We start from the raw sequence: 144,179 nt of genomic DNA, 5'->3' as shown, positions 1-144,179 counted from the left end.
GAAGTAAACTTGGTGCTGCGGAACAAAAAGGAGCCGAATAAATGTCGTTACGTTCTATATGATCCTTTGTACCAGCAAGAACGTTTCTTGATTGGAGAATATTGGCGCGCCACCACAGAAATACACAAGAGGCGTAAAAAAAGACAACGGGAATACCGTTTCATGCCTCTAACGACCATGTCTTCTGCGCCTAGCCCTTTTGCTATAATTCCTTACGAATTCGCCATGTGTACTTAGATTTATGTGCCGGTTAGGGAACCCCAGGCGGTCCACATTCCTGAGTCCCCCACTACGGCGTGCGCCATAATCAGATCGCAGTTTTGGCCCGTAAAACTTCAAAATTTATGTTTTACGAACTCGCCATGGCCTGTGTTAATCTAAGAACAAGTATTCGTCGCTTGTGCTGTAATGTTTAGCAGGTCTTTATGTACAGGGAATGCTGTGACGTGAAGATGGACACAAGAGCAAAGTGTAAATGTGTGTGTTAATGTGTATGTGGAATGTGTATAATTTGTAATGTCTGCTGTAATGTTTAGCGGGTCTTTATGTACAGGAAACACTGGGACATGAAGATAGACATAAGAGCAAAGTGTTAAAGTGTATACGCAGTGACATGACGTTAGTTCGGAACATGATCCCTCGACATGACGGCAATGAATATGTGTATGTGACACTAAAACATAAACTACATGTGTTTTTGACCATCGGTGCCTACATACCTCCTAGACAAAGATTTGGCTTCTCTTGCCTATCCACTGTGTTACAGAGTTCCCGCGGCCATCATGTTGTTATTGGAAACTTCAATACTCATCATCCTTACTGGGAAAGTGCCGCAGTGAACTGTCGGGGTAGGAACTTGATGGACATCATAGACACAGAAGGTCTGACTGTCAGCAACGACGGATCTCCAACTTACATCCGCGGCACTACCTACGGAAGTTGCTTAGACCTCACTAGTGTATCTCAGAGGCCCCTGCCCTCAGTAAACTGGTGCTTGGACATAGAAACGCATGAGAGCGATCATATACCAACATATGGGCAGATGAACTGGTTTGTGCAATTAACTGCACCTGCTGTACGCTGCACTGATTGGTTCACATTCTCTACATCTGTCGAAGAGTACTGCGGAGATCTCACTTCACCATCTGATATAGGATACATTATTGTATCATCAGTGCAGAAGACAACTAAGTTTATCAGTACACGTACATCCAGAACGGCGATTGATATTGAATATGAACGGCTCCGAGCGATCCGTCGTAGAACGGAAAGGAAGGTTAGGGGAACTCAATCGTCATCAGACCTTGTCTTATGTCGACGAGCTCAACTAAAATACGGCGTCACCTTCAAAATGGGAAAACAACGGTGGAGGACCTTCTGTTCGTCTCTGGATCCTCGAAAGCCACTTTCTAGCATCTGGCCGATAGTACGAAGCCTTCGTGCCCCTCCACAGCAAAAACATCCTTTCCGTGCTCTAGCACTTCACCAATGTCTGACGGAAGTGCAGGTTGCCGAACACTTCTGTAAGAGAGTCAGCCGTACCGATGTTTCAGCATGTCCAACATTGGACCGACCCATGCTACCTCCTAAAGATGATCGTCTTGACCTTCGTTTCACGATGCCGGAATTGGAAGCTGCACTTGCTGCGTCGAGACAATCTTCTGCACCTGGACCTGACGGTATTTCACATACTGCTCTGTGGAAGGTCGGAAAGTCCTGCTGTCGTACTATAACGCCACTTGGTCATCCATTACAGTCCCGAAGCAGTGGAAAACCAGCCGTTTGGTGGCCCTCCTACAGCCAGGAAAATCACCTTACGACGTGTCATCTTACCGGCCAGTAGCTTTAGCTAGCTGTGTCGGTAAGGTGACGGAACGGATGGTGCTCACTAGATTAGCACGGTTCATGGAAAACAATGAGCATTATCCTCAAATAATGACCGGATTTTGACGTGGCCGGTCTGCAATAGATGGGGTCATTGATCTCGTGCCCACGATCGAACATGAAAGAAAGCGACACCGACTTGTAGGAGCAGTTTTCTTACACATAAAAGGAGCTTGTGTCAATGTACTGCACGTAGCCATTCTTGATGCCCTCAGTAATTTGGGCATCGGTGGCCGTCTCTACATGTGGATCGAAAATTACCTAGATGGTCGCACAGTCTTCATAACCACGAATGATGGTGAAACGACAAGGCACGTTGTGGTCCGTGGAGTGCCTCAAGGAGGAGTTCTCAGCCCGACTCTTTTTAATGTTGCCCTTATTGGCCTTGCGGAAATATTTCCTGATACAGTACGCATCAGTACCTACGCAGACGGCATATGCATATGGGCGTCCGCAGTCACGCGACAACAAATGCGTGCCAGGTTGCAGCGAGCTGTTTCTTTAACGTCTCAATACCTGCAGTGACAAGGACTACAACTGGCCCCAGATAAGTGCGCTGCGATAGCGTTCACATGGAATCTTATGTGTTGGTATCCAATTATGATCAATAGAATTGCCATTCCATATGTCACCCAACACAAATACCTCGGCGTTGTCATTGACCGCGCTGTTTCATGGTCGAAACATGTGGCAATGTTAAAGAAAAAATTAACTGGGCTTGCTTAAGTTTTTCTCTTTCTGGCCGGTATGAAGTGGGGTCCATCTGAGCGTTCGCTAGTCCGGCTGTACCAGGCTCTCTACGCCGGTTACATTCGGTATAGCCGGCCAGTTTTATCAAGTATGAGCCCATCGTGTCGGCGTACGCTGGAAAGTGCCCAAGCACAGATGCTGAAAACATGTCTCGATGTTCCACGTTGCACCTCAACCTACGGAACAATTGAGGAGGCTCGCGTCACCCCTAAATTTACCTGTCTATCTACGATGCGAACCTCTTCGAGTATTTCTGCGACTAATGTGCTGTCATGCACGCCATCCCTTATCGACACTTTGCGACATACGGCCAGACTTCCCTTTTTTAAGAGCCGTTAAATGCTATGAATCTGCCATACTGGCATACTTTGCCCCGACTGACCTTCCACGTGGAAGGTCAGTCAATGGATAATGTCCAAAATACGAATACGTCTATCTATTCCCGGAATTTCTAAAAAATCGCGAATACCTACCGCCGGCCTCAGACATTTAACGCTTGAATATATGTCGAAAGAATATTACTCCTCGGTGAGTGTGTATACAGGCGGATCGGTCTCGTCGTATGCGTCTGGTGCGGCTTTAGTCGTGCCTGCGCATCAAGGCATTCGACGGTTTCGTCTGTATAAGACGACTACAACATCTACGGAACTAGTGGCAATCAGAGAGGCCTTCAGTATATTTCGCGACAGCCTCCTCAAGTATGCACACTTTTCAGTGACGCAAAATCGGCTCTGCAACTACTTAGAGTGGTGCTGAAAGAAAGAGCTTACAGAGTGTTGGCTCTTCAAACTGCCGAGCTCTACACTTTAGCGCAAGAAGACGGCCACCACATCACATTTCAGTGGATTCCCAGTCACTGTGGTATACACGGCAACGAACTGGCCGATGCCGAAGCGAAGGAAGCACGTGAAGAACGAGCGTCACTGCTTTCAATTCCTTTTTCAAGAGCGGAAGCCAACTGTCTCCTCTCCAATGTCATCCGAAAATTGTCAACAAAGCACTGGGACAATCAGGATGATCGGCACAGACGACTCCGGAGATTAGACCACCATGAATTTTAGGCTACCAAAATTCAGCGCAGCTATGCCAAGCTTCTACACATACAAAGGCGGGGGGTAGCGTTTACGCGCGGATGCATGCACCTCATGCGACGCACCGAGTCTTCAGACTGTGAGGTGTGCAATGTGACAATGTGACTGAGACTGTAGGTCATGTGCTTTGTGACTTCCCTAAGTACGTGGAAGAGCGTGGAATGTTGAACAACGACCTTACGCATATCGACAGCCCACCGTTGTCGGAGGACGTTATTTTAGGCCCTTAGCCAGAAGCTCAATCGAGTTAAAAATTAAATAAAATTATGGGGTTTTACGTGCCAAAACCAATTTCTGATTATGAGCCACGCCGTAGTGGAGGACTCCGGAAATTTCGACCACCTGGGGTTCTTTAACGTGCACCTAAATCTAAGCACACGGGTGTTTTCGCATTTCGCCCCCATAGAAATGCGGCCGCCGTGGCCGGGATTCGATCCCGCGACTTCGTGCTCAGCAGCCCAACTCAATCGAGTTTCAAGGCCATCCAGGCGTTACTGAACTTCTTAAAAAGTACGGGCCTGGATTGTAGGCTTTCAGCATGCCGAATTGCTCGCCATATGTTCTACATCGCCCTTCTATTGTCATCGTCACCCATCATGCGCCTCATTCTTCCCTCTTTCTTTCCCTCTTCCCCTTCCCTCAACGCCGAGTAGGTGGCTAGAGGAATATGCCTCAGGCCGACCTCTCTGCATTTCGTATCATTAAACTTCTCTCTCTTTGGAAGAAATACACCACACAAATGACAAAAAGCATCATTCTTGGTGAATAAGCACCGCTTGTTGGTTATTGTTGTTCTGTTTGCTGTTTGTAGGCAATTCATTTTGATTTATTTTGGTTCTTCCCATGCCGACTTTGTACTGTTCGTGTTTTGTGGCATAGCATACATTTTTACAGGTGGCACCGTGATAACAAATCACTCCTATCAATGGAAGTGTGGGGAAAGATAATAAATAGTTTTTAGGGCAATGGTGGCCAAGCACTCATTCCTCAATTAAACCTTTGCTAAACAGATGGTTATCCCTCATCGTTACATATCCTAGCGGCAACAATGGGATTCCTTCCAAAAAAATGCAGCATTAAAGAGCTATTAGAACAAACAACGCAGATATGTTGACACTGTTCAACCTTCAAAGCCAGGGGCCCATGTACAATGTACGCCGTTGCACCGCTTGGTCTACACCGTTTTGCCGGACTGTGTACCGATTTCAATCAAGCGCCTATGAAGTTCCCTGTTACTTTAACACACTTGAATGAAGTAACATGTCACTGGAAGAAATATTGAAAAATAAGTTAATTAATGTTTTGCCGCTCCTGCACTAATGGATGGTGTTTGATTCTGTTTTTTGTATGTTGCGTGTTTGTTTGTTACATCACACAAAGTTAACAAATACACTAAGGCTGTTCTCAATCTTGTACCTATATTTTCTCACTTATCCCTACTGTAAGTATTTTTGCCCTTGTACGTTCCCAAATTCAGAACGTATTCCAATGTTTCCAGTATTTCTCTGCGTTGGTCATGACTTAGCTGTTTCTTCGTCATACTGTCACCTGGGGCGTAATGAGGTTTTCTCAAGCCGCTGCATGCGGCTTTTACACTTACGTCCGCTCTCATTCTGTATTTTATGGAAAGGGAGAAATGAAGATTATTAATATTATATTATATTAGTATTATTTCCGTAAACTATATGGTGCGTTTTGCAATGTAACTCTATTTGTAATTGAATGGCCCCTGGGAGCTTTTATCTTTGAAATGCCGTATCGTGCTGCTTTCTCGATACTGCTAAAACGAGAAGCATTATCGCAATAATGGGAAACACTTTTATTAAGAGGTGACATCACGGAAGCAGTCGCTAAAGAAATGAGAAAATACAGTAAATATAAAATTAAAGAATTATAATTTTTTAGTAACTTCATCGGCTTGAACTTTAAGAACCTCATTGCTCAATATGCTGACACAGTGGGGACTATAGGGCGCTGAGCTTTCCAAGATAGCTGCAGGTGCCAGACTACCTTTGATGATGGTGATGATGATGGTGATGTGGGCATTCTCTATGAAACTGTGCAGGGAGAACGTTTAGCAAGCTCGATCCCTAAAACTTCCTGTTGAATCAAAGCTTGAATAAATCGTTCCACTGTAAGCTACAATATTCAGTGTAGAAACTTTATTTGGTTATGTGTCATCCCTTCATTTTAGACAGCAGTCGTGAAGCGGTCATTTACTATTAGTACCACCAGCCAGTTTATTTGGGCCTCTTCTTATACCGTCCTTAAGAGCTGGCCCAATCGCTCAAGCCTACCTCTTGCACATTTACCCTCGTATGCAGAAGTGCATCTTAACTTGAAGCCCATGCTTCACTTGATCTAAGTGACGCCTATCATGAACGCGCCGAAGGAAACGCAGTGAGCGTCTTTTGGCACGGTAACGCCAGGTGTCATTTAAATCAAGTCAAGCATGGGCTTCAAGTTAAATTGAATTTCTGAACACGGGGGTTGATGCTAGACGGATACCGCGATATTAGACAGTTTTAGATACACGTACGCAGAAACTTCACGTGTGCAAACGTGAAAGCTCTGCGTACCACATGCGCACTGCACCTGAAACGCTTTTAGCTACACGTATGCGACGCACGCTAAAAGCGACCATGTATCGCTATCTGTCGCCAGGTATAAACACTGCTGTAGCGATTCACATCCAAGACAAATCAAAGCCAAGCCAGTCGAGTTGGATTGACGCGCAAAAGACGTAAAAGTGTGTTCTTGTGCCGATCGGAGCTTCGCAATGCCTAGAAGTGCTATAACTCATGTTACCCCTCTAGAGTGCAACCCCTCTAAGGGGTTGCACTCCTTTACGTCTCTCATCAAATCCAAGTTGTTTTTAGAAAAACTAAGGCGCGGAGCTACCTTGTCGGCGTGTTTGGCTGCCATCTTGCAATAATGGCATTGTGGCCCTCCTTGACAGCTCAGAGTTGGTCAGCCAGAATAGGGCTTCGGAGAACCGCCTCCCATCTGGCCGAGTTATCGATGATAGAGCGTGACCGGCATACCGCCAGAGCATGTGTTCTAACGTGACTATTTCTCCACAATCGCGGCAAGTACCATTGCAGTAAGTATCCGGATAGATTTTATGTAAGAGCGACGGATTTGGATACGTATTCGTTTGTCCAAAAATATTCAGTTTCGGGCGGCATATTAATGCATCTTTAATACATATACCTCGCTTTCATGTGGTGATTTCTCACGGATTTGTGACCTTGCATGACAAGAAAAATGGAGGGCTGGTGGGGAAAAAAAAGTTCGAAATGAAATAAAGAACTTTCTTTTTGTTCGGTCTAATCATCTATGGTAGCCTATACAACTCATGTGAGATGAATTTTCGCAGTTTGCCTGATGTCGTATGAGCGACAAGTGAAGTGGCGGATAGAAAACTTTAGAATTGCTTTAAGTTACACCGCCCATGTTCCCAACTTGTCGTTCCATGAACCTTTGCTGTTCAGAAAGCTATGTTGCTTTTTTTTGTAAATGACATTTTCCCTGAAGCTTTTTTGTTAGCTTAAGTGCACCAGCGGTTTGTGCGATACATTTTACAAGCTGCATTTCGGTGTGGTCTTGCTGTGTACGAGAGCGAGTGAACGAAAAAAAAGAAAAACAGGCATGGCTACTCTAAATAGCGTCTTCCGCAATGTATTGACTTATTTTTCAGTAACGATACATATTCTAAGCTTAATGTTGAGCACCAAACAGCGAAATTGACGGAAGTAATTTTATCCTCCGTAGCGCAACGTTTGTCAACTGAAGAATGAGTCTTTTTCTCAGAACGAGAAACCTAAGAGAATAGTAAAGAAATGAGCCATTATAGCTTTAGAGCACTGGAAGGCAAACGGACCGCCAGTGATATATATCTTTGAAAAGAAAAAAAAAGAAAGGCCGGGATTGTGAGACAGTTTACGCGGAACTTGACAAAATGTGAGACCGAAAAGCCCAAAATAGCGTTTTTGCAGAAAAAAAAGGAGGAAAATCAGAATGGATGCGTTTGAAAAGGCGGCGATCAAGCGATTCAACCTCATCGCAGTGCGGAACTTTCTGTGATCGTCGATTTCTGAAGCTTGCATTTTTCTTACAACGTACCATGATCGGGTCTTGTGCTTTGTCTGGCTTCTGGTGGAAATTCATTTTCCACAGGCAAACCATTCCCGGTTCTACCACAAGCGCTTATCTTGCAGTATTTTAGGTTGTGCTTTTGTTGTCAGGCAGAGAAATGGTGGTTGTCGAAAGCGGCGCCATATTTTGCTATCCCGTGCAGGACCACTCCAGCGCTGAACGTTTACTTTGCGGACGACGCAAGTAATAAAACTACGGTTATAAATAGTGCGCTCCATATCCTCTGCACATGAGTAACAAGAGTTGCAGAATTGATAGGTTTGGTTCATTACAATAGATACGCCAACTGTGAACAGACAGCTGTTAACAGAAAGGAGAGGTGTAAAATGCACGAGGCGCAACGGACGCAACTACGCGGTATTCATTCAGGGCACAAATTTTGTGCAAGAAGCGTGCAGAAAAACAACCAATAGGCGCAATCTGCGTTCCAGCAAAAACGAAATTTGCGACATTCTTAGTAATCAAGATATTTTGCTGTTAGTTTATATGATATTCAGTTTGTGCATCGCACACAGAACACCATTGTGGAGTCTATAGCCCGCCCTCGTAATAGCATTTTCGTGCAAATAAAACACACTGTTCTTCATCACACAGATGATCATCCCCTGCATGGACACTGACTGAAAGAGAAATGAAAGCGTGTATCTACTTATAAATGATATGCAGTTACTTTTGCATGTTTGGCCGCGTTTCCTGCATGAAATGACAAATTTTGCCTGTTTCAACTTTCAACAAGCTTTTTCGTCCCTTGTGGCTCTATCTTTCTTGCACCAATCAACACAAAGTGGCAGTACAGCCCTTCGTCTTTGACAGCTGCAGATTCCGTCAAGTCTGAGCGCCTTCCCTACACTCCAATTTAGTGATGTCCCACAGCGGCGGCATCGAGCACACTGGCCCAGACGGGTTTCGGCACTCAAGGCCTTAAGGGCTCTGCTCAAGTTTTCAAGGGCTTGTGAATTGTGCGGCCATCTTTGAATGCTGTAGCGCGCAGTATCGCGTTGTTGTGTGAATTTTTCAGAGAATATTTTTTTTCTTCTTTCACCTTTTATTCCCTTTCCCCAGCAGAGGATAGCCAGCCGGCACTTGCACTGGCTAACCTCCCTCCCTCTCTTTCCTTCCCGTTATGTCTCTATCTTGCTTTTTTTTTATCTCTTCTGCCGCTGATGTCAGCACTTGGCAAGTTCGTGCAGCATCTCCCTCAGGCGCATCTTGTTACCGCAGCTCGGCTTCCGGTGCCGTGCTGCAGCCGCTGTGACTTTTTTCTATACACGAAGTATTTCATCAACACGTGACATCCTTTGGCCAGTGCCGATGTCTGACATTCGCGCGTAGTTGACGTGTTCCCACCGCTCTAGGTTCCTATAGGCTTCTAGGCGCAATAAGCTTCTTCTCTTGGGAGTGCGGTAAAAATGTTAGAAAATTATCCGGCAAACGGGCAAAGCGTGTTTTTGTTTCCCTCAAGCACTTTTGCTTGCGTTTGACGAAATTGTGAAGTTAGTTTGCAGTATTTAATAATATTGTTGTTCCGCGTTTGCTACGTAAGGGTCGAATTCATACGCTTCTGTAGACGGGGAAATCTTCGGCACATCTTTCAAATGTACTACCTTCTAAGCATACTCACCGAAGGAAGTACAATAGTCTGCTTCATGGAAATGTTTACTTGGTCTACGTCAGCGAGGAGAGAAATGCGACTGAATTTTTACCAATAACTTATCATATAGTACTGTACCATATGTATATATATATATATATATATATACCTCATTACTAAATCGTGGTTGTGCCACGCAATACCATAGTGTTCAACTCAGCGGAACCCCGCAGGGGCGTCTGCGTAAGCAGGCGTTTGGTGTGTTGCGCCACCACGTACCCGAGCACACGAGGGTTGGACCCTCCCGCGTGTAGTCGTGCGCGGCTTAGCCGTGTCCGGGGAAAGGGGGATCCTGGAGGTTGAGCCGATGCCGGGTGTTCGGACCTTTAAGGCCCCCCGGCGGAGGCAACACACCTCTTTGGCCTCTGCTTCACGTAGACGGCACCCCCGGACTGACCCACCCGGGGGAAATCGGCAGTCGCCTTTTCCTGTCCTCCTCTCCACTCTTCGTCTTTCTCTCTCGTCTTTTTCATCTTTCCTGTCTTCTCATCATTTCTCCTCACTTCCTAGTTTCCCGGCGGCAAGGGTTAACCTTGTGTAGCTAGCCAGCCTTGGTTATGCTGTATTTGGTTATAGCAGCGATGTACGGCTGGCGTTGGCAGGGTTCCCTTGCAGGAACTTCTGTCACGTCCCCCTGTAGGGCTCCATGGTGGGGGGTCGGCATCGCGGCCGAAAACCCAACATTACTTATGGAACACGCTTTTCCTAAGCTACCTGATCGCCCTCAGAAACGAGGGCGCACCGAAGAAGTTTTTGAGTTTTTCGGACGACAAGTCCACAATTTTCCTCGTTTCCATGTCATCCACGTAGAAAAACCAGCTAAACAAGTACGAACAATCTCCCCGTTCCTTGTATCAAAGTCTCTTACCGAAGTTTTTGGCCCAGGATATAAGGTGTCGAGGATGGCTAGCGGTGACCTCCTCTTGGAGCTCCGCGACCAGAAGCAATTTGAGAAGCTGCCACAGCTAGTATCATTTGGGGAGACCCAAGTAGTAGTAACCCCACACCGCACAATGAATACCTCCCGCGGCGTTGTCTCGGACGATGATTTGCTGGAGCTCACTGAGGCCGAGCTCTTGGAAGGTTTCAGTGAACAAAATGTTATAAATGTCAAAAGAATTAAGATGAGGCGAGATGGTAAAGAACTTGCGATCGAACACCTAATACTGACATTCAATTCAAGTGTCCTGCCCGAGTCAATCGAGGCCGGGTACATCAAACTCCGTGTAAGACCGTACGTGCCAAATCCCCTCCGATGTTTCAAGTGCCAGCGTTTTGGCCACAGTTCGCAGAGCTGCCGAGGCCGCCAAACTTGTGCAAAATGCAGCGCGCATGAACACTCCTCTGAAGCCTGTGAGAATTCTTTCCACTGTGTAAATTGTGATGGCGAGCATGCCGCATACTCGCGGTCATGCCCGTCTTGGAAGAAAGAAAAAGAAATAGTAACAATCAAAGTAAAAGAGAATATCTCATTCAAGGAGGCACGCAGGCGGGTAACATACCTTCCTAAGGCCAGCTTTGCCGAAGTGGCGCGTCAGGGGGCAGCGTCACAACGGCCTCCGGCGGCCGTCCGACCCACAAGCCGTGAGTCGGCAGTTACGCCATCTGTCCCCGCGGCGGTTGCAGCTAGCGCTGCTCCGTCTACCCAGCAGACGGGGCCACCGACACCGAAGGTGGGCGCAGCCGAGGCTGCCCCCGCCTCCGAGGCCCCTTCCAGCGCTGGCAACGGCCAGCGCAGCCAAATCCCTCTGGGAGCCCCATCGACCTCCGGGCTGGTGGGCGCAGGGGTCTTGCCCTCCAAGGCGGGACTCCCTCTGAAAACTTCCCGCTCGCAAGAGCACGTGTCCGGCGCCTCACAAGAGGCAATGGACACCACACCTATCCTCAAGGCGCACCAGGCGCCTAAGGAGCGTCGAGAATCACTCGAACGCTTCAAAAAGAACAAAACACCTATTACAGGGCCTCGAAAGGGCTCTGTAATCTAAGGCATCTTTCCGTTTCCGTACACACAGCACTAATTTACATTAAATATGGATACACAAATCATACAATGGAACGTCAGAGGTCTCCTTAGAAACCTTGATGATTTGCAAGAACTCATCCACAAACATAATCCAAAAGTGCTGTGTTTACAGGAAACACACTTAAAATCTAAACACACAAACTTTCTCCGTACGTATGTTACGTTTCGCAAAGATCGCGATGATGCCGTCGCATCATCGGGTGGTGTTGCGATTCTTTCTCATAGAAGTATTGCGTGTCAACCTCTACAGCTACAAACGCCCCTTGAAGCAGTGGCGGTTCGAGTTGTCCTACTAAACAAACTCATCACCATTTGCTCCCGTTACATACCCCCGCACTACCAACTGAACAAACATGAATTTCACTCCTTGATCGATCAATTGCCAGAACCTTATGCTCTTCTTGGCGATTTCAATGCGCACAGCTCCCTGTGGGGCGACTCTCGTATAGATGCGCGAGGTCGCCTTGTTGAACAGTTCCTTTTTTCTTCTGGAGCGTGCCTTATCAATAAGAAAGAACCTACATATTACTCTCTTGCAAACCGATCCTTTTCGTCAATAGATCTTGGTATAGTCTCCCCGTCTGTACTGCCTGAACTTGAATGGGAAGTTACCGACAACCCTTACGGTAGCGACCACTTCCCTATACTGCTAAGATCATATAAAGAAAACGAATATCCACCATACGCTCCTAGGTGGAAGATTGAGACAGCTGATTGGGAGAAATTTCGATCTCTAACTAGTATCTCATGGGCTGACCTGTCTTCGTTAGGAATTGACGCTGCAGTTGAGTTTTTTACAGCATTCATAATAGATGTCGCATTTAAATGCATATCAGAAGTAAAAGGCTTGGCCTGCAAACGACGTGTCCCATGGTGGAACGACGATTGTAGGATCGCTCGTAAAAAACAGAACAGGGCGTGGGGGTTGCTACGCGCTTCTCCCACTGCAGAGAATCTAGTCAACTTTAAAAAAGTAAAATCCGAAGGCAGGCGAACCCGCCGACAGGCCAGACGAGAAAGTTGGCAGAAGTTTCTATCGAGTATTAACTCGTTCAGAGATGAGGCGAAAGCCTGGAACAGGGTCAATAGGATAAGAGGGCGACAAGCACATGCACTCCCTTTGGTAAACACAGAAGGCGATACCCTACAAGATCAGGCGGACTCACTTGGGGAGCACTTTGAGAGCGTGGCAAGTGCCAACCATTACTCGCAATCCTTTCTCAAATATAAACAAATAGAAGAATGTAAGCCACTCATGAGAAAATGTCAACAGAATGAACCATACAACTGTCCTTTTAGCAGTGCCGAGTTGAGAGCTGCCTTGAGTGCATGCAAGAGCTCTGCACCGGGATCTGACAGGATCATGTATGAAATGATCAAAAACTTACATAAAGACACCCAAGTTACACTAGTCACACTTTTCAACACCATTTGGGCTGCGGGATACCTCCCGACTGCATGGAAAGAAGCTATAGTGATCCCGGTTTTGAAACAAGGCAAAGATCCTTCCTCAGTGGCAAGTTACCGCCCGATAGCCCTGACAAGTTGCCTTTGTAAGGTATTTGAAAAAATGATCAATCGCCGTCTCGTGCATCTCCTAGAGTCCAGGAAAATGCTTGACCCATTTCAGTGTGGTTTTCGGGAAGGGCGATCTACAACCGATCATCTTGTGCGCATCGAAGCGAGCATTCGCGATGCATTCGTGCACAAGCAATCTTTCTTATCTGTATTTCTGGATATGGAAAAAGCGTACGACACAACCTGGCGGTACGGAATCCTGCGCGATCTTTCCGCGCTAGGTATCCGCGGCAATATGTTAAATATTATAGAGAGCTACCTAGAGAACCGTACATTTCGAGTGAAAATAGGTCCTGCACTGTCGCGTACATTCATACAGGAAACTGGGGTACCCCAGGGTGGCGTACTCAGCTGCACGCTCTTTGTCGTCAAAATGAACACGCTTCGTGCATCTCTACCACCAGCTATTTTCTACTCCGTCTACGTAGACGATATACAGATAGGATTCAAATCCTGCAATCTCACTGTCTGCGAGAGACAGGTACAGCATGGTTTGAACAAGGTGTCACAGTGGGCAGAGAAAAACGGATTTAAAATCAATCCTCAACAGAGTTCTTGTGTGCTGTTCACAAGGAAGACAGGCCTAGTTCCGGATCCTTGCTTACAAATGTGTGGACAACAGATAGCAGTAAACAAAGAGCACAAATTTCTAGGTGTCATACTTGACTACAAACTCACTTTCGTCCCCCACATTAAACATCTTAAAGAAAAGTGTCTAAAAACAATGAACATAATCAAAATTCTATCCCAGACTACGTGGGGTAGTGACAGAAAGTGCTTAATGAACCTCTATAAAAGCCTCATTCGATCACGACTAGACTATGGTGCCGTGATTTATCACTCTGCCGCCCCAAGTGCGCTAAAAATGCTAGACCCTATTCACCATCTAGGTATCCGCTTAGCCACGGGCGCTTTTAGGACAAGCCCCATTGAAAGTCTGTATGCAGAATCAAATGAGTGGTCACTCCATTTTCAAAGAACATACATCAGCCAAAGTTATTTCCTAAAAGTTCACTCTAACCCTCAACATCCATGTTTCAATACCGTTAACGATATGACATATGCTAAACTCTTTCATAATCGTCCCTCAGTAAGACAGCCTTTCTCGCTACGTGTGAGGGAGCTTAGCGAAGAAATGCACGTTCCACTCCTCGAGCTTCGCCTAATGCATCCAGCCAAGCTGCTACCTCCTTGGGAGTGGCAGCTCATACAATGTGATATATCGTTCGTGGAAGTCACAAAGCATGCCCCAGAGATTGAAATAAAGATGCATTTCCGGGAACTCCAGCACAAATACTCCTGCACGGAGTTCTACACAGACGCATCAAAGTCACACGACGGGGTATCCTATGCAGCCGTCGGTCCATCCTTCTCGGAATCCGACGCACTGCACCCGGAAACTAGTATCTTTACGGCTGAGGCCTACGCACTGCTGTCGGCCGTAAAGCATATAAATAAATCACAACTCCAGAAATCAATTATATATACGGACTCCCTAAGCGTCGTGAAGGCCTTGATGTCACCCTATAGACACAAAAATCCAGTACTTAATAAACTATATTCCGTCTTGTGTAGAGCGTACATATCTAACCAGCATATCATTATATGCTGGGTGCCTGGCCATAGGAGCATCGAGGGCAACGTTCTGGCGGACGAGATGGCTACGTCTATAGCATCGCAAGCCGTTAACCCTACCGCTGAGGTGCCTGTCACAGATCTGAGGCCTTTCTTGCGAAGGCGGCTGCGTGCCCACTGGCAACGCATGTGGGACGCGGAAAAAGATAATAAGCTCCACCTAATAAAGCCACAGTTAGGACCCTGGCCTTCCGTAACAAAATCACGCCGGACAGATGTCCTATTCTGTCGTCTAAGAGTAGGACACACATTTGGCACACATAATTTTTTACTCACCGGAAAACGGCCTCCAACCTGTGGTAGATGCGGGGAGAGGCTGACCGTCCTCCACGTCCTTCTGGAGTGTCGGGCAGCCGAATCTGAAAGAAAGAAACATTTTCCCTTAGCATACCGCCAGCACATCCCCCTTCATCCAGTAATGTTACTCGGCCCAGAACCGCTGTTTGACTCCAGCGCAGTCCTGGGCTTCCTCAAAGATGTTGTCTTGCATGTTCTTAGCCCCACATGTTCGTAGCGGGTCCTCTCTTCAGAGGATACCGCTGTGATAGCTCTTTCGTGTAGCACGCGCCTCTAGGCCCTTGTGTTTCAAGGGCTCTGGCGAGGCAGCAGTGCTCCAAGTAATTTTACTATCTTATACATTTTCCATTTTGCATCATTCTCCTACGATGGATTTTAATGGTCATAGTTTTCTTCATAAATCATCGCCATAATTTTATAGCACGTAGATATTACGCAGTTTACAGCGACTATTTTTAGGCCACTTTACAGCCAACTCACATCTTCCATAATAAATCAACAATAACACTTGTCATGGCGCTCTTTGGCCAAACCTGGCCCTTGCGCCACTAAACACAACACATCATCATCATCATCATCAACTCAGCGGAAGGCAGGGTTATTGCTCAATTGCTCAATTACTGAGCAATATTTTGAGGCATAAGCGCTGCCAATACAAGGGTAACAGCTAAGCAGCTAGTTTTGCGCTCACCCTGATTCAGTGGTCGATGGACTCAAGGTCACGTGTTTGCCTAATTAAGGACAATGATTTAATAGTTGTCACATTTACCAGCTTTGCCAGTCGATCCCATTGCTATATGTGCGCAATTGCGGCATACGGGTACCAATCGACGGAGTGAAATGAATTTTTTTTATGATTGAAAATAATTAGCAATGAAGAAGCAAGATAGTATTGCATTACACGTTCAAATAGTCGCCGCTGTAGCTCACTGGCTATGCTGTTGCACGGCCGAGATCGAAGTCAGTGTTTTATATGAAAAACTTTTCACGAACACATTTTGAAAAGCGAGAGAAAACAAGACATTCAGAGACAATAACCTAACATTACCGGGTACAATGCTTTTTTTTTTTTTTATTGGAACCTCACTTCAGATAATAATTGTTTTCATCATGCTGGAGTGCACAACTAGCATGAGGGGTTCTGATGATTACTTTTGTAGTTTTTATGTGAAGGAGTAACTTCCAAGCTCTAACTTCGCGGTGCCGAGTTCCCGCAGCGTTTTTGGCAAATGTTCTTAATGAACGTGAACTCGCGTGTGTTCGCAGGTTCATTCGGTAATGAAATTATGCGCTTCTGCCTTGCCTTGCTTAGCTGGCGTTCGTGTATGATGCAATTAACAAGTACGCATATAATTTGATGCTTATTGTAACGGTATTTGCTGCTGCCTGTTCAGATTGTCGTATTTCTATGCATTTTTTTTCGGCAATGAGATTTTGCAGATCAGCTTGTATTGGCAGCACGAAGTTTGCAAGCGTGCAGTTTGCGGAAACCTTTTATTTAACTAGCTCGTGTCACACGCAAGCACGCTAATGAGTTTTGACGCTTGACCGTATCGAGTCCTTCATTTTTTTTGCTTTACCACCCACGCTGTAGAAGGCGCTTAATACAGTAATTGCCACTGGGGGCTTTGACATTATTAGCAATTATTTTGAAAGGTCTTTAGTCGTGTTCCCTGCCCCGGGCGGTTATGGTCAGTGAGCACAAAATCAGAGACAACAAGCCCCTATTGTCACACGGATAGTTTAATTACGTTCGTTTGATATCAGAAAGGGTATAGTTATGGTAAGGTCTTTTCAAAGGCCGTTTTTATTCGGCACAACCGCGTGGTGCTGAAATTGTCGTTTCTGCAACTTGTCATATTGTGTATGTGTGTGTGTGTGTGAGCGTGTGCAGGTATGCGTGCGTGTGTGTGTACGTTTAAATCGCCCGCGTCTTGAGGAAACGGTCAAATAGTGATATATTTCGCAAGCTGGGAGGGGGGGAGGAGAGGGGGTAACGGTTCACAAGTACATCTTAGCATTTAAAAACAGCAGTGAAACGTCGTTTCTGGCATTGCGTGAGGATGAGGGCAATTGAAGAAGCCGAAGAACTGCGCTGGAGTTTGAACCAGGGTTTCAGCTGCCGGTTCAGGAGCCCTTACTGATCAGCAATAAAACTTTGCATGTGATTTTTTATGAACATGTACCACTTAGCACGGACATGAAATATGGGCCGTTGAGCTCTAATGTCTAATTTTTGTTTAATAATACCTGAAGAGGCAGAATTCCCTTTTGTCTGTAAAATTACATCGAGAGAATCACGATGTCATCTTCGTTACGAATGAGTGTAAATTGCAGCACATTTCTTGAGTTAGAGACCATAATTGTAGTCAAGTTCTGCTGCCTTCAATTTAATTCACACACTTTATTATTTTTGAGTCTTTTCGGAAAGTGTAACAAACAGAAAAACAAACTTAACATAGTACAAGTGATGTGCATATGAATCCAATATTTGTGTAGTCGGCGCCTACCGAAGTAGCGATAATTGGGAGGAGCATGTTATTAGTCGCACACTACAAAAGGGTATGAAGACGTCAGATAAGGAGGAGGGAAGTGAAATGTTTAATTTTGGTTCATAAATGTAGTGCTTGCCAGGAACAGGGCATCCAACTCAATCATGGCACTGTTCTTGTTTGTCCACGTGCCATGTTCAAAACATAAGGCCACGTCTGCTTCGTTACTGTAACCACAATGTATAGTTTTATTTGGCAGCGATGCCTAACAATTTTTTTCGCTGGTGTCTATTATGAAAACTAACATGCGCGATAGACGGCTTCTTCACTCTCTGCAAAGTGAACGAAATGAGTTATTTTTCTGTATATGTATAGTGTTCGTGAACCACATACTCTCATTTCAGGACGCGGCCTGCGCTTCATTTGGCATTCATAATCTACGTTCCGAGCGAAAAGATTTTTTTAAATGATTTATGGTAGTCAGCCATACCATGAAAAGCCTGAAAGTTAATATTGAAGTTTTATTGCGGGCTATGGAGTTTATTCTTCACTTGATCTGTTGTTCGGAAAACTTCTCATTTCCCTCACAGAAATAATGCACTGAAGCTATTTTTTTAACGATAAAGAGCGAGCGTCGTATGCTCAGCTGTAACAGGAAGCTCACAAATGCGTGCACAGTTTCCAGAGATGACAAGGAGCTCAGAAGTTATGTGTTCATCATCGCGCTACCTTGGACTCTCGACTGTTTAAGAAAGCACTGTTTCACATTTCAGCAACAAATATTTCTGCATACTTTTTCGATACCACCGCGCCCACCTTGCTACTACCAGTGTTTTTTTTTGTCGCATTGTGAGTATTGACTTCTTCATAGACTCATATACGTTGCAATCTCCCTCATATATCCTCCCTGTCTCAAGACTTTGCTTGTCAGTACATACAGTTGGATAGTCCACAACAAGTCATTCAGTGAAATCATGCTATTGGGCGCTTGGCCAGGCATGATGTCAGCGAAACGAGCCATCAAGTCTCCCTTACAATTTTTAATTAACACAGGCCTAGATGCAAAGCTCTGAACCGGCCCGTTTGATACGAACTTGCATATAGTGAAAAGTTTCTACTCTTCCACATCATCAGTCTTCACACACTTCTTTTTCTCATTTTCCTCTTCCCTTGGAGCTGAGTAAAAGCACTGCCATCTCCGGCCAACGTCGTGGCGTTTCCTTAGTTAATTATCACATTTGTTTCTTTGTGTAGAAAACTTTGTGAATTTTTACTGACTTTTCAGAGGATGCTTGAATCAGTGTTAGTCGGTTGCAGATAGCGATAGCGTGAGGAAGTAAGGCCAGATTTAGGAGTAGATTGAGTAACCGAAGAACGAACACTCTAAGCGTACTCACTGTTATCCGAGGGCTTTTTACAAGTGGTAAACATTCCATCTAACAGCGTTGACGTTTTAGTCTAGCATTTCTAGGCCCTGGTATAAAGGGAGTCATGGTGTTTTACCATGAATTCGGAAGACATAAGAGGAATCACGAATCAAGGGAACAATTTGCGATGCCACACGAAGCCTAAGATTGTGCTGGAAGTCTTACTGCGAAATGGGTCATGACATGACATACGGGACCCGAATGCTATGCAGTGTTCCGATAGCAAATATTACGGTGAAATGGTCCTTAGTGTGCTAATATAGTAATGCTTCACTTGTGACAAAACATCAAGGCGTTTGGTCAGGCACACACAGATTAATGGCTTCAGATTTGCGTGGGACTTCAACCAGCGTTGTCAAATGAAAGACAAAAAATGGATGGGCAAGCCGCGCAGTGTCTTTGAAACTTGGAAACAGATCATGTCTCTTCTTATAGACGTATATTTCCCAGTTTTTCTTTCTGCCGTAAATAGGGGCACTAAGCTGACGACCTCATCACATTCTGTGGTAGCTTTCTAAGGGAAAAAAGTTTCAACTTTATTTTTGTTTCTTCATAACTGAAGTGCCCGTTTGGCCCGCGGCTGGTTAGTAGAGAACCATGCCGATATTTGTTTACAAACAGTTGCTATATCTTACTGAAGTACTCAAGCGCCAAACAGACGACACAAGAAGAGACACGGACTAGCGCTTACTAACAAGTGATGCTTTATTGTCAGAAACACACCATACATACGCAAATCTGGCAGCGCAACTCACACATTTTCGCAAATCACATGGAAACCAGGCAAAAGGCGATAAAACGATTGTAAAAGATGACGATCGCGACAATGACACGTGGTGTATAGGGCCAAATGACCATGAATGATAAAATGGTTACGCGGTACACAAAACACCGCCGTAAGGGAGTACCCCATTAAAAACTAAAAGATTAAGATTTTTTTACCAAGCGCAGGCGGCGCTGCAACGTGCTCAGTCCTAACTAAGGGCTTCTAAAAAGGACACTTCACTTTTATACAGAATTTTTTATTGTTCGCTGACGCATTCGTCTTGTGTCGTCTGTTTGGCGCTTCAGTACTCGCAGTAACATGCACCGACTTGCCCAACAAAAATTTCTGCTGCCATATCTTAGATGTTTCTTGCCAACGAGGGCTGCATTGTGCCCCCTAAATATTACTTGAGGAATTTTTCATCGCGGCAGATTGGACATTAGCAAAGTTTTGATTGAGAGGCCCAGAAAACTCATAGGCTAAAGGTCAAACAAGTTACTTGACATATGCGTTCAGCTTTCGAGGGAGACCTACTATATTGGAGAGCCCCATCAAAAGGCATATCAGGCCTTTTAGAGCTTGTTACTGATACATAAATTTGTCATCCGTTTTGGTTTGGCCTATCGATGATTCAAGCCTACGCACGTCTCAATTTCTTTCGGTACAATTTTGTGTTTTCCCTCCTGTAATCCACGCTATCATAGAATGAATACTGAAAAGCCTCATTCGTCTTCATTAAAGAATAAATTATCTGCCACCGTATATCTTGAAGGAAGAAGCATTTACGTAACAATTCTGCGAAGGCCCAGTAAATATATTAGCTGTACAAATTTTTATGGTTTCCAGTCCACAAAGGCCTAACTGTGTTCGTACCGTAAGCAACCATGCGATTTTTTTTTTTGCTAAAGCACGCTTCTGCTCACTAAACATGAAACGTGGCTTTTTATTCTGATTGAATACTTAACAGATTGTGATCCCGAAAGTACGATTTCAAGCTTATCAGTAATGGTGAATACGTTAGCCGCTGAGAGTCGCATATCTACAAGGTGTGCTGTATATCAGGACACGAGCACTGTGTATTGCTGCGAGCATAAGTAATGGAAATTTAGGACTGAACGCGGCGTTTGCCTAGAGAACAGCGTATATTTATGTGACATCAAGCTTTCTTTACAGTGTCAAAGAAACACTTGTATCGGTAACAAAATGATTATTGGCAAACTAATTTACATACATCGGCCTAAACAATGCTTTTCGCCATTTTAATCATCTTTTGAGGCGTTCATCTCTCAGAAAGTGACTATGGAAAAAAAACGAATAATGAACTCAAAGGCATTGCCAAAGCACGTGGTTAGGTTCTGATAACAATTGGCATAATTTTATATGTCGCCTTCCTCCTAGAGACCTTTTGATCATGACTTTTTGAGTGAACTTTTCGGATTCCAAGTGACATTCCGCATACTACCTAAGCGTAGCAAATGTGAAAACGGTCTATCATTACAACCAAGCAGCAAGGCAGTCTGAATGAGCTGATTGTTGGGGTCCCTATATTTGGAAAGTTCCTCCTGGACAACCCTTTCAGCTCGCCCCCTGTGTGGTGTCCGGAATCTTGCAAAGCTTCCTCAGCCAGAGCCGCCGTTGCATGTCGAAGGAGGGTTGACGCTTAATCAGTAATCACTCAGCCAGTGATACTGAGGCTGCGGTCGCATCAGTCTCAGGCACAAAATACGATTCGTGCACTAGAGCACAACTGCGAGTCGGCCTAGTTGGAACAGATTCATCTTAAAACTTTTTGTGCGCATACAAACAGGGACGAAGAATAGGGGCAACACAAGGACGAGCGCTTCAAGTACTGCACTAGTGCAGTACTTGAAGTGCACTGACCTGAGTGACCGCTTATAGATCTCTTGTTCATCCTCCCACGTTCACGCACTGCTCCCTCTCTTCCTCTTTTTATTCCCAGTTTACCTTACCTCCAGTCTAGGGTAGGAATCCGGACACCCGTCCGGCTGACCTCCTTGCCTCTCCCCTCTTCGCTTTCACTCTATCTCTCGTTCTGATAACCCGCGTTTCTTTACGCATATTTACGTACAAAGAGTAGCAAGGTAAAAAAAATAGTAAAACAGCGCTCTCAAATGACCCTTTTCGGCCTGTATAGGGACGTCTTGCACACGCACTTTCGATGATTCCAACAAAACTAACCGCACTCATTCTACATGGGTATGTCACCTGACTTCGATATGGGCGGTTGTGTTTGCTGTACGTGTGTCGTCGGCCCAACAATAATGCCCGCTTCGCACAAAGGCACCTGTTTTTCGATTGTACTCGCCTTATTGGTAGTGAAGCAGGTACGTCGCTTCCGCGTATACATCACGTAGCTCAACAGTCTCTGCCATAATTTTCCCGTCGCCAACGCCCATTTGAGTCATGCAGCAGCCCAGACAAGTTGCACTTTGGCTTTGCCTGCATGCCGCAGGCTTCAGAAGTGGCTGCTCTAGTTCCTGTAGCATCATGATTGCTCACCACGGCTGTTGAACTCGACGCTCATCCATGTCTACAGTTACCGGTGATTGATATGTGGTCTTGTCTGTGAGTGTGTAACGCATGCTGCTTGGCTAGCGGTTCATTCGTAGACGTTGAAGTTGTGGAATAAATAACATCACGATAACCACGTAGACAGGCGAGCGCGATCTCCCAGCCATCAACAACCATTACTTGAGAAGATATTATTGGGCTAATTGATCGGCAATTATTGTTATAGCAGCGTAGCACTTATAGACGTTGATACAAGGACAACGCAACGTGTTTGTTCTCAGCTTGCATATATCTGTGCAGAATCACCGCAGATTTTACAACTACGAACCACTCTCCTTCGCACTTTTGTTATCTCTGCTCCTTTAGCTCACTTGAAAGTGGGGCAGAAGTAAATGACATGGAAATTGCAGGAAGTGATACGCTTTGATGCAGCCTACTAACTGAGGGTCCACATTGAAGATTGTATCATGTTTTCGTTCAAAAGTTTTGCTGTGACATTATATCATGTCAAAATATACTGTTCCATAGTCGAATCCCATCGCCACCGCCCTTACGAGCGGCAGGCACCGGAACGCCGAACAATGTGGAAACACTCTTACTCGTGACCTGATTATTTATTACGGTTCAATTGATTTTTCATTTTTGTCTTCTTGTCAAAAAGCGCACGAAATGACCGATCCCGACGACAACAGCTTTGCAGCCAGTTAATAAGGTCGAGAACAATGGGACATAAAATACATCGTTACAAACTGGAGTCCTAGCGTGATTCCAAAGTGCAGCTTTTTAATCGTCGTGAATGCAGTGTTTTTTATAAAGCGATAATATTTATTATTGCTGTAGTGTTTGCTCCAGAGCACTAGGCATACCAAGTTCGGTCATTCACGCGCCACCTTTAATAAGTGATTTACATTGATTCACAGCAATTTAGTAGACACACACCACGAAAGCGCAGTATATCTGGGGGTTAAGCTGCTGAACTCTAGGTGTCAAGTTTGATCCCGGTTGCGGTGGCCGCATTCTCATTGGGCCAGAATGCAAAAAAAAAATTGCTCGTTTACTCATACTTCGGCGAAGAGGGCATAAAACTGATCAGGTTACCATTGGGTTGTAACAAATTTAGGTGCACTCTGAAGAACTCTAGGTGGTCATAATGAATTCGGAGCCCTATACTATAAGGAGGGCTTCATAATCAGATCATGGTGCTAATTTCTTTAGTTTTGTTGGCGGCGTATTAATAAGATCAATGCCGAAGCTTTTTCGGCTAATTTTTCAGCATTATCGACGCTAACTGACCACCGTCATACGCTTGAAGCGAGTTACACCGTACTCTTTTGCGGATGCTTTAGCTTGATGTCCACGCGTTGCTTCGTGGCTTACGCTTGTAGCTAACACATACAGCAAATAACCATGTTGTAAGCATGTATCTTTAAAATGCCTGGAACACCAGGTCATATAAATAATTTGTGCACGAATAGACGAAACCGCTTATATTTAAAGTATATTTTAAAGAAATAGTTATATAACTTTGTAGTATTCCCGCACCATGCTCAGACAGCAGTAAAGAATAACAGAAGTGCGGGAGAGCATGTCCGCTTCACGGGATCGATAGGAATCTAGTCCCATTTATCATATGTACTTTACGCACCCACTCTTTCTCATTGGAGATTGATAACAATGACCGAGGCCCCATCATACTTTATCTTGAATATGCCTGCAGGCGGCAGCAGTTTCTTCGGCGCTAACAAGCAGTTCGTCGTCTCAATGGAGGTCATATTTATGTTCTTGGTTTGAGCGGGATATGATGAAACGGTGGTACTTTTCACGCGAGCGACAATATAAAATATGGTTTTTATGGTGTATGTCGTCAAATTCACAAAAAATGTTAAAAAAATTCATGTTCCTTTCTGGTTTTGTACGATATTTCAAAGCAACACTAGCAAAATATGTAATGCGCAGGCTGAGGAGCCCACTCTCGCCACACTATATAAGTAAAGCAAAAGCTCGGGAGGATAATGAACCATCCTACTGAGGTTCTGGCAGAAGTGAATGCCATTTTTTTTCGTTGCTCAAGCTAGATTGGCTTTCTTGTTGTTGTCACTGATTTGCTTCCGGCCATCGCCACATGCTTCCTGCCATATTATTATGCGCGGTGTCGTGAGACCGATTCGTTAGCGATGCCAGCGGTAATTTCTCCCCAGTTGCAAACATAGCAGAGATGTCCAGCAACTAGAAGGGAAGACACGCAGAGACAATAGATTTTGCGTTGTGCTTCTTAAGAAAAGTTAGGCGAACACTTCTGCCGCAACTGGTCAGTGCACTCACTGACCTTGAGTGCAAATGTTACGCTGTAAAAAAACTGAAATGTTTATTTTTATTGATGTCTGCCAAATTATGGCTGTTAATATGTTTTTTATTATATTCGTTCACGTCTAGCAACTTCACACACTGATATGCTAATGCCAACAAAGCCCTTATCATGACATCTAAGCTATGGCGCTTGGCTGCTAAGCACGAGGTCGCGGGATCGTATCTCGGCCACGCCAGCCTCATTTAGATGGGGGCGGAATGCGAGAACACCATCATCATCATCATCATCATCAGCCTGATTACACCCACTGCAGGGCAAAGGCCTCTCCCATACTTCTCCAACTACCCCGGTCATGTACTAATTGTGGCCATGTTGACCCTCCAAACTTCCTTATCTCATCTGCCCACCTAACTTTCTGTCGCCCCCTGCTACGCTTCCCTTCCCTCGGAATCCAGTCCGTAACCCTTAATGACCATCGGTTATCTTCCCTCCTCATTACATGTCCTGCCCATGCCCATTTCTTTTTCTTGATTTCAACTAAGATGTCATTAACGCGCGTTTGTTCCCTCACCCAATCTGCTCTTTTCTTATCCCTTAACGTTACACCTATCATTTTTCTTTCCATAGCTCGTTGCGTCGTCCTCAATTTAAGTAGAACCCTTTTCGTAAGCCTCCAGGTTTCTGCCCCGTACGTGAGTACTGGTAAGACACAGCTGTTATACACTTTTCTCTTGAGGGATAATGGCAACCTGCTGTTCATGATCTGCGAATGCCTGCCAAACGCACCCCAGCCCATTCTTATTCTTCTGATTATTTCACTCTCATGATCTGGATCAGCAGTCACTACCTGTCCTAAGTAGATGTATTCTCTTACCACTTCCAGTGCCTCGCTACCTATCGTAAACTGCTGTTCCCTTCCGAGACTGTTAAACATTACTTTAGTTTTCTGCAGATTCATTTTTAGTCCCACCCTTCTGCTCTGCCTCTCCAGATCAGTGAGCATGCATTGCAGTTGGTCCCCTGAGTTACTAAACAAGGCAATATCATCAGCGAAGCGCAAGTTACTAAGGTATTCTCCATTTACTCTTATCCCCAATTCTTCCCAATCCAGGTCTCTGAATACCTCCTGTAAACACGCTGTGAATAGCATTGGAGAGATCGTATCTCCCTGCCTGACGCCTTTCTTTATTGGGATTTTGTTGCTTTCTTTATGGAGGAGTACAGTGGCTGTGGAGCCGCTATAGATACGAGAACTAGGAGTCGGATTCCTGATTAATAGGAATATAGCTGGTAACATACAGGAATTCTATAGCATTAACGAGAGGGTGGCATGTCTTGTTGTGAAACTTAATAAGAGGTACAAAATGAAGGTTGTACAGGTCTACGCCCCTACATCCAGTCATGATGACCAGGAAGTCGAAAGCTTCTACGAAGACGTGGAATCGGCGATGGGTAGAGTGAAAACAAAATACACTATACTGATGGGCGATTTCAATGCCAAGGTAGGCAAGAAGCATGCTGGAGACAAGGCAGTGGGGGAATATGGCATAGGCACTAGGAATAGCAGGGGGGAGGTATTAGTAGAGTTTGCAGAACAGAATAATATGAGGATAATGAATACCTTCTTCCGCAAGCGGAATAACCGAAAATGGACATGGAGGAGCCCGAACGGCGAGACTAGAAATGAAATAGATTTCATACTCTGCGCTAACCCTGGCATCATACAAGATGTGGACGTGCTCAGTAAGGTGCGCTGCAGTGACCACAGGATGGTAAGAACTCGAATTAGCCTAGACCTGAGGGGGGAACGGAGGAAACTGATACATAAGAAGCCGATCAATGAGTTAGCGCTAAGAGGGAAAATAGAGGAATTCCAGATCAAGCTACAGAACAGGTATTCGGCTTTAAGCCACGAAGAGGATCTTAGTGTTGAAGCAATGAACGACAATCTTGTGGGCATCATTAAGGAGTGTGCAATAGAAGTCGGTGGTAACTCCGTTAGACAGGATACCAGTAAGCTATCGCAGGAGACGAAAGATCTGATCAAGAAACGCCAATGTATGAAAGCCTCTAACCCTACAGCTAGAATAGAACTGGCAGAACTTTCGAAGTTAATCAACAAGCGTAAGACAGCTGACATAAGGAAGTATAACATGGATAGAATTGAACAAGCTCTCAGGAACGGAGGAAGCCTAAAAGCAGTGAAGAAGAAACTAGGAATTGGCAAGAATCAGATGTATGCGCTAAGAAACAAAGCCGGCAATATCATTACTAATATGGATGAGATAGTTCAAGTGGCTGAGGAGTTCTATAGAGATTTATACAGTACGAGTGGCACCCACGATGATAATGGAAGAGAGAATAATCTAGAGGAATTCGATATCCCAGAAGTAACGCCGGAAGAAGTAAAGAAAGCCTTGGGAGCTATGCAAAGGGGGAAGGCAGCTGGGGAGGATCAGGTAACAGCAGATTTGCTGAAGGATGGTGGGCAGATTGTTCTAGAAAAACTGGCCAGCCTCTATACGCAATGCCTCAAGACCTCGAGCGTACCGGAATCTTGGAAGAACGCTAACATAATCCTAATCCATAAGAAAGGCGACGCCAAAGACTTGAAAAATTATAGACCGATCAGCTTACTGTCCGTTGCCTACAAAGTATTTACTAAGGTAATTGCAAATAGAATCCGGAACACCTTAGACTTCCGTCAACCAAAGGACCAGGCAGGATTCCGTAAAGGCTACTCAACAATAGATCATATTCACACTATCAATCAGGTGATAGAGAAATGTGCGGAATATAACCAACCATTATATATAGCTTTCATTGATTACGAGAAAGCGTTTGATTCAGTCGAAACCTCAGCAGTCATGGAGGCATTGCGGAATCAGGGTGTAGACGAGCCGTATGTAAAAATACTGAAAGATATCTATAGCGAGAACACCAGTGTATTTTTATTCAGGTGCACGTTAAGGAACCCCTGGAGGTCCAAACTTCTGGAGTCGTGCACTAAGCCCTTCCTCATAATCACATCGTGGCTTTGTTACATCGTGACTTAACATCGTGGCACACACAACGGGACTTCGCTCAGGCGTGTCATCAGAAGACCTACGTCTCATTTTATAACCTGTAGTGACTATACGAACCCCCGAAACAGTTGCGCCATTGTCGCCGCTGGTGCGTTGCCAGGGGTGCGAAGTCGGCGAAGTCTGTCGATTCCTCTTGGCCTGCACCCGATGTCTGGGTGTGGTTCTTGAGAGAATATATATAAACATTGAGGAAAATTTCATTTCATGCAATTTTAATCAGTATGATATTATGTGGGACTAACACTTCAGCGACAGCTGCACTGTACCAGATCTACACTTACCGCGTTTGCGTTGCACAGTCGTCGTCGTCGTCATCATCATCATCATAATCACCATCATTGTTGTATTCATCAATGTATTATATTTTCACGGCAGGACGAAGGCTCCCTCCAGCGATTTCCAGTTATCAATATCTCGTCAGCCGGCTCAGTGCACGTATAATTGCGACTCAGTCTTTTCTGATGTAGAGACTTCAACCTGTCGTTCTGGCAATATGGTGTTGATAATAACGGAAACTGGAAGAGCATACAATTCACCACGACTGCCGAGTGTAACTTCAGCATCAAAGAATGTTGACTGCCCCAGCGTAGACAGGCCGTCCTTTGCACCACATTCCAGCGCGGTTCTGGTAACGAGACGATGGTGTATACAGCACGGCTCAAGTGCAGCCTGGCATCAGTTACTGCGCCAAGAAACCGTGCGTGATTTGCTTCATGGATTGAGATGCCTCCGAGGCTAATCTTCATCGGCGTTGTCCTACGCCAAAGCCCATGGAACTGCATAAAATGGGACTTGTCTGCCGAGAAGGGCAATCATACCGATGAAAGGTGGGCTTGTGCAGTCCCTACTGTCCGTTGAGCCATCATTGCGAGGCGTTTGTGCTGGTAGCGGGATAGCCGAATGCAGATGTACTGCTGTAAACTTGTACTATCTTGCATGTATTCTTGAAGACATCTGGTAAAGCCGCCATGGCCACATTAAACAGCAGGGGCGACAATACACTTCCCTGTGGTAGATCTCGTGAAATCACTCTCGCTGTACTCAGTGCCGTCCTTAGTTTGACCTGCATTTCCCACTCACTGATAAACGTATTATTGAAACGTAATAGGTGGCCTGTGAATCCCATGTCCGCTACTCGACCAGCTAATGATATCTGGGGCCTTTGATAAGTCCAGGAAGATTCTAAGTGTGGAGAACCCATTAGCTTGTTGATGTTTGATGAGGCTTGCCAAATCGACGACGTTGGCCTGCGCACTCAGACATTGCCTAAAGCTAGTCATACACGTTGGAAGGAACCTATGATATTCAAGCCACCATGTCAGCCTGACAAGCACGAGCTTTTCCATCAGTTCTACACGGGCGAAAGATAAACCAGTCGATATAAGCTCAAGGCTACAGTGTTGTTTTCGGGCTTAAGTATTGGTGCCACCCATGCCAAGTTCCAAGATGATGGCGGTACATCTCCATTTTTTAGACATACTTAATTAACTACCAGAGATTATTCTTCCAATCCTAAGGTAGGTTATAAATCACCTGCTTGGAGATTAGATCCGGTCCCGGGGCACAGCGGCCAAGAAAAGCGGTCATTCTCCATTTTCGATTCCCAAGTGTTCACAGCGATGACAAGCTCCGGCAGCCCGACCGTCACCCTTCAGCAATTGAATATATTTGCGTACATTTATATACATTCTCTCTTTTATTATGATGTGTGCGTATTGAGCGTTAGCTCCCTGGTGATGAGCGGACGACTAGGTTAAGATGCCCACGCTGCAAGAGTAGAGCCTACGATACCGACAAAGAAAAATTTACTCTTGAAGTGAGGTATGTTTATCCGCTATTTTCATCTGTTTTATTTATAACACATGTTTCATGCACGTACTCGTCGAAAAAGTCTAGGAGGATTAGACTTCCGGAAACGACTAGGTTACCGCAAACGCTGCGTCACTGCGGCACACTCTAAACAGCAAAAGAAGTGCCCAATGTGTTTCCAAGTATACGGCATTGAAAGGTGTAATAATTTTATAAGATGTACCACATTTTGGCGCATCTTGAATAGACTCCCCGCCGGGACCATAGGTGACAAACACGCCCTGCCAACATTCAGCCCGCCCGGAGGGTCAACGCGACACAGCGCTAGCGCGAGCCACAGCCTGACAAACGCATGACAAACCTTCAGACGCCACCAAGCTCTCGCAAGACAGCACGCGCTTCTGAAAGCAGCTGTTAACAGTCATTCAGTAACCAAAGCGCCCGCAAATCAGTTGCCTGACTGCAAATGCCCTTAGCAGAGATAGTCCTAGTGCAAAAACGGGCCGAAAGAGCCAAAGAACATCATTGGATTTAAAACCGTCGAAGCAGTCGAGCCGACCAACTTCGTTTAAAGAGAGAACGATGCTTTGGATGTCGTGTATTTGTAGCAGCGCCATTATTTAGGCAGGGTTCGTTGTTTCCTTTCGCAAATCTGTAGAGAGGGAGACCGGCGCATTCTTAGCAGTACAAAGTGCAGGTGGCCCTACGTATACGCGGACCCGTTATATGTTTGCTGCCATGTGTTGAGCCATGTCAGGTAATGACGTAGTTTCGGTGAAACACGCGTCGCTGGGTGACTTCGAGAAAAGCCGCCTCCGCGGTAAGAGGCAGTCCACGGAATCCTGAAAGTTGTGCGAATATAGCTTGTAATTGGCAGACAATGAACTTTATTTGATCCTGAGGAGCTTCAGCGGTGGCCCCTATCCGGGACCCGCGGAAGCCGCTGGCCGCGTCCAAGTCGGAGCCGGCAACTGCGTATTTTTTGGGCATGCGCTATCCTTGAAAGCCGGGAAACCTTTCCAAGCATTTCATGCCCTTCTGTACACATTTCAGGTGTAGGTTTTGGGTGGGAATGTTTATGCAACGACTTTGCATTGAAGTAAGTAATATAATAAAGGTCTTTTCGGTAGACTTTCATTGATAAAGCAGCTTGTAATATATTATAATATAATTATAAATAATAATAATAATAATAATAATAATAATAATAATAATAATAATAATAATAATAATAATAATAATAATAATAATAATAATAATGTAATTATTTTAGTTTAGTATAATTGTATAATTACAATATATATTATAACATTGTATGTAATTGTATTTGTAGTATAATAAGCATGAAATAGCATTGTTTATAGAAGGTAGTGGTCTACATTCGAGTAAATGCGACATATATATTGTTTACAATAAGTTGTGGCAACATCTACGAGTGTAAGGCAGCACCCCAAAAGAAAAGCTGCCGTCAAACTGACTTCAGTGGAATCGTGCGGTGAGTTTGCTTTAAAAAGAAAACTTTGTAGCACAAACCAAAGTCCGTTGGCTTTCAGACGCAGTAACTATACTGTGTGGGCTCAGCAGAGGGTGCATTTCGTAATATATATATATCTATATATATATATATATATATATATATATATATATATATATATATATATATATATATATATATATGTATATATATATATATATATATATATATATATATACATATATTCTTTTTTCGATTCTGCTGATTTCATGTTAAACTTCCCTATGAATGCGCACCCATGGCGAGCGAGGAAGCGATGTTTCGTGCGCATTCATTACCAAGGGCGGAAACAGTGGCAACTGGAGAGAGAGAGAGAGAGAAATAGAAGACCGTAAACGCAGCGAGGTTAACCAGACGCACCTCCGGTTTGCTACCCTGCACTGGGGAAAGGGGTGTGTGAAGGGAGAAAGAGACAAAGAGCACAGTAAAAAAAACGTGGCTCAAGGAGCATAGCAGATGGATGCGTAAAGCTGAATAATGCGAAGTACGTTGAAAACATATCTGTACAATCATTGCATCATACCTGTCCTAGCATATGGTGAATGTTGCACCGGTGTAAGAAAATTATATTCCTTAAAAAATGTTGTGTCTGGTTTGCTAAGAGGTGCTCCAAAATTTTGCCGCAGGATGACGTTAGGAAATGGGTTGGTAGTTTGTTATCAATGTTACTTCTCCTTTCTTAAGCATTGGTAGAACGCGTGTCGTTCGCCAGTCCTCGTGAACATAATCGTAACGTTTTGCTCGGCGTCTACGCGCAACCGTTCAACGAAGAAAGAATGAGCCCGTTTTTGCTTTCGCTTTGTGTCAGATCCGCGATAGTGACGCCCCTGGAGTGGCGCCAGCAGAAGACGTGTTTTCACTTTGCCGTACACCCGCGAGTCTGAAGTTACGCTAGCTTATCGCTCTCAGAAGTACGGGCCATCTAGAAGCACCTGCATGGAGTACTGCCGTAAAGCACACGCCTCCCGGGGTTCTCTGCTGATAAGTGCGGCGTACTGAAACTCGGGCGAGAAAGGTGGAACTCATTTTCTTTGTGCATCAAACATCGGGAGGCGAAAGCCGAAAGAGTGATAAGAAGTGCTAGACTGTAAGAAGGAAAAGAAAGAAGTAAATAGATCGTGCCGTTGTGCATTCCGAACATACCATTAAGGAATTCTTTCCATGTGCATTGATTGGTAGTCATTGATGTCTTTGTCTAACTTCGCTTTATACTAGACGGACGGCTTTATTTGTAAGGAACAAAGCTTCTAGACGAAATAAAAGGGCATGAGTGAATCATAAAGAGAAAATATGTAGAACAATATGTATAAAGTAGATAACACTACTTTACTAAGAGTGTTATATTGAATGGAAGTTTGATCTATGTCTCTTTAATATGTTCTTATCTGAAAATGCATGTTCGCCGTTTTTTTTTACCAATGGCAATAGTTCTTGATTGCCTACCTCTACTTAGTTAAATAAATTAGAAACTATATTTTCTAATAAATTATCGGGAGCTCTTAGCCGGTTAATGTCATGCATCGAAGTACGAGTATTGTTTTGCAGTTTTAAAATGAAGTAAATGTGAATGTAGCCAGTTCCACTGAAAATTCTAATTGGCTCTAGCCAATACTGTGCGCTGTTCAGTACGTCCCATGTCAACTGAGTTTGACAAATTTAGAGCTTGAACATTTTATTCAGTCATACAAATCTACTTCTTGCGTGCGCTCAAATTGTTGTAGGCAACAAGGAGGATTGAACTTCTTCCTGAGAATGAGTCAGCTTCCCAATGAAACACCGGCGTAGCACAAATCCTACCGTTATTACGATAATAGACTAGTTGCACGTTTTTTCATGATTCCAAGTGTAGGAGTCCCACTAGCGGCAAGGACAAAGAAATATTTTTCTGATTTGCGGTCTACGTTCCTGTCCCATAATTCCTTGTTACAATTGGAATCGTTTTAAGGGTTACGTAGTGTCCGGGCTCGGTGTGTTGTACACAACTGTTTCATTTGACAAAACACAATAAAATCTGTATTTATTTTTTTATTTGTGGTACGTGAAAGAGAGGTTATACGGTAGGAGTTGTACAGTTGTATGATGATGGCGTTACCGAAAGGGAGGCGGGATGGCACTGTTGAAGTGCGTTTACTAAGAGAGAGAGAAAGAGAGAGAAAGATGCAAATGAGAGAAAAGCAGGGGGGTTAACAACTACGTCCGCAGAAGCATCGTTATATTCTTGGCTGTATGCAAAAGAAAAAATGCAAGTGGGCCTTTGTTCGAAAGAAAGAATTGCGACAAAGCGCGCCGCATAAGAAGCAGTTTTTTACTGTCAACAATCAGTAGTTCTCAATGGGGGAAGTATATATAAAGGAAAGTTTGAAGCTATTATGAAAGGTCACTATACGGGTCAACGAAGATTCGGAGTGAGCTTTGCACTTTCTTTTTCTGTGTCAGTCTATGGTGCATGACATGGCCACTACTTATCACGTGTTGCTAAAGCACTTTCCCTTTCTCGAGCTTTACGCTAGATTTCTCACATGCAAACACACTGAAAAATAACAAAGAAAGAACGCTTTTCAGCCGAACGGTTGGCTGACATGGACGTGAAATCTGCCCAATTCTTTCACGCACAGGAAAGCTCGCTTCAGTGATGAAGAAACATCCTTTCAAATGTAGACGAGCGTTGACACTGATCGATTCTTCAAAGCAGACTATGAAAAAGTTGACTTGTTCCCTTTTCCTCCGAAGCTTGCAGTTGTACTTTTGAATTCCTGAAGACATTGTGCACACAGGCGGCAAGTTCGGTAATTTGATCGATAGTGCCCTGCTTGTCCAAAGCTGAGATGTCGAAGAAAATAAAAGCATTGCAGAAGTGCGCACCTTGTTTGGACAGCATGTTGATATGAAGCTGTCTCATGCTTTCAAGATGTAAAAAAAAGGAATACTGCAAAAATTGTAAGCCTGAGCAACATGCGATATTACAGCCTGGGGGCGTGTAGAAACAAAATAATTTCTCGCTCTTTTTCTTTTTCTTTTCACCTGCTGGGAGAAGACTGGGTTATCATCCTTTGGCGCTTAGATTGTGAGAAGGCGGTCGTCAATAATGCTTCAAAAAGAATCAACAGTTCAAGGAGGAACAACCCTTATAAGGCTTCAAAAAGAAATATTCGCACAAATTTTAGTGTACGCCATGGGAACCGGTGTCCACAACGCAATCGGAACACAAAACAGCCAATAAACTTTTAGCATTGCACTGCTGAACAAGCTTAATTGTAATGACAGCGCAAAGATATTGCTGAAGGAAAGTGAACACAGCGATAAGTTTAGGCGCTTCTGCTTACCCTACTTATTGAGTTAACTTTTGATTACCTAAACCAGCTTCAAAGACAGTTCGTTTGTTATTCTGATGGTGCGCCAAGAGGAGCTTGAGCGGCTGATTTTTATTGGCAGCGACGGTATCATGCTTTTGGTAAGACTTCGTTGGAGCTTTCAGAACGAGATATTTTACATGCTTTACAATATTATAGCAGGTCTTTAGTAATGAGTGCCATGTGACCTATAATACATCATTGTCTGATAAATATAGAGTTGTGGGAGCAGAGACGAGGGTCACCATAAATTTCTATGCTGATTTATGTCTGAATCAATGGACCTGACCAATAAATGTGACACTTACAAAAAAAAGCATGCGTAATGTCACATTCGCAAGGCGCAAAGAACATGCGTCGAATAGAAGAATAAGTAACGAGAGATAGTTGCAGAAGATACTGTCAGAACGAACAGGCTCACCAGACAAAAAAAGTACCCATTATTTCCCCCGATTCCGCATTACCTATTGAACGGACCCGTTCGCTGAACCCTGGCCTTCGAATGAACGCGTCCCTTGCCGATACCTTGCCATGATTGTCCTCCGCCTTGATTCGTGTGCGGCGGTGCTGGTTGAGCAACGTCCCTACGGGTTGGTTACTTCGCTAGTTGCGAAAGCAGGTTCCGTGGTCGCTCCTTACTGACATGGTTTTTATTTTCTTTGATCTCACACTGCCTAACCAGATCACCATTCCTGCTTTATTACAATAGAAGAATAAGAAGTGAGAAGAGCATCGCGTGAGCCAAAATCGCGTAGCTCGCTGATGACTGTGGCAAGTATAATATAGATTTCAGCCTGATTGCTAGCACAGGAGGAATTGCAAGAAGTGAATGTATGTGGCTGTTTTGGGAGCATGTAGATGTACAAAGCTGAGCCGTAAAACGAGCAATGCGCACGCTTCCCTAAAAGACTTCCCTAAAAAAAAAGACGTCATGTAGAGGTTACTGCCTTCGGCATATTTAGTGAGGTACTAGTGCTAACGCGCGAAGCTATCAGAGCTGGCGATAAGTAAGGTCATACACCGTGACTCTTTCCGTCTAAAAAAAAAAAGCCAGGCCGACCTGAAATGTCGCTTACAGCCAGGATTTACCTTTTAAAGTGTGCGGGAGTTACATCGTCTTTTGCATCTTTTATTGTCACCTCTAGCTTCCTTTTACCGTCCTTGGGCGCTACCTCTCAAATTGATCTAAGTTGACAAACTTTGCTTATTTTTAATCGGAACAAGCAAACAAAGATATTCCAAAATGGTATTTGTTATACTTACATGTTGACTATTATATAGTGGAGCACGGTTAAAACATCAAGCCGGTGGGGCGCATTGAGCGCCTAACATTTTTGGTATTTCCCACAAAGATATCAGTTTATTCCTGTTTTTTATAATTATTTGTCATTGTGTAGAAAGCATAGGTGCTCATTTAATCGCTAAATTGGTGAGTTAACATTGCGTAAGGCAAACGCTTCGATGACATGGTCAAATATTTTGGTATTGATAAGTTGCAAAAAAAAACAGTATATTGAGCCTGACTAGTGTCCCACTTTGAATGATTTCGTGACGGGAAACACGCGTTAAATTTTTGACAGTTGCAAAGTGATCGGCTGACGCAGCGCACAAATGCGTAAACGGAGGCAGAAAGAGCGAGAGAGAGAAAGGCAAAGGAACGACAGGCGCGTTAACCAGAGATTATCCGCGGTTGGCAACCCTGCACCGGGGCAGGGGCAAAGGCATGCGATAGGTGAGAGAGCGAGAAAAAGAATTAAAAAAACACAAACACACATCTATGATACATAACTGTTTCTGTGGGCACAGCCACGCAGTCTGCGAAGACGGTGACACCAATTTAGCTTAGTTGTTCATATCTCTTCCTGGCCGAGTACAAAACATCAGTCGCTGCTAGGGGTCTTGTCCGTATGCCTTCTCTCTTCCTCCTGTCTCCACCTGTCGTGGTACTTTTCGAAATGTCATTCCACCTGGCCCAACAGTTTACCATTCTGATGTTAAGTACATCTTGCGGTGTCGCTTTCGAAACAAGCGTATATTTCACTCGCATAGCTTACTCACGTATGTTTTCTCGCCGGTTTGTTGTTAGGACCTTTTCGAAACCTCAAACTCGCACAAGTCTAATGCAATGTTCAACGAGAACTTGGCAGGAGAGTTTAGTAGAAAGTCATACTAAAGTGAGCAGTCGCCTCAATACAACCTTGCTTGTTCCCGTTCTCCCCACAGTACTAAGGCGCTTGCTTGCTTTTATTTCTAACAATGTTGACACTGTCTGCGACTGCACTTAGCCGAAAGTAGTAACGCAGACGTGCCATATCTCAAAAGACGTGAAGCTCACAAGCACCCCATCTAGACAGCTTCTGGGAACTCGTGCCTTGCGTGAACTCTGGACGTTTCGCTTTTTGTCTACCTACGCCACTCGCGCTAAGGACGGGAAAACAAATGTTTATCTGGGACACGTGCGCCGCCAACAGTAATCACAACAAACTACCTGTCGCAGCCTACGTGCTCGGCAGCGAATGTGACATGCGTGTCTCCCCGTAGAAGACACCACTGTGTAGCCTGGCTACTGAGGCAAAATGTGTACAGTGTATTCCAGACATCAGTGTTGCGGCAGGGATGGTTGCGGAGTCTCGAACGGGGAGCTATTCACCCCAAGGGAAAGAGGAGACAACGCGGTGACGACAGGTCACGTAGTTATCCCCGCAAACATTTGCTAAAGATTGGTTCTCCCCAACGAGAAATGAGACACAGCTAGCGTTGCACGTGTGGCACTTGTGCTAGTTCTTTCTGCTGTATTTGTTCTCCAAGATCTGGACGCATCTGTTTGAACAAGGGCCAATGTTATCGTAGGGGAAATGAATGAGAATATATACGAAGGCGCTTGCGCAAGCCTGCCCAAAGCGGTAGGTCGGTTCGTTGGGCGCATTGATGTTGTTTGCTCTCGCCGCTAATATTACACAACGTAGACTGCGTTGAGCTCAACACGAGGCTTCAAGCGCAGAAGCGTGTTTTGCTTTTGGTATTTATATTAGGTATTAATCATTATTGCTATTTAATCAAATTTGTAGTTGGCGCAGGACAGGGGTAATTGGAGGTCACCGCGAGAGGCCGTTGTCCTACAGTGCACATAAAAGATGATGATGATGAAGAAGAAGAAGATGATGATGATGATGCAGTCGGCTACTGCTTCACCCGATGCACTCAGAATAAAGATTTCTGATTTGCCGACGTTATCCTTTCCGGCTTCCTTTGCTTCCGGCTTTCCAGGGGATAGTTGAAAAGTAATTTGATCAGGAATATTTTAATGCCGTGACGACCAACGAGTCATATAGTGGTTAACACCATCCGTCAATTGTCTAACTCATTATCAGATCGTCAACGACTGTTTTTTTTTATTTTCGGCCAGCGTCCGACTTTGACCATTTCGCAGTGGAGGGAAACTCCGATTTTAGTGTTTGATGTAGCACAAGCCAATCAACGTTTATTTAATAAAGCTCATTGTAGACAGTTGAAACGTTCCTAGGAGATTGTGAATGTTTAATGTTTATAGATGAAGAAGTTGGGGTCATCAACCAATTCAAGGTGAAAAGACGGGTACATTTCCAAGCACATACGGGTTTTATGGTCACAGTAAATGGTTAGTTCTTCAGTAGATGTATTCAATAGTGCGACGAAAATTTGTCTCGGCAGGTTCCACCAAGATGAAGTTGAGGTCACTGGCAGAGTTGAGGGAAAAAGAACAGTCACTTGTCAAGAATATTTGTCAAGGTATGAAGCCTTTTCATTCAAGGTCACTCGGCGGTGTAGTCACACCCAAAGTCAACTGTGGACGCCATGACAAATAAACAACGTTTGACCAAAAAATAGCTTTTCGCTCTGAAGACCAGTGATGTCACGGGGCACGTAAGTCGTTATGCTGGAATATAATGTGAAATAAGTTCGAGAAAAGCTTAAAAAACCATGGCAAATGGAGACTAGGCTGCACCTTTGTACATGTTATGGCAACAAGCGTTTGCTTCTCCTCTGCTTCCTCGTTTTCTAACGAGATTGCTGGCTTCAACTGCTGGATTATCAACCTTGTAAAAGAATGCATGGAAATATTGGTAAACAAGCGAATAACCTGTCACGCAGCCGCCCTCGAAACCCGGATGCCGCTTTCAGGTTTAACGTCCTCTCCTCGTTCGAGCAAAGTAGCTAATTCGTTAACTTCAAGCCCGCTCGTCTTAGTCATGCCCACCGTGTCGTTTTGGTCCTCCGGCGAAGCAGATATACCGAGCCTGGTTGGTATATCAATGAGATAACTAAAGCGAATTCTAAATTCCATCGAAATCAGACCTGCTGGCCTTTCGATGTGCAGCCAATGTAAATATATTTCGGATGTAGCTTAAACCTATAGGGTTAATGTCTCCTCAGTTGCCAGTTTCGCATCTTTTTTGTTTGCTGGTAATTTTTCCTGTCTGACCACCTATCGACCGAACGCCTGTGCTGGGGACCAACAACGTTTAAATCACATTTAGGTTACCGCCGAGATTATACACGAATGTGAACATTTGCAGTTTCCTTTAGCTTCAAACAATGCTTCGAACCGAGCCTACACATGTAGCATCTCATTGAAATATCGAAACTCAAATATAAACATTCCAATAACAGAGTATCTAATACTTGTTTTTAAGTGATGCAAAATGTTGAGAAATCCCGTCACGAGATAGCTGGACTTCAATGCAATAAAACGTTAGTTCCGTGCCTGCTCGCTTCCTTTAGACTTTTTGAAATTATAACGACCTGTTTAAGGGCAAGGGATGGTCACAAAAACGTAATTTCCGTATTACATTCTAATTTTTTAAGCAGCAAGAAATCTTAGGGGATTCATGTATGTGAACCCCTGATATTTTAAAGGATCACTTGTGTGCATGTTTCCTTGCTGTTTCGTGTTTATGATTGTGGCAACGATGCCAGCGTGTATGTTTTTATCTTGCACAGCCGGAGAAATTTATTGCCTGGCATCATGACTTGTGTGCTGCCCAATCGTTTGGGCTAACCACGCTGGTCATGTTCTTCGGACCTTGTTTTCACTCAACCGCATATAACGATACTTTTGCTCGCTGCTCCCTTACGACGAATTTTTGTTTCAAGAAGTATTGCATACCTGTGACCTAATTACTTCAAGCCGCGAGAGAATTGCCCATGGCGATCCGCTAGCAACAAACATCGTTCAGTGATATTTCATACAATCTCCTCGTGCACTATTGCTTAAAGCAACTTGAATGAGTTCAATACAGTGAAATACGTTAATACTGCCATTATGTATTTTGGTTCCACTCTGTTGATTTGATTTTTCTGAACGGGATTAATTATACCATGGCGACGGTCAACGTTTTAAAGGTATTTAGTGAATGAGGCCATGGTTAACGCTTCCCGTGCGAGGCTGCCACTGCTAAAAGTTTGTTTCTAGGTCTTCGCTAACTGGTCATGAAAAGCAAGTTTTCTTGGAAGTACGCATCCGTATGTGTTAAAAGCCTTTCTAATGTGGCATCTGGATATTCTAAGGTAGTGAATTATGTCTTGATAATGTCGTGCTTTAATTTTGTTGTATTGAAGGCAGTTGAATTGCGCAATTAGGGTGACTCGGTGCTGCTGGTTGTGTATCCATCTTTTTTTGTGTCTGCCTCGAAGCGTTTCCTAGGAAAGGCGAAAGTCAATAAAACTCCCGAAGAAGTCGCCGAAACACTGAATCGGCGTAAATGCCCAGTCATTCGGTACCTGCGTTAGGTTTCGCACCGTATCAAGAAGATTGGCATTAGGTACGACGTAGATGTTTCTTTTTCTTTGAAAAACAAACTTGGAAACATGTGTGCTTCTATTGAGAGAAGGGCCAAAGTCGGGACGGCACATCAGAAGGTTGGCCGTTCCCTAAGGCACCATTCCAGGTTTATACGTAGTAGTATTGGCATTGTAGGCAAACTTTACATTGGCCAAACCTGGCGGCGTGTCAACGTACGCCTAGAACAACATCACTCCTCGCTAAAGGGCACACGCAGCTGTCATCTCTCTACCAACTGTCACAATTATGGTCGCGTACCACATTTGGATACTACCTCTATTGTTATAAGGCACAGAGAGCAGCGGACCCGCGAGATAGTTGAGGCTTGGTCACATTCATAGGCACGCGCATAAATGCGTAAGTGAGCCCTCCATCATTATAACACAGGTTTAATTGAACTTTTTATACCATGTGTCAGCACCGATGAGCTCTTTGGTGCTGTTGTACAAGGTGTCGGTCTCAGTTTGTCTCAGTTGTCGGTCTCAAGCCCCGTCTCGCAGGAAATATGTCGTCATCGTCCCGCGTCGGCGACCGGCGTCTAACATAGCACGCCGCATCGACAAAAGGATTTTCGACCTAGCCATACCTCCATGTGGCGCAAGGAAGTTACTGAAGTAGTGGTATTTCTCAAGCTAAAATGGGGAGAAAAAAGGTAAAGTGCGATTTACACGCAACCTACAAACATGATAGCCTTTGATTGTAATTTGAATATACGAGAAAACCTAATTCTGTTACGCGAAAATTCAAACAAACCCTTTTTCCAACGTGTCTGCAATTCATAGACCGGCTACGACGTCCGCCATTTGGGCGCACAGGTGCGTGAATATCTCCGTGTCCACGAAGCGGCGCACCGTTTCCTTGAAGCACTTCCAGATGGCGCTAGTTTTCGTCGCATTCGCGGCCCACGCACCAGGCAGCGTTTCTGCCAGAAAGCCCACCTCCGTGATAGCGTCCATCGCGAGCGTTTCCTGGTAAACATTACGGTTACTTACGCTGCAGTGGCCGGGAAGCGTGAGAACCAGTGAGGGATCTCTGAATGCTGTCGGCGAAGACGAAGCTTAAGGCGAAGCTTCAGCGTCCTCCAAATTTTTTTCCGGCTTTGGTGCTTCAGGTCTCTATACATTGACCATATGTTGGCAATAAAGGTTCAATTGATTGACAGCGCCAGTTATCGTCTCTTCTTTTTCGTCCGTATCTAGTTGCTGCGCTGGAAGATAATGAACACATGCCAACGCGCCACGTTCTTCCTAATTAAGCAAGAAAATTGAGTTTCTCATTGAATAATTCCAAAAATATTGCATTTTTTCCTCTCACTCTAGGAGCATGTATCGGTATACCCATTCTCGAGAATAATTAACGGCACATGAACATTTTAACCTGAAGAATATACGCTGGATGCATGTAAACCGGCATGAGAAGGCTCGACGTGTTGGGTGTCAAGTACACTATTACTAAATCCTCGATTTCCGAAGGATGAAGACTGGCATTGCACATGGTAACTTCGACCTGAGATGTGGTATGCAAACGGACAACACCCGCATATGATTGCAATATTTCTGTTTCATAAATATTCACCTACGACGCATTGTGGAGGCGAAAAAATGTTTGCATAAGTATCCGGACCGATAATACGAAAACAGCGAGCAATTTCTTGTTGTCCAGAGAGGTTAACGTTACTAAGCCTAGATGGCTGCCCTGCATAGGGAAACATGTATAAATGGAGGCAGCTGAAGATAAGAGCATTGCAAACACACTCAAGCATTCGTCGCTTGTCCTTAAATTACAAGCGGTGACACAGGCTGCTTAACTCAGATACTTTAACATTTCAGGAGCACAACTAAGGCGAAGACGAATATTATTTTCGATATGCTAATAATATTTCACCTATTTGGCATTAAATCATATACGTGATCTAGCAGGGTTGATGAAACATTAGGTTGTTGATTAAAAGTCTATAGTTGCACAAACCTGTGTGAGCAAAAAATTTCACGCATGATATGAGTATCTCGAGCGGGCTTAAGAATTGACGGTGGCCTCGCCTTTCATGGTAGTCACAAAAAAAGCAGCAGTATGTTGTCCATGGTATGTTACCATGTTTTATTGAGATATACGCAATATCAATGATTTGTGGCGCCTAGGCAGAGCGTGTATTACTGTGTTTAATAAAAATAAAAGGATTATCAAGATATCCCAGCAACTTGTCATCCCAACTTGTTGAGTGGCATGGAAAAAAAATAGGGCCTCCCGCAACAACACACGAAGCAACACAATGTATTGCCTTGATATTCGAAAAAAAAAATAATAGAATTAAGTACCTGATTTCTCTGATTACAGTCTAAATATTTGCGCGACAATCTGCAAGCAGTAAGTCACTCTCAAAAAAAAAAGAAATAAAGTTGTTCATCAACTTTCAGATAACTGCAGCATATTGCGCTAAAAATAATGGGCGTCTTATAGTCTTTATTTTTTCGCACAGCCATGTGGCTTCTACCATTCGAAGTTTCGGCCTCGTGCTAAGTCACAGGACACCAAAACTAAGCCATTCATTCCAACATACGAGGATTCACTGCCTCGACATTAAAGGGGTGACCCAATATCGCTTGGGCGACAGGCACGCTTAGGGTGAAGACGCGTACGCGAAAGAATTAGTTTTGAAAGAGTTTGTCGTATTGAGGAGAAAGCTGACAGCTGTACGAGAGACTTAATTGTAAAAGGAAGTGAGTGGGAGGCTCTCGAGAGCATAGACGCTCTTTTTGACAGCTCATCCACAAGCCCTCTCTCTTCTGGCTTGCTAAATTTAAGCTTCCGCGATGCTTGACACCGCCGTTTTTCTGAACTCAAATAATTTTTCGCGAAACTCATTAATCTTCCTTATTAGGAGCAGTACAGTGTTCCAACGGGCGGAAGGAGCAGCAGAACATACGCTGTCGGTACTTCGTGATGTCGTCGCGAGCAATTATCGCTTGAAACCGCATAGCTTGCACTTAATTATTTATCTATGATTAATTTATTGTTTAAGCCCAGCACAAGTTTCCGTGCTGGAGCACTGTGCAAAATGGTTAGGAATTACGGAAAGTAAATGTGTTCTGGCAATTTAAAAAATTGAATAACACTGTTCGATGTGATCAATATACAATATGAATATGTTCGTTCAAGTGCTCATGGAAAGCTTAGGTGCCAGCAAGGCGCAGAATGGTTTCGAAACGGTAACTCCAAAGTTTCATAACGTGTGGTATTGGAGATAAACGGAATGTTTTAGCGCGCCAAAACTGTATATTATGCTAAAGTGATTATGATGATGTCATGATGTGCGCGCAGCAGCATGGCGCGCTAACCGATGCGTATTGTGCGGCCGCAAATGTCTTTTTAAAGTCGACACATAAGAAGATGCTAAGGGATAATTGTTGATTTTGAGCACAAGTACCTGCATTACATGGCCACAATTAGTACATGACCGCGGTAGTTGGAGAAGTATGGGAGAGGCCTTTGCCCTGCAGTGGGCATAACCAGGCTGATGATGATGATGATGATGATGATGATGATGATGATGATGATGATGATGATGATGACCTACATTACATTGCAGTGCTGGTCACAATTACGTATTGAAGTGCTGCCTAAGGGACCTAGTCAGCAGAACAGTGGCGCCCAAGTGCCTGAGGCAGTGTGTCAAAAGGACTTGGAGAATGCAATTAATACAAGTCTTAGAGCTATCGTCCCATTTTTCCCATTTGTACATGTCACAACTATTCAGTAGAATGAAACAAACACCGTGTTTCTTGCACACTGAGTGTTGGTTGTCAACGAGGTTGCTTTTACGAATCATTGTCATCCAGGTAAGATATGCTTACGTCCGCATTTGCTGCTTTCTTTGCTATCACACAAGTCATTAAAGGCTCCGCGACCTACATATATTCATAGGGCAAAGGGGGACGGTGGCCTTTTGTTCATGTTGCGACTTTCACTGGTCATGCTGAGTTTTTCAGCACACACGGTTTTGAGAGTTAAGCGTTACACAGGTTGCAAGGGCTTCAGAACACTTGGGCATCCACTAGGAGTTCCTCCCTTCTGTAATTTGAGCCTTAGCTGAAGCAGACAGCCTCGGGTGCTCTCACTGACTGGGTCTTCATACTCGAAACACCTTGTTCTCTAAAATTCTCAGTGGATGCCATTCAGTATGATTTTCGGTACCACAACAGCATCAACAAAAGAAAAATTGCAGCAGAACTCACTTTACCATGCCTGCGATGAAGTGCGATGAGTATTAGAGCAATGTAGCGACACGCCATGTTGCTAAGGTCGCGTCTATTTAACTGTGTAGGTACCATTCTGAGACTTTCTAAGACTAAGGCACTCAAGTGCCTCGGTTGCCCATGAAAATGGCGGCATGGCGACGACTGTATGATGCCGACGCAGTGACGGTGATGGAATGACAAAATTGTAATGACGTCAATTGAACGACTAAGGCATCATAACAACGACTGCATGAAGGGAATGAGATGTCGATTGCTGAAGGATTACGATGATACAACGGCGAGCACCGGATGAAGACGAGATGAGGACAATCAGACGAGGACGGTATGACGATAACCGGATGACAAAACTAGAATTACTATGGCACAACCACGACGACACTACGACGATGGTATGAAAGCGCATGCATGATAGCGATATTCTGACGACGATGGTATAAGGACAGCGGTATAAAAATGACGGCACAGTCCGAATGCTGACAGAATGACGTCCACGGGTCGACATAGGCGGTATGACGATGACGGCATGACGACAATGAGATGACGTTACTGAAGTGATGAGAGTGTTGACATTACAGGGCTACGACGACGGCATTGCTGAAGTGGTATGGTGACGACTATGTGGAGACGATGAATGATGACAGCAGCATGACGAGTCAGACGTCGAAGTTAGAATGACAAAGATGAAGCAACCGCGACGGCTTGACGACAACGGCAGTACAACGAATGCATGACCGCGACTGTACGACAACGAAGCAATGGCGACGATTGCATGACAGCAATGTGAGGACAGTAGCAGGACGACTAGGGTATGAGGAGGATGTCGTGACGTCGACTGTATTACGAACCCTGTGTGACGCCGATGGCATGACGAAAGTCGGATGACGAAACTGGAGTAATGACAAGGGCACGACCCCTGCGGCATGACGACGACGGTGTGAAAGTGGATATATCGTAGCGACTCTGTGACGACTATGGCATGACGAAGGTGGGACAATTAATACCCAATGACGACCGTTTTATCACAATGGAACGACGAGTGAAGATTGAGAGAGAGAGAGAATAAACATTTTTATTGGGTGAATGCAGCTTTGGAGAGGCGCCCTCATTCCAGAATGCCTTGAGCTCGGGCCGCGTCCTGGGCCCTCGCAATCAGCCGTTGCTAATCCTCGAGGTCGGAGCTGGCCAAGGCTCTCTCCCAAAGCTCGTTAGTGGGGTAAGGGTTCGGAGGACTTAAAGGTGCCATTCTGCAACCCCCTACTATGTGCCTGAGGGACCCGGGCTCTGCGCAGAAGCGGAATGGCGGAGAGAATTGTGTAGGAGCTATGAAGTGGTTTCTGGTTGGGTGGGGGAATGTATTGACCTGTAGAGCTCGGAGGAATCGCTCCTGCTCTCTAGGTAGTGACTTGTGTGGGGGAGCATATGTTCTGCAGGTTAGCTTGTAGTGTTGCGCGATGTCTTGGTACGAGACTAGAGGCTGCAATCCCTCGGGTTCAGATTCCTCGGCGTCGGCTTGGTGGGTCAGATCTCGAGCCACGTGGTTGGCGACCTCGTTGCCAGGAATGCCTTGATGAGCTGACGCCCAGATGATCATGACTGATCTCGTTGGCGGCTTTTGATTGATCATCCGGACCGTAGTGGTATGACTCCTGCCACTAGCAAAGTTGCGGCCCGCCTGTTGGGAGTCGGTCACTATAACTTCAACCTCTGTTTGGGAGAGCGCGAGGGCTATGGCCGCTTCCTCGGCTTGGAGGGAATTGTTTCGTGTGAGCGAAATGCTGCTCCGATGTTCTTTATTGACGACTGCGGTGGCTGTTGTGGCTGCGCATCTGGGGTAAGAAGCCGTGTCCGTGTAGGCTGTTGAGGGTAAAGTCCCATATCGCTTGTGTATGGCCAGGGCGCGGGCCTCCCTTCGCTCTGCGTGGTGCACTGGGTGCATATTGCGAGGTAGAGGACGTACGGTGACATCTATGCAATGACAAAGGTAATTTGATGCCAGCAACATGACAATCGGATGATGTTACCAAAGTGGTGGCAGAGGTGAAACCACAGCGTGACGACGACTGCATGATGACAATGGTGTGAGAGCGACAGTGTGAAAATCATTTCCTGATGCCTACGACAAGGGTGGAATGACGAAGTTGTACTGACGTTAACTGAACTACCATGACGGCATCACTATGACAGTGTCACAAAGAACGCACGACGACTGTATAACGACGATGAAGGCGTAACTACACTCTGCTGACAAAGGTGGAACGATCGGTATGCAGAGACGGCGTCACAATCAAGAGCGTACACAGGGTGATAATCTTGTTTTACGAAATTTTTCAATATTGCCTACGGCAGATAGCATACTTATTCTTATTTCGCTGTATCATTCGAAGCGACGGATACTACTAGCGCGAGAAATCGAAACACATATCAAGGGTATTCACAGAAATTAACTAATCAACTTTCTAATTACAATACGTCGCATAAGGCAATTTACGAGTTGCAGCCGGTGGGTTTGCAAGTATCCTCATGAAAGCAACTTCGACGAGGACACCAGCTTAAGAAATCATTTCTCAAACTTGGGGATGTAATACATGGGTGTTGCAGCTACGTTTGTGCTTACATAAGCGAGTCTTTTGTTTAAAAGGTAAGTGGGACAGCACTGCACTTTTACGATAACAATTATGGCACATATCCCCAAACTGGTGTCATACTGGGAATTCATTCAAAGTAACTCGTTGTAACTTCACTGGCTACAAGTACTAGATTGTAACATGTGCTAAATCAGAAAACGTCAATATTGTGGCACTCTAGTGTAGATGAAAAACAGAGTAGCAGAACTTTGAATCAGAAAAATAACATTTATTGGGCGAATCGGCGCCCAGAAAAGCGTATCAGTCAAGCACAAGGAAAACGCCGAGCAGAATCGGCGATAATCGAAAATCTGATCTGAGGGTCAAGTGCATCGGCTCTGATACGTGACTCGCCGAAGGTTCTATCTTAACCACTGGTGCCTGCTTGGCTTTCAGAAAGTACTACAAACTTCGCACTGCACGTGCAGTGGTATTACTCATGGTTCGGCGACATCTGACAAAAGCCATACTTTCAGCGATTACCTTTGACTATGTTCCAAATCAAGTAGGTGCGTCTTGCGCGGAGCGATAACGCTAAGTTGTGAGCGGGTGAAAGGCAGTCTCCGAGGCAAGGACAAGTATGTACATGTGCCAACGCTCCCCGCTTAAGAAAGGATCGTCCCGGTGTTAGGAACCACAAGGCAAAAAAAACTAAAGCATATGTTAGCAAAAAAAAGTGTACAAGGAAACCAAGTCGCAGAATCTCTTAGCGCTGGTAGAAGAGCTTAAGTCGCACAGCATGGACTATTTCAGGCCGCGGGCGGTGCCATGACGATTGCGTAATGTGATCTCGCGCAACCTCATAGTCCAGGGCACCAATACATCAGGCGTTCTTGTATAGTCTAAAGCAGTGTCGCAAATACATGGCCGCCAGGCTGATATTTTACGTATTCTCGAAGATGGTATTGTCGGCTGTCGGGGCTGTGTACCTTCTAGATGCGCAGGTGGGCGAGTTGTCATGCTTCTTCGGCCCTCTGCAAATAGGCAGTGACGTCGAGATCCTCTTCGTCGGTGACGTGCGGCACCTTGGCGACCAGAGTGGTGGCCGGATTTCTTCCGTAGGCCAGCAATACCGTGTTGTAATTGAAGGTTACGTACAGAAGGACGGCATCCAGCGTCTTGTGTTCGAGGTCGACGTACATCGCTAAAAGTCGACGAGCATCACGTTCTGTAGTTCCGTTAGACCATTCGTCTGCTGGTGGTAGGCGGTTTTCCTCTGGTGACTTGTCTGGCTATACCGCAGAATTATTTGAGTAGGCTCAGCTGCAAAAGCTGTTCCTATGTCGGTAATGAGGCCTTTTGGGGCGCCATGTTGTGGCAGGATCGATCTCAACAAAGAATTGTTTTGCTTCTGGGCAGGGCCTTGGTTTTGGCGTAGCGGGTAAGGTAATCGTTGGCCGCAATGATCCACTCGTTTTCTAATGTTGACGTCAGAAAGGGTCCAAAGAAATACATCCGGATCTGCTGAAGCGGCCAGGAAGGAGGCTTGATCGGCTGTAGTGACCCCACTGGTCTTGCCGATGCCGTCTACCATTGCTGGCAGTCTCGGCACGTCTTGACGCAATGGGTAACGTCGGTGTACAGAATTGGCCAGTAATACAGCCCTTGTATCCTGAATAGCGTACGTGGAATCCCAGGTTGCCAGTGGTCGGTTCGTCATGTAGATTGTGTAGGACCTCTAGACGCAGTGGTGAAGGTACAACCGAAATGTAGTTGGCCTGGACTGGCAAGGAGGTTTTATTTGCGAGCAATGCGTTTTGCATTGAAAACGAGGATAATACGTGTGAGATAATACCCTTGTGAGAAAGTCTGTCTTCCCTCCCAAGGCGTTGGCATGGTTTCTTAGCTCCAGGTCCAGTAGCTGATGTTCGGCGTAGTCGTACGCGCTCATTGTAGTTAGGAAAGAGACGCCGTCCTGATCGTCTTGTGGCGGCGGGTCAATAAGAGCGAGGGAAAGGCAGCGGATATCAGAGTGTTTCTGTCCCGACTTTTAAATCTCGGTGATGACGAATTCTTGCAGTCGAAGGCTGCACCGTGCTAGGCGTCCTCAGGGATCCTTTAAGTGTGCCAGCCAACACCAAGCATGGTGGTCGTCTACGACTTTGAAGCGCCTCCCGTAAATTTAAGGGCGTAATAGCGCAAACGACGGCAAGGTATTCTTTTTCCGTTGTGGAATAATTGGTTCCCGCTTTTGAGAGCGACCGGCTAGCGTAAGATATGGGCCTTTCAAGTCCATGTTTCCTCTAAACTAGGACAGCGCCGAGGCCTATGCTGCTTGCGTCAGTGTGGATGTCCGTCTTGGCGTCTTCGTCCAAGTGGACGAGTGCAGGTGGTTACCGCCGGTGCCGTTTTCATTTTTCAAATCTCTCGGCTTGGGGTGTTGCCCGCTTAACCACGACGCGGGATTTCGTGAGAAATGTCAGAGGTGATGCGATGCGAGAAAAGAGAGAAGTTCTTTAGAAAGAGCCTATAGCAGGCACAAAAACCAAGAACGCTGCGCACTGATACCTTGTCGTCGGGCTACAGAAAGTTATAACCTGAGCTCTTTTCGGAGGATCATGAATGACTCCTGATGTTATGATTACTTGGTCTGGGAAGATAAGCTCTTCGTAAGCAAAACCACGCTTCTCCGGCTTTAGGCACTTAAGGCGATCGCCGAACTTTGAGGCAAGCACAAGAACGTCATCAAGATAGACTAAAGAGATCTGCCATTTCAAGGCAGCCAATACCGTATCCATTACACATGGAAAGTTGCAGATGCCGAGCAAAGAATGAATGCCATGACTTGAATTCCCTGAGGTTGTCTGGCGTGGTAAAGGCTGTCTTTTATCTTTTCCTCTGGCCGACTTTTATTCGTCAGTAGCCCGTCGTGAGGTCCATCGACGAAAATACTTAGTACTGCAGATCCGACACAACGCGTCGAGCAAGGGGGTACACGTCTTCTTCGTAATTTTGTTCAGGCAACGGTAATCTACGCAGAAAGGCAGAGTTCTTACTCTACCAAGAGTACAGGAGACGCCCACGGCCTTTTCGGCGGCTGGATGATGTCATCGCTTAGCAGTTCGTCGACTGGCTGCGTTATAGCTTCGCGTCACCACGTCGAAACCCAGTAAGGGCTCGGGCGGAGTGGTCGAGCGCATCAACTTGACACCTGTTCGAGGCGCCGGGTATGACGGGGGCGTCTGGTACATGAACGCAAAATCACCTGCACCAGAAGGCACGTCACTAATTGCGCTGAGCAATGTCACTAATTTCGCTAAGCGACAACTTTCAGTTGTTGGCGGGTGCATCGCACCAGGCAAAATAAAAAAAATTCCTGTCTGCATGGTATCGGCAAAACACTTCACTCAAAAATAAACCCAGTTTTATTTCCGCGTTAGCATGTTATTGCCGGAAAGATACCCTCCATCTAAACAATTAGTCTGCCTGTGAAATTGGTATTTTTAACCCCGATAAACAATGATTGAGCTTTTTATATCACTGCTTTACCAAAGTACAGCTCGAAAATCTCAACTCTATTTAAAACGACAGATCATTAGTTTGGGTAACGAAACCCTTACGTACTATAGAAAAAGAAATGAAGAATTGGAAGTAGTTATTTCCTCCTCTCACCACAGAGGGCTGCTCACTACTTTGTGGTCTTCCGCTTTCCAATACTCGCGGAAAGGCACAGACAGCTGCAGCAAATCACTAAACCACAGCCTTGCGACAGATTTGTCATTGGTGTTTCGATTTTTCGTATCTTCCAAAATCTTTCTTTTCATACCAGCGCTTCAGCCACTGATTATGGAGGGCTCTGGTCGGTGCCTTTTGAGTCTTTCTACTCAGAAAACAGCCGCTGCTTTTACGTGTGGCTATCTTGTATACCCAAAACACTGTTCGTGCATTTGTTTTTACGTGCGTGATGTTTGCTACTTCAACAAGTCTGGAACAGCTGCGCACGTTTTCACATCGTTCGTGCCTTGTTTTTTGGGACTCGAGGTAATGAGACTCCTGGCCTGTTAGCCGGCAACCTGCTGTTCCTTTACTAACCTAACCGCGGCGTGATTGGTTTAGTTTGGGGCATATTTTTTTGTCCGGGAACCTACTTTGTCTGCGTCTTTGGTAACTACGGCTCGTCGAGAGGTCAGACGGGAAACCAAGAGAAAGCTGGAAGAAAGATTGGGGTTAGTTAAAGCTTAGCCATGACGTTGTGTAACAAAAAGCCCGGCCATTTGATATAATTTGTTCTGCCCAGGTGAAAACCGAGCATCTAAGTTTCATTTTTTATTATACATACTTTGGTGAAGCTGTAAGGCAGGCGGGATAATTTCTGAAGTGGCTGCATTTATTATGCCAGCTGGCAAATGGTACATAGGTAGCACTCTTGTAATAATTGAAAACACTCTAAGAAAGCCACTTCAATATAGTCGGTGAAAATATGTGCACGTATTACTTAAAGAAGACCGGGCTTGTTTGTGCAATGAGAGACACTTGTTTAGTTACGCTCCCCAGCAATTTATGCGAACCACTGAAAATCTCCATATTTGGCACTTGATTGGCGGTGTTAGCATATAGCTACAGCCACCGTAGTGGTCTTTATTCGAATATGCTGCATCTCTGTGCCATCCTCCCTTACGCTGCCTTCTTTTTTTTAGTGTGTCACCAACATTTTCCCTTGCGTACGCAAAATAGGTGCCCTCGTTTGTGCTACGCGTTGAGACACAGCTCTGTGCGCTTTTCGTCGCTCTTGTTTTGTCGATGTCGCCTATTTGGAGTAACCGTTGACGTCTGAGCCGTGTCAGAAAAACAAGCAAGAAAAGCATGCGTAAATCTTTGTTTTCACAAGAAATTCTGTCAAATCTTTTTTTTTCCAAGGGACGAGAAGGGTAAGGAGAATGTGGAAGTGAGGGGACAGAAGGAGGGTGTCTGAAGGAGACGTTGTATATGTGACAGGTTTTTCAGCTGTTGAAATTTTGCACCCACAGTTCTTTTTTTTATGGCATACTCTTCTTTTATTCTTTCTCTTTTCTTGTTCAATATATTTTTGTTTATTACAGAGCGCTACGAAAGTGCTACAAAGGCTGAACTGCGCAAGCTAAGCTGCATTAGAATTTCCAGTCGGCTCCAAGGGGTGTAATGAAGTTATAATATCACCATTCGAACTCGTTTATTATTGAAATACAGCACGAGTATTGTGTAATGTTGTTCTATTGTGCGGCCACATAGCCCTAGATTTATCAATTGAAGATATATTCTGCAGAAAGCAAAAATATTTATAATGTCTCTGGCGCCAACGTTTAGTCGTGCAGGAAATGTCCGTCATATCTATATTTGATAGAATAGTTTAATCTCTGATTCTTATTTTCTACCACTTTTGTTTATTTCCACTCTTAATCTTCATTGTGGGTGCACACTCGTATGTGAAATGCCTCTAATAAACGACTCTCTTCAGACATACAATTCTGTAACAAAAATGCACATACTAATGCGTCCGTGCCTGCACGCAGTAAAACGTCTGCAGACAAAGAATGCTCCGGTAACCAGCAATCCGTGCTTCCATACCCGATGTACCAGATCCGTAGTGCCGCAGAATTGTCGGCTGCAGATTTATCAACATCCTACTTAATAATTGCACGAATCTGCGGGCTAAAAAAATTGAATTCGCTAAGTGGTCGCTAAACGTATACATTCTAGCGATGTGGCTCTTGGGTCCCACTTCCGTTTAGTCAGCGCTACCTTAAAATAGGATATCGCAAATAACTGTTTGATTAGAAGTTATAGAGGAAGCATTGTGATTCGGTAATTGAGGACTCAAAGTCAGATTATTAACTCAAGAAAAACTTCTTTAAACACAGCGTGCTGGGTGCGAGACTCTACAGTGCTTTGGCACTGCGGGCGGCCCAGTATGGCAGTACCGAAAGAAATATGAAATAGCGTACCAGTGACGTCGATTTCTCTATCCTCTCCGTTGCGAGTGCAGACGATGAGAAGCCCAAGCTTTCGCTGGCACGGGCTTCAACGCGGCCATCTTTCTTTTTGCGTGGTGATGCCAGGAATCGATGCGAAGCGGGCTCGATTCAATTTTCAACCTTGTGGTGCCAACGCAGGGCGGATATCGACGTATGCCAATAGAATAAAATAAAGAAATTTTTATGAATCAGAATCAAGAGAACTCGTGATTGTCATAGCACTGTCGCCCCAGCAACAGGGAAGCAGGTGGTGTATTCTGATAGGGTGGGGAGATTAGCGTCACTGACACGCTATTTACTTTTCGTTTGGGTTCAGGGCTGCCCACCGCCAAAATAGTGCACGACATTAAAACTTCTTTCTGGTCGAGTTGGTGCATAGTTGATCTGAAAATTATAACAGCGCTAACACATGCATCCATAAAGGAACAAGGGTGAGACAGAAGCGCTTCTATCTCGTCCTTTTTCCTTTGTGGATGCATGTGTTAGCGCTGTTGTAATTTTTATTCCTACGACGATTCCTGTGAACTTGTTGGTCAACACACGACTGTCTGGCTTCAATTTTGCTAATGCAATATCGCTTCTAAAATTGCTAATTAAAGCTTGAATAATATAGTTTTGTTATTTGTGAGCAACATTTGCCACGATGCCCCATCTTTATTGGCTGCCAAGTCTTTAGAGTCTTACAGAAGGTCTGCAAATCACAAGTTATCGCTTATCAAATCGCTTATCACAAGTTATCAGTGCAGAACCCTGTGTTATCTGGTGCAGCAAATGAAACAGTATGTGTACCTGCTGCATTCGCGATATCTGGGAATGAAAGCGAAGGAGGGGGGGGGGGGGGGGGGAAGGTCATGTGCGGTATCCAAGGCGGCTGTGCTGAGGCTTGAACATCTACTTCCCCCCCCCCCTTCTCCTGGCCGAAAATTTTCAATATCCTAGCCTTCCTGACTACACCCCAAGGGGGGGGAGGGTGGGGAGGTGACAGAAGCCCTAGGAGCGCCAGCTGCCAGACTACCTAGCTACGCCACTATTCTTATAGTGAGTCCTCGCTATCGCACAGTTGGCCTAATGGCTTCAATATATATATATATATATATATAGAATCAGATCACTCGTTCAAACGACTTGGACATGGTATTTATAGACTCCATGCATTTTCAGTAATAAACCAACGATTGCTGCTCTCTTGCTGAACGAACACGGCGCGTCAAATATCCAGTAATACATAGTATTGCCGTTAGTAAGAGCAGACGTTTGTAATGATACTCTGCAGTCTGGAGTAAACGACAGTTGTTAAGGCGATAGCGTCCTGTTGCTCATACCCCTGATGGCCTTGAAAAAAACGCGTCGTTCGGTATAATGGTACAAACACTATCATTATCAGAAATAGCTCATCCCCCCTACGCAAGCAAAAAATGTAATGGGCCATCCCTCTCGTGATGGAGAGGCAGCAAGCACTTAGCAAAGTGAATCGTGCAGTGCATACATTTAGTCGAATCAAGGATACAACGTACAGAAACGCGGCGTCTAGTCGAGTTGTAAAGAAAAAAAAACACGTGACGTTCTCAGTGGCTTGTACCCCCGTAAGCAAGCAAAGAAATGCAATGGCTCATGGCCTCGTAAGGCTGGAGCTACAAGCGCTTAGCAAAGTGTAGCGAACAGGGCGTACATTCATTGAAATCACCCACACAACACACAGAACATCATACGTTTCACACCTCTGCTGAGAGGATGCAACGATAAGTCGAAGAGAAACGTCGTTGGCGTGTCTGACTCCGATTTACGAGCGCAAGAAGCCGCAGCCAAGAGTAGGAATGGAGCTAAAGAAACCGAACTGCTAAAGCAGCAACGCGATGATTCGAGATGGCGCACTACCAAGTGTGCAGCAGGCTTTCGCCTTCATGTGTTACAAGGCTGTAATATGCTGCTCAACTTTCTTGCGCAAGCAGAGCTTCCTATTCCACTTCAGACAAATGCCCTCAGTTTCTTTCCTGCCTCTACTGTGAGAAAAAGGAAAACAAGCAGATCGCGAAGGCACGAGTTCAGGAGGAGGAGGAAAGAGAAAAGTAGAAGGCAGGGAGGTTAACCAGAATAACGTCCGGTTGGCTACCCTACACCGGGGGAATGGGAAAGGGGAAAACAAAGATCACAGGGAGAGAGAGGAGGGAAGGAAAGGAAATTGCGGCGAGTTCGCTGACGCGTGTGGTCTTACAGAAATCGCGTTAATAGTCACAGATGGTCGCACAAACCCGTCGTCTTTAAGAAACACAAAAGCGCCTTCACCGCTTTATCAGTTCAAAATATTAAAGAAGTATGGTGGAATTTTACGTGCGAAAACCACGAAATGGTTATGAGTATCCGGATTAACTTTCACCCCCCCCCCCCTGATATTCTTCAACGTCTACATAAATTTAGGTACATCAGTGTTTTCTTCTTTCTTTCTTTTTTTCGCATTTCATCTGCCTTAATATGAGCCCTACGCGGCCAGTATTGAGTACATGACCTGAGATTCAGCAGCACAATCCCATATCCACTGCCATAGCCACTTCCATAACCACTGCGCTACCGCGGTGCCCTTATTGTACACAGACGTGTACACCACGATTAAAGGTATTGTTTTGCAGCGATATCCTCGGAAACCTGCTTTCGTCGGTTTCAATTTACATTTTTTCCCCTAGACGTTACACTTGTCATACTACTTTATTTTCTTGACGATGCCATTACAAGCCTATTCTTTGATCACTACATTGTATCAGCGCAGTCATACTTACCCTGACATTGAACGTGATTTTCTCCTCACATATTGGTCGAAACGCCTTGTCAATCACGTACGCAGTCGCTATCCTTCTAATTTGCCGCAGCATAGCTGTGAGCCCTGTGAACCCATAGTGGAGCCCTGAAAGCCAGCAAGGGCCTCCCTTGCTAGCTCTGAAAGCTAGCCTCCCTTGCTAGCTTTCAGAGCTCCACTCTACGACAGCTAAGACTCTACGACAAACGATTACGTAAGTTGTGCCTTCGGAAGAACAACTAGAAATGAGAAATAGAAACACATTCTGTACACGTTCTGAGCACTGAGTTTGTGCAATGAACGGCTTGTGACGGTGATCGTAAAATTCCGAGGCATAGGTAACTTATCTAAACATAAACATCAACGGACATGGAATATCCAAGGCTTGCGCATGGGTTCCCAGCTCAAAAAAGAACACTCCCCAAATTTCAAGACCTCGGGCAACCGAAGACGCCAGAGACAGTGTTCTGTCGAGCAATGTCATGACCCTCTTGGCACAAGAGTTTCTGTGAGAAGCACTCCATTCTACTACAAAATAAACAGTCCTTGAGCGAAGCATAACTCCGAAAATTCTTAGCATTAGTGCGAGTCTCGTGTCTATAACCAAATAAAAAGTACCTGCTGTACCAAAGCACCCACATCATTGTTACCTCTTCAAGTTACTTTGTCAGCGCACATGATTACTATGGCATAGCTTAGATGCGTTTTGGACGTCTCTTCATTCGTTAGCGTTCTATGGTTCTTCACGGACTTTCCGGAGGCTGGATATGTTTGTATCTAACCGTTTACTCACCAACCCTTGTGACAGTTTTGTCCATCGTCGATTGGCTCTGCTGAGGAAACAGGGTTCGAAACGAACTGTCGCACCAACTTGAGCCAATGAGTATCTGGCGATGCTTACATTTGTTCAGCCCTTTAACGGACATCTTTCACACCGACATGGCTCACTATATCGAAGTGGCACCAGACAGACGCCGCTTCTCAAAAAGAGGCAAAAAGAGGAGGCGTACAGGAAAATGGTGATGATAACCGTCCAGCATGGTACATAGGCACAATACAGGAAGCGCCGATAATATGGCGGTTGGCGAAAAACAACCTCGAACTCATCGACACAGTCAATGCCTGCAACACCACGTTGTTTACGCAGTAGGTCACATGATTTACAGCCGCCAAGTCCCCAATATTGCCGCAGAGAGCTCTCCACATGCCATGTACGAGCACTCTCGTGAGGCACCTTTCCAAGCGTCTCATCGCTAAAACCCATTACTCGTCGCATCGCCATTAGAAGAGCGCCAGCAACGCCTCGCGCATGGCGATACAGCGCGTGTCTCCCGTGCACGCGCTCACGGCAGCGCTCGAGTCTGCCGTCCAATGAGAAGCCACGGCGTGGCTCTTGGCCTTCGGGGCGCGTGAAAAGTGCGTTCGGCGGAGAGACGCGGTTGACTGTGGAATAGGCTGCTGTTAACTCTTTTTTTCAAAGTGTATGAATGCCTAATATTGAGTTTCCGGGCACAAGTTCGCCCACAATAAACCAGTGTGTTTAGTGTGCTTCATTGAAGAGTGCTACAATATTGCTACACTGCAAACTTATAGAGAAAAGCAAATCCATCAAGTCTCCCGGTTGGCACTGCAACATTTCGCTCGTTAGGTCAGCTGCAGTAGAAGTTTTCGCTTCATAGATGATTAATTTTCAGGAACTGTAAAACGACTGATGAAGCCTAATGAGCACGCAGCCTTTAACACAAAGATTGCGCAAGGAAACCAAATTTTAAGTCATCTCGAAGGTCGCACTGCAGTCACTTTAGGCAGGCACGTGCTTGGACGTTATTCGACTGAAAAATGAAGAGCAAGAAATATAGCCGTTTTACACCAAACACACGAGTATAAAAATGATGTATCAAGGTTATCTGAATCAAATATATTTAAGTAGTGAAAGGCACAATACGCTCAGAAAAAAAAAAACGGAAGTACATTGCCATAGAGCTGCGAACAAAAGGCTCCTTAAAGCTATGCATTTTAAAGCAATTCATATAGGTCCCATAGAAAGAGAGAGTTCGAGAGTGGTAAAGTCCATTCATGTGCGTAATTTAAAATACACAAGAGACATAAAATATATTATACAAAAGAATGTTGGTGACATCAGAAAGAACAAGTACGAACTCTTTTATCTAAGTAACATTAATATTACAGTTCTATTAATATTACTACTTAACTATTTGGTTCCTCATTTCTTTCTTTTTTCGAATTCTTCGTTTGAATTAATTAGTTTTTATGCGAGGACACCCCTCCCCCCAAGAAAGCGCGCCATATCGGCGGTGTTCTTCAGTTCCCTGCTGTGGTCGAACCCAATTATTTCAGGAAGAACAGACAGCATCCAATAGGATGGCGTTATTCCCTGTGGGAGAGTGCTGCAGCAGCAAGAAATAAGTTCAGAGCCAAAAGAATAGCTGAAGTTTGCTATCTTTTTCGCGTGTCGTCGGTTTTCAATGACTGGGCCGCGTTTAAGATGCCGATGAAGTTTCTGAATGCAGCTTTTGCCTGTTTATTTATCTCATCTTCAAAAATACGGAAAGTAGACAACTTTGGAAATTGTACTGTCCTTAATGACGCCGCCTGTTGCGGCGTGCACTGAAATACCGTGTACCCTACTCACTATCTGGCTCTACTTGCGTCACTTACACTCTACATCTGAGCTCCAGAAATAGGGTTCCATCGATCCCAAGGACTGCCTTTGTTCGTGATGCAAGCGGGCAACCGACGAACTGGTGGCGATCCAATCGCCGTCCAGCGTGTGCGATTAATGGGAGTGTCCTGCCACGCAGACTAAGCCCTTGCTGCAGAATGAAGCGAAAAAAGGAGCAAGGCTGAGAAAAAAAAAAGTAGACAGAAGACCGGTGGAGCAAGGTGATCTTAGCAAGGTGCACACTCCGTGGAATGAGCCACAAAGGCTCCCGCTGCTCACTCTCCATGTCTGTTTTGTTCTTTCGCTTTTCCCATCTCCTGCCAACACCAGCAATCGCTGTTTCAGTTGGGACATTCTGCTAACGCCCTGGTTGCTTCTCTGTGCCTTTGCTTTACATGCCTTTTTTTTCCTTTCTTCGTCCTTTTGACTTCGGACCAAATGGACTTCGGTTGGGAGATTTCGGGAAAAGCCACAGTTCTTGTCAGTCCATTTGTTTCAGATGCCCCGAACAGTGGCGGTCTCCCTAATTCGCTACTTTTGAAGCAATTGTTAAGAAGGTCTTAGTCGTTTTGGTTCCATTTCTGTTTAATCGGAAGTGAGCTCCAAGGAAGTTGACTTACCAATTTTACATGTGTTCAATGTCTCCAGATCAAGGCGTTAGGTAGAGATGCGCTTATCTCACAAAGGTTTGCATATATCTTAGGATGTATTAGTTAACAAGGTTTAATTCAGATGATAGGATATGTTGCAGTGATCTCAGCCTGGTAAAAAAATAATATAAAAAGCAAGTTTTGAAGCAATAACGTTCCTACACTGACATTTACTGCCCACAATTCGGAGTGTTCCGTAAAGAAAAAGAAAAGAAATTATTCGTACCATAGGTTTTGATACGAAAATGTGCGGTTGAGCTTTTTAAAAAAAAAAAAATATAGAAATCGCTCAAAGTTTAGCACCGGCAGTGCTCACTGAAAATGAGAACTATTTATTAAATTTCTCACAAAGCTGTGCACTCAGCACTAAACATCATATGTGTGTCTGAATAATAACTGGCTTGAAAGCTACGGTTCAAATTCAGTTCTCTAAATTGCTCCAAACATATAATTCAACGTCCAAGTAACGGACAGTCTTTCTGCCAAAACTGTAATACACAGATGACGTCGATGCACTGTGTATTTTTCTTTTCTTGAGTTTTTCTTTTTTTACATTGAAAGGCCGAGTGGGAAGTCAGGTTTGTTGTTGCTCAGAAGCAGAAGGTCTTCATCACTTCTTGCTGCACTGCAGTGTTTATGCTTTGTATTGCAACAAAAGCAGTTATGAGATTAATTGGGTGTTCTCAACAAGACGACGATTTTACTGAGAGAAGTGCTATGAACATATTCAACAACTATGAGCTAACGCGTGAAGTAAGCGCCCTAAAAAAATTTTAGGGCCACTTGCGTACAGCAACTAGGCGCGATATGACATGTTATGCGTGATATGTGTATTGCGAAGACATCACCGGGCTGGAAGTTTGAGGTTTCAACGAAGTAGGTACTCCTTGATCTTTGCAAGGTCGCAAACTGTGGTGGAACCTAATTTGTAGCACGAAGGGTTTTCCAGCTGACGTTAACCAAGGTGTTCATAAAAAAAGCTTAAAAATGACAGCGCAAGGTAAAAGTTTAAGACCTACCGTGTTCGGTTATCAGAGGTCGGACGACAGCACACCGCAGCTTTCAAAATCGTATCTCGCACCGAGTTTTTTAGATCTTATTTTCCTTTGAACAGCTTATGTTACGTTAGCTGGGACATGCAGTATATTGTATTGTAGATTGTACTTTATTCAAGTACAAGTGAACTGCAAGTCGTTGCTCTCTAATATCCTAACTGATATGTATTGATCTCCAAATTGTTTGTGCTGTGACATACAAATGGCTGCATTGATGTCTGTGCGAACTATGTTTCCGTGCACCGATTTTGAATTTGCATTTTACCTACTATTCTACCTCGTTATTTGTTTGTTTGTTGGAGCCGCAATATCTTTGCACTGTAATATTAGCCTACGGGAGAAGAAGTGGGCATCACATCTGATGCCGCCCTTTCTAAGACACATTAAATAAATAAAGACCACAATCTAACAGACAGTTCACAGGAGCCCTGCAACCCTCCCAAGAAAGCTGGTTGCGTTACGCCATTGGCACGATCACGACGCATCAATTTCCTGCACATTGTGCATGATACGGACGTGGTGTCATTATGTGCCGCTATGGTTATTTGCTAAAAAGGTAATAAACAATTCAAGATCACACAATATTTTGCGTAGTGCGAAAAATCTCGAAGATTGGGATTTCTAAGCTGTTTAGAGTATATCTAAATTATCACAGCAGACACGGCGAATGGGCAATCTTGAAATTGACGTCATTGTCCAACCGAGGTCATTGCGCTCCCACTTCGGCCTCGCGGAAGCTGTGGCAATCAATGAAATGACGCCACCAATATTAGCATTTCTCGTGAAATTAGGGCTTTTCCTGTCGTGTTGTTTTCGGTCTTCGTCTTCCTTGCAGAATTATTGCAAAATATGAGCACGGTTACCCACCACGGTGGGCCAACTTTGGCTGTTCAACCTCATTGAACTGCTGCTGTTGGAGGCCGCAGTTCTAAGTCACGAAAGGCGACATGCGGTGTCCAGAGCCCGTAAATCCAATATCGTATGTATTTTTGTTGTGTTTTGCAGTTTCTGGGACTAATGTCATGGACTTGTGTGCAGTAATTATGATATACTTTTGCTCCTATATCTTTACGACGCTTACAATAGGAATAGAGCAAAATGGCCGCTATAAGAAAAAAGCGACGCTGGGCGCCTTTGCTTCACCAGAAGCGTGCGGTTTTAAGTGTCGTGCGTTCGGGTGGCTCTTCCGTAAAAGTCTGTTTAGTTTCAGTAGCTTTCTACTGATTTTGAAAGGCTCAAGTCAACAATATACTGCGTGCGCGTTCTGTACTACTGCACACCAGTTGTCACGCATAATGTGTGCAATATGGGCATCACTGATATTCACTTGTTTGTGACACCACGGAAAGCATTTTTTACATTTATTTTAGGTCCAGCAGGAGAAACAATGATCGTTTGATCACACGTTGCTAGTGTACTTTTGTGGGTAGTCGAGCTGTGCACGTTGACTCATCGCGTTTACCTAAAGATGCTTTGGCGGAACTCAGAAATTTGTGTAAGCAACTGTAAAATATTTGAAGTAATCTAAAATATCCAGTTTAGATACAAACAATGTGCCTCTTGCACACAAGAAAAACGGGATGCAACAGACATCAGTTACGGTGATATGTTAGTTGTCGAGGTTCAATGAAATCACAAACGAAACAAAATTCTGTTTGGTAATTATACTTTACTGTGCAGAGAACTGCAAAGTCCGCTCGGGAATTCAGGACCAATCATACAACGTTGGGGAAAATCTTGTGCAGTGATAAGTGCCACACGACGCAAATGAGTGCACTTTTGCACGATCATGCTCTTTTTTCGCACCACAGCCAGCGTCATTCTTTCTTTCCAATTTCTTGCTAGAGTATTGTTAGAATTAGTAAACTAACACCATATATTACTATACCTCATCAATGTGGGGTATGTTACGCTTTACGAGTTCCGGAAAAGCTACTTTTTTCTCAAACTGTCGTCAACAAAAGCCCGCAGTCCGTTGATATGGCTATTGATTTTGGAAATTTTAGTTGTATGGTTGAAAAATGCTAGTTACGCATCTGCAAAAAAAAGAAAGAAACGCGGCTTTAGGCAGAAGGCTTCAACGAATTGACTTTGTAAGCGTATAATGGCCTCGGAAGTGTTTAACTCTAACAACGATGTGCAGTGCAATTTCGTAAATTTATTTCGTTAGAGCAATTCTGCAACTTGAGAGACCACGTGTCAAGACCCAAGCTGCCAAAATTATCAGTCATTTACGTTCTAAGGGGTTAGGGTGTAGAGTTGATTTCTTGGCAAACCTCGCAGCAATAATCTGTTTTTTTTCTGTATTCCCGGGGTTTTGGCACATAACTTTTCACAAGAGACAACAGTCACCATAACCAAAACCAAACTAGAATATACGTTTGATGAATGCGCACGTATTAAACCGGCATCGTGCTGGCTTAGTCTAATCAAAATTCGCGCAAATCTACAAACGGCTCTAGTCTTGGGAGCCACTCGGGTGGTTACGCTGCCGCTTTATGGATAGCGACAAACCAGAGCATGTTTTCCCTGAAATGCGATCGTGCAGGCCGCGCATCATTATCAACATGGTATCCCGCCATTCTTTCGCACCAAATACAGTGGAGGCTCAAGAGAGAGAGAGAGAGAGAGAAGGGAAGACAGAAAGGCAGGGAGGTTAACTAGACTGAGTCCAGTTTGCTACCCTACACGTGGGGAGGGGAATGGGGAGTGAAAGAGGGAGAGAGAGAACTTAGGTGTAGGATGTCTACAGTCTGGCACTCAAGTCTGTTGCCCTCAGGTAGCGAAAAAGCGCTCGAACTGCTTTATGGGCCAATGAACTATGAGGCCAGGCCCCCAAGATCTTCGCTTCCGTAAATGGCCTGTCATCCAGTCTATTTAAGGCACACTGGAGAGTCTCGCGTTGATTATCGAAGCGAGAACAGTGGCACAGAAGGTGACTGATGGTCTCTTCACACTTGCACGTAGCGCACATTGGTGAATCCACCATTCCAATACGATAGCTGAAGGAGTTGGTGAATGCTACTCCTACCCACAGCCGACACAGCAGTGTTGCGTCACGTCGTGGAAGGTTCGCTGGTAATGTAAGTTTCAGTGATGGGTCGAGGCTGTGTAAACGACACTTAGAGTTCTGAGGTGTATGCCAGCAACCTAACGTGATTGTACGAGCGAGACTGCGAAGCTCTCTTGCAGCGTCGACTCTGGATAAAGGTATAAGGAGGATAAGGTATAAGGAGGCTCAAGAACATAATTAAATTGAAAGGTACCCCATCCTCATTATCTATGCTTAAGTAACGAATGCCATATGGGTCTAGTGGAAATTCTTTCTTTAGTGCCCTCTGCAATAAATCCCAGAAAAACACGCCTGCTCAACAGTTAAAAAAAACATGATCTGTTACCGCTGGCTGCTTGCAAATTAAACAGCGCGTTCACAACGGTAAAAATACTCCCTTTCCATCCAAAAAATTCTAAACTGCTAATGTTCCAATCTGTAATTTAAAAAAGAAGGTTATTGTTCCTGGTGAGACCTGCATTTAATTCACTCTCATCAAAACGTCGCTGCCTAGGCCTCCGCCGTACATGGACCTGTACAAATGGCACTGGGAAAAGGACGTCGCACAAAGTACAATGCAGTTTCTTTTTGTTCAAAACAGACAGGTAATCATTCGAAAAGCACACTGGAAGAAATTTGACACTAGATCAGACTTCTTTGTAAAAACCTCGAATCCCTCCCGAAAGCTCTTCGGTTTAAATCATATACTCTGGCAGCCGTGTACTCTGCCTCATTTGGCATACCGTGCCCAAGAAAGGGTCGGTTGCGTCCTTAAAAAAAGAAAAACCGGTTTGCCAGCTGCCGTACAAAGAGGTGGCCCAATCCCAGCCCGCCGTCTTTTACTCGCCGGAACAAGTTGGTCAGGCTACAGTGCTCCCATTCCGACGCCCAGACAAAGACGGCGAAAGTCCTGTGTTGCTCCTGAACACTTGACCGTGAACAGTGCAATACCTGCATTACATACCAAAGCTTGCTGATAAAGAAAAGGTTGCAAACGGTGGCTCTGGCAAAAATAGAAACGTTAGTGCTTTCTACTTCTCCGCTCTCTCCCGCGTCTCCTTGGCTTGCGCTTTCCAGTACTGGTTGCTATCACGATAAGCATCGAGCGGGACGCCCAAGTACTTGCAAAATCACTGACTTGCACTTGGTGCGCAGTTCACCTGTGATATAGTGGCTTTGTGAGTTTCGTCTTAACATTATTTGCAGTGGCCAGTTTGTCCGACGAGCTTCTTTTCTGACTGCACAGTTCTGATGCCCAGAGGTTGCCGCTTCCAGATACAATTAGGCGCTTACCCATGCCACCGCAAACACAAGACTCGCCTCGGTACCGCGTAGTGCTTAGTTGTCTTCCGGATAACATTTCATAATGTCCAGCGTCCGTCAGTTTTTTGGCTGACCTTTGGCTGTCAGGCATGCATTGTTTCGGTGGGGGAACAGGGGCTCTCTGTCTGCACATTGTGTGACGAACTGGCACCGACCAAATGTGCGTTGTACTGGTGTGGTCGCCTAAAATTGCGCACAATATCTCACCAGTATTAGGCGTAACTTTGTGACACTCATTGTGGGTTTCATGGCCGATCTGAGTATTACGCTTCAAATAAATACTTTGAATCCTTTTAGCCCTGACCATTCTTCCCTAAGTACATATAGGGTATTATCAAAATCTGCAAATGCTGAAATTTATAGCTAGCTAAATTTTGCGCATTCTGTCTTGCGTTCTTTATTGAGTAACTTCTTTGGGTAGAAAGTTCTGGCTGGCAAAATTGAAAGCCACTTTGTTTCTCTGAGAGTGCTTGTTGTACCTTTTTAGTTCAATGGCCATGTATGTGCGAACTGCCGAACATTGTGCTTCTTTTTTCAATACACTTCAGCTACTCGCCATCATTTTGCTTTGTTTGGCTGGTTGTAGCAATCGACCGTCATGCTAGATAAAGCAACACTAAAGAGAAGCAGTCAATTAATTTGTACAGGCAAGGCATGATTTTCCTATGTTTTTTTTTTTCGTAGCTTACATTGTAGGTACTCGCTTCTGTATATAATTCTTGGTGGCTCGCTCGCATCACTACTGTATTTTTATTTCCGACGTCGTACTGGCATGTGAGAGGCCTTGCTTCTCAGCTGCCAATACTCCATCGTGTTCAACAAAAAAATGTGAAGTTATAAATACTCTAGGAGTTGTTCACCAGCTCATTTCTAAAAAAAAAGGTCTTTTGTAAGCTGGAAGGTGCTTACAAAGAAAATACACAACAAACCACAGACAAAAAAAATAACGGACAGATCCAACACATTTGTTTTCATTTGTTACCACGACGCAGTTGGAGCTTTCCCTACGAAGGCAACATGAAGATAAATAAGTGGCGACGGGGCTTAGAAGAATCGAGATCCACTGCCAGCAGTAGAGAGAAATCGTAACGTGCTGTGTTCGTGTCCGAACGCAGCAAGAACCGTAGTGATCCATGCACTTGGTTGCCTCTATCGCCGTTTTTTTTTTCTTTGTAATTCATGTCTGGAAGAGCACATCCTTATACGCGGGAAAGAAGCTTAGTGGTAAAGCGCGAAGACAGTGGTAGGCCGGTCAGTAGATGACACTATGCAGTTTTCATTCGTTCCTTTTTACTTGTTCGCTAGTGTCAACTTCAGGTAGGAAACAATTGCCTTATTTTTTCATTGTTTGCTGTTTTACGCTACAGTTGTTTCTTTAGATATGCTTCAATAGCTGCTCTGCTCAGCCGTTTGCTACTGCCCATCTTGTGATGGTTGATGAGCAGCACGTGTATGTTATAATCAAGATACCTGTCGAAATAGTGAAGAAACAAAGTTCTGGGTGTGACTTTTTCTGCTCATAAGGAGATGGACGTGTCACATAGGATCACTGAATAAATAATTATCGTGTGCTGCTCATGTTTTGTCACGATGCAGGCACTTTCTTCCAGAAAAAGCTAAACTTCAGATTTATCATGCTCTGTTTTCTTCCCTATAAAGTATTGCCTGTTAATCTGGGCCAGCACAACCCTAATTAACATAAATACAGTTCTCCTATAGCAGACAAGAGCACTTCGGTATATTGCAAATGTCCTGCGCAATAGTTGTACAGGTACATTGTTTACTCGTTATAAGATAATCAGTGTGAAGCTCATATTGAATTTTCGTTTAATGTATGCTTATTTTTACCCAAAAGAACAATTCAAACTGTTTATTTAAGGTTCATCTAATATAAACATGCATTACACTGATTAACGCACCCGCAGCGCCGACAAGTGGCTTGTTCCTCGTTCTCGCACGACCTATTTTTTGCAGTCTCTTAGATTCACACTTCCGTCCTTACTTAACAAATATGAAGAGAAAGACGGCAACATTTATACGCTTACAAAAAAAGAAATGCGTGATTTTTTCTAACTCTTATCTTTGCTCTTTTGTTTCATAGTGTTGAACATGATCGAGAAGGTTTCATTACTCTTTGTGTAGCGTTCATTGTTTTCGTCATTTTATGCTATGTGTTCACGTGAACATTGACTATTTCGGCTATAATGTACAACTGTTCTGGCGTGTACTTATATATCGACCTTATTTGTTATATTTTTTCATTTTTGTATTCGCACAACCTCTTTTAAATTTCGTTTAAACTGCATTTTTTACTAGATTATTCTTAATTTCTTTTTCAACGTATGGATCTTAATAGCGCTGTCATGTACCTGGGCCTTTAGGCATTTTCAAGCGGTCTTATTGCCGCGTTTCGCCTAAGGGACTCCCAACTGTCGCTGGAAATAAAGATTTGATTGATTTGACTTGATTCGATTGAAGATGTCACCTACAGCTTCGCTCGTTGAAAACGCTGAACTAGGAGTATATTTGGCATGAAACTTCCTGAAACTATGTCCACTATCAGAGAAATAGTACACGACCACAGGTTGGATTCCGTAAGTCTTGGTTTACGTTGACAAATGCCATATTGCATGAGAACATCAAGAAACATGTTATATGCCATTACGAAAAAATTTTTAGTTGCACGAGAAAGGAGATATTCCCAAAACCACCTGTTAACAACGTTGCCAGATATGCCACAAAGCGGGAAGTAGTCCTTCAGCAAAACAGGGAAACGGCGTCAACGCGTCAGTGCAAACCGCGAGGCCCTACTTCAAGAGGTGTGCCAAGCCCCGAACAAACGATGGATCACAATCCACGAATCTGAGCTATTCGCAGTACCCCACCTAAGAAGCTCTTCTTCAACGACGAGTGTGGTGTTTCGTGTTTTGTGTGTGGCCGTGTACAACATGCATCAGACTTCTCCAAGATCCAAGAGAGGTTCGCACCAGTGCTCCTGGAAGAGTTCTCTTCTGTGGACGCCACCCAGTTTGTCGTCTTCTCTAACTAAAATGAAGGCTCGCAAAGGACAAAGGAGATCCTCAGCGTACCTGCTTCACAAAGTTCATTAAGGAGGTGTCTGGCGTGCAGAGACGTTTCACCCACTACGTAGTCATGTCATGGATGAATGGCGTGCTTTGCCACGACTTCGGCAAGGGGCTCAACTGCCTTAGAGCTCTCTAATGAGTGTCCTACTTCTGGATCTACTGTCTTCCAACTGTCTCCTACTGTCTAGAACGTTTTTATTGCTTTGTTTGTTATTTATATCGCTCAAATACATACCACATGAAATATACCATGGTTTCTCGGAAACTGAGTCGGATACAGCGGGTCGAAAATATTGTTTGCCAGCTTGTTAAAGGCAAATACGTAATCTGTCGGCTCTGACGGAGGGACAGCGGAAAGGTTGAGCGATTCAATACGGTTTATTTAGCCATCAACTGATTAAGTTTCGATAAACAAGGTTGTCTTCCGCATTCTGCCCAATTCTGGCACATATTGAGCCGACTGCTTAAGTGCCAGCCAATTCTTTACATTCCCTAGCAAAAGAAGGCAACAAAGAAAGAAAGAAAGAAGGAAAGAAGGAAAGAAAGAAGGGAAGAAGGAAGAAAAGAAGGAAGGGAAGAAGGAAGGAAAGAAGGAAAGAAGGAAAGAAAGAAAGAAAGAAAGAAGAAGAAAAGAAAGAAAGAAGGAAAGAAAGAAGGAAAGAAGGAAAGAAGAAAAGAAAGAAGGAAAGAAAGAAGGAAGGAAGGAAGGAAAGAAGGAAGGAAGGAAGGAAGGAAAGAAGGAAGGAAGGAAAGAAGGAAGGAAGGATGGAAAGAAGGAAGGAAGGAAAGAAGGAAGGACGGAAAGAAGGAAGGAAGGAAGGAAGGAAGCAAGGAAGGAAGGAAAGAAGGAAGGAAAGAAGGAAGGAAAGAAGGAAAGAAAGAAGGAAAGAAGGAAGGAAAGAAGGAAGGACGGAAGGAAAGAAGGAAAGAAGGAAGGAAGGAAAGAAGGAAGGAAGGAAAGAAGGAAGGAAGGAAAGAAGGAAGGAAGGAAAGAAGGAAGGAAGGAAGGAAAAAAAGGAAGGAAAGAAGGAAGGACGAAAAAAAGGAAGGACGGAAAGAAGGAAGGAAAGAAGGAAGGAAAGAAGGAAGGAAGGAAGGAAGCAATGAAGGAAGGAAAGAAGGAAGGGAAGAAGGAAGGAAAGAAGGAAGGAAAGAAGGAAGGGAAGAAGGAAGTAAAGAAGGAAGGAAAGAAGGACGAAGGAAGGAAGGAAAGAAGGAAAAAAGAAGGAAGGAAAGATGGAAGGAAAGAAGGAAGGAAGGAAAGAAGAAAGGAAGGAAAGAAGGAAGAAAAAAGGAAGGAAAGAAGGAAGGAAAGAAAGAAAGAAGGAAAGAAGGAAGGAAGGAAAGAAGGAAGGAAAGAAGGAAAGAAGGAAGGAAGGAAAAAAAGGAAGAAAGGAAAAAAGGAAGGAAGGAAGGAAAGAAGGAAGGAAGGAAAGAAGGGAAAAAGAAGGAAATAATGAAAGAAGGAACGAAAGAAGGAAAGAAGGAAAAAAGGAAGGAAAGAAGGAAGGAAGGAAAGAAGGAAGGAAGGAAGGAGAGAAGGAAAGAAGGAAAAATGGAAGGAAAAAAGGTAAAAAGGAAGGAAGGAAAAAAGGAAGGAAAGGAAGGAAGGAAGGAATGAAGGAAAAAGGAAGGAAGGAAGGAAAGAAGGAAGGAAGGAAAGAAGGAAGGAAGGAAGGAAAGAAGGAAAAAAGAAGGAAGGAAAGAAGGAAAAAAGAAGGAAGGAAAGAAGGAAAGAAGGAAGGGAAGAAGGAAAGAAGGAAAGAAGGAGGGAAAGAAGGAAAGAAGGAAGGAAGGAAGGAAGGAAAGAAGGAAAGAAGGAAGGAAAGACGGAAGGAAGGAAGGAAAGAAGGAAAGAAGGAAGGAAAGACGGAAGGAAGGAAGGAAAGAAGGAAGGAAAAAAGGAAGGAAAGAAGGAAGGACGAAAAGAAGGAAAAAAGAAGGAAGGAAAGAAGGAAAAAAGAAGGAAGGAAAGAAGGAAAGAAGGAAAAAAGGAAGGAAAGGAGGAAAGAAGGAAGGAAGGAAAGACGGAAGGAAGGAAAGAAGGAAGGAAGGAAGGAAGGAAGGAAGGAAGGAAAAAAGAAGGAAAGAAGGAAAAAAGGAAGGAAAGAAGGAAAGAAGGAAGGAAAGAAGGAAGGAAAGAAGGAAGGAAGGAAAGAAGGAAGAAAAAAGGAAGGAAAGAAGGAAGGAAAGAAAGAAAGAAGGAAAAAGAAGGAAAGAAGGAAGGAAATAAAGAAGGAAGGAAAGAAGGAAAAAAGGAAGGAAGGAAAAAAGGAAGAAAGGAAAAAGGAAGGAAGGAAAGAAGGAAGGAAGGAAAGAAGGGAAAATGAAGGAAATAAGGAAAGAAGGAACGAAAGAAGGAAAGAAGGAAGGAAGGAAAGAAGAAAAGAAGGAATGAAGGAAGGAAGGAAGGAAAAAAGGAAGGAAGGAAAGAAGGAAAGATGGAAGTAAAGAAGGAAAGAAGGAAGGAGAGAAGGAAAAATGGGAGGAAGGAAGGAAAGAAGGAAGGAAGGAAGGAAAAAAGGAAGGAAGGAAGGAAGGAAGGAAGGAAAGAAGGAAAGAAGGAAGGAAGGAAGGAAGGAAGGAAAGAAGGAAGGAAGGAAGGAAGGAAAGAAGGAAGGAAGGAAAGAAGGAAAGAAGGAAGGAAGGGAAGAAGGAAGGAAGGAAGGAAAGAAGGAAGGAAGGAAGGAAAGAAGGAAGGAAAGAAGGAAAGAAGGAAGGAAAGAAGGAAAGAAGGAAGGAAGGAAAGAAGGAAGGAAGGAAAGAAGGAGGGAAGGAAGGAAAAAAGGAAAAAGGAAGGAAGGAAAGAAGGAAAGAAGGAAGGAAGGAAAGAAGGAAGGAAGGAAGGAAGGAAGGAAGGAAAGAAGGAAATAAGGAAATAAGGAAATAAGTAAATAAGGAAAGAAGGAACGAAAGAAGGAAAGAAGGAAAGAAGGAAAGAAGGAAGGAAAGAAGGAAGGAAGGAAAGAAGGAAGGAAAGACGGAAAAAAGGAAGGAAAGAAGGAAGGAAGGAAAAAAGGAAAGAAGGAAGGAAGGAAAGAAGGAAAGAGGGAAGGAAGGAAGGAAGGAAAGACTGAAGCAAGGAAGGAAGGAAGGAAGGAAGGAAAGACGGAAAGAAGGAAGGAATGAAATAAGGAAAGAAGGAAAGAAGGAAGGAAAGATGGAAGGAAGGAAAGAAGGAAGGAAGGAAAGAAGGAAAGAAGGAAGGAAAGAAGGAAATAAGGAAATAAGTAAATAAGTAAATAAGGAAAGAAGGAACGAAAGAAGGAAAGAAGGAAAGAAGGAAGGAAAGAAGGAAAGAAGGAAGGAAAGAAGGAAGGAAGGAAAGAAGGAAGGAAAGACGAAAAAAAGGAAGGAAAGAAGGAAGGAAGGAAAAAAGGAAAGAAGGAAGGAAGGAAGGAAGGAAAGAAGGAAGGAAGGAAAGAAGGAAGGAAGGAAAGAAGGAAGGAAGGAAGGAAAGAAGGAAGGAAGGAAAGAAGGAAGGAAAGAAGGAAAGAAGGAAGGAAGGAAGGAAGGAAAGAAGGAAAGAAGGAAAGAAGGAAGGAAGGAAGAAAGGAAGGAAAGGAAGGAAGGAAGGAAAGAAGGAAAGAAGGAAGGAAAGAAGGAAGGAAAGAAGGAAAGAAGGAAGGAAGGAAAGAAGGAAAGAAGGAAGGGAGGAAGGAAAGAATGAAAGAAAGAAGGAAAGAAGGAAAGAAGGAAAGAAAGAAAGAAAAGGTCTGAAAATCACGCACACGTTGGAACACGCCCAGCTATGGTGCGTCTAATTGTTTTTGGTTCCTTGCGAAAGATGTAGTGTGGACTTTTCTCTCAGATGCGATAAGCACTTTAACGCCTTGTTTTCTCTTTAGATAAATGCTCTCGTACGATACTTGGTAGGAATAGCTGGCTCTGCGAGCCCGTATTTTCTCGGCTTCCTTTTTGTGGAGCGGCCTGTTTGCTATCGCTGAACACCTGGAAGCCATTAGTGAAACTACGCGGTAGGGAGCAAGGCCCTATATTGCGGTCAACTCCTATTCGTTGCAACCTGGCCATTTTCATTTGCGCCTGGTGGAGCTGCGGCATCGTTTATGCACATGCATGTGCTTGCGTGCGCACGCGTGTGTGTGTGTTTGTGTGTGTAATACTTCTTACCAGCCTATATGTCTGTGGGCCGACTTTGCGACTCTGACTTCGTGCCACTACCGATACCTTCAGAAGTCTTCACCGGCTGTCGTAGGGCTTGCTGTCTGGTTCCTTTTCTTTGCAAGTTCTAAAAAAAGACACTATCGGGAGGTCACTAATCAGCAGTAGGGCGCTTACACGAAATTCATGCCACCTTCACGGTATTGGCGGCAACAAATGTAATGGCAATGATGATAAAAGCCGAGGCTTAAGTGTAGCAAACATGGCAAGGTGCAGGAATTCAATAAGTTTTTGATAAGTTAATGTACAATGACAAATGTATATTCCTCTGAAATATTACACTGAAGTACTGATATCCGAGGCATCTTGTGCCACATAGGCAGAGTCGCAGCACACAGCTGCAGCAAGTGCGTAGTTTCTACACAAGGCACCGGAGAATACTTTCCCGCGCTTCATTCGCCAATTTCTAGGTCTACTTTGTAGAAGGCGTCAGGGACACATCCTTCCTTCCCCTTCGTCCGCCCAAAGCCTCCGCAAGGTTTCTGCAATCCTTTCCCAGCTGCTGTATCCCGGCCGGCACCACGGCTCCGCCTTTGGGCATCTTATTTCGTTCCTGGAGGACATAAAGTTGCCGTATAAATTGAGAATGCACCGCATGGCTAGCGCTGACAGTGGTCCCTAATGGTACTGGGCTCTGCAATCACCTGGACCTTCTCTCTCTTCTCCTTTTCTTTATTCTTTATTTCCTCCTTGCCTTCATCAAGGCGCTGAGCCGTACTCCATAAAGGGCTGCAGAAAATAGCGTCTCTTCTTCTTCACAATCACACTCTCTCTGTCTGCAATCCGCAAAGATGAAGGGCAGTCAGGCAAACGAGTACATCACGTCATTTTACGTCTTGCATTTCGTAACTACGCATCAAGAGAGCCTTCCATCTTTCTGACATTTCTTCGGACAATGGAGATTTTAGGGCATGAAAGCCAAGAAATTCCATTCAGCATACTTGCTTCACCATACTTCAATACCTCTCTATATTTTCAAGGAAGCGATGTACGAATGACGCATGTCCAACCTATCTGATTAAGCACATGTGAGAGCAAAAAAATATCCTGCAGATTAGATCTCGCTACGTCTCTTGTCGTTAAGGGAATTAGCACAGAAGCAACCTTGCGTGACAACGTAACCGTATTACCGAGGACACGTTTCTTTAGGATTTGTAGCAGGTCGACATTCTGCAGTTTTCCTAACTTCCGCTATATGAAACTGACAATAACTTCGGTATCAGCCCACATTGTCATGAATCTCGATCGCTGGGGTCGGCCATGGGCATGGCGACATGTCGACGACTGCTTAACGATAATGCAGGAAGGACGGATGGACAGACGGACGAATTTAAGGACCCTGAAGTTGTTAAAGAATCCCACTTTGGTCTGCTAGGCTGGACTCCCGAATGTAATTCCGTAGGGATACCGCTGCTCGACTCAGTCTGGCATATGAGTCTTCATAATATGTCGTGCCCTGGGTGCTGACAAGCGCTTTTCAGTTTTTGTTCGGCCGGCTGTGTACATGGCTGCGGCTTTAGGAGATAAAACAAAGAGAAGCCGCTCACGGAGAACCTGGAGCAGCCACATAAGAAAATGATGAATGTACCAGTGAAAACGATAATGGGAAATACGGTAGAGCAAGATAACGACTCCAGTATCAGTGACAGCATCATACAGCAGGGCAACGACCCACAGAGACGGGAATATGGCGACGGATCGACAACAGTGCTGTTGCAGCAAGACGAGAATAGCGGTGAGGCTTGCCTGCGAGTGTAGGTTTTGTATTTGAAATCAATGTTACGCGACTGATAAATCCTCATATTTACGCTATGCGGTCACGAAAGCTCATTTGAGGTCATGGACCTTCCTGCACTGCTTTCCAGACTTATACCGAGCAGCTAAGCGAGCTCTCCACTGACATTTTTTTGCGGTTCTGCGGCTTTTCTATATCCTGGAAGGAAAGCGAAGCCAATAGCACGAAAGACAATGGGTGGGGGATATAGCCAGGGGCTTCTGAGGCACAGTCCTTGGAGGACATCTACATCAGAAAGAGATGGAATACACATATGTGCACATAGAGAAACGAAAATGGTCTGATCAATGAAAAAAAAAAGAGAACGATGCAAGGAGAAGGAGGACGAGATCCCTTTTACGAGATGGAAGAACGGCCTGAGCTTAGATCTCCGGATATGAGCGATGTTGCGGAAAATGGCAGAACAGCCGGGATCACCGGTCATCCGCTGTTCGTGCGCATTTGCTTTTTTTTATGTCTGAAGTCTTCTCCGCCGTTCTCTCTTTGTGACCACATCCCGTGGCTATGATGTGCGGCACCATGCACGTATTCCTTTGCTCACCCCGTCAGCCTAGTCGCGAGAGAAGCAGGAAAATGCGACGGTGACCTCTTCGCCCTATAGTTCTAAATTTCGCGTTCCGATGCAAGCGGTAGACGACGCTTTCGCCACTTTGTGTTTGTGTGTGAGTTAATCTACGTGTTTGTGCGTGCGTGTTAGTTGGCACGTCTGGACTTGCACACTCCTCGGTCGATTTTTGATGTCACTATTTAAGCAAACTGTATTTTCTGTTGTGGTTATGAGGCTGTCTGGGAAATGTAAACCATAGGATAACTCGAGCGTTACGTCTGATGGAGGAATCGCCTTCGCGACTTTAATAAAATGGCCGCCATATTCCACCTGCCAACTTCGTGAACTCGTTCGCTTGAAGCGAATAGCGCCGACGGAGGGCGGAAAGATGGTAAAAATGAAAATAATTTCACATATAGGAATTGAGAATTGCGATTACACTGCAATAGATTGAGTAGAAAATTCAGGTGTCGTCTAATTTGCCTACTGCGCAAAGGTCATATTTCTCACGTTCTTTTGTGCAATATGCATTCGGTCAATACGCATCATGGCTCGGTATTCTCGTAGTTGTTGATTGGCACTCGTGAATTTCTTTTCGTGGATTGCCTCCCACATTGGTATCTCATAAAATGAAAAAGCTGATGCCTACTTGCATATGCAGCGCTCTACCATCCTCCTAAAATCAAGGCTCCAAAGAGTAATCAATTGCAATAATCTGACATTCGAAATCACTTTGCGTCGCTTTGGGTTCCACCGCATATGCCCTGCGTAACCAGGAGATTGCACCGAAAGGAAGCCTCACTTCTACATCAAATAAGGACAGGATCTGCTAATACACCGGCCTGGTTATTTAAGACGGGATGAATCAATTCTCCGAACTGTACGGCATGCAACGAGACAGGAGACATTGAGCACTTTTTGTGGTCCTGCCAGCAATTCCAAGATGAAAGGGACGCTCTCCTGAAGAAACTGCAAAAAAAGGACCTTCTGTATGCGCGCCGGCAGCACCTTATATTTCCCGAGGGATATCAGTTATAGCCCGCAAAGAAACTTCACGTCTCATTATCGAATTTTCAAGAGAGACTGGTTTGATAGACATATGGTGAAACCCTTCAGCGGCATTGTGCGAGACGCTCGGGCGGAGCAATTGCCGGCCTTGATCGCCAGGCTAAACCCGCCTGTTGCTACAATTGACCACCACACCTTTTCGTTTCGGCCATCAGTTCTTGCATTTTAATTCAGTTAATTGAAATGGCAGTCACAACAAATATATCGCAGTGTTATTTAAATGACAAGCATCCGGATATTTCTTCTTAGGCACTTCGCGAACTCACCTGCCGGTATACGAGACTGGTATGTGGAATGGAATAAACGTTCTAGCAAACTGGACTCTAAAAAATGCCGTACAATGTATTGTCTCTTTTTCTTTGTATTTATCTATTGCCGGTTATAATATGCACAGTGAGTTGTAAACCTATGTCGTTCTGCTGGCCTGCGTACGGAGACGAATATGGGAATCCGTTACCTAAATAAGCTCACTTGCTGCAGGGTCGATCTAGCTGTACACGACAGAAGAATCAGGCTTTACTACAGAAAAAGAAAAAAAACAGGCTCTTTGCTTATCGCACACATTAGGCATTTTACTTAGAGAATCACCCAAAAGACATTGCTCATGCTTACATTTCAAAGCCAAGTTTTCGCAGCATGCCATTAGGTAAGGACACGACAAACACGCGACTGTTTTGCAGAACAATTAAGTTCTAAATACATGGAGTTCTCGCAGAGCCGCAGTTTTGTCCGGAGGCATGTCGCACTGATTACTTTATCGAAGCCTTTTAGACACCTGTGTTTGCCTTTTAGTACAAGTGTACTAGACAGCGAATTTAATAACGATTTATGTATTCATTCATTCATTCATTCATTCATTCATTCATTCATTCATTCATTCATTCGTTCATTCATTGAGTTGAGTGTCCCGAAGTAACCATACGGCTGGGAGGGAAATTGCGTATGGATGGCTCCGGATTAATTTGGCCCCCACCTGGGATCTTTAACATGCTCCTAAATGTGTGTGCAAGATCACCTCTGCATATCTGTCCCCATTGTAATGCGGCCGCCGCCACTTTCAATCAAACCCGTAATCTCGTGCTCAGTAGCAAAACGTCATGTCCAGTGAGCTATCATGCAGAATGATGTAGCAAGAACCTTTGGGGAAATCGAGAAATGCTCAATACTGTTGCGTGCTTAGACGTTGTGAAGAAAACACGCACGCGTTTGCTTTCCGCGGCAGAAAGTGCCTATAATATCCTAAGAGGATGGTAAAAAACACGTTGACGCGCAAAATAAAGACAATTTCATCACAGAAGCAAGGAAGAGGTAGTAAATACATGCCGGCCGAATGTTTGCGAATGAAACTTAAACACCACTCGAGAGAAGCACGTAATAAAGCGTCCATGCGAAGTGCCCGATTGAGAAATAGTAAGGGGGGCTGAACGTCGCTGTCGCTAGAAATTCTGTAGGTATGTTGACTGGTAAGAAAAAATATATTAACAGGCACAAAGCTTGAGCTTAGCAACTATTGACAGCAATTTCAGGTCAGTACCGACCATCAATCTGGTAAAATCTTGAAAGATGACCACCCATTGCTGATGTATACTGCTATGTGTCTATCGGCGGAGGTGTCTTTTGTTGGATATATTGTTGCTACTTCTTCGTTTTCCCAATGCATGTGTGTAACCTAGGTGATCTTATATCGAAGCTTCTCTATACGTGAATGTTATCTTTCTTGCATATGCGGTACCTAAGCAGTGTATTGTCCTTTTCTGGCTGTTTACTGTTAAGGCACATGAGCGCAATAACAGTAATTCTACACCCTAGCCGCTAATACACCCTCGTGCGTTGCCTCGCCCATTCGCCTAATCCCCTCTCCCCTTTAGAAGAACCCTACTTATGTGTGCCAAGGAAAGCATGTGTCGCCTAGAAAAACAGAAGACCATTTGTCGAAACGTTGGCTCCCGCTTGTACCATGTTCTCGTTTTGCTCATCGTCTTGAGTTTCCATCTCCCGCCTTCCCCACGTTTTCCCTGCATAGGCTCATTTAATGTTTTACTCGCTGCTGCGGCCGCATAGGTGTTAACAGAACAGGCGCACCTTCATATAAGTTATATGACTATACTTGCTGTCACTCGTTTTTTTTTTTCAGACATGTACCAACCGGCCCATGTAAGTACCACATTGCAGTCTAGTCCTTGTTTTCGGGCCCACTATAAGACGACGGTCTCTCCCAGCCATTTGCAATTACACATATCTTTCGCTAGCTGACTCCATCTTGCGCCTGAGAATTTCCTAATTTCATAACACTACCAAGTATTCTGCCCTCCTCGACTATGCTTGTGATCCTCTGACACACAATCTGCAAACCTAATGGTTCACCGGTTACCTGGAATCCTGATTACATGGCCTAGGCCATGTAATCAGTAGAAGTCAATCAGTAGAAAAAGAGTCAGTAAAAGAAATGAAGCTGGACAGCTGTCCAGCTTCATTTCTTTTATTCGAAAGCATTAAATTGCCCCTTAAGCGAGAAAGCCGGCGTCTGTAGCAGTGAAACGGCACTTACATTCTCATTGGCCACGACGCCACGTCACACGTCCGCGCCTCGACGGAGCGCAGCAGGCGAAAGGGCACACTTGCTTCCAGGTCAGGTGTTCCGTGAGGGGAGAGGGCATCGTGACGATCCCAAGTCGTCATCGCCCTCGAAAGCCTGTGTTATTCGAGCTTTCCATGTCCCCGCAAGCTCACGGCTGCATTCCAACTTCGCCTCTGTAATCTCTAAAAATAAATGACAGAATATATTCGAGATGAAAAACGTTGGCGATAGTGAGTTTCGAACCTACGACTCCGTTGTCAGAAACCAAATAACCCAGGGGGCTAAACCGTTCAAGTGTCTCAACGCGCTCGATAGACCGCGAGGAGTGGGTCACTCGATGGACCGCTCAGGGGCATTCATTTAGACATTAAGGAGATCGCATTCCCAACTCGTAAGAAGGGCTGAGGTGTCCTCGGATTTTCTTTTCTCGTGATGTCCAATAAAACATTGGCTATCTCTGCCTGCTCTCTGATCCAGACCGCTCTCTCCCGGTCTCTTAACGTTAGGCTTAAAATTTTTCGTTCCATGGCCCTTTGCGCGGTCCTTAACGTGTCCTTTGTTAACACACACACATGCACACACGCACGCGTATATGTATATGTATATATGTATATATATGTGTGTGTGTGTGAACGATAAAAAAAGATAATCGAGGGCCTGATTTTCGTTAGTCATAGCATGAGCATCTTTGTTTGTTGGCTTCTTATCTCATATGCACCGAAACATTGCTACCATCATTGTGTAATGATAGTAACGATACCACACACTCAGTATTATCAGTGTTGGAGAAATTATTTATGCTTTTCTTTACAACGCATCTCAATAAATGATTTCACAGAAAGTATACGGTTCGTCACAAGTAAGCTGACGTATGTTAGAGAGTGCACAAAGAATCCATCATTTATGTTTCTCAGATTACTTCGGTATGCATGCTCCGAAAATCATAGTATTAATTCAGAGGCGTCCGCAGTGGAATTTCCCTATGAGAACCTATGGCGCTAGCCACACTAAAAAAGAACAAATAATGAAAGAAGACATTCTTTCGCCTACATATGCGGGATTCTGATGGCGAAACGCGGATAAAAAAAAACTTAACTAATGTCGGACCACGGATACGAGGCATTCGTACGTATTAACGTACGCTGCATTGGAAACTCAATAATTAAAGTTGTGTACTCCTTATTGAGATAAGGGCTTCTTAAGATAAAGACACGAGGGGCATTTTAATAATTAAAGAATATTCCTGGAAGCTAGACATGACAAGTGCCTTCGCCAGCTTGTCCCACTCGCCTGATGCGAGCGCACTGGCTAGGAAAGCGTTCAGGTTTACCTCCGACCCAGTGGCTCGATAAATTACTTTTGGGGCTGAATGAATGCAAAGCTCACGCAAGAAATGTTCGCGCAGAGGCGGTGAAGGCTAATTCAGGTCACGTTGTACTTCTTAATTAGCGGGCTGCGAAAACCCCAAGACAACTTCCTTGGCTGATGCGCATTTGGGATTTGTGCCTCTGTGGCGTACTCGTTATTTACGCGCGGTGGCTTTCTTGATTATTTCGTACCTTCAGTCTTTATCCGGGAACATTGTCGTCGGCTTTCTTTGTTTGCTTCGTTTGTTTTAAGATCTTTAAACTGGGGGCCACGATGCCTGCAAGAAAACGAATGTGTAGCGGCGTTAAACACCAGAGGAATATACGCCTTGTCGGGGCTTCTGGTACGACTGTATAAGACTGTCTACGTCATGCGTATGCATGACGAGGGGCACAATAAAGAATGAAAGGGGCATGCATTTAACAAAGACGTTAAATTTTAAAAGGCCTTATGTCCGAGAGTTACAGAATAGAATAGTCGTAAGTTTATTCGGCCCATGGTTTGACATAGAACATGCCTACGAATGCTAAACTATATACTTTTATCTTTGAACATCCGCCCCCAAGGTTTCTGAGTGGTGGCGCGGGCTAACACTTCCAAGGTGAATTCTAGTAGTAAAACATAAATACGGAAGGAAGTGGATGGGAAAACGGCGCCGCGGTAGCTCAATTGCTTATAGCATCGCACACGTAATGCCAATAGAAAACACTTTCCTTCAAGGCAACAAACCGGGGTCATAGAACTTACGCTTTCGTGACATAACTTGACGTATATGCTCTTTCTCCTCGAGGAGCTCGAGGGCATTGACGTTTTCGCAGACAAAGCGCTGATCTTGTATTCAAATGGGTAAACTACTCAAACGTCTTTGCTAGCTTTTTTATCCTTCCGTTCGTGTTCAGCGCTATTTAAATATTTATTTGTCCTTTCTACTTTGCGCAAGTTCTCTCCAGTATGCACCCGCTCCTGGGTGCGTCTTTTACCCCCAATGTCGTTATGCAAATGTGACAGATCTAGCAGACGACGCATTCATCTTGTGGCAGCTGACGACACGGCATTCCGCCCTTCAACACATGGCGTCTGTTCTGGCTCGCGCAGTGCCTGCTTTGGAAAGCGTGCTCCCTTCTTCCCTTTAAAAATAAACACCAACAAAACAGCAGATGTTTGGCTGTCTGCGCATCACCATGTTATAAAGTGTTTTGAACATTCGCTTCTCGAGAAGTCTTTCCAACAGGGAATGGAACTCTTTCGAAGTCTGTGAAAAGCAGCTGGCCTATTGCCGCTAGATGACTTGTACTTCTTTGTCGCCCATTGCCATAATTACTTTTTAAGAAAATCTCGGACGAGATTAGATAAAATCGTTATTCCGGATATCGCACGCCGAACTGCACATTGAACTGCATTGAAACAATTTAGGAGTATTCTTGTTGTCAACTCTAGTGTAGGTTAATTAATCTATGGCACTTTGTTTCACGCTGTTCAATCAGATAATCAGAGTTATAAGGGAGCAAAAGCAGGAGATTTCTTGGAGGGGAAAGATAGGAAGAAAAAAACACTACATAAAGAAGTCTCGTCTCTGAAGATGTCAGAAGAAAAGTGGGGTACAACTTCAAACACTGTATACATTTCTGCCTTCTAGATGTTTCTGTTTGGTCTGAATTCACGATTTTTTTTATTCTCCTGTGTTTCCTTCGCGTGAGCATCTGGCTAGTGTTTGCAGAAGCGAGTACCTACAGGCTACTTCGTTCATTGAAGTGAGCGAGGTCAGACCGGACTCCGTAACAACTGGTTCCTCGGAACGAGCGGCGCACTGCGACCAAATTTCAGAGGAGGATCGTCTGCGTTCTTATAATCTACATCCCAGGCCCGCTGTTTTCCTGGCACGCATACTTATTCAACTCGATCTCTACATCCACACCGCAGAATTCGCCAAATAGCTTTGCAGCCGGGCAACGCCCAGAAGGTCTGTATGAATTATGCATCGCTACGATCGACCCACAGCCATGTAAAACCAAAACGGAGGCGTCTTTTTCGTTCCTCACCGGAACAACCCCCGAAAGTGGTTGGGGAAAGAAGTAGGGGGGGGGGGGGGGCGACGACGATATCTCTTTCTTTGGAGGCTCCAGTCTCCTGGTGCTCAGTTTGATGCAGTACCTTGGCGAGCTGCTTCCTGCTCCTCCATACAGTAAGCGAGGATGCACCTATAGAGTTTTGTTGTTGTACTTTCCTACATCGCTTCTGTCTCCGTCCGAAACGCACACGTGAATTTAAGACAGGTGCAACCGACGTATTCACCATTCATGTTACCAGGGATCGAAAAAAAATGACCCATGTGCGGCACATGCCGCAAATCACCGTTCTTCGTATTCGCGACTCCAGCTAAACGCTCGCCTCGCAACGGCCGCGCCGAGAACAAGTATGTCTAGGTTCCAGCCTGACCTCAAGTTCTCAGATTACAGCGCACACTGCAACGTTGCTTCGTAGTTCTCAAATCGTGGTGATGCCGCCGCGCACAAGCCCGAGAAATAAAGAACGCATATCGAAAGAATTTGGCTGTATACCACCATGCGTGCCACCGCGGTGGAAAAACAATGTAAGTATGATTTCATTGTTTGCCGGAACAAGCAGACGACGTGCAATGGGGCCAACTTGGACCAGAATCATACGCAAGGAGAAAAGGCGGCCGATAGTGTGGTTGTTTATTCGGAACACTTCACTCGGGACGACTTCTTTGTTGCTGATGAGTAGACCATTACTTTTTTTAAACATGTTGCTGGCATTTGAAATCGACGAGCGTACTTTGTTTAAGAGGGGTTTTATTAAATTAGTCATGCACTCCTAAGATTCATATGGTTTTGTTAGTTTAGTATTGTGCCCCTGCATTAGTGTTACTAAAATGCCTTAAACAGCAGGAATATTCTCGGTAATGCACCTTTGTCTGTAGGCACCTGTAACAGAAAGGATCACTAACTCGAAAGGTCTGAAGTTAATTGTGAGACATGCTATGCAGCGAGGCGAGATATCATTTTGACAGCATACTTTGGGTGTAAGCAGAAGATGCTGTTTTCTCATTCAGGGGGTTGAGTTGTCAGTTTATTTGCGCGCAAGAAATTTACAAGCCACTGCAAACAGCGCTCGTTCCAGATTTGCTTCCTTCAACCAGGCCAAAGTGGCCATACTTTGGTTTTTGCACACAGCTAGATTCCATTACAACTGGTCTGATCTGTTTCAAAGTCATGCATTTCCACTAATACAAAGGGCATTGCTCAAAAGGGAGCCCTTGCTAAGTTTCGGCAACCTATTGGAAGAAAGGCAGCTTGGTGTGATTGGTTAAGTGTTATTCGTTTCTCACGTTTCGCCGGGGTTTAAAATTCCCACGGGCGGTGGGTGTCTGTTGTGTTGCCATCATTGGACCCTACTATGTTGAAGATATAGACCTAGTTATCTCTGGAAGCTGATTCCACGTGAGCTAAACTCGCGGGCAGAACTAGCTAAATATTGTACAAATCTGGTCTCAAAGCTTATTATTGGACACGTAAAAACAAACAAAGCATAACGAGCAAGAACGCTACGTTGTCACAAGGTGGATGCTTGTTTTCCACTTGCACAAATGAGAAAACATCAGCTCTACAATGTTCCCTTGGTAAAATCTGGTTAAATCTTACAAGTTCAATGGTGGAACTTTGCTGTTTCGTCATTGGACGCAGCGTGCAATGGAGTGAAACATTAGAACGATATGATTATGCTCGTATATAGAACGCATCAAATACCACTGACATATTCCACACATTACATTAAAGTACGCACAGCAGGAAATTGATACATTGTATTAGTAGAACGGCAACTTGTGCCATTGTTTGGCTTTTCATTAGAGTGCCGCCAAGGAAACAAAACCAGGTTCTTATGCCACAAGGAGGAGGCGCGTCATTGCCTCCAATTCAAAATCACGTCCAATCATTTTTTTTTTGCGTGTGTGAAGTAACTGTAGTTTTCAGTTTTCTTTTTTAGGGTTGTGCGGACAGATTCTCGTAGCATATTTTTTGACATCTTTTGTGTCCTTTCTGTCTCTAGTGTAGAGTAGCAAACGACATAGTGATTCTGGTTAACCCTCTCCGCCTTTGTCTCGTAATTTATCTTTCCTATGCATTGGTGTCGAATATGTTAGGTGTTCATTGGCCACTAAACCGTAAAAAAAATCTACTGCACAATTTACACGACTGGCCAGAGTACTTTGTCGTCGATTGCCGCGGTGGTTTTGTTTACTCCTCTATTGCTTCTAGCACTACGCGATAATTCACCCCTTCCCCTTCTTCCAAGCTCTCAACTCCCTTTCCCCTAAAGTGACTCGGTATTATACAAAAAGCATGGACCTTTCTTTTTTCAAGATTTCATTCCGTGCACGGCCCCAAGTCCTTCGGCTTTTCTAGTTACCACCTCACTATTCTTGAACCAATAGCTCCAGGCGACTGCCACTAACGAACCCAAATCTTGAATTCTGACAGACAGACAACGAAAGCGAAGTAAAATTTGAAAGAAAGAGCTACAGATCGATCGAAATTTATTTGGATTTTTGATATGGAATCATAGAAAGTCTCGCGTCTGTCGACGGCACACGTCATGCTTCGGCGGTCCTCAATAGCCCGCGCTGGCGACTTCAAGGACCCCGTGTCTGCCAGCGGTGTCGCTTTTTCTGCTTTGACATAATGTGCATATACAAAAAAAGCTGGCAGCTTCGTTCGCACGGCGAACCGCTGAAAGCAATAGCTAAGTTAGCTTTGCTCTTTCATTCATCCCATGTTGTTCTAATTACACAGGGGAGCGAACATGTTGGCGTGACACACGGGGAGGCTGCAGGCTCCTTAGTGGCGCAGCATGCGACACTGCTCCTGATGGGTCACCACAGGAACTGGCGTGGCCGGCGTCGCACTTCGATGGCAAACGAGACGACACCAAAGGCAAGCCGTCGGCGTTATCCCAGTCAACTATAACGCGATGTTAGCCTGACAGCTCACTGCTCAGACCAGAGCACACGCACCAGCTCGGAATCTGCACTAGTGTGTTCACAGCGTGCGTGTGTGAGCAAAACGCACATACAAGCAGTGGAAGGCACAACGTTGGCCCTTGCTTTGCCAACCAAGACACTGAGCTTCGCGTCCACTGTGCGTCGCCTTAGCTTGTAACCAAAGGGTCTTCTTGTAACCAAAGGGCCTTCGCGTCTCTCGAGAACCTCGCTAAACCTGCGCGCGCAATGCGCTTATCCGCTTTCCGCGAGTCAGCATGAAAGCGCTGGCGGTGACGGCATGAATGTGCCTCAAACATCCCAATAATTACTATGGCAATGATGACGATGATAACTGTGTTTCGGTATTAAGAGACCGCTCGAAGGCCTATTAAGTGGAATAGGAAGCGGAGGGGGCGGGGAGGTATTGTGATAAGGAAGCTCATTTTCTGGTCGCGATGCTGCCAGACAGCATGAAATTGTGAGCAAGGGAGGTCACTATTCCCGATGGCACTCCCGGATCACTCCGGTGTATTCTTCGGAGTGACTGCCCATTCGTTTCACTTGCTACGCGTGCTGGAGCCACAGTGGTCGCGATTGCTGACGTTTGGCGGACCGGGACGTAGTCCACGTTATAGCCCAGGCAACCCTGTACTTACCTTTCATTGTTTACCTATTAATACGTGCCTACTTTAGTAGTACGTTTTCTTCCCGTGCTTTGCGGGATCTTGTATGAATCGTAATATTCTTGTTTTAAAGTCTTATAAATGGAAAATTAGGGACCAGTAAGAAAAGTTGGATCTTAGACGCGTTACTATTTCTGATCAACAGAAATCAGTTCAAAGCAGATAACCGGTACTACTCATCGAGACGTTTATACTTACTAAATAGCTGGAACTATGTTAGCCGAGCAAACATATTGCAGTGTGTGGGTTTCAGTAGAAGAAGCCACATAAGTGGGCAGTGGACTTAGTTCCATTACAAAGGCAGTTCAAGTGCCAAGGCATGACGGAGACATGCGTTGTATTCCCCATAAACTTTCTTATTGTTACAGGTATGCATCGCGTAATCTGCCTCAGTTGTGTGTCGCGACATGCCCTTTTAATAAGGAGAGTCCTTCTTTTGCAGGTTCTCAACAAGAGCGCACCTTTAATCTCCGTATTTATTGCACCATCGCATAAAGTGTTTAAGTTAGCCTGTCTTGTCGCAACCACTACAGTGAGAAGAAAGGGTGCACCACGTCATAAATTGCCACGCTAGATTTACGAGTAGCTCATTTAATTATTTGATGTAAAAATGACCCTTCGTTTGGAGAAAATGGCTTGGCCACTCAGGGCGTATTTTACAAGTTAGTTTTATTGAGGAAATAACCTTCTCCATTTAATGGAACTGCAATCCACGAGGTATTCCTTAAACCATATTTCTTTTTATTATATATATTTTTTACATTGCGCAGCCAGAATTCTCGCCAAGCTTTCAGTACTTAAATATAACTATATAAAAATCTCGAAAGTGATGTAGAATTATCCTTTTTCAATACAGCAACGAGACTGATAAATAATATAAGCAGTGATTCTAGAACTAAATCCACAACATTACAATAAAGGAACGCGATAAAGCCTCAACGCATAAGCGGTCTTTGCCCGAGCCATGTTCCCTTCGGTGACATCAGTCGACCATGCTTTTAAGGGCTCGATGTCATCCGCAATCTGTGGACAATTTTTAAGCTTATGCCACACGCTTCCGTGGGCCTGTTTGTCGCATCCCTGCCTGTGTGCGTAAGTGAAGAATGCACTTGGAGAAAAGAAAAATATCGTAAATCGCGACTGGCTCTAACACAAGGGAGCCGTAATGTTCGGCTATCACTTGGTTGCCCAACATGGAATCTTTCCTTGTTCCCTGTCTACAACACACGCTTCTGGATCCCTCCGAAGTTGTTTTCTCCTGAACGTATATAAGAGTACGAAGTCTTTTCTTTTGACTTCTATCGGCATTGAAAATTTATTCAGGGAAATACACAGCGAAGAAAACGGCGTTTTATATTGATAATTGTCTCATCCAGCGTTGTCAGTGTAACTTCTTGCTTCTCTGTATCTTTCATCGCTATCCCATTTTTTTTGCCGGTGGTGAGGGCTTGCTTGACGTTTAGTATATTCTCCGATATTGTTTGTTAGTGATACAGCTACAATACACTATATGCTGCCAAACGATGGAGCGCTTTTTGTGCGTCGCCTTAGTCGTTTAGGAGGAGTAAACTAAATTGAAAGATAAACTAGTGACATTCTTTTCAAAGTCACAACAGACGTTTACCCAAAGCGCAAGCTAACTGATATTTCTTAATCATTTCATCGGTTTTTAATTTTAGCTAGATTTGGTGGCAAATTGTGGCCAACACGTTATTTTCGGCTAGACGATTGTGCAAGATATCGGGAAAGGGACACCTTCATTGGGGAGAGGCCTTCTGGTTAGCTATTTCAAATAATAAAACGAGAAAATAAAGCGAAGAAAGAAATGTATCCTGAATCAAGAATAACGGATAAATCTAAAACAAAAATATTTTGCCACAGCCGCTGCTACATTCTATTCAAATACCGCGGGCGAAGCGTGATTTAAAACTAATAATAGATATGCAGCTTTGCAGTTTTGTGGGATGTTTTCTTGTAATGAAAACAAACTATCCCATCGCCGTCACGACGTCGCTATATTCCGCAGAGACTTGGGATATGGTAGTTCACTCTATAGAAGCCTCGAGGGGTAGAAAGTAAGAATCTAGCCCGCGACAAATCGTTATATGTTTTCACAAAATCGATTTTGTTTGCCAAGCTCTCGTAAGCCGGTTAAGAGAGACAAAACTATAAAGAAAGGTAAACGGTGTAGATAAAACTCGCTACAACTTTTCATTACCAAACTCTTGCTCAAGTTTGCTCGAGTTATAGTCCCACACTTGTTTTATTTCAATGCTATAAAATTATTTCAAAGAAGAAACGTTAATAGCACTAGAATTATGCGATACTGCCTGTCAGGACAATTCTTCGTGCATCTGGCGAGCCATCAGGAACGCGTTATAGCTGGCCAGTACGTTCACGTGTTTGTTGAAAAACGTCTCTGAATGATGCACACTGTTTTCCTGTGCAGAATGCTATAGAAGCCGCGTGCCCCTACTGGATACGGAGCCGTGATTTCGTGCACGAGGTCATGGGTTCGATCACTAACCACACCTACCCCACTTTCATGAAGGCTAAATGCAAAAAAAAAAACACTTGGGTATTATGTTTAGGCGCATGTTCAAGAAACCCAGCTACTTTAATTATTCTTGATGCCTCCACTATCGAGCTCTCATATTCTGTGAGCGACGTCGAGACACTTAACCTCTGTAATTTGACATGCACAGAGTGTATTGAGCAGTTTATGTTCACCTGGTCGCCATATTCGTGCTGTATAACTTAGTCTGCTCATTCGTTTTGTCAATCAGGTGGCTTTTATTAATGTGGTAATGTGGTTCCTTGTGTTAATGTGTTTTTATATTTACGCGTTCATATGAATCTTACTCGCTCATTTTCATGTTCGGACTGCAGCTTTAGCGTGAAGTAAGAGGTACACGAAATTCCGACTCGTTTCATTGTAAATGGACTGCTCTGTCGCGTTTGGTCGCTTTTTCTTTCGGTTTCAACAAATTCCCTACTTTTGAATGACGAAACTCCGAAGACGTTAATTTACAATGTTGAAAAAACAGCGCCACCGACACTGGACACGTAAAAGAGAATGGGACACACACGGAGCTATCCCGTTCTCTTTCCTGTGTCCTGTGTCGGCAGCGCTGTTTCTTGAACATAATGGAAAACCACCAACTTGCCAGATCTGCCGCTCTTCTTCAGTTTAATCTAAATTCACGGCTTACGGGAGCAATCCACGTCCCGAAAGCCATCGATTGGTGTTAAACAATGGGCACGAGCCCCCGTCGCAAAGTGTGATAGATTGCTCAAAAGGAGGCCCATTCTGTAGGCGACGGCATACTCGCGTAGGTGACAGTTTGATGGAGGAGCGTGCCGATGAGTTTGGTAGACTTTTTTTTTTTGTCGATAGGGCCAGCGTCCTTTCGTTCAGCAGCCATTGTCTGCACCGCTCGTGTCTACTCCTAGCGCGAGCCTTTGTACAAAGAATGCGACGTGACGTCAACGGATGATGCGCGTTGAGGCCTGTCACAGTGACTGGGACGGGCCTAGCTAGAAATCGAATCACGTTTGCTTACAGTTACCACTTTTATTTCCTTTGAGCGCTACTTTTAGTACGAGCCCTTGAAGAACTAGACAGGATGTCTGAGACAGCCATGCGCACTATTCCACCCCCTGCTGTCTGTACATTCTGCAGTACAGGTTAAAGCTGTGATCTACTTGTGCTTTCAACATAGTTTCGATTATTATTTAATGCTTTGCCACAGTCATATGTCAATCGACTGCAAATTCTTTTTTACATCGCTGCCTTATGGACAGATCTTCTTGGTTTTTCAGATTACGTCGAAGGTAAATATGAATTGACTGTGTTCGCTGATGATGAGATTTCCAAACAAAAGTTCATCTCTTTGCTTTGCACTAGGTATTCCTCGACACAGGGCAAGAAGACAAACAAACAAATTGAAATCGTAGAAAGCAAAGTACCGGATATGCCATAGAACAACGAGTCTGCACAGTTCTCCACTCATGCGGAACGAGGCACAAATGAGAGTGCTTAATCATGCACAGCCACGCTCAAATCGTTCTACGAGCAATCCACAGTTCCTTAAATGAACACTGAAGAGTCCGATATACTCGCAGAAGTGCGTGGTTTGCTGACGAGTGAACCAACGCCACTACGTAGCAGAGCACTTCGGTACATACAATAAACATGATTGTACATGGCACATATATTATCCGCGGTGGCTTAGTGGCTACGGTGCCGCGCTGCTAAGCACGAGGTCACGGGATCTAATCGAGGCAGCGGCGTCCGAATATCGATAGGAGGAAAAATGCAAAAAGGCCTGCGTCCCCTGCATTTCGGTCACGTGCAAAATTTATCCGCAATCCCCGCCTACCGCGACGTCTCATCATCAGATCGCAGTTTTGGCTCGCGGAGTCTCAGAATTTATTGATCATCTGGAATATTAGAAGTTTATTATGTACATCCCAAGAGGCAATTTATTTAAGCCTTCAGTGATTTCTAAGCAGAAATCACTGCTTCATTCAACTGTGGCAACAAAGAAAAAGCTGATTTATGGTGGGCCGATACACCAAAAGCGACTTTTTTTAATGTCTTAGGTTCGTGTTTTCTATGTAATTCGAAACGCAGAGTTGGGCGAAGCAATTTGTGTATTTTTTTTATTATTTCCTGCTCATTCCTTATCACTTCTCAATCAGGTACGGACGAATGACTGTGAACGCACACATGGCGACATGGCGACGTATACGTGATTCCGTAAATATCTGGAGCTCTACATTCTCCATTCGGTGAGTAGAGATAATACGGCGTATCGCTTGATACAACGGGAAGCTGTTTTTTTTCTTTACTGGGCCTCTCGCTACACGAATAAGTGGTGCGCGCACTCTACAATCGCCTTCTGGTCACGTAGTCCGCAGCTAGGCCCACGATGAGACTGAGCCGTTAAACAAACAAACAAGCAAACCGACGAACAAACAGTGGTAAAAAAATCCTGTCCACTGAGGTACAGCGGAGAGATCACAGATCGCACGTTCATGGACGTGGCGGCGTTGCCGCAGTTTTACATATTTGAAGTGATATTGTTCCACCACGCACGTGCTGTCTATCATGTACCGTGTTTTTCGTAATATTGCCTGCACGAAAGCGAATGTTAATTATTTCATTTAATTGAAATCAATTACAGGAAATATGCAGGCACATATTACCCTGACCGTGGCTCCTTTTAAAAGTAATAATAATGAAGAGATTATTCTAAAGGAAAGAAGTAAATATACCGGTTCGCAAATTCTAGACCAAAATTACATAATAGAGTAAAAAGAAGTCTACATAAAATCCTAAACATACTGATAAAATATGGAACATATGGTGGAACGTGGACCGGTTCCATCACGTACTGCACGGAGTCCTGATACATACGCGTATAATGACTTAAGAACACGTACGCGAGGTCACAGTGAGGGTCCAGGTTAATGATACGGGAATAGAGACATAAATACGCTTATTGCATATTACGCGAAAAGAGACGAATACACCTGTTACATAATACGTGAACAGAGACACAAGAGTCAATGCTATCTTACCACATAAGGTGTACAAAGATAAATCTGATAGACATGTTAGACCATATGTGTTCATAAGCACAGAATATGAGCACATAAACAGAGATGATGAAATTGCGTAGCGTTTACGTAATTGTACCGAATGCGGCGCCTAGAAAACATTTGACGTTTCAGGTTCTTGATATAAATGATCAAACACTTCAACGCTTTTATTTTTCGCTATGCTGCTTTTCAGGGGCGTTTGATTAGTCAGCAGTTTCGAGTAATGAATCGAATATTCTCCACTTTGATTCCGTAGTCAAATAGAACTGACACTCTTCGCTAAAGGGAATACTTTTTGAATTGTTTTTGAATAGTAATATTGCGAGTTTTTTACTAACAAACAAGAAACTGATCCAAAAGGAAAAACGAAGCGAGCTCATTTCCCCCCTCTCATAGTGGTTTTACGGAACCGCCACTTATGCAAGGCGTGCTGCGTCATTCAAGAAGCAAGAAAACTTATTTGTTCGCCCTCAAATATCGCTCAGTCATGACATATTGTTGGGTATCATTTCATAATTCTGCAACGACGTTTTGTTATAAATGAATGTGAACACGCTCGACGGAAACATTACTGGGTAATATAGCAGCGCCATTTGCAGCGATAGTTCTTTCTTGGCTCTTACATTGCCTTAGTCAGCATGAATGTCTGTTTTACTTTTACAGGTACGCACAAATGCTAACGGGCCGACAGGAGTGCCCATTTAAGAGGAAGCTTTAGCTCGGGTGCTCCTATCCAAATACATGTAAAACGAGAATTCGTTTTTTTCGGCAACCACTGCACCAAATTTCATGAGGTTTGTTTCATTTAAAAGAAAAACTTAAAAACTAGTGACTGCTGCTTTTGAATTTTTGAGTTAAGACGTGAATTTTTTATTAAAAATGGGCAAAAATTGAAAGTTCTCGAAAAACGAAACTATCAAGTTTACAACGCTGTAACTCAACAACGAAAAATGATAATACAATTCTCTGAATTGCATCTAATAGTACATATAAAGCGGACAAAATTGATACGTTAACATGAATATAAAAAAATTGTAATAGGGACATAATATTTTTGCAAAACCCTTGTAACCAACGTAACAAATTCACGTAAGATGTAAAATGACATATTGAATTTGTGCGCTTTGAATGATCTAATGGATGCCCTTTGCAGAACCGCGATATCAGTTTTTTATGCAGAGCTATGAATTTGTAAACTTCGTGCTTCTAGTCCTTTCAAACGGTCAAATATTTGAAAATCATTTTAAGAAAATTCAAGCACTAAGTAGAAATTCCGCTACCAACAGTCACTAGAATTTAACTTACTCTTTCAAATACAACAAGTTTCATTGAAATTGGTCCAGAGGTTATCTCATAAAAACGTTTTTGCGTTTTACATGTATTTGAATAGGCCGCGTCGGAGTTGGGCCCGAGCTAAAGCTTCCTCTTAAGGCCTCATTCCACTAATTCATGAACACGTATGCTCTAAAGAATCATGTTTATTTGTTTTGAATGCTTCCGTCGACTTTTGACAAAGGTCGCATGATAATTGTTAACATATGGACCGAAACTTGCTCAAGTTGCCCATACTTCCATGTCAATATTGGTTTATATAATTGGGGGAAATGATGTTCGCTATTTGAAAGCTGTTCGAAAAATATTGGATGTTGATTCAGTTAATTCGCTATTGGCAGCGTTATATTTGCATTTGGCTTTGTCTTAAAAATCACTATTGAAAAATAGGTACTTATTTCTACAGGCAAAGGCCGAGGAATTTCAGTATAGCATGAAAGGTCGGTGCGGATAAATTGTATGTTCAATCCTCACATAACATGTTTGATTTTGTTATTTTGGCCCCGCAGGGGCGTCTGCGTCAGCAGGCGTTTGGTGTGTTGCGACACCACGGACCCGAGCACACGAGGGTCGGACCCTCCCGCGTGTAGCCGTGCGCGGCTTAGCCGTGTCTGGGGAAAAGGGGATCCTGGGGGTTGAGCCGATGCTGGGTGTTTGGACCTTTCAGGCCCCCCGGCGGAGGCAACACACCCCTTTGGCCTCTGCTTCACATAGACGGCACCCCCGGACTGACCCACCCGGGGGAAATCGGTAGTTGCCTTTTCCTGTCTCTCTCTCCCTCCAGTCTTCGTCTTTCTCTTACTTTTCGTCTTTCCTGTCTTCTCCTAGCTTCCGCTTACTTCCAATTTTTCCAGGCAGCAAGGGTTAACCCTGTGTGAATAACCAACCTAGGTTATCTCATATTTGGTTATAGTGGTAATGTACAGCTGGCGCTTGCAGGCCGTGTCTCACACGCCCTGCAGCGCCCCCTTGTAGGACTCCACGGTGGGTGGCTGGCGTTACTGCCGAAATTACAATCTCCTATGGCTACCTCCTTTCCCCTACTACCTGATCGCTCCCTGAAGAGGGGGCGCACCGATGATGTCTTAGAATTTTTCGCCCGTCAAAAAGAAACTTTTCCACGCTTCCACGTAGTCCACTCCGAAACACCAAACAAACCCGTACGAACAATCTCACCATTTCTCGTGTCTAAGTCTCTCACCCAAGTTTTTGGTACAGGTTACAAAGCATCCAGAATGGCAAGCGGTGATCTCCTCTTGGAGCTCCGAAACAAGAAGCAATATGAGAACCTACCGAACCTAGTATCATTTGGCGACGCCAAAGTGACAGTAACTCCGCATCGTACTATGAATACCACCCGTGGCGTAGTCTCCGATGATGATCTCTTGGAGCTGACTGAGGCTGAGCTCTTGGAGGGCTTCAGTGAGCAGAACGTCGTGAACGTTAAGCGAATAAAGATGAGGCGTGACAACAAGGAAATACAGACCAAACATTTGATACTAACTTTTGGCACAAGTGTCCTGCCCGAGTCCATCGAGGCCGGGTATATCAAGCTCCGTGTTCGGCCATATATCCCTAATCCCCTGCGTTGCTTCAAATGTCAGCGTTTCGGTCACAGCTCTCAGAGCTGCCGAGGCCGCCAAACCTGCGCTAAATGCAGTGCTAATGAGCACACTTCTGAATCTTGTGAAAACTCTCTCCGCTGCGTAAACTGTGAAGGTGAGCACGCTGCATACTCGCGGTCGTGCCCATCTTGGAAGAAAGAGAAGGAAATAGTTACGATTAAAGTAAAAGAAAACATAAGTTTCAAGGAGGCACGCAGGCGGGTATCGTACCTGCCCAAGAAAACCTTTGCCGATGTGGCGCGTCAGGGGGCAGCGTCACAACGGCCTCCGGCGGCTGTCCGACCCACAGGCAGTGAGTCGGCAGTTACGCCATCTGCCCCCGCGGCGGTTGCAGCTAGCGCTGCTCCGTCGACCCAGAATGAGGGACCAACGACCCCGAAGGTGGCCGCCGCCGAGGCTGTCCCAACCTCCCCGGCCCCTTCCAGCGCTGGCAACAGCCGGCGCAGCCAGATCCCTCAGGGAGCCCCATCGACCTCCGGGCTGGTGGGCGCAGGGGTCTTGCCCTCCAAGGCGGGACTCTCTCGGGAAACATCTCGCTCACAAGAGCACGTGTCCGGCGCCTCACAAGAGGCAATGGACACTACACCCATCCTCAAGGCGCACCAAGCGCCTAAGGAGCGTCGAGGTTCCCTCGAACGCTCCAGAAAGAACAAAACCCCTATTACAGGGCCTCGAAAGGGCTCTGTAATCTAAGGCATCACTTCCGTTTCCGTACACACAGCACTAATTTACATTAAATATGGATACACAAATCATACAATGGAACGTCAGAGGTCTCCTTAGAAACCTTGATGATGTACAAGAACTGATCCACCAACACAATCCAAAAGTGCTGTGTTTACAGGAAACACACTTAAAACCACAACACACAAACTTTCTACGACCGTATGTCACGTTTCGGAAAGATCGCGATGATGCTATCGCATCATCGGGCGGTGTTGCCATTTCTATCCATAAGAGCATTGCATGTCAACTTTTACAGCTACAAACGCCTCTCGAAGCAGTGGCGGTTCGAGCTGTACTCCTAAACAAACTCATCACCATTAGCTCTCTTTACATACCCCCACATTACAAATTAACGAAACATGAATTCCAATCCTTTATAGATCAATTGCCAGAACCTTACGTTGTACTTGGCGATTTCAATGCGCACAGCTCCCTGTGGGGCGACTCTCGTATAGATGCGCGAGGTCGTCTTGTTGAACAGTTCCTTTTTTCCTCTGGTGCGTGCCTTCTGAATAAGAAGAAACCCACATATTACTGTCTTGCAAACAATACCTTTTCTTCAATAGATCTGAGCATAGTTTCTCCGTCCATACTGCCTGAACTAGAATGGGAAGTTACGAATGATCCTTACGGAAGTGACCACTTCCCCGTACTACTAAGAACACTTAAAGAATACGAATATCCACCACAGGCTCCTAGGTGGAAGATTGACACAGCAGACTGGGAGAGGTTCCGAAACTTAACTAATATATCATGGGATGACATGTCTTCTTTAGAAATCGACGCTGCTGTGGAGTACTTCACAGCCTTTGTAATAGATGCCGCATCTAAATGCATACGTGAATTAAGCGGCTCGGCATGCAAACGGCATGTCCCGTGGTGGAACAATGAATGCAGAATCGCACGTAGAAATCAGAACAAAGCGTGGGGGTTGCTACGCGCTTCGCCCACTGCAGAAAATCTTGTCAACTTTAAGAAAGTAAAGTCCCAAGGCAGGAGAACCCGCCGACAGGCTAGAAGAGAAAGCTGGGAGAAGTTTTTATCAAGTATAAACTCTTATACAGATGAGGCCAAAGTATGGAACAAGGTAAATAGAATTATAGGGCGACAAACATATTCCCTTCCTCTGGTAAATACACAGGGCGATACACTGCAAGATCAGGCAGACTCACTTGGGGAGCACTTTGAGAGCGTATCAAGTTCAAATCATTATTCGCAATCCTTCCTGAAATATAAGCAAATAGAAGAACGTAAGCCACTAACAAGAAAATGTCGAGAGAATGAGCCTTACAACCGTCCATTTAGTATTGCCGAATTAAGAGCTGCCCTGAGCGCATGCAAGAGCTCCGCACCAGGATCTGATAGAGTCATGTATGAAATGCTCAAAAACTTACACAATGACACGCAACTTACACTACTCACACTTTTCAACACCATCTGGAATGCAGGGTACCTTCCAACCGCGTGGAAGGAAGCCATTGTGGTACCTGTTTTGAAACAAGGCAAAGACCCTTCCTCAGTGGCAAGTTACCGCCCGATAGCCCTCACAAGTTGCATTTGTAAAGTGTTTGAAAAAATGATAAACCGGCGACTCATTCATTTCCTTGAACAGAGCAAAATGCTTGATCCTTCTCAGTGCGGCTTCCGAGAAGGGCGCTCCACAACTGACCATCTTGTACGTGTAGAAGCAAATATTCGGGACGCACTTGTGCACAAACAGTTTCTGTTATCCATATTCCTAGATATGGAGAAGGCGTATGATACGACGTGGCGTTACGGAATCTTAAGAGACTTGTCGGAAATGGGCATCCATGGTAATATGCTAAACCTCATAGAAAGCTATTTGTCCAGTCGTACATTCCGGGTAAAAGTCGGTAATGTACTCTCGCGTCCTTTTACGCAAGAAACGGGTGTACCCCAAGGAGGCGTGCTCAGCTGCACACTCTTCATCGTGAAGATGAACACGCTTCGCGCTTCATTACCACCTGCAATCTTTTATTCTGTCTACGTGGACGACATTCAAATAGCTTTCAAATCGTGTAACCTCGCAGTCTGCGAGAGACAGGTACAGCATGGCCTGAACAAAGTGTCAATGTGGGCAGACAAGAATGGGTTTAAGATAAATCCTAACAAAAGCTCTTGTGTTCTTTTTACAAGAAAGAGAGGACTTATCCCAGATCCTTGCATAGAACTGCGTGGACAACAGATACCTGTAAACAAAGAACACAAATTTCTAGGTGTCATACTTGACTACAGACTCACCTTCGTCCCCCACATTAAACATCTCAAAGAAAAGTGTCTAAAAACAATGAACATAATCAAACTTCTATCCCAGACTACGTGGGGTAGTGACAGGAAGTGCTTAATGAATCTCTATAAAAGCCTCATTCGATCACGACTAGACTATGGCGCCGTGATTTACCACTCTGCCGCCCCGAGCGCACTAAGGATGCTAGACCCAGTCCATCATCTAGGAATCCGACTGGCCACTGGCGCTTTCAGAACGAGTCCCATACAAAGTTTATATGTAGAATCAAATGAGTGGTCACTTCATCTGCAGAGAACATACATCAGTCATACATATTTTCTGAAAGTCCACTCAAACCCCCAACATCCCTGTTTTAGTACCATTAATGACATGACATGTGCTACACTCTTTCGCAATCGTCCGTCCGTAAGACAGCCTTTCTCGCTGCGTGTGAGGGAGCTTAGCGGGGAAATGCACGTTCCACTCCTCGAGCTTCGCCTAATGCATCCAGCCAAGCTGCTACCTCCTTGGGAGTGGCAGCTCATACAATGTGATATATCGTTCGTGGAAGTCACAAAGCATGCCCCAGAGATTGAAATCAAGATGCATTTCCGGGAACTCCAGCACAAATACTCCTGCACGGAGTTCTACACAGACGCATCAAAGTCACACGACGGGGTATCCTATGCAGCCGTCGGTCCATCCTTCTCGGAATCCGACGTACTGCACCTGGAAACTAGTATCTTTACGGCTGAGGCCTACGCACTGCTGTCGGCCGTAAAGCATATAAATAAATCACAACTCCAGAAATCAATTATATATACGGACTCCCTCAGTGTTGTGAAGGCCTTGATGTCTTTCTGTAATCACAAAAATCCAGTATTTATTGAGCTCTACTCCGCACTGTGCAAAGCATATATATCTAACCAACATGTGATCATATGCTGGGTGCCTGGACATAGGGGCATCGAGGGAAACGTTCTAGCCGACCAGATGGCCACATCAATCTCATTGCATGCAGTTAATCCTACTGCTTCGGTCCCTGTCACAGACCTGAAGCCTTTCTTAAGAAGGAAACTACGAAAGCATTGGCAACGCATGTGGGATGAAGAAATAAATAATAAACTGCATGTAATAAAGCCACAGTTAGGTTTTTGGCCTCCTGTGTCAAAATCCCGCCGTACAGATGTCCTATTCTGCCGTCTAAGAATAGGGCACACTTTTGGCACACATAACTTTTTACTCACGGGAAACGAGCCTCCAACCTGTGGTAGATGCGGGGAGAGGCTGACCGTCCTCCACGTCCTACTGGAGTGTCGGGAAGCCGAATCCGAAAGAAAAAAACATTTTCTCGTAGCATACCGGCACCGCATCCCCCTTCATCCTGTTATGTTACTTGGTCCAGAACCACTCTTTGACAGCAACGCCGTCCTAGGTTTTTTGAAAGATGTTGTGTTGCATGTTATTAGCCCCACACGTTCGTAGCGCTTCCTCTCTCCAGAGGATGCCGCTGCGATAATTATTTTGAATAGCACATGCCTCTAGGCCCTTGTGGTTCAAGGGCTCTGGCGAGGCAGTAGTGCTGTAAGCAATTTACCATCTCGCATATTTTAAACAATGCATCATTCTTTCACGATGGATTTTAATGTTCATGGTATTCGTCATTAGTCATCGCCATAATTTTATAGTACATAGATTTTACGCTTTTACAGCGACTATTTTTAGGCCACTTTACAGCCAAGTCACATCTTCCATAATACATCGTTAACACTACCACCTGTCATGGCGCTCTTTGGCCAAACCTGGCCCTTGCGCCAAAAAACTCCACACATCATCATTGTTATTTTGGTGGACACTAATGCTTGTCATGGCCAGTGAAAGTATCCAAAAGTGGAGTCCGCTGCGCACCTAGAAAAAAATGTCCTACGAAAGCTTGCAAAACGGCACATGGTGACCGTCTTTGCCCCACTTAGCATTGGTGAGGGGTGTACGTGAGGCCAGCACATCTCGAAAGGCCGCCGTCCTTCACAGCGTGAATTCCGACGTCTTCTGATTTGGCCCCGACTTGCTGTCGGCGCCTTATCGATTTAGGCAGCGGTTCTTGAAGTTAAGGTCGAGGAGGCGGACGGCCGCGAATACGACGTTATTCGTGTCCGATAAGGTTTAAAGGAGTTTGCTGAAGAATCTCGAGCTTTTACAAAAAAAAAAAAAAATTACACTGGAAAGCATACGACGGTCCTGAAACCTTCCGAAAAGCCGTCGGAGACGTCGCTGGGAGGGCACGTAAATCCACTTCGCAGGACGGTAGAAAGCCGCTCCTTGGTCCCGCCAGACAATAACGAGAGTTTATTCCGAACCATTGTGTATTTGCATCTCGCTTGATAAGGCACGCTTTTGTTGCTGCCGCTTTGTGGTCTTCTTATAATAGTAACTGTTGTAACATCTCTGAATAAATAGGATGTCTAGAAGGCTGGTACAAATACGTAGCGAGTTAATAATGACACTGGAAAATGCTCTAAAAGTTATCCATAGAACTCAGAGAACTCAGAGAAAAAAAAGTACGCTTTAACCAAAATTTGAGGTTTCTATTGTTAGCTTAAGCACGTCTAACCGCTATATGATGAAGTTCACAAAGGTAAGATTTTGTATTGACGCAGGTATTCAGTCCCCTTTTTCAACAAAAACAACCCTACACTAATCAGCTCGCCTGGATCAAGCTGATCAGTGTAGTTGCTTTTATGCGGCTTCTCCCTCCTTGTCGTAAAAAAGAAAAAAAATACATACAGGAATTCAACTGAGCTTAACATGTATAGGTTATAAGTCTGTAAAAGAATTGAGGGTTGCTTGGCAGGAATATATGGCGCTCAGCTGCTAATAAAGGACACATCACTTACTGCGTAATTGTAGGAATCTGCTGTGACTTGGTCTGTACTAGTAGGTTCTGTAGGTTCTGGCAATGTCCGTATTAGTAGTGTTGTATGAGACAGACTGTGAATCGGCTCAAAGATAATTTATCCAACATGCGCTGAGCCTGAGAAGCTGCAGGTACCATTTATGTCTTGTCAGGTAATTTGATAAGGACACTTTTTTCTCAGCCGCTAATTATGAACAAATATAAAACATGCTACTTTACTGGCTGTTATTGTGTTATTGTGTCTTTGTTTTTACAGCAGTATTTTGACCGTGACTGCCAATGGAATAGTAGCAGCCACAATTTTAACTCGCCACCCCCCCCCCCCCCCCGCCCCCCAGTCATACCATAGTTTTCTATCCTACAGTTGGTTTCATTACTTGCCTCGCTTTTTTGCTGTCAAAAGTTCATGCATGCGAGGATTGAAATTAACGACTCCCTTACGCCATCTTCTAATCGTAGCATCTGTCTACGTTGCCCGACGACGAAGGCTGTCTCCCGTTCAGCGCAATTTCGCAAGAGCTATGGCTCCCAGAGCTCGACTACAAACTTTGATGAACGGCTATGGAAAACCAGAATGGAAGAACAGTTCCTCAATAAAGGCAACGCAAGTACCAGAGGTGTTAAACACGGCATGCCGCCTTTATTCCTCCATTCGTGGAAGTTTTAATCTGCCCCCGACACCGAGTTGAGAAGTTGTTTATTGATGGAGGTAGTCGAGATGAAGTCATTGGCAGCGAAAGCCCCTCTACAAGTTCTGTTCATGGCTTCTACGTTTGGAATGAGTTTCTGCCGAAGGGGAAGCTTTCTTATGCGTAAAAAATTCGACCAACTTACAGAGGTTTATTCCCGCGAGAATTGCCCTTTTAGGTTTATGGAAAATTTGCGAAAGCTGGCGTAGGAATGTACTTCTCTGAGCCCAATTTTGCCCGGCTTGTTTGTTTGGAAGCGGGAGGTGGCGCTTGAGTTACAATTCCTCCTATAAGCTAAGGTGTTGTACTAGAACTGGTAATATACAACCATCATACAACCTTATCATACAACCTTTGTCAAATAATACCGGGAAGGTATTATTTCAAGCTATAAACGCCTCTGCTGTGCTCCCGAAAAAATACAAGAAGATTACTTGTTCTTAACCATTTTTCTGTGTCGTAAAAAGAAGATATGGTCCGCGAGTTATCTTACTTTTAATGCAGTGACTTTACGGGAATGTGCTTTTCTCGCACGTAAATACATATGTAAAGTACCTAAAAACTAAAACTCCGGTTCGTGGAAGTCCGTTTACCATTTCATCATAGATGAAGGCTGCATTCTCAGTGTAGTGCAATATTGAACGTACGCTCATCACCTCGTTCCACTTAGGTTTCAGCTACAGGCGGAATTTTATTGTGTCTTTGACAGCGTTACACAAGCCTGAAGATGCGAGCGTGTTTATTTATGCGGGACATCATCCCGAATAATTGAACATGGTTCCGTGTCGAGCTTTGTAAAGAATTGTTGGAGAAAATGTTGCAGAAAGTTGCTCCGGATAACATGGTAGAGTCTATAAGCGCGACTGAACGAGGACGAAGAAAGAAAGAGATACACAGACACACTGTATCTGTTTCTTTCTTTCTTCGTCCTCGTCCAGTCGCGCTTGTAGACTCTACCATGGATTCTAACCAACTAGCCCGCCAACGTGTTTTAACCAAGACCTGATAACAGCAGTTATTTCAGTGGAACAAAGCTATGCATATTTATTTTTACATGCAGTTAAACCGCAAAAAAAATCGGGTGTTGGAACGCTATTCCTTATATGTTGTGCCTTTTTTATGACGCTGTTCTACATAGGTAAGCAGAAGATATTTGCAGATATTATAAATTCGCAGTTGGAACCTAAATTAAGCGGCATTTAGAGTTTAGAGATGTCTTACACGTCAACAATGTTTTAACTTGGGCTTGTTGGTAGACACTTAGGCGAAGAAACCGCATTTCTGCAGGGTGCAGGTGCAGGCAGATATGACAGACATGACAGATACCGATGACAAAATGATGATGGACAGAGATGACAGTGTCTGTCATCTCTTGGCAGACACTATTATCCGATCCTGTCTGACCTATCTGTCCTACATGTCCTATCGACTCTGCCCACGCGTTCTGAAGACAGACAGGTGAAAAATGGAGCTTGGACAAAATTGCTTGTGGATTCGTGGTTGCTTGTGCTTTATTATCAATGCGCTTAGTATCACGTTAACCATTGTGCTTGAGTATGCAACTGCCGAACACTCTTAAACGCGAAGTGAAGGCAATATATCTGCACTTGCGCACCTTTTCACCGGTCTAAACATTCGGATCAGATCTTAGTAAAGTAGAAGTAAAAATTCAATAAGAAGCCTTTTTTTATCTTCTTGAAGTTACAACTCTATAAGAGTGAGTGGTTTAAGTTAGCCGAAACCTAAAGCCGCGCACTCAGTGGTTTTCTTCGCTGACAAAAAAGAAAAAAAAAAGACATTCCCATCTTTCGATCGAAAACAAAACCAAATGTGTTTCACAGCTTCAATACATCTGCTATACACATAAAAAGTTACCTCACTTTAAAAGTCTCTGCATTAGTGAAGTCTCGGGCGAAGAAAAAAGTCTAAAATCATATCATTCCAAGCAATCTTATGCTTTCAAAGAAGTTCTAAGGATGTCAAGAGAAATTTTTGTTGACAGTGGCTTCCAGAAATCCCTGAAGACCATATCCATTCGGAAGCCCCAGTAGACCAGCTGTCTTTTTCCGCACTGAACCAGAACCTCGAACTGGTCAGAAACAAAATACGCGTGTCACGGCGCAGACAGCGGAACACCAGTAAATCCGGAAGCCATTCGTCAGACTCCCCTTCTTTCATTGTCTCGAGTATGTATACTTGCAATCTGTGTGCAATCTGCTCAATGCTGCAAAGCGCAGCAAGATGAGAGTTTTTCGGCAAGGCGTTCATTTTAACCGCCTTCCTACGAGCACTTTGCTTTATTGCTATTGCAGAACTTGGCGCACCGTACTCATGAAATAGTATTTCTCGAAACATATATCACTCACCACGTGGTTTGGCCATTGTGCGTAACGAACTGCGGTTACTTAGAAAGCCAGCGTATCTTCCCATATTTGCGTGAAACATCTCTAAAAAGGCTCAAAGGGGGCGCTTGATGAAACTGATGCAACGACAACTTGCTTTAGAATTGGCGCATATCTCTTAGAAACTGTATTACCCACCCGCCTAATTATGGTGTCGTTGTGCAGAGGAACGAAGCCATTTCTCGATCTGGAACGTGTCGCACGCGCAGATGAAGCTGTTGCTGCGCCGCGCATGACGCAATCAAAGCTAAGTTTAACCTCTCACTCCGCGTTCAGGGAGGCGTAGCACGGCAGTACATTTGTCGATCCGGACGGGAGTCGTCGCGTTTCAGAGAACTCACCTAAGCTATAATAGTCATACACCATCAAACTCAGGCATGTGCTCGATGAGAGACAATAAAGCCTGCAGGTGTGCAACTCACTGCTCACATTTTATGTTAGATCCATTACGGCGCCCCACGTTTGATGACATGCAGGGTTCAGAAATTGTGGGAAGAGAAATTGTGCGAAGACAGCAACAAAGCTGTTGCACGTCCAACCCCTTTGACATCAGTGGAACCTACACGCTCGCCTCCATAGGGTGCGCAAGTGCAAAAACCCCAACCACCTGCGAGTGGGGCGGGCTCAAGCGGCGTGCTGCACCCTCAGGCACCACCAGCATAAGGCGATCACTTCTTTACCCTAGGGGCCAAACACGCCCTGTAAAACGAACGGGCCCAACACAATCGCGAACTTAGAATGTAAGATCCGCACTAAGTGTAACAGAAGCTAGAAGCTTAAGCACACTGATGCGTTAATAAATAGGGGGCTTTAGTTTTCACATGCCAAAAGTTAGAGGACGCAAAGCACCGGGCTTGTAAAATAAAGCAGGAAGGCATACAACAGAAGGCAACGAGGTCGCGGAGCTTTGGGCATGCAAATATCCCTTTGCGGAAGCAAATTCGCTTGGGCACGCAACATCTGAAACCCCGCAATGTAATTTCTGTATTTGGTTGCGCCATTCCTGTATACCTTAATTCCCATGCGCCATCCGTTGCACACGCAACACCTTTCACGTACCCGACTGCGGCTGCGTAACTATACGCGTCAACTATAACACGTATTTCAGGTGCATACAAGTTGGAAAACATCACCGGACAAAAATGAAGTACAAATATCCCAAGTGCTGTTGTGTGTAGACTCGCATGGCTACGCTTAGACGTTTGAAAAATAATTCTCGGAGCGTACGCTGGTTATTGTTGCTAGAACATTTAGATATGATTGTATCAAACTGAATGGAAGAAGGCTTTGGGAAAATTTTAAAGGGAACATGTACTGTGTATCGTGTAGCCCAGTACAGGGGATTCGGACGCAGCCTCAACGCTCATCACCAGCCGCCAGGCAGGTCTTTCTGCTCCATGCGTCGGGCCTGTGTGCTGCACCATTCGGTGCTGAACTTTACGTGCGGTCGTTGTTCGTCAAGTGAAAACTCTAGTTCTTTAATCAGATCTCTCACCATGGGACGTCTCACGCAAGTGTTCCTCCGCATGCGTCCGGGAAATGCCCGTAGCTAAGCAGCAACGCTATAAAACGGATTGAAAATTTATTTCAAAGTTGTTTCATTCCCTGAACAAATACCGAAACGTTTGGCAGCAGTACAACGAGCAAGTGCATAGGATGAAAACGGTTCGGACGAAAAGAAAAAAGATGGGGAATTAAATATAAAAGAAATGCGATAATGGAAGAGAGAAAGAAAAATCGGAATACTCTCGTAAAAGAGAAAAGTTGTCAATTTACTAGTGATGACAGACCATCCCTAAGTAACGTCAGCCGCCCTTTGTAGCGCCCACTTCGCTCCATCTACAGGAGCTCTTTCTTTTTCCGTCGAAGTGACCACCGCCCCCTTTTTCAAGCTTAATGACTGCCGGCGAAGCTCATTAATCTTCGTAATGAGCGGCTTACTCCCGCCGGGGTGCTATCCAGTGAACGACGCCATTTGTTTCACGCCAAACGCATCGACGTGGATTAATTGCTTTAAGGTCTCAAAAACAAAACAAAAACAATAATTAATTGTGAGAGAGGGGGGGAGAGCTTGCATTGAAACAACAACAGCGATAAAAACAAGGCTTCTTGAGTGAAGAAAAAGAGGCTGTGTGCTTGTGCTTCTGACCTTTGGTAGCTTCCATTGGTTTTGTATTGGTCGTTGCAAACAATGTTATCATAATCATTTTGCGAGGATAACACTTCGCAGAAATTTGATAAAGCAGTAAGCAATATTGGCGAAGGAATTCTCAAATACAACAAAGCCTAAAAAAAGGTATTTCTATGAGATAGCAAATGCTTCATTTCAATGCCCTCGCCGTCATCACAGGCGCCGCGACTAAGGTGTTTACACGTGTGTGCGACGAAATCTTTAAAAAAGATTGTGCACAAATATAAGTGCACGAGCCCTGCAATCTCATTAGTACTTTAGCTTGCTAGTTTTATACCTTCGCAGCTTTCATTTATAAGAATTATGCAGGCAAATAAATGGAAAACAAGACGGATACCTTTCCGTTTTGAGAGCGATTGATAAGTACAGGCCATAGCCGAGGAACCATGGCATTCGGTGTCAACATTATTTTACGCAAGTTGAAAAAGTGGGTAAATAAATATCCGTTTACTTACCACGCGTTTTTCGAACATTTACACAGGCCCTTTACAATCATTTCATGTCCTTTAGATTGTGCTAACATCCTGTTAGAGTATGTAAAAACAATTAATTCAAGGATATCTAATGCACTACCTACAACACCAAGCCGTATTCCTCTGATAAGCACGTTCATAATAGATGATTACCTGCGTGTCGGCAAGTGCGCATTGATGCGTAAAATGCTGCTTCTATTCCATGCTCTCAACGCAAGTGCCTCGAGCACTGGTTAGAAGATATGCATTCCGTGCCATACTTAGTAGACAACGCTTGACGGAAGCCACGCAAGTAGCCGCTCATAACGACCTCATTTCCCACCTTTCGCAGGGCGGTTGCTTTTAATGCACAAATATTCTTGGCCGCTTGCTTTCCAAAAAATCGCGCAACTCTGCTCTGTCGTTGGTAAGTTTGTTCACATCTGCGACAGCTTCCATGTAATAATTACGTCATTTTTGCGACACAAATGTACGAGACTTCAAATTCAGGAAATGGCGTAACGGAAACCTACGTTTGTTGTTGTTTGTTTCATACGTGAAGCACTAGCCGTGACAAAAAAAAAAATAAAACAAGCAAGGTGTCTGTACCCTCCGTAGCGTTCCCTGATATATACGAAACTGAGTGCAGGTCGCAACACAGCAGTCGGGGGAGAACCCATATTGTGTATAAAGTGAGGTTTCTAAATAGCCCTTTAGCGTAGACGCGCCAAGCTACGCGAGCAGCGTTGAATGATCCTGGTAGTGATCAAAAAGAAACCGCTTATGTAGAGATTTCTGCGTGTTACCATATTCACCGCCTGGAAAAAAATATCACAATAGCACTCCATTTTAAGTCGAACCATGGAGTTTCTCGCTGTATTACCTAGAGGGAAATCTGGCACCACTGTCTATGGGAGTTTTGTAATGAGCGCTACGACGTCATGAGAGTGACCATATATGGATGTGTGAGGCTTGTGTTGGCTAGTGCTTTACGCGGCTTTGTCTAAAATGCGCATATGACTTCATAAATAATGCATTCTTCAGATAATACCTAGATGAAGGCTTTTCATTCACCCATATTGCATCTTTCAATCAAGTTTGCTCACATGAAATGCAGAATCAAGTGAAGAAAAGCACGAACAGACGACAAACTATTCCACTGCGAGCGCGAGTTTTCTCGTCTGTCCTCCAACTTTTGCGCTCCGCTGATGCTTATGTTCTCTATAATTGTACATTCAATAACAACACCTTGTAATTAAACAAAACTCGTTTTTGTGTAACAACATAGCTTAAATAGCTTTTTACGTGTGGTTCAGTAGGAAAGCAATCATTGTGACAGACAGAACGATGCTAGCCAGGCGCGTCTTCAAGCTGTCTTGCCTCTCCGAAAACGAGACCAGTCCGAAGTCACAATACTGTACACCGGCACTCTCATGCATAACACAGCGCAGCAGCGCCAGATTTTCCTCTAGGTAATATAGAGAGAAAGTCTATGAGTCGTGCTGTGGTTCAGTAGCGCTCTCTTTCCTTCCTTTCCCATATGGCTATCTTCGCACAATTTTCGTCTCCGTACAAGTTCGGCTCTGCGCACTTCAGTCAAAGCAAACGCACCGCCTCCATGCCCGCAAGGCTGATTCCATCCTTCGAGGAGTTAACCCGTCATCGATTTATGCCTTGGTCCGAGCCACGAATGAGGAAGCCGCACATTTACTCCATTTCCTCCTTCCTTTCTGCTAGTGGTGGTTTAAGCGTCTCCTGTCATGTCGTCCCCCGTATTCGCCTTGCACCCTTGATATAACTTTTTTCAAGCCGGAGCCTCCCCCTGCCTTGGAATTCGACGCTTTCCCTTTCTTTCCCTACGCGCCTCTTCATTCACCCCAATGCGCGATTTTCATTTCCTCATCCTGCGATATTTGCGTCGTGGTCCGGGTAAGAGTTCAACCTGATTCCTGGTTATAATTTGCTGGTTTGGTTGATACAATTAAAAAATGAAGACAAGACAGCGAGGTTAACCTAGGTCGTGCCCTTTTGGGTACCCTGCACGTGGGGAAGAGAAAAGAGGGGAAATAAAGATAAGACGGCAGAAAGAGAGAAGAAGAGTAAGTGTGCGCACACCCGCAGATGAATATTAACTCAAGTACAGAGTCTCAAATGTTCAGCTTGTCCAAATACTTTTAAATGCATTGGAGGGAAGGTTGCCGGTCTGTTTTTTTTTTTTTTTAATAATGTTTTAGCCACGTTTGAGCCCATCGGCAGATACCAAAGAGAGGAACCTATGATCCGGTAGATTCAACGAGAAACGTAGTTTCGCTTAGTCAAGGGAATGGGAAAGCTTCGCAGAAATTCGTAGCAGAACTATAACTTACCACTGCCAGTTTCATATAAGATCGAAGAAGTCCGTATCGTGATACCATTATATCTAGGTACTTGCCGCAGCTTAGACGGAGCATCTCTAGGTATAGTCGAAGCCAAAATTCTTGATGTTTCAGTAATTTGGACACACTGCCCCTTTCTTTTATAAAAACAGCTTTCCTTAGGGATGACAGAAAAGTCAGAAGAAAACCTTTAGGCTAATGGAATACTATCAACACAAAAGGGTGAGTTTTGAATCATTGGTAATTACAAAATGAAGATGATTGGAGTTGAAACAATGGCATTTTCGTGGTGGCTGACAACATGGAAGGCATTTCTATTCACATATCTAAGCTCATCACGCAGGTAACTTTTCTACTTATTTGGAGAGCGTTTTTCTTCCTCCAGTGGGGAGAGTTCTTTGTTTTGCGGCAGCACAGAGAAACCGTATCAGAAAAACATTCTTTTGAAAGCATCCGTTGCTTATTCCGACGCTTTAGTGCCTGTCATGAACTCTATTGAGAAATTGCAGCGATTACATTTTGACGTAGGTATTGAAGTTTTGTAACTTGCACAATGAACTATGAAGGCACAACGAGCGACAAAATTCAGAATTTCTCAAAATGGCCCATCATTAGTTACTATAAATATATGGCTGTCAGAGACTTTGACCAAATGCGAAGTAATTATGGACTCGCAGTTTTTGTTATAGAACCACTTGGTAATCCCCAAATGATTTAAAAAGATGACAGGTCCTACGTTTCAGGTGAGACGGAATAGCCAGTGTAGTAGGCATTAGAATGTTGTCCAGGATAGACAAGCATGAACATTTAGGTTTTATTTTTTTTTCACAGAGAATCTTTTAAAAAAGGAGCACTTCCCTCTCAGCGGTTCGACTGAAGCCGTCGTCTAAAGCACCTTATGTTATCTATAAGAGTGCTCGTACAAGGAGTGTCATTGTGGCCAGCATTTCGACTGGGAACCGGACTTCTCCAGGGCAGCAACTACTCTCTGTAGCAGCGTTTATGTGCCCGTAGCTAACCCTGTTCAGGAACTAAGAAGAAGAAACGGGCACAAAAAATGTACGCGATTCGTACATTTGAAATGTCCGAAACGTATGACTGCTTAGTTCCCGTTCTTTTGCGATAATTAGGCCTACTGTATCCACAGCGCCCAATTACACCCCTAGATCCCGCTTCATTGTTGTTACCTCAACTGAGAAAATACGCAGTATCTCCAACTGTTTCCTCTATACGCTAAGTAAGCACCACCATCTTCTTTTCCTGTTTTTCTCTGCTCCCTACTTTTCAACAGTTCGGCTTCCCTCACCCTATTTCGTGCGGCAGACTACATTTCCCCGTTTCCCCAATTTAAGCTGTTGGAGGGCGAGGTGCGTGTAAATAAACACTGCCGAGTTAAGCACTTGGTGCCCTTAACGAAGCCAAGTCCCTTAGGCGAAACGCTGGCTCGAGCAACACTCCTTGAACGATCGATCTTATTCACTTCGATCCACCATGTTCCTTTGAACTGCTCGCTTTTGTGGCCTTATCTAATATAGGCAGTTCATCGCCTAAGTTCGTTAGTTCATTTCTTTCAAGCGATCTTTTTAAGTAGGTATTATCGCTAAGTCGCAGTTTGGGCTTGGGAAGAGCGCAAGAAACGTTCTCAAAAGTTCTTCATGCTATCAACGCGTTACCTCTATAAAAAAGGTGATCGCCCTAATTAAAAGAGCTTCGGCAATGAAGAAAAAGCTAAAATAACAAATTTTCTTCCGTCCCCCCCAAAAAAAGCATTTCCCTCAAAGTGATTATAACAACACCAAAAGTAAGGCTTCAGTGATCGTTGAAGGGGCGCATCACGGTTGACCTCACTCTTGTACGCTTCTACAGAGTTCTGCCTTCGCGACACATTGAAATCCCGCTTTTTTTATTTTGACACCTTGTGAAATCAGATACACGTGCCTCCTCTCGCAAAACTCGATACAGTCTTTCGCAACATGCAATGTTGTCCACCGACATAGTCGCGTTGTGGTTACGCAAGAAAAACTCCAAATTCTCAGGATAGCCGCCAAATCATGTGCCTAAGCAGGGCTGTATAAAATACGCAGAAAAAAAAATGAAAGACCTTAGTGCAGGCACGGTCCTCAAATATTTAGTCAGTGCGGTTGTTAGAAGCTTCTCTTTTTTTTTTTTGTAGCTGCATCTTCTCCTAAATAAATACAAGCATTTCAGCAGTGTTCAAAAGGAAAGGCATTTTATCTTTTTTTTCTTGAAGACCTTCTGAATGAGAAGGTCCTGTTTTGCGGACCTGCCTGCGATAAGTGTGATAGCTGCAGTAGCTCCATGATTGGCGTAACTGTCAGTCGTTGTTCTTGTTGTCACTTGGTAGAGACCATAATCATATCATCATAATGTTTGGAAATGTTGGAAAGAAACAAGGTTAATGGGCCGGCAGTAAAGGTCTGTTGCTGATTACAATAATATTTTAGCTCCAGCGTCCCACCTATGTTAACGGCTGCTCCAGGACACAGCCTCGATCACGACCAACTTTTTGAGATTTCAGTGAGCGTAATACTATTAACTACTACAAATGGGAGCGTGCAAAAATCAAAAACAAAGCATGCAATTTTTTTTTCTTCTAGAGATAGCAACATCTATGTTTATATTTGGAAAGACTGGATGCGCTTTGTATACGATCACAAGGAAGAAGACGGGACCGGCGCGAACTAACACTAAGGTTTATTCGAAGGAAACACTTAAATATCAGTTCAAGCCAGCGCGGGCACATCAGGGTATCAGCAGCAGACAGTTGCATCGTCTTCTTCCTTGTGATCGTCTACAAAGCGCATCCAATGTTTCCAAATATAAACAAGTATGTTGTACTTGTAATAGACTGAAATATAATTACGAACAAATCCCCATGTGCCTTTCCTGACGCCATATGATATCATACGGTAGCTCTGGAACTCGTCAAATATAAATCGAAGAAACATCTATCATGAAGAAGTCATAAGAGGAATATTTGTCTGAGTGAGCGCGTATTCTATACTTGCAGCATAATGGTTGATGACTTAGCTAATGTCATTTTCTTCCGCAGTGATTATGAGGAGTGACGGTCTTGAATTCTACAAACAATCGCAAGTTTGGTTTTCTTGGATGGATGTATTCTAAAAACTCTGGAAAAGCCTCTGTGCACCAACCTTAGAATACATGTTGGAAAATAAAACTCTGGTGGCCAACATTATCATATAGTTGCAAATAAAGGTGTCCCGGAAAGGATAGCGATGTTTTTGAGGAGCTATAAACTATAAAAGACACTACATCAAGAGGCACGAAATTGACCTTTATTATCACATATTAGTAATCGTGATCGCGCATCATCAAAATTTGATGACACTTTGACCTTATACTTAACGACCTTTCTTAAACACAAAAATTGCTGCATTATTATTTATCACTAACAGCCACGACCTTTCAAAAAAGTCCGAGTGGACAGCTGAACACATCGTGGACGTTGTCAAGGTATGCATTCTGACAGGCGATTTATAGCTGGCATCCCAATGAAAGCGGGTGCATTGGTATTTGAAGTTTGCGCCACATATGTTTAGACTTGCGCGCAAAAAAAACAAAGAAATATTTAGACATTCATAAAAAGCAGCGAGGACAATAAAGTGTCGCGTTCCGCTACGTTTAAAAGGCAACGCAACCAACCAAAAACTACATCGGATTGCCAGCATTAAATATTCAGTGGTAGTGCTCTTTCGCAATTTCCTTTCTATGAGAGCCCAAATACCAGAAGTTACAAAGGCTCAACAAAAAAAGAACACTAAAATAAAACGAAATTGTGTTGCCGTTGCGAGAAGCTGTTCACTGGCCTCACTTTCCTACGTCATTGGAGCAGCAAAACAGGACTGAGTGCCTCAATGTAATGATGAATCAAGTTGCCTAAGAAAAACGAGGAAGGGAGAAACACAAATAAGTATGAGCACCAGCAGGAAACGCACAAGAAGGTGTACTATACTCTTTACGGTTGGTGAAACTTGATACGTTTCTGGCTCAGGGAAATAGTCCTGTCTAAAAAAGACCATCTCTGCAGAAACCCTGGGCGACAGATGTGTGAGAGACCAAAGGAAGCCCCAATGGCAGCGCGCCTGCAAAGATGCAGAAAAATATACATGAACTAGCAAAACGTACGTTCTACGCTTTCCCTTTCCTTAGCTTGTGCTTTCCTGGCTGACTTGTTAGTCTTCGTACAAGCCCGGAAAACTGTAGCGGAGAACAAACAAATTGCACTGCCCAGTATGAAAGAAAAAGTAAGGTATTCTTTTCCTGTGAGTGTTAGACAAAGCGTGCTTCATGAGACAGTGCCTCGGTGAGCCTTGGCAAGTTCAGTACCTAGCGCTGGCACGAAGACAAAAAGCTCGTCATTTCATTTCAAAACTGCTGTTATAAATATTACCTAAAATCTTCGTACAAGTAGCCGGTATATACATAGCCACATAAAGCCAATAGACAATGAAGCCAAGGAAAGCATCGGGGAAATTAACTCTGAGCTTAATTAGAATGCAGAAAATAATGAAGAAACAGGAGCTGCAAGGGGGCGAAAAGATAACTTATCGCCGGTGGCAGCCGAACCCACAACCTCCGCATTGCGCGCGCGTCGCACTTCCAATTGTGCTACGGCGAAGGCTATCAGTCCGTCCTGACGGAAAGAACGGCTTTTCAAGAAGGGACACAATGGAGGAACCACAAGAACACACTGCGCTCCTCCTTGCAGTCGACTAGTCCACGGACTTGGGCATTCATGTTTACTACGTACACTAGGAGTGTTATGCATCGCCACTCATCGCCAAGGTGGCCGGATGTGCAACATCATTTTTCCCGATGGCGTCAAGTAATACGGTATCTTAGGAGACCAAGCACGTGGCTAATAATCCCTATTATGCTATGTAATGACATCAAGGCTGCCCGATTCGAGACCCTCACAATGAATAAACGAGAGAAGAAGGGGAACTGAGCGGCTCGATTTTGCTAATCATGACAACATAAACCAACAGACAATGAAGCCCAAGGAAAGCATCGGGAAAACTAACGGTGGTTTAAATTGAAATGCAAAATATAAGGAAGAAAGAACCTAAGCATAGGACTAAGCTTCTATGCACGCAACTACCAGTGCAGAGTCAATTAACGTGTCTTCAGTACATCTGGGCGGGCATTTACCTTAGCAGGGCCGCCTTCATTGTGTGTCCCTGTTCTTCTATATGTGCGTTTGTGTGGATGTGTTGACGTTCGAAAAAAAAATGTTTTGCAACAATATCTCCGCAAACGCTGTTTTGAAATTCCGTGTTGCACAAAAGAAATATATACAGCGTGAATACCTGGGTCCATGTATTCAAAATGAAAATTCAAGCTAAATCGTGGAACATGGCGTGTTGTGGTCTGGAAGCAAATATTCTGCATTATAGAGGGCTATATGTGGAAGGTCACATCGTCTTTTTGATGAATCAGATGGACAAAAAGTAGAAGAACCAACACAGCGCTTTTCCCTCATTTGAAAAGGAAATTACTTTGGTATTGCGCAAGCACGTTTCATTTCCGGACGCAAAAGGTTATGGTGTTCGGTTGATAAAAAAATTAATGAGATACATGAAACTACCACCGAATAGAGATTTCGTCCAAGGTTCTATGATTACACAGGAACTCGTCTTGATGCAGTTCTTTTTTTAGAACAACACAGACGCAGTTAACTGAGCTGTCGTAGCATTTAGGCTGCGAACTCGAGATTTTAGCTCTTATGTAGATAATTATTTCCGCAGTTCTTTTTTTTAAACCGAGGGTAACAGGGCGGCTGCCAGAGGTAGTAATTCAATTTATAGGTTCTAATCACCTACGGCTATAAGTGTAGCCCAAACAATGTTTACTTTTATACGATTCAGTTCTATTCCTTTAGTGCGAATATTTTCCTTTACCTCTCATTTCCACTTTTCATGGTAGGCCGCTGACAGTGGTCGATGACTGTTGGCCGGGGCAGGACTTATGATGCAAGTTAGCCGAGGGATGAGGGAAGGGAAAATGCGTAGAGTGGAGGGACTGTTGTGCATGAACTCTTGTGCAATAAATTGGCAAGGTGAGTTGGGAAGGAGGAGCAAGAGCTGAAGGGAGGGACTCAGGTGCGTGAGAGGTGTGGAGCTTCCGGCCCAGGAAATGTTCATGCTTTAACTGGCCCATTGCTTTCTTATTCATTAATTCAGGCGGTTCGCTTACAATGATAATCATCGTCGATGGTTTCACAAGAATGTTTAATATAGGAAGATTCTCCGAACTTCATTGCTTGCTCACAATTTTCTTCACTCTCCTACATATAAACTGCTAATAAAATGTAATCGGTGTTCTCTTCCTGAGATGCTTCTGAATGAACGTGAGGATATGCGTCATAACCAAGCACCGGTGCATTTGTGTTTAAAATCCAGGCCAGCTGAAAAGCGCAATTCTTTGATCGGTGAGGGTTTTCAGTTGCGTGTTTGAAATAATACGTTCGATTGGGTTTTACCGTTTATTTCATTTTTACATACATGGGCTAAACGGTATTTCAGATAATGCGGCAATACTAGAAGATTGACACTTCTGTCAAAAAAAAAAGAAAAGAAAACCGGAACGGAGAAGAGTGGAGTGAAGAGGGAGGGCGTGTTGCGTACTTATCGTAAAGGGTTTTGTAAGCAAAACCAGAAACAAAACTAGAACTAATAAGGTGCCGGCGCGCCCCTTAACCCTCACTCACACTAGGCCGACCCGACATCGATTTTGGTCTGCTGAGTGTCGGCGATAGCGTTTCGAATCCTTTCGTGTCGGCGCAGAGTGTTCGGCGTCGGTACAGTGTGACGGAGGCGCCGACACGAAAGAAAAAACGCTGTTGCCGACAGTCGGCAGAGTGAAATCAGTGTCGGGTAGGCCTAGCGTGAGTGAGCCTTTAGAAGTTTTGCGTGATCCAAATTTATTGGTGTGCTCTATATGAAATATCATCAATGTCGACGATCCCCCGCAATGCGTGAGGGAAGCAGAACGTACGCTTCTCCCAAGACCCAAACTGGCCAGCTGATAGCACCGCGGCATCTATGGGTGACAGCCGAGACGACGTATTGTAGAGAAACAGAGGATGCACGTGTAGGAGGATGCTCGGAAGTAAAAAAAAAATGAAAGCGAATGCATGGGCGGTTCAGTCTCACTACACGAGCGCGGAAACTTTAGTAAATTAGGAATTAACACGTTGGGGGGCGACTCAGTTGTTCGTGGTCGATTTATTAACGACAGTTCGCGATTCACCGTGAAATGCGCTAATTCGCAAACAACTGTAATACAGGCAACTGACGGGTCGTTGTGCGAGTCTATCCGGCAGCTGCTACCTTGAGGGGAAAAGTAGTTGTGCCCATAAAAAAATAAATGACCAGATGGCAATCGTAGCCATGACACTTACTGCGCCTACCGTAGTTAACCAGTTTCCATTTAGTTATGCAAATAATATTGCACTTTGCTGTTTGTGGTATCATAGTTGTACGTGGTTAAAACAGCAGGTGTCTAAACTCGTGTCTAAATAATGGACAGAGACAAACGATCACTTTCAGGCCTCTTTAACAGAAAGTACTAGCACAGCGCTTCCCGCTGCTACTTATAAGAAGCTACCCCTTAAAAAATGCGTTGCCGTTTAACTGATTTTATGTTTAGCGGCAAATCTTCTTATTAGGCTTATTCAGAGACGTGAAAGGACAATTGGCGACATTGAAATTAGGAAAGGTGTTTCAAAATTCCTTTTCGAAAACGCACTTTATTATTCGAGAGCTACACGAAAGTGGCAGAAATTGGCTGTATTCCGTGTGGGCTCTACGACCCTGATAGAGCAATGAATGACTTCACATAAGTGGCCTTCACGCTCTCCTTCGCAGCATGGTGGCAATTACCAGCTTCACCTTATGCACACAAAATGCATGTCCTTTTTTATTTATTTTTTCGGTAAAAACTGAATTGAATGTGTCTTGTCCTTGAGGGTTGTGCACTTTCGTTACGTCTGCCCAAATTGTGGGCACTATCGAGCAAAGCAGTAAATTATTTCAGCAAAATATGTCGCCTGAAAGTTCATAATGAGATCTAGAACGCAGCAGCTAGGCGAATAAGAAGACTAGATAAGGCGAATAAGGAGACCCTGAAGGAGTCCCAATACTGTAGCGGCAAACAAATCAGTACTTCAGAGAGCTTTAATGTTCCTCAAGAGGCGGAAGCGTGTTGCTTGACCTGTATAAAGGTCAGGTAACTGCCATCACCATGTTAGAGTGTGGTGAAACGTCTGACACTGAACTTCGCACTCCTTTCAGGAGTGGCGAGAACTGAAAAACAAAATTGCAGCAACGATAAAGACCAAGTGCCTTTATATGGTAACAAAGTTCAATTACGTGTGCTCCTTTAAATCCTGCTTTATCTCTAACCTCGCAACCTGAAGATAAGCAAACTATTTCAGGTGTTATCAGCCGCTGTTGTGTAAGTTTATTAGCAAATTAAAAAGACGACTTCACCCTACTGGAAAATTCTCGCTTTATTTCTTACCCGCCCAGGTCCTAGACAAATGTGAAATATTTCTGTACATGGCTCGCAGCATGTTAGCTTATTTCAAAATGTTTCAGAACGACCGAGTTACTTTTGGCTCACTCGAAATATCTAACAACGATTCAGTAGTCTTTGCAGCAATATTTACGGAAATTTGGCTACTCGATTGCTTTCCCTGATGCCACGCTTCAGAAAAGAACAAAATAGAGGGAGATGCCAGAAATAAAGTGCCAAACGCGCCACGCTAGCTTCAGAATCCGCAAGACAGGGCAAATCATCTTGAGCAAAGTAAATGTACCTCCAAAAGCACTATATGGCTAAAAAAGAAAAAAAAGAATGACAGCTGTTGCTACACGCTATGAATCCTTTATAGAGCCCGAATGTGTATAAGCGCAATTCTTCTGGGCTCTGGTGAAATACGACTAGCCTTCACTGTTATCCAGCAGTAACTAATACACATTACAGTGGTGTATTCTCATCTCTCCCATTGAAGCAAGAACGTATGACAGCATCTGGGTTCTAATAATGTTCGTCTTATATAAATAAACCTCGAGAATGGCTATAATTCCGTGTCTTCTCTTTCCTTCCCACAGATGTGGCGGTTCGCGTACGCTCGTAATCACTGTCGGTGTTCGCTGCCTCAGTAACACTTCATCGCGTTGCATATTTAACCACGTCTGCCGGGGTGCTCCAAGCATGGTGGCGAGTTTCTAAGTCAGACCTCTGCAATGCAGCACTAATTCCTGGTGGTGCGCAGAAGAATTGGATTGTTCCGCTGTTTTCCTTCACTGCGGCAGTGCCACGTACATAAGTACGGGGTGTCTGAGTAAAGAAGAGCTCTCCCTATGAGAAAGTTCCTGAGCGCACTCCTCATAAATCTTAGAATAGAGCTCTACGTACGAGGTCATATAGTACGTAGTGCGCTGCTTGTTAACGAAGACGCGACGTGACAGCATTATAAAACAGGGATTTTATGAGCAGGAGGTGTCCAATTGTAAGCCTTACGTGCTGAAATATGACTCCTCGATGCAAGCCGTCTCCGCAAGTGGCGCCCATATTTTTGTGATATTGTAGTCACGTTAAAGTTAGGTAGCTTGTAAGCTGACGGGGGAAAATATTGTTGCCCGGGAATTTGACATTAATTCCCTTTTTTTTCAGGAATTTTCTATACCTTACGTCTTATAAACCTATTGAAAGGCTGCCTGGACAGTAATATTTTTTTTTTGTAAGCGCGTTTCCTTCGGACGGGGATGGACCGTAGTCTTTTTACAAACCTGGTGAGAAGAAAATTACGCAGTAAACCAAATATGCAAAGGAGCATATTCTGAGGACTCAACGAGAACGTGCTCCACAGCGTAATTTTTTTTCGATGCTCTTTTATCTCTTAGTCGACGGGTATATATCATGGACTGTGCTATGTCGCAGGTACGCCGAAGAATAGGAGCGAACGTTGCTCCGAAGCACACTTTGAAATTTCCTGCTGAGATCCGTCGGGCAAAAAAAGGATAACATAAAATACCTGTGGTTCTTTTGTAATGCAATCTAATCTTAACAAATACAGCAACTCGTGTTCAACTCGGACACAATATATTCTCCCCGGAAGCGATGATGTAGGGATGTACTTTGCCTACGGACTGTGCACGACTCAAAGTGAAGAGAACTACTGAGGCCCTAGATGTGTGCAAGACGTGTCGTGCAAGACGGCTAAAGAACGTCTTTGCGCGTGCATTGAACATTCGGGTAGTTAACGGAAAGCCCCGAAGGCGCCAATGCTCAAATGAATGCAGTAGCGCTGTGCGAATATTCAAAGTTTTGAATATGAAGCTGATTGTCTTCGTTAATGGATTCGAGAGTTTGACCTGCGAAATATTTAAATGTATTCATCTGTGGCCCCATAATATGCGAAGTGAAAGTAGTTAACTCCTGTCAAGTTGACTTTGAAATACAGAAAAGAACACTGCAAGGCCACCTCAACTCTGTCTTGTTCGTATCTGTATTTTCGTACATGTACCCAAAATACGGAGTCAATAATGAGAAGCACCGGTTTCAAAGGCAGCGCATGGAACAGCGCTTTTTCCTTTTAATGTGAGGCTGTTCGTTTCGTAAAACGTTTTTTCCTGGGCCCTTCTGCAGAGTTCTGAAATTTAGTTAAACACAGTATTCCTTCGTGACGCTGACACCTTTACACTAAAGTTTTGTGTTCTTCCTGTTTTTTGAAGGAAATATTGGATATGTGATGCAAGATATGGAGCCAGAACTTTTGTAATGTTCGCAATCGATTGGAAATTGAAAATATAATCGAACAACAGAACAGCACAGGGCCGAAACATGACTCAGTGAATATCCCTGGACCTAAGTAACCTCGAGAGTGCGCTATTTTTTTGTGGGTCGTGTGAAAGCTATCGCAGTTGTGTTGGCAGAAACTGTGCTTTCAAACGAATGTCCTCGATTTCCAAGGGTGAAGTTGACAATTCAGCAACATTTGTTTTGAAGTAAGTAACAGTGAACACAGTTAATTTCATCCGAAGGAAAGCTGGAACAATGAAATTTTTACACAAACCATCCACAAGTATTGTCAGTGTAAGTACACAGCCCGAACGAACGGATGAACAGACCAATGAGCTAGCTAGTGACAGCCCCCCCCCCCCCCCCCCCCTCTATACCCGCTTCCTTCTAGCTGCTCATTCCCAGAACGCAGTAACCGGGCAGCACACACCCTTTCCCACGGTGCCTTCCCTTGCCGTTCAGGAGTTCTTGTGTGGTAGCCGTGGAGAGTGAATGCCTCCATTTCTGGCTCTCCGAGCTGGGATGGTGTCAATGCCATCAGCGTTCGACGGAACGCTCGCTTACGCCTGTGGTGTATTTATATATTTTTTTTCGTGGGCACGAGAATTGGCTCTGGATACTCGCTGACCCCCGCAGGCTGGTCAGCGAGACATGCGACGAACGAGCGAGTCTACCAACGAGCGCCAGCTTTCCATCCTCCTCCTTCCGCTTCCTCCGCGTCACTCGGTCGCCCGATAAGCATGCACCCTTTCCCTCGGCTTCCCGCGACCAACCAGTGAGCGAGCTAGCTAGCGTGTAAGTCCACTCAGTCCACTCCCTCCTCCCCCCGCCCCTCTTTGCAGGTTCGTTGCCCTATTGCATGCGCCTTTTCACCGGGGCGTTTTGTTACCTTGTCTCTCCCAGGTTCGAACACCGTCCTGCCCCTGACCTACAACAAAAATGGCTTAAAGATTCAATGAAAGCTTTTCGCTTACAAAAGGCTGGTCGACGAAAGATAGTAACAACAGAAATTGTAGGGAGCACTGCAAAATAAGGATGTGCGTACAGAAGACAGGAGAATCCCCAAAGCAAACGGTTCCTCTGCGCAAAGATGCCTTAGTGCACTTCCACAAACAACCAGAAGTAGTGGGTTCAACTCAATGTCTATAATATTGCATATTATGTGAAGAAATTATCATGTCCATCACCCACAACGCTTTTTTTTCGTGGCAATGAATGCATTGGTTCTGGTAAGCAAATTTCTTATCACTAAAGTATAAAACGAAGTTCCCCGGTTTCGTAAACATGTTTATTTAGCGGGAAACTCATTATCGTCAGAAAAAAAACAATGCGTGGGCATTTGCAATGAAAGTACCCAATGGATAACAACTTATACAAGCAAAGACTAAAGTTTTACCCAGTAGAATCTGAACGATGTTATGGACGTGTTATGGACGCTCCATTAACATGGAGCGACAAAATGTCGAAGCGAAATTTCCCAACAGCAATTGCTTTCTAACCTGTTTAGCAACGAGTTTCGCATGCCCACAGAACGAGAGAAGGATGGACGCAGAGGTTGACGTAGAATGTACAAGCTAAAGTGAGTGCTCCTGATAGAGTAATGAGGGTATATGAGCAGTAAACAGGTTAAGCGCTTACTGCCGAAGCTGTTTGTATATTGAGTTGCGCAAGTTATACAAAACCATGAGATACGTGCAACGGCTTCGCAAACAGTAGGCCGGAGATTTAGCAAGCACGTAATTCTATTTGCTTGCCTAGCTACGAAGGAGTGCTGACACAGTACTCCCGCCTGTACCTCATTTTTTGCTTATGTGTGGATGTCTTCTTCTCTGCTGCAAGTTTAATATATTGTTTGGGCCGTCGGTATTTAGCAGGAACCAAGAGGCTGAACAATTCTCATAGAACGTGATCCTACCCTCGCCACATTGTGTCTGGCAGCAAGGCCTTTATTTTATTTTTTTTGCTTCGGTGCACAACGCGTAACGTGCTTTATGAGTACTCGCCAAGCTGAACAAAGCATGCTTGCAACACGCTGAACACCGGAGCAAACAATTTCCTACATTGCACATGACGAGAAGGTAACAGTGTTAACAACGGAGGAATTCGCTACTGGAATAGACAAATAAAGGAAAGAAAAGCAGCAGGTGCCATCGAAGATTGTATAGCTTGATGTGTGTCCATACGTCAGCCGTGATAAGGAAACCTTCTGGGAGCATCAGCAGATAAACGAAGTGGCACTCTTACTGCCAACTGCAACGCTGAATGATAGCAAGGCATAGTACATATTCTTGTAATCACTGCACCACCACTGAAACTCCGCAGCAACCCCTCACAATCTCTAGTGTTCTGGCTGAACGTTTGCCGTAATGGCTGCCTATCGAGCGGCCGTGCTTTACGCGCAGGTGTCGGTCGCAGATCGGATGCTTCGACTTTATTACACTAAAGCCTACGTACCCCCTGGTGCCGCATTAGCAAATCAGTTTTTTGGGAGATTGGCCAAGAACGGGCGCATACGGATATCAAATACGCTGTGAGGAATTTCGCGGTTCCAGCACATATCTAGTGGCTAAAGTATGCCCGGCAAGACGGAATCGAGCCCATACCTCGTAGACGCACCACTTGTCTCTGGGCCCCTGTTTACGGCGCGAGATCGTCCAACCACTTAAAGTGGCCGAATCATCTAAATAATGTTATCACATTGAAATCAGGGCTGAATAAAATTTACGAATGAGCTTCACATCAGGCTTCACACCACATAAATGTATCGGTTATATTCTAATGCTTCTCTTTAGGCGTTCCGTTATTTGTCCGAGCATAATGGTATTAACGCGATCAGCCGGTCGTGAGAGGTGAAAGACGACCAGAAAATACCAAAATGAAGTGAATGGAATCGCTAAACTGCACCGAACTGTAGACATTACTCTTGCTTTCGTATAGATTACTAGCTTGAAAATTCTACCCCTTGGCTTTCTTCGTAATAAATTTATGTAGACCACAAAAGTATCCAACTTTTACTAATTTCTTATTGAGAGAATGTAAAGTGTTACAAAAGGAAAAGAAAATGACAACTATATCATAAATGAGGATACTAGTTTGCAGTGCAGCCCCACAACAAAACGTTATATATCAATTATCCCATTGCAAGCACACATATTCAGTCCTCAAATCCGTCTTAATTAACGAAACCTTATTTTTGCTGGCATTGAGTATAATAACTGTGAAAGTGACACACGTAGATAATAACGGTTATACTTAAAGTGTTACGTCAGATATTCGCATTCTATCTATTGCAAGGATATTATTCTTACTTTACGCGTTTATTTGTTCTATAGGGGAATGCATAGTAATGTCCAACACTATGGGTACCTGGCCATTGTGGCATCATTGGCAATGATTCCGCCGATAAGGCTGCTCGCACATCACATCAAGAAGAGCGCAGCGTTCCAATTCCGCTTTCGAGGACAGACGCCGCAAGACAGCTTCGACACCTGGCACGCAGCCTCTCCCTGACCAAGTGGAACTCGCAAAACTTAAGACTTGCACGACTGCACCGATTAAACCTCTCACTGCAACTCCGACCTCCAGTCGGACTACCTCGACGTGAAGCTACGCTTTTCTGTCTCCTTTGGTTAGGAGTTGCCTTCACAAAGGCATACTCGACATTAATTGGACTGACCGAAAGTGCAGCATGCGAGGTCTGCGGCACCGAAGACGATATCCACTACCCGCTGCGCCACTGTCCACGATATGCCACAGTAAGACAAGAACTTTCTAACGCTCTCCAAAAACTGGACTATCGGCAGCTTACTGTGCAGATGCTGCTTGTGCCGCCCCTATCACTCGCCGACCCATCAAGCGGTGACAGCACTTATGTGCTTCTGGAGGACGACGGGCTTGTGTAAACGTCTGTGACTATTAGTGCCATTACTATTAAACCACACGCGTCAGCGAACTCACCGCTGATTTCCTTCTTTCCTTCCTTCCTCTCTCTCCCTGTCATATCTGTTTTCCCCTTTCCCGTTCCCAAGGTGTAGGGCAGCCAACCAGACGTTATCCTGGTTAACCTGCCTACCTTCTACTTTTCTCTTTCCGTCCGAGAAAAGTGCAATATTTAAAATAAGTTATGCGATTTTACGTAGTAAAACTACGATATACTTACGAATCACGCCGTAATGAGGGACTACATATTATTTTGAACCACGTGGGGGTCTTTATCCCGCACCCAAATCGTGGTACACTGGCGTTATTGGATTTACCTGCCATTGAAATATAACCGGCACGACCAAGTTCTGATCCAACGAAAACTCGAACATATCTCTTTGCTGCTTACGTAAGAGGCTTTAAACTTCAAACGCCTCTTTCTTAGAATAACTTCCTTTTGTGATCATTACTGAGCTCAGAAGTGCGTGGATAACGCTACCCCTACTATTATGAAACAAGAGAGCGCACTTATGCAGTTGGTCAGCCAGATTTTGGAGGCTTCGCGCCTCGGTGTATACTTCTACATTCTTCGAAAATGCGAAGGCATACCTCAACAGAGGGTTCCTGGAGATTTCGCCGAATCCAGATTTTTTTTTTTTTTCACAAGCCATACGCCAACCTCCTCCCCCTAACAAGAAAGAAGGAAAAGGAGGCGTGCAGTAGACGTGCCTTGTGCTGAAGGACATGAGCACCCGGATCCGTGTTCAATGGAGCTTATCGACATGTAACCGGTGTTCTCGTTAATTCTACCAAACTAGCATCAGCCATACAGCGAGAAAACGACCGCAAATGGCGGTTAGATATCGCCGCGTCTGCCACAACACAGTATGGTATCCCATGCGATTACGGTTGTCCGTGGAGGCCAGACAGAAAATCCCATTTTCCCCGGACATTTGCTCTCTTTTGGGGAGCAAAGAACAAAAAAAAAAGGCCCAGACCAGAACATTCGTCTACCGTATTCACTCAAATCCGGTATAACATTTCGCAAATCTTGCTTCTTGTCTACGGCTCGTCTGGCGTTTCTTAACTGCTTTTACGATGTTGAAACGATTTGTATGAGTAACCAGCCCAAATTAGAAAAAAAAATGACTTCGTCGAATACACGAAAGGGGAAGGAAGCTTAGAGCGAAATACCTTCAAACAAAACGAACGCATAAATTGCCTTGAAAATAAACATTTCGTTCCCTGTGAACTCGGCATTTTGTCCTATCCACTCATTATTATTGTATAAATTCTCGCAGCGGACACTTTTCCACTTGCTTTAAAGTCACACTATTCCTACCGGTGCTAAAAGCAGCAGAGGCGTTCTTATCAATGCCTTTGTTGAAGAGTGCGGGGAAACTCGATGAGTGTTAGCGATTGCTCAGTAATGGGGTGGCTGTTATTGCTTTTGGTGCTGTGAAAATTTTCGACAGCCAATTCCTCACAAATATAATTGCGCATAAATAAAATAACACTTTCAATACCCTGCTACGAGTAGCACAGGTGGTATACGCACTTGTAAGTGTTAGAACTTAGTTGAAAGTGTGCCTAAGCTACGTTAAATAACATAGAGCCTAGCCAGAAAACATACCATCGAAGACCCTATAGCGAAAGGTAATCTCCGTTAAAATGCAAAATGTCTTTAAAAAGCGCGAAGTGATTGTCACAAACATTGTGAAACCACATTGTGAAGCCACCAAAGGAAAAGCATAAAACGTTTAGTTGCATATCCTTACGCTGGAGAAATAGTGCTTATTAGCCGAGGGACTAACGCACTGAAAATTATGGAAGCTTACACCAGATAGGGGGGGGGAGGGTTGAACATAATTATCGTCAATGAAATATAATTGAAGGCACCTGCCACCATACGAAAGACCGCCGATACATGACACAAATTTCATAAAAATTTGTAAATTTTGCAGGTTCTGTGATTTCATCGTGGACATCAACGCAAAACAACAGGAAACGAAAGCTCCAAAAACAAGGAAACCTGGAGGAGGTAGCCAGCGTTATTGCATGTTCTTGCTTCTCTAAGCACGAGGTCGCGGGATCGAATCCCAGCCACAGCTAACGCATTTTGGTGTGGACGATATGCGAAAACACCCGTGTACTTAGATTTAAGTGCACGTTAAAGAACCCCGGGTTGTCCCGAGTTCCGTAGTCCCCCACTACAGCGTGCCTCACAATCAGAAAGGGGTTTTGGCTCGTAAAACCCCATAATTTTTTGTCTTCGCTTCTCTGACTGATGCTTTCCTTGCCCTTGTTTTCACGATATTTACTTAGCGTACGTATTTGTGTCTCAACAAAATGTTCAGATGGGGGCAGATGTATTGAATCACTTCGTAAAAGACGCACTGCGTCAATTCCAGTTTACGCAACTTCCGGGAGTTTATTGTTGTTGTTGTTGCGAAGCACCGAACGTCTACACACCTGTAAGAACACTGAATTCGCCAAACACAATATATAATATGCGCTCCCTCTGCAACAATCATGACCTACTACCAAATCCACCAGGACGTCCCTGGCAGGAAGCTATTGTTTCCTCACTTGACCCCAGTATTCCCAGTGCAACGTTCAGTGCGTGTGCAGTACCCGTTTGCACTCAAGCCATACTGGGAACGTGATTTATAACTGCAATCCCGCCCGGACTCACGCGATTGCCTTGTGCCGGAAGACTCGCCACTTACGAGAAAATTACTCCAGAATTGCGCAGGTTACAACAAGCTCTTTGCACGGGGCACCGACCAGTTTATGCGCTACGTTCGAGCAAATCTATTCAGCGCATGATTGGATGCGCGAGTTTATTCGCAGGAGCAGGTGTACCAGAGAGGCACGCCAAGAGAAGACCGGGAGCCTGGATGCCATAAGTGCTGCGGTAATGCGCGCCGTTTCTCCCAGATGCCCGAATTAGACCTTTAGTTCTCTTAGTGTTTCCTGCGCAGTCGCTGCTCGACTTGAATTTAAGGTAGTGACGTTCTCGTTTATTCCGTTCCCGTAACTATAGCCAGGAGCAAATTAAGCGTTGCGATGTTTCAGGGCTATGCTAGTAAGAAAAGGCTTGGATGTTTCTTTCGCTAAACAAAACGAGTGACCGGCTTCTTCTCAAGCCTAAGATAATCGACAGCGAACAGAAACAAGCAAGTAAAATATCCCGAATGCCAATGCTTTTCTTCTACGATATAAAAGGTGAAAAAAATGCAATATTCAGCTGAGCCACGGGAAAAAATGATCACGAAACAAGTGAAGGCATATTTGCCTCGGTAAACTATATAATTTGTGCGCAAATAAGAACCATGCTAACACCTGCTCGGAAAAAAAAATGTAATGCTGCTTGAGACACTGCACAGAGATATACGTCAACAAATATTCAAGAACAATGAAGGCAACGAAATGCAAGAAATGCTATTTGTCGCGTCCAACGTGGTCATTAGGTCAACTATAGAACACTGCGTTGCATGTGTTGTTAGAATTTAAAAGAAATTGCGCGGACCATATACACTACAGAAACCTGTTGAGATGGAATACCTGCAGGTAATAAGAAATCTTCGTTGGGTATTTTTGACATCGCAGTTGTCAAAATAATCAATCAACAATATTTCTTAATTATTATGAAAATACTTATTCGCTTTGGGCTACAAGCAGCAATTGCGCAACTGAACCATAACGGTAGCGAAGCCATCTGTGCTAAGCACGAAACACTGAGACTGGCTGTACAATAGAATTTGCCACCCCCAAAACTCTGGGGAAGAAATGTATTTGAGTCCCAGTTACGACGGCCTGGAATAACCAGTTCGAGAGGCGGTTTTCGGAAAACTGTTAAAAGGGAACGCCAACACCAATTGTAGGGCACTTTAATGACAGATGTCTCGGAAGTCATGCTGGCCATAGCATTTATTTCTAAGTAGGAATGACATCATTGCTTCGCGAAATAAATTTACTCGGGAAGTCCAAACAAACGCCTCATGATGCGAATTACTATACCCGTTGGGTAACGGGGATCAGCTGCGCTAATTAGTTTCCGCAGTGAACCGTCACACAGGGGAGGCCATGCATTCACTGGATGCCATTTTTTATTCACTCATAACTAGATATGCCATGCCAAAAAATTTTACAAGAAAAACAAAAAAGAAAACTTCTATTTCCCAATTTCAAAACGTTCCTCTAGGTTATCATTTTACGTTTTTGGCACAAGCCTTTAGCGAGCTCTGCCATTAATGTACTGGTTACGTGCCGCTCTTTAATGAACTTCTCTCCAACGTGGGTTGCTTAGTTTGTGCCAGTGGATCTGCGGTAAGCAAGGGAACAATTCTCAGTGTTCGCAGGCCCCGAAGCACCATGTTTCTAGTCCCGGAGGCCAGGCGCGGACTTCTTGACAGCGCTACGAGATAGCGCAGTGTGTCCAAAAAGAAGCGCAAGATAGGACCCTTGTGGCCGCATGACACGTTTCTTAGCGTCCGCTCGCGCCGGCGCCCCATGCATTTCGGAGGTCACGTGCAGGTCTTGTAGTAGTGGCGCTAGGTGGCGCCGCGTGTTTTTAGGCAATATTTATGGACACTATTAGGGAAGCGCGAAAAAGGAGTCACACTGCAGTAACCGTCTCATACACAACTCGTTTCGACGACTACAATAGCTTGTGTCGAGCTTTTGATTCAGTGCTCGTGAAGTGGTCGTGATATGACTTCTGCCGCATTATTTTTTGCCTTCAGGCAGCCAGATCTGGCCTCGCGTAGCGAAGCACTGCCCATCGTGCAATTATGAGGCTGGGGTGCTGAGTGCCTCCACTGACGTTGTAGGCGTTCCGCCTCGGTTGGTGCGTGAGATGAGACCAACGAAAAAAAAAACTACTTCAGCCGGCGGCCAGTGAACTAACAAGCAACGACAGCTGGACCATTAGGGTCCGCGTCACTGAGACCAGAGCATGCAGACAGCAGCTCCTCAGGCGCGCTAGTGTGTTTATAGGTGTCTGTGAGCACAACGCGCATGCCCGCAGCGGAAGGTAGACTGCTTCCCTGGCTACGCCACCCAGCTGATTGAACGAAGCGTTTAAGCGGTGCCTACAACGCTTCGCCGCATTTGCAGCCAAACGCGCTTCTTGTCTCTGAAAGCCTGCAAGACCCCAACGCGGGAGTTGCGCACGCGCTGTCGATGGTGCGACAGTACGACGGCGATGGCGGCGTAAATGAGCTCCGAGAGTCTGCCTAACTGCAATAGCAATTAAATTTTATTGGAAAATTCATGCAAAGCAGGAAAAAGGAGAATAGAAGAAGTTCATATTGGGCGGCCTAAAGAAAAAGAAGGGCAGATCAGTGCAATCAGTTGTACACCACATGTAACCGACATGAAGTTGTCACGCAACTCAGCGTCACAGCGACTTGTGGTGACGCAAAATAAAATTACTACATCAAAAGGCGGATTTAAGCGTCTTTTTAAGCAGCTTACATCGATGGACAACGTTTTTATGCGCGATGAACTACGCGCGATCACAACACAACGAAAATAAAACGGGCAAGGTGAAAACAGTTGTCGGTCGACTCATGTAAAGTATAGTTTTCTCGGTTAATTTCTGCTGGCTACGTTGATCTGGTGAGGTTTATTTCTTACCACGTCCACGTCATTGGCTATTTTGCGCCCATCTGTTGTGGTCGGAGCATGCGAGGTTTTTAGTACGTTTACCTAGAGGACTGCTAGCGCAGATAATTAGTATGAATTACGCGCATAAAGAGCGAAGAAAAAAAATGAAGTTTGCGCGTGGACGCTGTGGTGACAATGTCAGAGAATACCAAAGAACGCAGTGTTTTGTCCCCAGAGAACCATCGCGTACTGTGCGATAGATCCCGTTCCCGGCGTGTCAGTGCGTGCTGGATTAAGGGCAAAGGTCACAGGCGTACACGGAAACAGATCGGCTGCCAATGGACATAGGTGAATATTCATGCTTCTACTTTCCTCAGCTATGCCTTCTAAGCGACTCTCTGGCTGACAGATATCTCAGGCACACTATTTGTACGCGTCATTAGAAACAAGGACGGATGGTGGTCGATACAAAGGCAGGGTTGATAGAGCAAGTACGCAGAGCTTGTCGACGCCTAAGAAAGGTCAGGTTATCTTTGTCGCTCTAACCAGATGGCGCCGTAGTTCTGCCTGCGAACTACAACGACCCAGGCGTATCTTGTGTCGAACGAAGAGATGCTGCTGGTAGACAGAAAAGCAAACGCAAAGAGCTTAACCATGTTGCTCCTGGCTTCCTACCTATACCCCGAGGAAAGGTAAGGTGAGGGGAAAAGGAAAAAAAAAAAGAGAAAGGGGGCACACCAGTTACGCACTGTCAAGTCTCTCGGGCTCCAACAAACTGGCGCACTTTGGTATGCTATATCCAAATGCCGCGTCATCAAAGAGGCGTGTAGGCTCACCGTGAGAATTTGTTGTAGAAGTGAAAGCAAGCAAAGTGACCACTCAATCAACAGAAAAAGATTTTCTAGTGTACAGAGTCACGTCATGCGAAAGTAAAGAGCCAAATGCCTTTTTTTTACAAAAATGGTATCCGCTGATTCGATTCAATATATGACAAACCTGAAATTAAATTTGAATTGAATTGAACACCCACACACATACACATGCACAAAGAATTTGAGCGATGCTATAAGGTAAACAGAACAAGTATTTATTGCAACATTTTCGGCGTGTGGACATATGATGAGGGACGTTTGGCAGGTAGCCAGAAGAGCTTCTGGTTACTTATATATATACTCCAAAGGATTCCCTTAGGGTCCCTTCTGGCTGCCAACATCATAACACCAGTTTTAGCGTGCACTACAAAACAAAGCTTTCAATATTGCGCAATGTACTAAGATAGCTGAGCACAATAAAAGTATAAGAGATAGGTGTCCAGAGCTATTACATACACAAACAAAGATCTACACACGTATGACTGAACAACAGATACATTATGATACCGAATTCCCCTATATTTTTAGAAAGGGAAACCGTAATTATGTAGCAATAAAGACGGTTTTTATTACCAGTATTTATACCTAATAATTATTATAAATAACCACTGGCTCCGCAAAGCGCAATCCAGTGGACGCAGTAGAATAACCGAGTACATGTGCTTCCTTTGACTACGCGGCTGTGCAGTCGAGGAATGGCGCAACTCGTGTGCAGTGCTTCGCAACATTCCAAAGATTTTCAGAACCGGAGACGATATTTGGCTTTAACCACGAATCAAATCTACACGCAATCGTGACCTCGAAATAAGCTGAGTCATCGGGGACACCGCATGAGAATAACATCTGCCCTGTTTTGCTAAGGTAACTTATTTTGTAGTGAGAAGCAAGCGTAGGTAGAATAAGAATGTTCTCACAGTATAGAGGATTACGGCGTGTCTTTCAGTACTCTTGCAAGTACCGATAGCGTATTTTCAGCTCCTGCCTGGCAATCCTGAAATTGTGGCGCTTGCCAAATGAAGCGATGCCAGCAAGTTGCGACATCACGGACGATGTAAAAGGAACAGAAAGATCGAAACGCCTGAAAAAATCAACCTCGGCAGCTGTTTCCATAAGCGGCTACATTTAGTTCGATTGCTTCTGCACATTATACGACATCACCAGCAAAGTAGCAAGGAGAGAGAAATAAATAAACATAAATAGGAAGAACTAAACAAACTGCTTGTTCCTGATAAGTAGTAGGGGAGCTTAAATGAACATGTGCCCCTACATAGCAAAAGTAAAGCTGGGGATAGTGTTTCTGGAGGCACGAATTACATGCACCAAGCACACGAAAGAAAAAGGAAAAGAAAACAAAAAAGAAAAAAGATAACTGAATGAGAAAGCTAGGTACCCACGACGTCGTGTTGGCGTTTTAAGTCGCATCGCGAGCTCATTACCCACTTTTGCAAGGCATATATGAAGTGCAAAAAGAAGTTACTCTTTTATATAGCCCACGGGCTTCTCGCTGACGCGGGAAAGAAATAAAAAGATCACGTATAATAACAAAACTTGCAGCTTGGGCTAATATGAGCGAGAATTCCCGGAAGCTGCTGCGAGAGCCGTAACTTCCATAAAATCTGCATAAAACGACACAACGCTGGATAGGTGGTAAAGTAGTTCCTATCTGAAAGGTTGAGAAGGGTTTGAATTCATGGATTAATTAAGCACGATGTCAGGGTTTTAGGAAAGCTACCATGTATTCTTGTGTGCTGGGGAGAGACATGGCAACTTCGTGAACGTGCCGTAGCTGTATATATTTTTATACAATCGTGACATTTTTTTATTGGTAAATGCCCAATACATACGTGAATCAGCGAAGCCATATCACGTTCCAAGTCCTTTGGCAAGCTTTATATGTGGCTTAGCGCTTCCGTAAACATCACTGCACCCTGAAAAAAAGAAGCCTTTCTTGGGAGCTGCATACATTAGTGCCATCCACTCTACACATGGGGCCCTTGTTTGCTACGGCCGGTGAATGAGAAATCGGGGTTTTTACGACAGGCCACCCGCCAAAGGTCACAGGCGCTCTCCTTAAACGCTTTTGTACCTCTTTACTTTCCAATGTCTTTCATTCAGAGCCGAGCCTACTCTAATGAGAGACTATGGAGAGAACATGATGGGAAGACGGCCTTAAGCAACGCGTTCTAAATAACAACGATGACGTGCGACCAAGAAGTAGAGACCACCACTTCGCAAAAAAAAAAAAAAAAGAACGCATGAAGGGAGGCGAGTATGCAGAGACGACGATATTTTAAGTTTTGTTTTATTGTTCACGTTCACATATCTACAGTTGCATGTTGGCGTGTAAGGAGACGAATGCGTTGCTGCTCATTTGTTCACAGTGCATGCGGAATTTAATTTTGGAACAGATTCGGGACGCGAAAGATAAGGCAGAGAAAATGGGAAGCCACGAAAAGCGTGGAGGTTATCCTGACGCGTGTGTGGTTTGCTGCCCTGTACTAGGGGAGGTGAATAAATGAACGAAAAAGTTAAAAGCGGGAAGGACAGAGAGGTGAGCGCACACATCAAGGTGCGCATCGACTCTGCAAGTAGTTCAGCACTGGAAACAGTACCTGCCAACTATACGATTCGTTACAGCTAGGTTACGCAAGCCTGTCTCCACACTCTATCAGCAATCAGGTATGTCGAGTGAATACCACTTTACGTACAAATTTTTGTCTGTTCTTGCGGCATGTGGCAGTCGCAGCAGTTGAGTAACCGTTGGGCGCGGAGGGGGGCAGAGAGAGAGCTTGGATAGCTTTAAGAGGGTCATTTATGGGCGAATGCTCTTGATTGCTATGTTAAAGGCTGTACCTAGAACGCAACGTATATGTTTCGCTATTCGGGTTACACCAACGCACAAAGTTGTCATTGCGGCCGAGATTGGAATGTAAATTATGATTGAAACAGTGATACAGGCATCCAAAGCGCCATGTTCTCAAGATATCGCAAAAAAACATTCGATTCTGCTACTGTCTTGCAATCATTTCACTTTGTGAAGAAATGCAGTTCAACTATATATCTACTCACCTTAATAAACTATAGTAAGGTGAAGAAAATAAACATTCGGTTTGAGCTACTGCTCATCACTAGAATAATAAAAGTAGTTCTTAAAACCAAGATAAGAACTACGGTACATCGGTTCTTTATAATTACGACGGTGACAGAAGTATGCCTTATAACCTGTCTTATTGAAAACTTCCAGCTCCATCTCCGGCTTACTGACACCGTTCGTGCCGGGAATATTGAAGGCGATATATTCCGCAACGAAAGGGGTCTCGCTAGGTTTGCTTTTCAATCAGCACTTCACAAATGCAATAACATACAAGAAAAAAAATGTATGTGTTTCCCAGAGCAAAGGTTTCCGTTTCAGGAGCATGCGAGGACTACTCCAGGAGTAGCCTAGTCATCTGATTTGACGGGGACAGATTCATTTGTTTCGGTCAGGACAAGACGCCTCGTTCCGCGATCACGAAATTTAAAAAGAGCACAAGACGAATCAGCCTCTTAGTGCTGCCTGCTCATATTTTTTAAGCGTTTTTTTTTTCGTTTTTCATCACCCACGATCATTTCATTCGCGCATTATGGTGGCTCGTTCCGCCGTCCTGAAAAAAAAAAGAAGAAAGCGGAACCACACACAAAACAAGGAGGGATAAAGTACAGTATCCACCGAAGGTTCTTTTGCAAATGACAACACCAATCTATATGCGTTTCGAAAAAAAAAAACATAACATAGCTAACGAAAATACCCTCAAAAAGTTGATCGCCACATTAGCATGCGCTAAAGAAGATGAGTGCGAAAGTCTGCCCGCTCACGAGACGTTCATTACATTACTTGATATTTTCATTTTAATGCGTTGTTACTTCCTATTACTTGGTTTCTCCCACCAAAGGTCGTGGGTTCAAGTAAATAAATTATCCGTGCAGTAATTAACTTCACCCTCATTAACATCAAAGGACGCGGGCTCTACTGCAACCAAACGTTGTCGGTTTGAGTGCTTTACTAACTGTGTCCTAATTAACTGTGCCTTAATTCATGTAATCTTAATTAGCAGAAAAGGTAGTGACTTCGACTCTCGTACTTCACGATCTTCATTGGAAACACACTTGGAGATATGGCGGGTTCGCCCATATCTCCATGTTGGGCGGTGGATTCCGATGTCTTAATCAACGTCGCAAAATTTACCACCAAAGATTGTCGGTTCGACGATCTGTGAATGTTGGCGCCATAACGCCGGGTGGCGTAAGGCCGGACAACGGATTTTTTTTCTCCCATGAGCTGCCAAGGCTTTCGCCTTAATAACCAAGCCAGAGACACATAAATACCGAAATATGGAACAGCTAAAGAAAGATAATTTGGAAGGTGAAGGTTAATGAAGGAGAAACGAAGAAGCAAAGACGAAACCCGCAAGGAGAAAACTAAAGAAATAAAGAGGAGGCTTCATTGGGCTTGAGTGAAGACCGTCAAGCGGCGCCGTTCTTGGCAATGTGTTATGGTCAGTGGGCGCTCTGGTTACGACATTCGTTGTAAATGCGGCGCAGAGCGATGGCGTGACACTGGAGAGCCCTCTAACGTTATGCTGCCGCTGCAGTGACACCATGCAAACAGCAACAGTGGGAAGCGAAGGTGACGACAAAGGAATGAAAGCCAGCTATGCGTGCATGAGACGGAAATGTGTGCTTGGGGGGGAACGAGGAGGCGAAAAGCTCGGATGGTAGCTTTAAGCGGAAAGCCCTGCAGCATCAAGAAAGCACAAGCGCAAAGTAGCGCAAAGAAGTTAAGGACCGCAAGGTTATCGTTCAAATTTGTTCAACTCAAAATCATAACAAAGAAAGGCAAAATGGGAAGCTAACAATGGCTTACGAAGCCTCGAATTTACGTGTATACACATGGGAAATGTTGTTGCGCACCAAGAAAACGGCGCTCAGAAAATGCTCACTACCCGATCTAAATACCTGAAATAGAGATTTTAGATTATCGCTTTTTCCTTCTTTCTTTTTTTCTTTCTTTCTTTTCTTTCTTCTTTCTTTTTATTTCGGAAAGTGCCAATATTATAAGCTGGGTAATAGCTGCTGTCCTCCCATACGGCCTCAATATGTGCCTCTGAAGGTCCCCATGCGTCGGCAGAGACAGAAAAAGAAAGGACCTCGGGAATGCAGAAGCTGCAATAGGGGTGTCGTCGCAAAAAGAGTGACAAAACCGAAACCCATCGGCTTCAGAAAGATGTGTGTACGACAAAGTATGAAAAAGCGATCGAGTGTACATTGCCTCGTGGTTCAAAGACTCGGTATTTCGACAAAAGTCCATCTGAGCGGATAATACCTTAGGAAAAGAAAAGCGACTGACATTATTCTTTTCATAGGCGTAATATTTTTCTTTTTCGGCGAGTCTTCGACCCCCCCCCCCCCCCCCGAAGGCGACTTAACTGCAGTAACAGCATTTTTTTTTTCGCAGTCAACTATTTCCTGACGTGCAAGCACTTTTCTTTCTCTCGACCTGAGTGTCTCCGAACTGAACCCTCCAGAGACCCTGATCCGTTTCTAACTTCATTTCCATTGTTCATCTTACATTCTGGCACTCGGAGCGCTAGGAATTAACATTTAATTCATGCACATGTCATTTGCTCCGTCTTTTGCTTTTCGGTTTCATTTGCCGTTTTATTCCTTAGAGGTCTTCTTATCTCCGTGCTTCATTCGTTAAGACACGTGTTTTAAAAAAGTGGAGTGAATGGTTCGGGCCTGCTGTCGAGTGAATAAAAATCTATGAAAGGCGGGCTCAAATCAATGCTTTGGGAAAGTAGACTCTCGCCGACAAAGCCGGAGAAAATTTAAAGAGGTTTTCAAGTGAAATTACATAGTCAATGAGCAATAGAAATGAATGAAATATATATATATATATATATATATATATATATATATATATATATATATATGAAGGAGAGGTCTTTTTCGGATGGGCAGCTCGTAACAACCATGCACTGGCTCGAAAAATTTGGGTTTTCTGATGTTGCAACCAAAGGATTGCCTCAAGCAGTGCTTACCGTTTCCCTGCACTGAGCTGACTGCATGGATGCTTAGTAATTATGCCATGAATGCTGCTATGAATTGTTTTAGAAGAACCCTAAGGGGCAACGCTGAACGTGCTTAGATTATCAACGTTTTTCCAACTCTTGTTTTTATTTATTTCAGAGGAAAAAAAAACTGATTGAAGCGTCAGCTCGAACTCCGTTCCTGAATTACTTTTATTGCAATAGCAAATATACGGACAATCCTTGCGCATTTTTGCCGTCGCCATCGACGTCGCCTGTCCCTTCTTTCAAGTGCTAATGGCGTTCCACACCTGCGACCATTACTATGAGGGGCGCTGGTTAACACTCGCACATACAGATCTAGTGCACAAGCACAAATACTGTAGAAACTCAGTGGGATGATGGTGGCGCAGTAGATTATTGGTAGTATACGGTAAACATAATGTGAAAGGGGGGGGGGGGGGGGAGGGGGATACGCTTCAACCTAGGAGAAGTTGCTTTGTTTTACATCTGTCCTTTCCTTCACTAATTCCTCATTTCACATACAACTAACAGTTCATTTCACCTCTGCTTTATCTGAATTTATTGTCGGTTTGCTTCTACGTTTCTTATTATTTATGGTTGTCGTCAACGGGCTCGCGTGCACTCTTCTTATATTAATTGAGTTAAAATATCAATGCTTAATTGCGCCAGGAATTACCAAATGCAGAAACTGCCGCGTAAAGCTGGAAAACGCTACGGTAGGGTCAGCGCTTCGATGAGGAGTAACGTCGTTTACAGAGCGGCATCGTCTCATCGCAGACATAGGCGCAGAATCCTCAGCTTCTCTTGGATCAATACCAATAAAATCAATACGTAACTTGATCAGTTGGAAAGGCAAATGCTTTATTGAACACACGGAACCAGGAGTAACTGTTCCTCACAAGATTTGATTAGTAAATTATTGGCAACTAAGAGGCGGCGCCTAAGGCACTCACGAAGACGGTGCTCGTTGATCTGTACCAGGCTAACTGTGCTTCCAAGTTTTATGTACGGGTGTAACTTCGGTCGCGTCGCTCAGCACTCTTCCGCGTCTGATATCGCGCACTAGAGCGAGTGAGGCCAAGAATGTCCCTGACTTGGCTGCTGCTCTGACGGGACAACTTCTTCGCTTAGCCGCGTTCAATATTCTGAGATTCGGCACCGTTGAGTAAACACTTCAGCGGTAGTCGATGCAGCTAAGAGGATGCCGTACCCTTCGAAGCGAGCGAAGCGAGTCTTTCTCCATCGTGACCTGGCATATTAAAGCCGCTATGTTAAGACAAACTCAACGAGAGTTTCGATGCTACTGTAGGTACGTGTTGCCCGGACGGCGAACTTACGCGGCTAGCAAATCGAAGAGACAGTACGTGCCATGGTGGGTTCAGCGTCCATATTTAGTTTTTCTTACTCACTATGGCAAAGATGTGACTTACTGTATATCCCGCGGTTCCTGTTGTTCTTTTCGTTGTTGCTGTTGGAGATAGGCCTGCGCATTACACAACAAGGAAACGAATAGCTGTGACTGTGAAATGGACAATTTTTCAGAAGTGATGAAGCTGATCCTAGCACACCCCCTTGTTTCCAACCACTGTCCCGCTTTCTTTTTTTTTTTAGTTGCATAGCGAGTTTAGCTGAAGCAAAAAAGAAGAGGTTGTCATTTCATTGACGACCAGAGTGGACGGTACTGCAATGATCTGACCAAGTTCGATGACATGTTTCGGAAAGCTCAGAAAGATTTCAATGCCTCCATGCATAGTTAAGGCTGTCGGCAAGGATTTGAGAAAATTGACGGTTAGCTTACTTAAAGCCATGTAATTTCCTAGTGGCCCTCTGGATGGTGCTGTAATATTGTTCAAGTCAGTACGCTTATCAGACGCATTCCTTCAAGTCTAGTGTATCCAAATAAGGGTATGCTTTATCCCCTCTCTTTTCTTTTACCCTGTTTTGAAATGATCTCCCAACTGTGATTGCTGCGTGTTGTATTTCTGTATAGTAGTGACGCTCTCCTTCCTTTATATGAGCCTGTTCACATTGATACTGAAGAATTTTACTATAGCGTACGTAAAATCCTTGCGTAATCGTTACACATGGTGACAATGGCGCAAAGTGTTCTTTCAGACTAGCAGAACTGAGCGCAATTCTCACGCAAACGCAAACGACTGCGACGCCACCCACATTTAAACGTGGAAAAAGTACACCTGAACGAAGGTCCTCCAAGATATCAGCCTAAGCTTGTCTTTATCTGTATATTTCGCTCTGGCACCAACCAGGCTGGCACCAATGCCACCATAAAAGTTACATACCAAACACTAACTACTAGCAAGAATTTGTAATCTATGGCCTCCAAGATTGGGCAGGGCGACTGCCTTGCGACGCACGCGATGAAATCCCAAGATGTCATATACAGATGGTGCAGCTCCTTCAGTAAACCTAAGGCGCAGAAAGATTGAGAACCAATCTAGGACACATCAGCCATTTGTTCGCAATAACTTGCCGTCGAAGCATCATGACACAAACCAAAGCAAACAGAAGCATGAGTTGGCAACCAATTGGTCAAACAGGGCAGAAGGATGGCCTCATTGATACGAAGCAGAGGCGCCCACTTCGAGAGTTTCCACCGTGTTACCCCAAACGCGAGGCTCCCCTTCACCAAAACCCTCTACACCAAAACTCGCTACACCAAAACTCTCTACTGTGTGTGGTTTTTCAAATCGGTTCACAAATTAGGCCGTTTGCCTATAGTACAAATTCTTCTGAACACATTTCTAAGCTGGTGATGTTTTTTATGATTCTCACGAAATTTACTTTTCATATCTCGTTGAAATTTTCTATTTTGTGACTTCACCTATTGTGCAAGTCTCCTTGTGCATGTTTGCTGCTTCTTAGGAAATAGAAGAACAGTGGTACGCATACTCGCCCTCGCCCTCGCACACGCGCAATCCCAGTCTCAGGTAACCGCAGCATGCGCCACGGAACCTCTGTACGGGCGATGCTGTCAGATAAATTCCTTCTCTCAATATCGTACCTGTCCAAGAAAGGTTACTGGGAGAGAAGCGAAAATACCGATACCCGACTCATTCGGTAGTGTACGTTAACAAGTAAGGTTCCCTCGATGCCACGTTGCTTCCGGTCGACCGTGGAAGCACAGGCACACAGGAATTCGCCGTTGCGCCGGTGTTGGGGAAGACAGCAACCGATGATAAGTGCGCGTGGAACCTTGCAACTGAAAGGTGCGCCGGTGTTCAAACATGGTCCGCCATTTCGCGGTGGCTTTTTTCCGCGCAAAAGTTTCCTTGCCTTTTTCCATAGGTTGAGGGGGAGTTATTGCTATTGGCAAGCTCTTAATGTTCTTTCTGTTTGCTCTGACACATTCCGCTGCTGATACACTGCTGAATATTGCTTGCTAACACTGATATAAAACATATAGTTTGGTTCACTATTTAGCAATAATATTAGTTGATAAAACAAATATGTATTCGCAATGGAAACTAAATACTGCTTCGAAAGTGTGAGCCACAACGCAAGATGGGCGGATGGAGGTTCACAAGAATATGGTATCAGTGATGTGTTCACGGACTTAAGTTATGGTTGGGACAGATATCTAGCTTACTCAGCTTTCCTAACCTTTCTAGCAGTTTTCCTAACCTATTATTTTAGATTTTTTTAAGGAGGAGTAGCTTTTCTCTAGTTCCTGCTTTGTTATTGTTCCGCCTGCATGCTTCTAGTTTCGTTCAATGTGTGGCCGATTTTGTAAGTAATATATAGGTGAGCCGATTTTATGAGAAACAAGTGTCGCACGAGCTATAAGCAATGCAAATGGGTTGTTAGAATTATTAGTGGAATGCGTAATATATTTTGGCTCATCACCTCTCTCATGCATGGAAACACACTAACCTACACTATCAGCTACCTGAATTCGAATCTAGACTTAATGATACAAGATAGAAGGCTTTCAATGTGCCAGTCATTAAAGAAACGCTTTTGATAAAGTCAGGTATGCAGTTGCCAGTGAGGCACAACGCGCTCTTCAGTCAGCCCGAAAACCACTGTCCGCATCAACAAAAATTTCGCATGCTAGAATTGTTTGCAGTGGTATTTTTCAGCCAATCCTGATGCTAGACATATGATAACGAAAAGAGGCCAGCCAATGTCCTAGCGCACTTATGAGGAATGAGCTTTTGGATTTCACCCTTTGGTGCTTTATTAACTTGTGAAGCAGGAACACACAGCTTGACATCATGGGCCAAGCTTAGTCAGTCGGTGGCATTTTGTTGAATGCAGCTATTTGATGCGCTCTGAAAAATTTCCTTGTATAAGGCAAAGCGATGGTGTAGAGCCAATTTCAGTTGAAACTCTTCATTTGCGTTAGCATTTCTAGGATGCCTCACTCAATTTGCGGAGGCTATGCACCGAAGTGTGCATGATCTATTTTTGTATTTTTGTATGCTTGTATCAAACCGCTTTGGCGCCTACGTGGGTCTCTGGGAAACCCGAGTCACATGGGTAGCCCACCTGACTGCAGTGACGAGGGAGAAGGGTTCGAAACCAACCATCGGATCAGTTTGGGTCACTGAGTGTGTGACAATATGTACATGCGCGCTGCTGTTCAACGAACTTCTACCAGGCCGACACGAGTCCTTGTAGATGCAGGTCTGTGTAGGTACCTTTGCTCCAAGAAACGCTTTGACGGCGACTTCGAGTATTGCGTACGTGCCCATAGGTCTGTGCTGATCTCCAATGAAATGCTCTCGGTATGTGGCCCTTTTCAGTAAACGATTTTCAAGCCAACTATTTAACGAAGAGCGAAGGCACTGTTCTTCCGTTCTTCCGTTATCCTCTGGCCAAATTCGGTCACTGAGTTTGGGCTGCTGAGGAAGGGAACAAGCGAGGAAACAAGCGAGGGAACAAGTATCAGAGTTCGCGGAGACCGGTACGCCCCGCGACTCGTCTCGGAGGCCAAGCGTTGACTTCTTGGCAGTGATGGCGCAGCGCGCCCGGCAAGAAGCGCGCGAGAGGAGCCTTGTTGTCGCATAACGCGTATCTGAACGTTCGCGCCCACAAGCGATACGGAAGCTACGCCCAGGCTTCGCGGAGGCGGCACTGGATGGCGCAAATGTTGCTAGGAAAGCGCAGAAGTGGGGTTCAGCTACAGTACACACCTCATATAATTCGTTTCGACGCTTACAATACGTTCTGTCGCTTTTTTTTGTTCGGTAACTCATTATCGTCGACACTCATCGTGAGACGGCTCCTGCGGAAATTTTTATAGCGCAGCTCTTAGGCGCCCGTTCCTGCGTTGAGCGTGGGAGTGGCTCAGCGTTCCTCGTCGTAACCGAGCGAACGAGCAGAGCGAATAATAAAAGAACGTACGTGGAGCGCAGCCGGTTATGAAAGACGGGGAGAGCGAAGAGCGCGAGATGAGGAGAGCGCTGCACGAGCATGAGCAGAAAAGCGGTAGAAGAGACCTTGAAGCACTAGCAGATGGTGCTCCCGTCCGCTCAACCGCTACAGCGGCCCATCCGGTCGGGACGGGGGAAAGAAAAAAAAAAGAACCAGAAAGCTTGCCTGCGCGCATAGCGTTTGCTGCTAGCGTTTCTTGGTAAAGACTAGTTTGCACAAGCTGCAGTTGCCGGGAACAGCGACTGTGTGGCCGTCCTATATAACACTACGCGTCGCGGCTCTGTCAGTCGGTGCAGGGATCGGTGCAATGCCTCATTTATTCGTGCAATGAAAACACGTATAGCATTGCGCTCAAATTTACCATTAGGGAGCATCGTATTTGTCGGTAAATTTTTCTTTATTTAGTCTTTTTGAAGGACACGTAGTATTATGCAGTAGCATTATGCAATACCTGTAGCAGCAAAGTAACCAGTAGTCTATATGTGAAGTGGTAGCGCTATTGTGTTGGCATTGGTGCTTGGACAGTTTGTTTGTACATATGTGTTGTTTAGATTGGTATGCAGTAGAGCACGTCATGCATGTATACATGTAGTATGAGTACTTATCAGAGGCGTTGCCAGTGGTTGGTCGCAATGCAAGAACACCCCCCGAACTATTTTAGGCCTCCAGCTTTTCCTAACGTTTGTCCCCTCAACGTACGTTGATGAAGGAGGAGGAGAAGGGAGGCTGGTGTATCAGCAAGGCACTCGCACAGACGACCCTCGCATGCGTCTAAGTTATATTTGCGGGATAGATATGTGCAGTCTATTTGGCCCGATGCATACGTTACATGCAGAGCAGATTCAGACCTATATGTATGAGCGCGTATGTCTGTAAATTGTGTAAAATATTAGTTCTTCCCAAGACAGGGAGTTGCCAACGCCACATTCGTGCCCCTGCATTAATGTTATTATGTTAATAAAAAATTTCATGAGGTGCAGGATGCAAATTCTGGAAAGAAGACTGCTTCTTGATAATACATCAGGAAAAAGAAAACTAGCTTTGAAGCACTGTGACCAATATGAAGTGCCTTTAGATTCTGTTGGCAAGAGATTCCACCAACGTCATCACTCATCTCTTAACATCTTGCTTTTATTTTAAAGAGTTCAACTGCTTTCGTTCCTGGCTTTAATCAAGGTTGGTGCCACCCGGTGGCTTGCTTTGAGCACGAGGATAAAGGACATTCTCTAGGAAAATTAAAGCAAGTTCTTGAACAAAATGGTTCATCTGGCTTCAATTTCCGAGCCTGATCAATGAACATGAACAGTTTGGCGCCGCTCGCACCCTCGCGCCGCCTAATAAAACTGAACAAAAATATTACTGTCGCATTTATACTGGGATTTCCATGTCATTCTGTTTACATGTGCTATGAGCGTCGTAATGAGTTTACGAACATCAAAGTCTGAATTTTTCGACATTTCCTGTGCGGAATTTGGAAGCTCTTTTCGGTAGGCCGTAAGCTTTGATGAAATACCATTGTTAGGACATTTTGAGGAAAACTGGATGAGGCGCCATTATCTGTGGTACTGGAACCCATTGCGTGATTTTCTACCCTTGTGATATTTGCCTTCTTGAACTCATGCCTAATTTTCAGGACTGGTATACTCTACGTGTCTTAACGAAACCGACCAACTGTCCAACTCTCGTCTTTGAAGTATAAGTGGCACGTGGCCTCACCAAAGTCTATCCCTGTTTCTTTTTGAAGCTTTTATTATCTAAGTACATGTAACACATTGCATATCAATCAATCAACCAAGTTCCAGTTATAATGACATATATATATATATATATATATATATATATATATATATATATATATATATATATATATATATGACATTTATATGCCATATATATATATATATATATATATATGACATTTATATGCCATAAATACAGAAGGAGGTCTCGAAGTAGCAAGACTTAGAGTGAGACCTCCTATAAAACTATACACCAGACAAGATTTCGTTAAACTGTGGTAAACAGAGTAAATTTAGCTATATAATTACGTTCAGTTAAGGACAAAGCAGATATATATACATAAATAAAAGAGCACTTATTATGAACATAAGGTGTTTATGAGTTTATCAAGTATGAGCACAAAGCCTTCTTAAAATTTTCAAAGGATTTCTTCTTTATACCTACAGGCAAGGAATTAGGCTGGGAAATATATTTCATGAACAGGATGAAAATGTGGAACGGTTATCAATAAAAGAGCAGCATTCGAGTGCCCTGTGTTAGAGGATTTTAACCTAGAGGAAGACTGGACGAAGGCCATCACAGACCCCCAGACAAGACGTCCAGCTCCTGCCTGTTCAGAGGACCTGTGAACAAGCGGAGAGCGATGGTCTCTGTGTTCCTACATTGGACTAGCCTAACGGCTGGGTAGGGAGCTATCTAGCAGGCTCCCTGCCTAGTTCCTCAATACCTCAATAAAGTTGTTTACTACTGCTATTACTACTACTGCTACTACTCGTGTTCGCCTGGAGATCGAAAGAAGGAACACAAGTCAATTCCAGGAAAGGTAGATGCCTGGTCATGACGCTGACAAATCTCGAGAAACCAAAAATAAATATGTGTGAACCAATTGCCCTCGTCTATGTTTCCGTCCCACTCGCTGCATACCATTAGCCTACGTATGCGTACAGCCGGGAGTTGCCAGGTAATTTCTGGGGGCTGTGATTGCAGGCGCTATTTGCATACCTGCTGCACCTATCCTGGCACTTCTGCCGACGCCCTACGCATGCCCCGAATAATGTCAATTATGCGGCGAGCACAATACGCCACCAGGTCAATTGGCGCTTGCGTCGAAGCGCGGAATCGTTATTCGGCTTGACCGGAATTTCTCGGGCGTGAAATGTTCTTGTGCATTTTACCTGCCTCGTTCTCGTTGATAATGCGCTGGCAGCCACCACTAATTCTGCGTTTCTTTTTGAGGTGTCCTTGTGAGGCTTTTATGTCGAGATCAGAGTACTATTAGTGTTTCCACTGCAGCAATACTTTCATCGAATCAGAGGTTGTTAGGTTTCATGAACTGACGAGGCCAAAATCAAAATTACATATGCGTCTGTCACGCGTGTGATTAGCAGCGCAGAACTTAGATTGTGTATTAGTCACCTCTATAATTTGTTCCTTTCATACAGAATGCATATTATTAGGGTGTGCGAAGTTGATTATCTTTGAATTGGTTCCAGTAACCAGGTTGTCCTACATGTGACACGTATCAAATGCAGAAAAGACAGCGCTTCTGTTCTCTAATTAGCGTCCGCCTCTTTTTTATACCATTAGCCTTCTAAAATACGAATTTATTCCGCTTCTATTCTAATGAGGCTTTGCTAAACAACATGTAGGGAGCGGTAGGCCTATCTTACGATAATACAAACTAAAACCATAGAGGGGGGCCAATAGATACAGTAGCACGCTGCTGTAGAAAAGTTACAAACAGGAATAATGTGGCTTAGAAAGGCTGGCCTACGTTTCGATAGGTGGAGCTACCTTTGTCAAGGGTAATCTTGTCATCCTTGTTATTTATTAAACTAGCTTACAGAGGATCAGCGGCAGCCTTACGCTCAAGGAGTATCGCTGCGTTGACTGCCTGTCGGGAAATATCGTGGTTCTTGCAAGATATAGCATACATAAATGTTCATATTGTGACCCCTGTGAATATGTTATGGCGAAATAAATTGATACGCTTTGCCAAGAAGAAGACAAAGACTTAGCCAAGGCTATTTAAGTATACAAGTTCGTGAATGAAAATTAAGGGAGCAGAAGGAAACGCATTCAAGTACCCATGAAATTAGCCTAGGGTATCTTAATATGGACATGTAGAAAAGAGCAGTTTTAGAAACACGGTGCTTGTTGAAACCCAACTCCATTTCTTTTCTTCGTAGTGATGCTCTTTCCTAGATGCCCATCAAGGACCCAGGATGTTATTTGGGCTAACGAGCTGT

Source organism: Dermacentor andersoni, chromosome 7 (genome assembly GCF_023375885.2).
Source record: "Dermacentor andersoni chromosome 7, qqDerAnde1_hic_scaffold, whole genome shotgun sequence".
Classification (NCBI taxonomy): domain Eukaryota; kingdom Metazoa; phylum Arthropoda; class Arachnida; order Ixodida; family Ixodidae; genus Dermacentor; species Dermacentor andersoni.
The sequence above is the reverse complement of the archived record's forward strand: the minus strand, read 5'-3'. Positions refer to the sequence as shown.